The sequence below is a fragment of the Nerophis lumbriciformis genome, linkage group LG12 (assembly GCF_033978685.3).
Source record: "Nerophis lumbriciformis linkage group LG12, RoL_Nlum_v2.1, whole genome shotgun sequence".
Classification (NCBI taxonomy): Eukaryota; Metazoa; Chordata; class Actinopteri; order Syngnathiformes; family Syngnathidae; genus Nerophis; species Nerophis lumbriciformis.
In genome coordinates, this window is record NC_084559.2 from 25777349 (window position 1) to 25921527 (window position 144179).

The 144179-nt window shown below is 39.3% G+C and overlaps 3 protein-coding genes across 4 annotated transcripts; all 3 read right to left on the reverse strand.

The window, feature by feature from the left end:
• Positions 1-2540: 2540 nt before the first annotated feature.
• cyp1d1 (cytochrome P450, family 1, subfamily D, polypeptide 1) lies at positions 2541-20716 on the reverse strand. Its single transcript, XM_061986196.1, has 8 exons — positions 20663-20716; positions 20292-20588; positions 19612-20220; positions 12214-12337; positions 11326-11415; positions 4772-4895; positions 4630-4716; positions 2541-2996 (listed from the first exon to the last, which is right to left on the reverse strand). The coding sequence occupies exons 2-8, from the start codon at positions 20568-20570 to the stop codon at positions 2714-2716; spliced, it is 1596 nt and encodes a 531-aa protein (XP_061842180.1). The 5' UTR covers positions 20571-20588; positions 20663-20716; the 3' UTR covers positions 2541-2713.
• A 5310-nt stretch (positions 20717-26026) lies between these two features.
• On the reverse strand, positions 26027-61764 carry tmc2b (transmembrane channel-like 2b). Of its 2 annotated transcripts, none has more exons than XM_061986194.1 (21): positions 61719-61764; positions 61583-61624; positions 55417-55810; positions 52922-52936; positions 51807-51953; positions 47780-47870; positions 47626-47707; positions 45585-45691; positions 45418-45514; positions 41830-41974; positions 41598-41745; positions 41238-41432; positions 39655-39834; positions 35493-35651; positions 35268-35396; positions 30489-30556; positions 30134-30373; positions 29929-30054; positions 26551-26629; positions 26332-26461; positions 26027-26250 (listed from the first exon to the last, which is right to left on the reverse strand). In XM_061986194.1, exons 1-21 carry the CDS (start codon positions 61762-61764, stop codon positions 26027-26029), a joined length of 2844 nt encoding a protein of 947 aa, XP_061842178.1. The 2 variants fall into 2 exon arrangements, with proteins under 2 accessions (XP_061842178.1, XP_061842179.1); XM_061986195.1 differs by lacking the exon at positions 52922-52936 and adding an exon at positions 54339-54341.
• Positions 61765-82505: 20741 nt separating this feature from the next.
• On the reverse strand, positions 82506-110494 carry tmc1 (transmembrane channel-like 1). The gene is made up of 18 exons (XM_061985785.1): positions 110076-110494; positions 108641-108829; positions 108260-108350; positions 104880-104961; positions 104657-104763; positions 102910-103008; positions 102701-102843; positions 102489-102633; positions 102213-102407; positions 95019-95198; positions 94798-94947; positions 91915-92043; positions 91739-91806; positions 89678-89917; positions 89488-89613; positions 85056-85134; positions 82932-83055; positions 82506-82753 (listed from the first exon to the last, which is right to left on the reverse strand). Exons 1-18 carry the CDS (start codon positions 110261-110263, stop codon positions 82539-82541), a joined length of 2550 nt encoding a protein of 849 aa, XP_061841769.1. The 5' UTR covers positions 110264-110494; the 3' UTR covers positions 82506-82538.
• Positions 110495-144179: the final 33685 nt, after the last annotated feature.

Genomic DNA, 144179 nt, shown 5'->3' on the forward strand with positions numbered 1-144179 from the left:
CAATCTAGGGATGTAGATATCTGGTCAGGACACTCCTCACTCTTTTGCCTTCACCTTCATTGTCCGTTCGTTTTTGGTGACTTTATATACTCTGGACCTGGACGTTGAGTCTGCGACATACATGGCGGACAATAACTGATACAGTCTGCTTTGCCAGTCCAAAAGCATTCGCCATTTTCCGTAGTCTTCCATCGTCGGCCAGGTAATACAAAGCACACGCTACCTTTTTTAACACATCCACGGGAGCTCGCATTCTCGTTGACTCTCCTTCGACAAATGGACAAAGTTTTTCGTTAAGTAGAATCACAGCTGACCTGGACATTCGAAAGTTCTCTTGCCGTCTGAGAAGTGTTGTATCCCAAATAGCTGCAATCGCTTTCTCTTAAGGTATTCATGTGTGATTTCCACAAGTGTACATGTAGAAGAAGGAGAAACATGGGCATGTCTGGATGACTCGCCTCCATCTTTCTAGAGTTTACCTCCGAGTGGAAACAGGTTGGTATGAAGCTGGCTGTGATGGTTCTTTCTGACGTCACTTCCTGTGTGGGGCGCTGTCTTTCTGGCGTCACTTCCTCTCCGAACTCAGTTTGTAAACGATCAGTGAGTCCATACAAAGCTAAGAGCCGGAGATTCAAGAAATACACGGCGCGCTTAGTTAGCAGTGTAAAAAATTATCCGAGGAGGGGGACCTTAAATGATGGTTTAGTCTGGCTGAAATGGGGCTTAGGCTAAATAATTATTCATTTAAGGGGTTATCCGGCTTAGTGTAGACATAGCCTAAGATGTACATTACAATCTAACAGCAAGTGTGTAATAAATACTTACAGTAAAACACAATGTCATGGCAAAGACCACTACCTGACAAAGGCAACACACCTTAGCCTATACACTACTGCCCTCTAACGTTTTGGAATTGCAACTGTACGCAAAGTCTACTACATAATAATTGCAAATGAGACTCAGAAATGTATTTAAAAAACAAGATATAGCAACTGTACAACATAGTTTTTTAATATTACAATAGAAATGTTATTACATTTTTGAGCAATCAACATTTATTAATACATGTCCCAATGATTGTTTGTACAACATATACAGTAATTAATTTCAACTTATATTCACTAAACAGAATACTTGATACTTTTCTATGTTTATTACAGATAATAACAACGTGTAACTCTCAAGTACATTCCTTGTTCAAACATACACACGTAAGACTAAAAGAACAGGAAAAACGGGCAAGGCAAAGGGTATAGGAAGCAAAGGGTGAAAAGGATTGTGATATTTATTTAGAAAGAACCCCTACTGCTAATACTGTTTGGCTGATCACACCTCAAAGAATCTGTCTATTTCTCCACTCCTCAGTGTCTAACTACAATAAATAACTGTAAGTCTATTTAAAGGGGAACATTATCACCAGACCTATGTAAGCGTCAATATATACCTTGATGTTGCAGAAAAAAGACCATATATTTTTTTAACCGATTTCCGAACTCTAAATGGGTGAATTTTGGCGAATTAAACGCCTTTCTAATATTCGCTCTCGGAGCATTGACGTCACAACGTGACGTCACATCGGGAAGCAATCCGCCATTTTCTCAAACACCGAGTCAAATCAGCTCTGTTATTTTCTGTTTTTTCGACTGTTTTCCGTACCTTGGAGACATCATGCCTCGTCGGTGTGTTGTCGGAGGGTGTAACAACACAAACAGGGACAGATTCAAGTTGCACCAGTGGCCCAAAGATGCGAAAGTGGCAAGAAATTGGACGTTTGTTCCGCACACTTTACAGACTAAAGCTATGCTATGACAGAGATGGCAAGAATGTGTGGATATCCTGCGACACTCAAAGCAGATGCATTTCCAACGATAAAGTCAAAGAAATCTGCCGCCAGACCCCCATTGAATCTGCCGGAGTGTGTGAGCAATTCAGGGACAAAGGACCTCGGTAGCACGGCAAGCAATGGCGGCAGTTTGTTCCCGCAGACGAGCGAGCTAAACCCCCTGGATGTCTTGGCTCACATCAACTCCAAAACTGGACAGATCAGCTTTCAGGAAAAGAGCGCGGATGAGGGTATGTCTACAGAATATATTAATTGATGAAAATTGGGCTGTCTGCACTCTCAAAGTGCATGTTGTTGCCAAATGTATTTCATATGCTGTAAACCTAGTTCATAGTTGTTAGTTTCCTTTAATGCCAAACAAACACATACCAATCGTTGGTTAGAAGGCGATCGCCGAATTCGTCCTCGCTTTCTCCCGTGTCGCTGGCTGTCGTGTCGTTTTTGTCGGTTTCGCTTGCATACGGTTCAAACCGATATGGCTCAATAGCTTCAGTTTCTTCTTCAATTTCGTTTTCGCTACCTGCCTCCACACTACAACCATCCGTTTCAATACATGCGTAATCTGTTGAATCGCTTAAGCCGCTGAAATCCGAGTCTGAATCCGAGCTAATGTCGCTATAGCTTGCTGTTCTTTCCGCCATGTTTGTTTGTATTGGCATCACTATGTGACGTCACAGGAAAAAGGACGGGTGTTTATAACGATGGTTAAAATCAGGCATTTAGAAGCTTTTTTTTAGGGATATTGCGTGATGGGTAAAATTTTGAAAAGAACTTCGAAAAATATAATGAGCCACTGGAAACTGATTTTTAATGGTTTTAACCATTCTGAAATTGTGATAATGTTCCCCTTTAAAGTTGAAGAGAACATGTCTAAAGCCTTGAGGAGATGGTTATTTTGTAGGGACGTGGCTTCATTGTCAGACCAAAATCAGTGCTGAGATCCAGCTCCTGACCTGGAACACTTTGGATTCGCAGTCTTTGGAGCAATGTGGTGAGAAAGACAAACATCTCTAAACGTGCGTATCCATCACCAAGGCAACGCCTCTTCCCCATGCCGAAGATAAGAACCTTCTCTGTGAGCTCCTTTTTAAGTATACCTGCTGAGGCCAGGAAACGACCAGGGCGAAAAACATCAGGGTCGCCCCAAAGAGCACTGAAAGGAGAAAATATTGTGAAAAATTAAATGAAAAATGACTGATAAACCAGTGAAAAATATGTTTTTTTTTTTACAAAACCCAAAACCAGTGAAGTTGGCACGTTGTGTAAATCGTAAATAAAAACAGAATACAATGATTTGCAAATCCTTTTCAACCTATGTTCAATTGAATAGACTGCAAAGACAAGATATTTAATGCTCGAACTGGAAAACTATTTTTTGCAAATATTAGCTCATTTGGAATTTGATGCCTGCAACATGTTTCAAAAAGCTGGCACAAGTGGCAAAAAAGTTGAGGAATGCTCATCAAACACTTATTTGGAACATCCCACAGGTGAACAGGGAAATTGGGAACAGGTGGGTGCCATGATTGGGTATAAAAGTAGATTCCATGAAATGCTCAGTCATTCACGAACAAGGACGGGGCGAGGGTCACCACTTTGTCAACAAATGCGTGAGCAAATTGTTGAACAGTTTAAGAAAAACCTTTCTCAACCAGCTTTTGCAAGGAATTTAGGGATTTCACCATCTACGGTCCTTAATATCATCAAAAAGTTCAGAAAATCTGGAGAAATCCCTGCACGTAAGCGATGATATTACGGACCTTCGATCCCTCAGGCGGTACTGCATCAAAAAGCGACATCAATGTGTAAAGGATATCACCACATGGGCTCAGGAACACATCAGAAAACCACTGTCAGCAACTACAGTTTGTCGCTACATCTGTAAGTGCAAGTTAAAACTCTACTATGCATTTATCAACAACACCCAGAAACACCGCCGGATTCGCTGGGCCCGAGCTCATCTGAGATGGACTGATGCAAAGTGGAAAAGTGTTCTGTTGTCTGACGAGTCCACATTTCAAATTCGTGGTTGTCGTGTCCTCCGGAACAAAGAGGAAAAAAAACATCCGGATCGTTACAGGCGCAAAGTTAAAAAGCCAGCATCTGTGATGGTATGGGGGTGTATTTATTAGTGCCCAAGGCATGAGTAACTTACACATCTGTTAAGGCACCATTAATGCTGAAAGGTACATACAGGTTTTGGAGCAACATATGTTGCCATCCAAGCAACGTTATCATGGACGCCCCTGCTTATTTCAGCAAGACAATGCCAAGCCACATGTTACAACAGCGTGGCTTCATAGCAAAAGAGTGCGGGTACTAGACTGGCCTGCCTGTAGTCCAGACCTGTCTCTGAAAATGTGTGGTGCAATATGAAGCCTAAAATACCACAACGGAGACCCCGGACTGTTGAACAACTTAAGCTGTACATCAAGCAAGAATGGAAAATAATTCCACCTGAAAAGCTTCAAAAATTGGTTTCCTCAGTTCCCAAACGTTAACTGAGTGTTGTTAAAAGGAAAGGCCATGTAACAGTGGTAAAAACGCCCCTGTGCCAACTTTTTTGCAATTTGTTGCTGCCATTAAAATCTAAGTTAATGATTATTTGCAAAAAGATATTTTGTTTCTCAGTTCGAAGATTAAATATTTTGTCTTTGCAGTCTGTTCAATTGAATATAAGTTGAAAAGGATTTGCAAATCATTGTATTCTGTTTTTATTTACGATTTACACACCGTCCAAACTTCACTAGTTTTGGGTTTTGTAAAAGACTGTTTGCTTTACTCACACATCATGGTTGACTTGATATTGGTTGATGAATACACAGGTGTCTTTGGGAATGAAGAAACCATTCAAGAGGATGTCCCTCGTGGTGCTAATGGGAGAGAGGATGATAAATACAAGAAGAGAAAAGTGACAAATTGTCTTACCAGTGAGGTATGGTGAAAGGGACGTAAGAAGCGTGACGAAACACTTCATAGATGAACGCCTCAGTGAAAGGCATGTTGACCTTGTCTGAAAATCTGGGCAACCTGGCTGTGCCAATATGGTCATCTAAAAAAATAGGGGGAAACAAAATCATCCAAAACTGGAAAGAAAAGGGAATTTTCTCGATAGCAAAGGTGTCTACTGAGGACCGTATATTTAAAAAATGAAAATCTTGTACATTAAACATGCCAAAACCAATCCTACAGTATGTACCGTATTTTTCGGAGTATAATTCGCACCGGAGTATAAGTCGCACCTGCCGAAAATGCATAATAAAGAAGGAAAAAAACATATATAAGTCGCACTGGAGTATAAGTCGCATTTTTGGGGGGAAATTTATTTGATAAAACCCAAAACCAAGAATAGACATTTGAAAGGCAATTTAAAATAAAGAATAGTGAACAACAGGCTGAATAAGTGTACGTTATATGACGCATAAATAACCAACTGAGAACGTGCCTGGTATGTTAACGTAACATATTATGGTAAGAGTCATTCAAATAACTATAACATATAGAACATGCTATACGTTTACCAAACAATCTGTCACTCCTAATCGCTAAATCCCATGAAATCTTATACGTCTAGTCTCTTACGTGAATGAGCTAAATAATATTATTTGATATTTTACGCTAATGTGTTAATAATTACACACATAAGTCGCTCCTGAGTATAAGTCGCACCCCGGGCCAAACTATGAAAAAAAATGCGACTTATAGTTTGAAAAATACTGTAGCTCAATATGAAGAAATGAGACGCAAAAACAGATATTTCCATTTTCTTTGTTTTGATTAAATCATCAGCTTATTATGAAACAGCCATCCTGCTGATGCAGGTTGCAACTGAATCGTTTATAACAACAAAAACGATAGTTTAAATTTGAAAAACATTTATTACAAAAAACACATTTAGATAATTTTGTACATTTTTTGCAGCAAAAAAACGATAACCCTTAACAATGGTTTGTTGCAAAAACAGACTAACCCAATATGGAGCCAGCCTGGCTCTAAAAATGAATAAAAACTTCTTTTTTTTCCAGAAGAATGCTTATTCGATCACTGTAATTAATTAATTTCCTCCAAACAAACACCTTATTTGGGTCCAGGCTTTACATTACATCTGATATTGACCGCTGCATCACAGGACAACAACAGCAGAGTAAACACACGATTTGGTTCAACATTTGAGAGTGGCTACACACCTATCCTGTACATTATGTACAGTACACAGCCTATAAACAGGATTTTTCCCACCGCACTGTGTCAACCTTTCTTGCTCTCACGGACCGCTCAGAACTATCAGGACAGCGTCGCTTTTTGCATCCAGTAGGCGAGGGCACCACACCCTCCCTGATTTCATCAAAGTTACTCAGATTTGTCTGTTAGTGTAACAAAGAGATTTCGGTTTCTGAAGCAAAACGGAATATTCAACAGTGAAATGCAAAAGATAAGTATTTTTCGCCGAAAATTTGATTTTACCTACCTAGAGAATGGTGTAAACATTTAGTGGTACTCACAGCTCAAAATCCGCGGAATGGCGTTTATCGGCTTTTGTATCTGAACTCTTCTTGCAGTATATGTTAGCTTATACAACGTTAAGACGTGGATGTTTTGCAATATAATACATAATATATCATTCTAAATATATATGCTACTATGCACATTTATTATGATATACTGAAATTAAAATAATTATAATATTTTTAATGGATTCAACTAATTGGCTTTGTCACCTATACAGCTTCTATAAACATATCATATACCGTATTTTTCAGACTATAAGTCGCACCGGAGTATAAGTCGCACCTGCCGAAAATGCTTAATAAAGAAGGAAAAAAAACATATAAGTCGCACTGGAGTATAAGTCGCATTTTTTGGGGAAATGTATTTGATAAAACCCAACACCAAGAATAGACATTTGAAAGGCAATTTAAAATAAAGAATAGTGAACAACAGGCTGAATAAGTGTACGTTATATGAGGCATAAATAACCAACTGAGAACGTGCCTGGTATGTTAACGTAACATATCATGGTAAGAGTCATTCAAATAACTATAACATATAGAACATGCTATACGTTTACCAAACAATCTGTGACTCCTATTCGCTAAATCCCATGAAATCTTATACGTCTAGTCTCTTACGTGAATGAGCTAAATAATATTATTTGATATTTTACGGTAATGTGTTAATAATTTTAATATTTAAAAAAATGAAAATCTTGTACATTAAACATGCCAAAACCAATCCTATGTACCGTATTTTTCGGAGTATAAGTCGCTCCTGAGTATAAGTCGCACCCCCGGCCAAACTATGAAAAAAAACTGCGACTTATAGTCCGAAAAATACGGTAAAAACCCCCATATCTCACTTTGTGTTTGAAAAAAAGATATTGTTGAAAAAATAAATAAATAAATATAAATAAAAATAAATGACTAAACAAAACTTAAAAAAAACAAAAACCTAACAATGTCAAATTTGCTTGGTCACCTCTACAACTTGTAAAGGTGACCAAGCAAACTTGTGTAACATTAAATATTACATTGAACTAAAAACTATTCTAATAGGTAACAAAGCAAAAAAGTGTAATATTCAATATTATATTGCATAAAAAAAATATTATAATTATGTTTATTTTTGGAATATGCCAAAGGCCAATAAAAACGAGTTATGTCCAGATTTATGTTTGAATAACAAACATTAGAACACTGATTTCTCCCATTTGGGTGCTGGAGGTAAATGAACACATAATAATAATGGATTCGATTTTATACATTGTTTTTTTCAGACACTTTTTACAGTTTTACAATGAGAACTGAGAACCAATATTTTTTTCACTCCACATTCCCACGATGATGGTGGTAAGCTACATTTGTAGCTACTGATGCCCTGCCTGGGGTAGACTGATTGATTGATTGATTGATTGAGACTTTTATTAGTAGATAGCACAGTACAGTACATATTCCGTACAATTGACCACTAAATGGTAACACCCGAATAAGTTTTTCAACTTGTTTAAGTCGGGATCCACGTTAATCAATTCATGGTAAGCAACGGAAACATGACTGCCAAGTTGCACCTACAACCTCTCTGACCACCACCAAACATTAATTCACATTCATACACCAGTGTGAGCGGCACTGGGAGAAAGGTGGGTGAAGTGTCTTGCCCAAAGGCAGTGACTGGAATAGATTCATGTTCGTCCTTCGTTTTCGAAGATGACCAGGTGACTTCACGTTGATTTGTGTTTGCGAAGATGGCTGATGAGGCCAATCCTTGCGCGGAATGACCGGCTGCAGTGAGGGTAGGTTATGGCTGGGGGGTTGGTTGGCTGAGAGGTGGCTGGCTGAAAGGGAGGAACTGTCTCTGGTCTTGCGGAGCTGTCGCATCCGTTCGGCTTCATGGATGCGTTTTTCCTCGAAGTCTGCTACACCATGCCAGACTGCAGAGCGCCAGTTTGAACGGTGTTGGGCATCGGCTTCCCAGGTCTCTGGTTCCAGACCACAGCCCTTGATACTGGCCTTTAGAGTGTCCTTAAAGCGTTTCCGCTGGTGCAGTTCCCCGTACAGGAGCATTTTTGGTAGGCGTTCATCTGACATGCGACAGACATGGCCAGCCCATCTCAGCTGGGAACGCTTGAGGATGGCATAGATGCCGTCCATCTCAGCCCTGTGGAGGACCTCAGTGTCTGGGATCTTGTCCTGCCACCTGATGTTGAGCAGCCTCCTGAGGGATCTCATGTGGAAGGTGTTAAGCTGTTTAGCATGCCGGCTGTATACAGTCCAGGTCTCACAGGCATACAGCAGGGCGGGTAGGACAACAGCACGGTAGACCTTTAGTTTGATCCGTAGGCTAAGCCCTCTGCGCTCCCAGACAGAACTGCGGAGTCGGCCAAATGCAGCACTTCCATGCGCTATCCTATGCATAACCTCCTCGTCGATGTTGCCCACGCGTGACAAGGACTGGAATAGATAAGATGGATTTATATATGGAAACTTCAAGTTTCTGAATGGATGCTCTACCATCTGAGTCACACCGCCACTAATGATAGTAATAGTATCAAACCCCACACATTCTTTACTACTGAATATAGAAGGTTAGAGAGACTTTTGAAGTTCATATTTTGAGTTTGTGTAAATCGAAATTTAGTCACAAATGTGCAAGTAAATTCCAAATCCCAAGCGAGTAAAGAAAGTTGAAACTTGAGTGTCTCAGAGGCTTGCGTGGCAATGGAACAATTCTGCAACCTTTTCTTTGCTAGGGCTGATTCATGGTGTCACCTCTTACTGTCCTCTGTCTTCTCTCTCTCCCTGCACTGGTACAAGGAGTCTCACAACCAGTGTTGGGTTAGTTACTGAAAACCAGTAACTAGTTACAGTTACTAGTTACTTTGTTTCAAAGGTAACTCAGTTACTAACTCAGTTACTTAAACCAAAAAGTAATGCGTTACTGTGAAAAGTAACTATTTAGTTACTTATATATTTATTTTTTATTTTTTTAAGGCCCCATTTAATGCCCTTTTAGCCTTCATTTTAGTACTGTTATTGCACTGGAGAATAATACAATCTGTTGATCAACTTGACATGCATTTGCATCACTGAACTCTGCTAAGCAATGTGCTCTACATACAACACACAAATACAAAGATATGTTTTAAAGGGCCAATTTGTTTCAGACCAGAACAAATTGACAAAACTATTTTAAATAGCTGCAACTTAACATACATAAGTAACAAACAGCATAATAACAGCATAGCTGTAAAACAAGAAAGGCACACACTACATACATAAAGCCTAACCAGGCGTTTTCTCAAGGAATTCTGAAATAAAATCATGTCTGAAGCCCAGAACACTCTACACATTTCCCCACTTAGTTTAGAGAAAAGGAAATATTAGCCTGGCCCACTAGTATCCCTCTTTAGGTTTGTGAACTTTATAGTCTAAACATTTAGAGTGATGTGATAATCAAACACTCTAAAAGTTTAAAATGAAAGAGTATATAAGAGAATTGACAGAGTGTGTGTACCTTCAGTGTGCAGTGCCTCGTTAAAATCCAGCCGCTGTTGGAAGTGGAGGTGAGTGTGTGTCTCTTTACTAGCTTCGTCGAAGCATGTTGTTTTTGTCGCTGTTTCAGCATATTTGAAACTTACATTCAACTAAAATGTTCTTTTCTTCGTGGTCGATAAAAGAAACGTACTGAAAATATCTCCATTTTAAGAAACTCGGCTTCGGGGTTCGCCATGACGTCTTGATAGTAGACACAGACACGCCCCCTCCCACACACACACACACACGTACACACAGACAGCGCGCGGCGCGCCTCTTTTTTGTCGCCTCTTCAGCAGCGCTGCAACACTCAGATCTTCTCAGTTTCTAGCCGATACTACATAAAAAATAACGCAAAATAACGCAGTAACGCATCATGTAGTAACGGTAACGGAGTTACTGAATATAAAAAATAACGCGTTAGATTACTAGTTACCGCCGATAGTAACGGCGTTACAGTAACGCGTTACTTTGTAACGCGTTAGTCCCAACACTGCTCACAACATACTGGACTGAAGTTCTGCAAGAGTGCCGCAAAAAAAAAAAAACGCTCTGGCTTCATCATATTGGACTACGCTTGTGCTACTTTCTTTTTTCGGTTGTTGAATTCCCATACTTGCCAACCCTCCCGGATTTTCCGGGAGACTCCCGAAATTCAGCGCTTCTCCCGAAAACCTCCCGGGAAAAATTTTCTCCTGAAAATCTTATATGGATGGGAGGGGGGAGGTGTTTGTTATGCGGGATTAATTTGTGGCATATTAAATATAAACCTGGTTGTGTTGTGGCTAGTAGAGTATATATATGTCTTGTGTTTATTTACTGTTTTAGTCATTCCCAGCTGAATATCAGGTCCCACCCGCCTCTCACAGCATCTTCCCTATCTGAATCGCTCCCACTGCCCTCTAGTCCTTCACTCTCACTTTCCTCATCCACAAATCTTTCATCCTCGCTCAAATTAATGGGGAAATCGTCGCTTTCTCGGTCCGAATCGCTCTCGCTGCTGGTGGCCATGATTGTAAACAATGTGCGGATGTGAGGAGCTCCACAACCTGTGACGTCACGCGCATATCGTCTGCTACTTCCGGTACAGGCAAGGCTTTTTTTATCAGCAACCAAAAGTTGCGAACTTTATCGTCGATGTTCTCTACTAAATCCTTTCAGCAAAAATATGGCAATATCACGAAATGATCAAGTATGACACATAGAATGGACCTGCTATCCCCGTTTAAATAAGAAAATCGCATTTCAGTAGGCCTTTAAAAAAACTCGCAATACTTTTTCATACAATAGCAATTCAGTAAAATAAAAATGTATGTGCAATACAAAAATCAACTATAGTTGAACATAACTTTGCAACCATTTTGAGTCACTCATGTGTTACGTTATTGTTATGCATGTTCAGCATTGTTTTGTTTATATTTACAAGCAATACACAGAGAAAGGGCATCTCACCTATTTCTTGGTGTATCCTGTCTTGAATGTCAGGGAACTTGATGAGATATAAAAGGCTCCACTGTAAACCAGCGATGATGGTATCAAAGCCTTTTGGCACACAGCAGAGCAAGAGAACAAAACCACATTTATCATTGTCAACCATTTGTGTTGTTATAGGTCAGGGGTCGGCAACCCAAAATGTTGAAAGAGCCATATTGGACCAAAAATACAAAAACAAATCTGTCTGGAGCCGCAAAAAAATTAAAAGCCATATTACATACAGATAGTGTGTCATGAGATATAAATTGAATTAAGAGGATTTAAAGGAAACTAAATGACCTCAAATATAGTTACAAATGAGGCATAATGATGCAATATGTACATATAGCTAGCCTAAATAGCATGTTAGCATCGATTAGCTTGCAGTCATGCAGTGACCAAATATGTCTGATTAGCACTCCACACAAGTCAATAACATCAACAGAACTCACCTTTCATGCACAACGTTAAAAGTTTGGTGGACAAAATGAGACAGAAAAAGAAGTGGCATAAAACACGTCCTAGAAAGTCGGAGAAAGTTATACATGTAAACAAACTACTGTGAGTTCAAGGACCGCCAAAATTAGTAGGACAAAACGGCGCTCGACAAATACTCGAATCAGTGAAGCATGTTTAATATAAACAGTGTGCTTTATAACAATTAGGGAGGCTTGTGTCATGTTTGTCCTCCTACAGAAACCATATTAAAACAAAAAATAAAAAAAATTCCCCCCTCATCTTTTTCCATTTTTCATACATTTTTAAAAAGCTCCAGAGAGCCACTAGGGCGGCGCTAAAGATGCGGCTCTAGAGCCGCGGGTTGCCGACCCCTGTTATAGGTGCAATGTTCACTCTTGTAAATCTCACCTGCTCCAAAGATGTCGACGACAGTATGAATAATCTGAGAGTTGGAGAGTGTGGACTTGTGCTTGCTTTCTTCCCGGTCCTCACAAAGTGCAATCAGAGCATCTGTGATGTCACGAATACAGTTCTGCAAACACACACACACACACACACACACACACACAATTTAGGCTACATTAAATGAATTATTTGCTTCGTTATCATACAAATCAAAATGAATAACAAGTTCATCATTATTACTTTATGATTATGTGGAAAAAGATTAAGGTCATCAGTTAAGGTTCAACGCGCATGTTCCAGAGGGTTGCTAATTTCTAATTAGAGTGCATGCCAGCATTTAGCTGCTCTGCCCAAGAACAAAAGTATCTGCTGGGAAACTTGTTTGTTATTCTTTGGCTACTGTTGAACTCTGAATGGCTGCTGTATGAGTGGACTCTGGTGAAAAAAAACTGGGGGAAAAAACAACAACACTTGCAGGGAGAATAACTCATTTTCCTGAAAATAGTACAAACCCCGTTTCCATATGAGTTGGGAAATTGTGTTCGATGTAAATATAAACGGAATACAATGAGTTGCAAATCATTTTCAACCCATATTCAATTGAATGCACTACAAAGACAACATATTTAATGTTCAAACTGACAAACATTTTTTTTTTTTTGCAAATAATCATTAACTTTAGAATTTGATGCCAGTAACACGTGACAAAGAAGTTGGGAAAGGTGGCAATAAATACTGATAAAGTTGAGGAATGCTCGTCAAACACTTATTTGGAACATCCCACAGGTGAACAGGCAAATTGGGAACAGGTGGGTGCCATGATTGGGTATAAAAGTAGATTCCATGAAATGCTCAGTCATTCACAAACAAGGATGGGGCGAGGGTCACCACTTTGTCAACAAATGCGTGAGCAAATTGTTGAACAATTTAAGAAAAACATTTCTCAACCAGCTATTGCAAGGAATTTAGGGATTTCACCATCTACGGTCCGTAATATCATCAAAGGGTTCAGAGAATCTGGAGAACTCACTGCACGTAAGCAGCTAAGCACGTGTGACGTTCGATCCCTCAGGCTGTACTGCATCAACAAGCGACATCAGTGTGTAAAGGATATCACCACATGGGCTCAGGAACACTTCAGAAACCCACTGTCAGTAACTACAGTTGGTCGCTGCATCTGTAAATGCAAGTTAAAACTCTCTTATGCAAGGCAAAAACCGTTTAATAACAACACCCAGAAACGCCGTCGGCTTCATGCCCTTTCCCAACTACTTTAGCACGTGTTGCAGCCATGAAATTATAAGTTAATTATTATTTGCAAAAAAAAAAATAAAGTTTATGAGTTTGAACATCAAATATCTTGTCTTTGTAGTGCATTCAATTGAATGTGGGTTGAAAAGGATTTGCAAATCATTGTATTCCGTTTATATTTACATCTAACACAATTTCCCAACTCATATGGAAACGGGGTTTGTACCTTTGTCAAGAGAGCAGGTATAATTTTATGTATTGCAGTAAGCTTGGGAAAATGATTTGTTAGGATGTGTAGCCTGGATGTGCAATGCCAGTGGATTAAACTGCATATAGACCAGGGGTGTGAAACTCATTTTAGATCGGGGGCCACATGGAGAAAAATCTACTCCCAAGTGGGCCGGACTGGTAAAATCACGGCACGATAACTTAAAAATAAAGACAACTTCTGTCAATACGTGGACTATGGGTTGTTTTGTTTTTGCGGAATGCAAAGGAAAGTTGGCGTGGGCAAGGCGTGAATGTAAGTACATATTTTATTTTAAACACTAACGGACTACAAAAAAAGAAGCAAACAAAAGGCGCGCACAATGGCGGAGAACAAACTTGACTAATGAAAACAAAAGACTAGCACAAAGGCAATTAACTATGAACAATAAACAAAAACTTACTTGGCATGGAACTATGGTAGCATGAAGACAAACAGAGGTAGCAGGGGTGTCAGAAGTAGCATGGTATGATAGGATAGATAATGTCACCAGCCGATCAACAGAAACAGACAGTCTTAAATAGCACTGACATGATTAGTGACAGGTGTGCAAGTGCAAAGCGTGAGACAGGTGCGTGACATGGCAGGTGAAAACTAATGGGTTGCTATGGTGACAAAAAAAACAGCAGTGCACAAAGAGTCCAAAAACAAAACCGAACATGACTAAAACAAAAACATGATCAACAGACATGACAACTTCCGATTGTTTTCTTTGTTTAAAAATAGAACAAGCACATTCTGAAAATGTACAAATCATAATGTTGTTGGGGTTATTTTTACACTTACATGTTGCGGTTAATAGTATTCCATTTTTATTTGTCGTTATTTATATTTTCTGAATAAATTATATGATAATGTTCATCAGTCAACTCATTGGTGTTCATTTTCAATCTATGAAGATAAAAAACTTATATCAAAATCAAATCACAGTACCGTATTTTTCGGACTATAAGTCGCAGTTTTTTTCATAGTTTGGCCGGGGGTGCGACTTATACTCAGGAGCGACTTATGTGTGAAATTATTAACACATTACCGTAAAATATCAAATAATATTATTTAGCTCATTCACGTAAAAGACTAGACGTATGAGATTTCATGGGATTTAGCGATTAGGAGTGACAGATTGTTTGGTAAACGTATAGCATGTTCTATATGTTATAGTTATTTGAATGACTCTTACCATAATATGTTACGTTGACGTACCAGGCACGTTCTCAGTTGGTTATTTATGCCTCATATAACGTACACTTATTCAGCCTGTTGTTCACTATTCTTTATTTTAAATTGCTTTTCAAATGTCTATTCTTGGTGTTGGGTTTTATCAAATAAATTTCCCCAAAAAATGCGACTTATACTCCAGTGCGACCTATATATGTTTTTTTCCTTCTTTATTATGCATTTTCGGCAGGTGCGACTTATACTCCAGAGCGACTTATACTCCGAAAAATACGGTATGTTACTTATGTAGTTTGATCATTTTCCTCGACTGATGTACTAACATCATGTGGTTTATTTTGTACCTATGTAGCATCATCAACAAAGATACAAAGAATTTCTATTTCGGTATCCAGTGGACACATTTAGAACAGCAGTTTCTTTCATTAAAAATGTTTTAGATTTTTTTATACTTAGCAAACTCATCTTGCAGGTCGAATAAAACCTGTTCCCGGGCCTGATCCGGCTCTCGGGCCGTATGTTTGACGCCCCTTATATAGACACAGCATTATGATTAACCAAATACCTCAAAAGGTTAAAAGTTAAAAACATTTTGTTAAAATTTGGAATGAAGTAAATAAGCCATGGTTTCAACAAAGTGAGATATTGCATATCAAGTCCATAAGGAGAAGAAAACAACATTCGGTCATCCAATACAGTGCAATACCTCCAGTTTCCTTCACACAGACATGTCCAATTTATCTTTTGAGCACTCCTCCTTCCCTTTTATTCTTGCACAATGTATGGTGCAGAAACAGTTGCTTGTGAACCAAAGTAAATACATTGATTTCGGTATATAACAGTTACCAGTGTAATGATAAACTACGGTAAAGTTTAGTGAGTATCACCGTTTCAAATGCGTATTTATCGCAAAACCATTATTGATTCCTGCACTTTGGAAAACTGAGTGATTTTTGTAATTTCCAAGAGAAAAAACTGATCAGTTGATAGCTTGAATCAGGGGTGTCAAAGTCAAGGCCCGCGGGCCAGATTTGGCCCGCGAATGAATTATCGATGGCCCCTGGAATGATATTAGTATTAGAACCGGCCCGCAGGCCACAGCCGCCTGCTGTTGTTTTGCACGCACCAATACGCCATCAGCGTTGGCGCTAGGAATTTTCAAAAAGGGGTCCCAGGGACCCAATCAAGTCATAAAAATGGGGTCCCACAGTAAATTTTCGGTTTCCCACTTTTTTGTAACCGTTTTGAAAACAAATGATAAATGCATGCATTATCCTGTTATATCTCACATTCTATATTGTGTTTTGGAAAAAGGTTGTCATAAACGTTATTTATTTCATTGAAAAAAATAATACAAAAGAAAACTACTTTTTATGCATATGTACATTTATTCAGTTATAAACATTCATTCAATTTCTTCTTTCCTTCATGGATCTAAACTTTTCCGCTGCCGGTATTTTTTCTATATTTTTACTGTAATATTTTCAGAATATGTTTGTTCTATTTTTCGCCAAAGTAAGACAAAGAAAACAATCTGAAATTGTCTTCGTTTTTTAGTTTTAATGCCATGATTTTAATAGTCCGGCCCGCTTGTGCACAGATTTTCCAGGGCCGGGAGGTGGCACTAGTGGGGCAGTACAAGTACCTGGGAGTCCACTTGAACAGCAGACTGGACTGGAAGGACAACAGCAAAGTTGTATACAAGAAAGGCATGAGCAGACTCTTTTTCCTGAGGAAGCTTAGGTCCTTTAATGCAGTGTTTTTCAACCACTGTGCCACGGCACACTAGTGTGCCGTGAGATATTGTCTGGTGTGCCGTGGGAAATTATGCAACTTCATCTAATTGGTCCAAAAAATATTTTTGCAAATCAATAATCATAATCTGCAGATAAAGTGCCGTTGTCTAGTGCCAGTGCTGTGTGGAGCTTGGCAGGGTAACCATGTAATACTCCATATCAGTAGGTGGCAGCAGGTAGTTCATTGCTTTGTAGAAGTCGGAACGCGTTGAGGATGGTTTGTCGTGATCCCAATATGCAGAGCACAGCGGGTGTGTAACGCTTAAACCAAAAATTAACAAAAGGCAAGTCCCGCTAGGAAAAGGCACTGAAGCATAGGGATGGCTATGGAAAACAAAAGTAAAACTGAGCTGGCTACAAAGTTAACAAAAACAGAATGCTGGACGACAGCAAAAACTTACAGCATGTGGAGCAGAGACGGCGTCCACAAAGTACATCCGTACATTACATGACAATCAACAATGTCCCCACAAAACAGGATAGCGTACGCACAACTTGAATAGTCTTTTTGCGATTGCGAAAACAAAGCAGGTGCGGGCAATAGCACTCAAAGGAAGGTGAGAAGCGGCTACAGGAGAACACCAACAAAACAGGAAGGGCCACCAAAATAACAGCGCAAGACAGAAACTAAAGCACTACACAGAAAACAACAACAAACTCAAAATAAGGCACGACAACCTGATGGAGTTTCATTTTTTAACCTTTTCTGCTGGTGGTGTGCCTCCGTATTTTTTTAATGAAAAAATGTACCTTGGCTCAAAAAAGGTTGAAAAACACTGCTTTAATGTTTGTGCAGCAAGCTGTTGGAGGTCTGTTTGCAGTCTGTTGTGGCCAGTGCCCTGTACTTTGCAGTGGTTTGTTGGGGGAGCAGCACCAGCAAAAGGGACTTAAACCGGATTGACAAACTGATCCGGAACGCCAGCCAAACTATTGGCAAGCAGTTGGACATCATGGACAATCCTGCCCACCCACTCCACCAGACAATTGAGGGACAGCGGAGCTCATACTCCAACAGGCTCCTTCAGCTTGGTTCCCACAGTGTTTGATTCAAGAACTCCTTCATTCCACACTCCATCCAACTGTATAATCACTCGCCATACAGCAATAGATGATATCTGTCTATTACCTGACTGCTTCTATGTTAGCTACCTCTCTTTGTTTATAATGTATATTTTCTGTTGGGTCTTCTCTCTATTTTATGCTGCCCTTTTTTTTTTTGCTGCAGCTGTTAATTATACTGTAGTATTGTACATGGTAAATGTTTTATATTGTCTATTGTCATGATCCATGTCCCGGATCATGTTTTATGTACTGTTAGTTTTGGACTTCATATTCCTGTTTTTTGTGCACCCTTGTTTGTTTTAGTTACCATGGTTACTTATTATTTCCACCTGCCTCTGATTAGTGTTCGCCCGCTCACCTGCTGCCCGAGCACTAAACAGAGGCATTATTTAAACCTGCCTAGCCCTCCAGTCAGTGCTGGAGTATTGTTTGTTGTATGCTGTGGACTCCCTGTTTCATGCAATGCTCTGTTCATGCTTGTTTTCTGGAGATACCATAGTTCATGCTGATTATTTCATGCTTAGTTCATGCTGCTTGTGCCTTGCCAAGTAAGTTTTGTTTATTTATGCCACAGTTAGCGACTTTTTGTTTCATGTCCATAGTTCAGGCTAAGTGTTGGCTTTTGTTTCCTGCGTTAAGTTGTGCCTTCGCCTTGTGCGCCTTTTTGTTTTCACCTTTTTTTGAACATTAAAACCATGTTTTCTTGTACACCGCCTGTCATCTCTGCATCTTGGGGTTCGTCACCTCCACATCATGACATCTATATTATATACTGCAGTGGTTCTCAACCTTTTTTCAGTGATGTACCCCCTGTGAACATTTTTTTAATTCAAGTACCCCCTAATCAGAGCAAAGCATTTTTGGTTGAAAAAAAAGAGATACAGAAGTAAAATACAGCACTATGTCATCAGTTTCTGATTTATTAAATTGTATAACAGTGCAACATATTGCTCATTTGTAGTGGTCTTTCTTGAACTATTTGGAAAAAAAGATATAAAAATAACTAAAAACTTGTTGAAAAATAAACAAGTGATTCAATTATAAATGAAGATGTCTACACATAGAAGTAATCATCAACTTAAAGTGCCCTCTTTGGGGATTGTAATAGAGATCCATCTGAATTCATGAACTTAATACTAAACCTTTCTTCACAAAAAAAGAAATCTTTAATATCAATATTTATGGAACATGTCAACAAAAAATCTAGCTGTCAACACTGAATATTGCATTGTTGCATTGTAATGAATGGAATAGCCTACTTGATTTGATGTTCAGTTTATGAACTTACATTCATATTTTGTTGAAGTATTATTCAATAAATATATTTATAAAGGATTTTTGAATTGTTGCTATTTTTAGAATATTTTAAAAAAATCTCACGTATTCCTTGGCATACCTGCAAGTACCCCCACGGGTACGCGTACCCCCATTTGAGAACCACTGATATACTGTATATATATATATATATATATATATATATATATATATATATATATATATATATATAATATGCAAATATTACATATATGTTATATTTTATATTGCTACTATGGTACATTTTTAGTCTACTTTATACCTGCATTATCCTTTCCATCCTTACACTTTCCATCATTTGTAACTGAGCTACTGTGTGGAACAATTTCCCTTGTGGATCAATAAAGTTTGTCTAAGTCTAAGTCTAAGTCTATATGCTACCAGGCAAAGACCTGTGACCCACTAGCTGAGAATCACAAATTTTCGGCATATTGAAATACTGCATTTCCATACAAAATACCAAAAGAGTCGGTCAAAATCCACATTAATTCCTACACATGGGGATTTAGGTCTACAGGCCGCCAGTGGCCTTACCTTGTCAAAAGTGCAGATGTGCTCCTCGATACTTCTCTCCATGAAGCTATTCATCCTGTGGATATGTTGCACCATCTTCCTCAGAGATGGACTGGGAAAGTAACGGAACACAGGAAAGAAATCTGCCAGGTTCCCTGCAGCAAAGATCCTTAGGACCTCATTGTTGATGTGGACAACAGTGAGGAACTCTTTGTCATTGTGGTCATATCTTTTCCCAAAACAGAGGGCACAGACCACATTTGCTACAGATGTGACCAGCTGCCTCACCGGGTCGATACCTGTCATTTCCAGCTCCTTAGCGGCTTGTTCCTGAAGGACCTTCACCATCTCTGAGGCCTCAGCGCAGACATGCTCCTCCAGCAGGCATGTGGCCCCAGATTCCCTGGGCTCAGCCTGAGAGAAGGACCTGAGGGCATTCTTGCACAGCTTCTTGTGCAGCATCCAGGTGTGTCCATACTTCTCGCTGAAAGTCATACTGGTCCCGTTGGCAACGGCAGAAAAGGTGAAAAGGTCTGGACGCCCGGCAAAAGCATCCCCTTGGCGAACGAGAGCCTGTCTGATGGTGGCGTATCCACTCAGGACTACAACAGTCAAAGAACCAAGACGAATCTGAAGCATAGAAACAATCAAAAATGGTGTATGATGGATCTTATGAAAATGCTTTAAAAGACATTTCCTACCTTGAAAACATCTCCATACTGGTGTCTCAGTTGCGTCAAGGAAAGATGAATTTGGTCGCCCATCTGGAGAAGATTGCCAACAAGGGGCCAAGGTGTAGGACCAGGGGGAGGCGGGTGAATATCGAGGTCAGAGTCGAAATGGTGAGAGAGGTATCTCTGACCCTTGCGACCGCAAAGAGCCATCAGAAGAAGGGTTAGAAGGCAGAGAACAAGAGTAACACTGGAGATGGAGGCACTAGGGTTCTCTTTAGGCAGAAGGGTCCCAAACATCGGCCTCATCTTGAAAGGATGAAGTTGCTAAGAAAATAATACAATTTATGACGGAGAAAGATTCAAAACAGAAAGAAAAATAAAGATGTTTCAAAACCCACCTTGCAGTTACCACTTGGTCCAATACATCTCTCACCTGGCAGAAGGTAAGAGAGACTCACAGCCTGGGACGTCCTTTTCAAGCAAAGCCGGGGCCCCCTGCAGAGGGAGCTGCTGCCCTCACGCAATAGAAAACTGTCACATGGCGAGAAACTTGGCTGAGCGTGAACTCAGCTCAGTCAGCCAGGGAGGGCTTTGGTTCATTAATTTGCAAACCAGACCCATGGGCCCCCTCCTTTTCTGGTGGTTCTGTTCTTTTTGTTGCAGAAATGCAGGAACAATTTTGGTGGATCGAGAAGCTATGAAGTCATCTTCACTGGGTCAACACCATTGGCGTTGTTAGGCATATTTTAGCCCCCCTAAAATATTCTTAAGCCCCCCTAAATAATTTGGTGTTTTTTTGTTTTTTTTTACAAATACATGCCGACATAGTCATTATAAAGTGGCCCGAATATGAGTTTAAATAAATAATCATATAACCTGTTATTATTCACTCAGTTTCCCCTCACTTCGTAGCGTAAGGTAGAGAGCCCCTTTAGTGCGTCGGTATCCAATCCATTCCACTTGTTCATATAGAAAATGCCCACATCACTCAAATTCCAGTCCGCATTTTCTCTGCGACCTTGCTTGCGGTCCTGCAGGTGTACGAAGCACATTATCTTCCTTTACAATGAGTGAAGCTGCACAAAACCTTGTGTGTGCAATTGTAAATAATTTAGGTTTTAAGTTTTGTGTTTCTTGTAGAATCTATATAAAGTAATACACATTAGCCTATTGTTAAAATAATGAAAAAAACATCATTAAATATATTTGTTTTATTGTATTGTTACATTAATAGCTGTTGTATTATTATAGGATGGCTTGTTAAACATTTCATAGGATTTTCAGAGGGAGGAAAAACCAAGACATTTAATATAAAATGTAAAATGAATAAATACATAAAAAGAAAAAGAAAAAAAATTGTTAAAAGCCATCGTCCCGGGGAGCATTTCATTTCGTCCCGTGCATTTTTTTTAAATAATAATAATAACAATGAATACTTTCTAAGTCTTTGTTAGCCGTTTGTGAAGTTTTGTGCTTGTGCGTAACGTTCGCTCGCATCCTGTGCATCTCCTGGGGGCTAAGCCCCCCCTGTCCTTAAAAGCTAGTGACGCCCCTGGTCAACACTGTTTACACCAAGGGTCTGGAACCTTTACTTCCATAAGAGCCATTTTTCCACCTCTTCCACTAAAGAAAAACAGACCTGAGTTGCACAGCATAACACAGCTTCTAAACTTTTAAAATGTTTCTATATATTTGTTTTATTTTACAGACTCTCTATTTTCTTATGAGATTGTCTTTTTGGCATGTCATCATGGCTTAGTAACTAGCTTACCAGACGTTGTAGACTCAGGAAGCTGACACAGTGTCAAAATTTGGATTTCAGAAGTAGGGGCAGGGTTTGAAAAGATTTGATGCATGTTTTAGAGTAATATGAATAGGAAATAATTTGTTAAATAGCTTAGTTTTTTAACAATATAACAAAATAAAAATAACAAAATAAAATTGTTTTAGTTTTTTTAAGATTGCATAAGGATTTAGTTTGTTTTCCTTGTATGTCCTGGCTGGGAATCGAACATGTGCGCTAAAAAAAAAAATACTAATACCTAAGCCATTACGCCAGTAGGAAACATAAGCACTTCAGCTGAAATTTGCGTTTTATTTACCAAGTCTTAGTCGCCAACATAACTACCGTATTTTTCGGAGTATAAGTCGCACCTGCCGAAATTGCATAATAAAAAAGGAAAAAAACATATATAAGTCGCACTGGAGCCCGGCCAAACTATGAAAAAAACTGCGACTTATAGTCCGAAAAATACGGTACCTTTGAGTGAAGCACTAGACTCCTCTTGTGTGGATTTTTTATTTGTCGTACTTGTGGGTTATTCATATCGCCATGTGGAGGCCAATTCACTCTTATCCCGCATCTGACAGCTGATAGGTCAGCTGCTGTATGTTGTCGATCAATGAGCTTGTGGCCGGTCTAAAGGGACAAGCTTCAGCCTGAGCAGCCAATTTCCGCCTGGCACGAGTGTTTGACTTGCCCTCGTTCAATAGCGTGTCATTATTTGTGGACGTTTAAAAGTACAACATGTCAAACCCCACACCCTACAATAATTGTGATTTGCCTACTATTAACAAATATTTCCAAATTAAATCAATGCAGCACCCTCTCTGGATATTTGTGGATAACGAGGATATTTTTCCACGAAAAAATTTAACTCAGACAAAAGAAATGTAAAAAAAAATCAACTGCAGAGGATGATGGTTCTTAGTAGGGAAGGGCCCCTTTCACATTTGAACCGATACGGTACTAATGCTTGGTGCCTGGGAATCAATACCGGAATTTAATGGTATCATGTGTTAAGAAATGTTAATTTGCTTGATAATAAATAATTTTTTTGGAGCATTTAACCGTGAGCTGATAATGATAAAGGTGCTGTCCAGCGTTTTTATCAGGGGTAGGGAACCTATGGCTCTCCAGCCAGATGTGGCTCTTTTGATGACTGCGTCTGGCTCTCAGATCAATCTTAGCTGACATTGCTTAACACGATAAGTAATGAATAATTCCGCTGGTAATCACAGAGTTAAAAATAACTTTCAAAATATAAAACATTCTCATGCATTTTAATCCATCCGTCCGTTTTCTACCCCACCTGTTCGAGAAGTCGCATTAATGGTAAGAAGTATTTTACTTATTGTTGAACGGGACAAGCGGTAGAAAATGGATGGATGGATGGTTAGCTTCAGAATAACAATGTTATTCTGAGACTTATTATACTCTAAAAATGTCGATCTTACTTAAAAATGCACGCATTTAGTTGTATTCAGTGTTAAAAAATATGATATGGCTCTCACGGAAATACATGTTAAAATATTTGGCTTTCATGGCTCTCTCGGCCAAAAAGGTTCCCGACCCCTGGGTTATATCTTGCTTTTCTTGTACTTCTGAGTCTCATTTGCAAGTGTTATATAGTAGACTTTGCATGCAGTTGCAATTCCAAAATGTTAGACAGCGGTAGTGTATAGGCTACTGTGTGTTGCCTAGCTAGGAAGTATTCTTTTGAATGTAGTTTTTTTGTTGCACCCTAAAGTGTTTATACTGTAAGTATGGTATTTATTACACAACAGCTGTTTGATTGAAACGTGCATCTTAGTTGTAGTTTTTATTACCAAATTTGGAGGTGTTGAAATCGCCATGTAAAATCGCTAATGCTAATCAGAAGCATGTCTATGGCAAACTCAATGCAAACTAGCATTGAGCTAGAAAAGTGGAGACTTGATTTGTTGGCATTGAAAATTATAACATTAACTAGAGGCAGAACAACTGAGTCCGCTCTGTGTGATGCATTAATGCTTGTTTGGCTGCCAAGGGTTTGAGCCAGTTGAGTCTGTGACCGGACTTGACGTCAAATGCAACAAATGTATCAAAGTATGGCACCAATTAAGTTTCCATGAATCGATACCCGTAGTACTGAGGGAATTTAGTTGGTGCCTATCAAAGTATAAATGTTGTACCCATCCATAGTTCTCTGAAGGTTATTCCATTTAATATCAATGAAGTATTTCCTTATTTATCCATTCATCCATCCATTTTCCACCCATTGTCCCTCTCGGGGTTTATTTGTATTAAAAACAACATATTTATATTTTGCTGTGTCAAAATGTAACGTACAAACCCCGTTTCCATATGAGTTGGGAAATTGTGTTAGATGTAAATATAAATGGAATACAATGATTTGCAAATCATTTTCAACCCATATTCAGTTGAATATGCTACAAAGACAGCATATTTGATGTTCAAACTGATAAATATTTTTTTTTTTGCAAATAATCATGGACTTTAGAATTTGATGCCAGCAACACGTGACAAAGAAGTTGGGAAAGGTGGCAATAAATACTGATAAAGTTGAGGAATGCTCATCAAACACTTATTTGGAACATCCCACAGGTGTGCAGGCTAATTGGGAACAGGTGGGTGCCATGATTGGGTATAAGAACAGCTTCCCAAAAAATGCTCAGTCTTTCACAAGAAAGGATGGGGCGAGGTACACTCCTTTGTCCACAACTGCGTGAGCAAATAGTCAAACAGTTTAAGAACAACGTTTGCAATAGCAAGACATTTAGGGATTTCAACATCTACGGTCCATAATATCATCAAAAGGTTCAGGCAAAGCGAAAGCCATTTATCAACAACATCCAGAAACGCCGCCGGCTTCTCTGGGCCCGAGATCATCTAAGATGGACTCATGCAAAGTGGAAAAGTGTTCTGTGGTCTGACGAGTCCACATTTAAAATTGTTTTTGGAAATATTCGACATCGTGTCATTACACATCTGTGAAGGCACCATTAATGCTGAAAGGTACATACAGGTTTTGGAACAACATATGCTGCCATCTAAGCGCCGTCTTTTTCATGGACGCCCCTGCTCATTTCAGCAAGACAATGCCAAGCCACATTCAGCACGTGTTACAACAGCGTGGCTTCGTAAAAAAAGAGTGCGGGTACTTTCCTGGCCTGCCTGCAGTCCAGACCTGTCTCCCATCGAAAATGTGTGGCGGATTATGAAGCGTAAAATACGACAGCGGAGACCCCGGACTGTTGAACGACTGAAGCTCTACATAAAACAAGAATGGGAAAGAATTCCACTTTAAAGCTTCAACAATTAGTTTCCTCAGTTCCCAATCGTTTATTGAGTGTTGTTAAAAGAAAAGGTGATGTAACACAGTGGTGAACATGCCCTTTCCCAACTACTTTGGCACGTGTTGCAGCCATGAAATTCTAAGTTAATTATTATTTGCAAAAAAAAAATAAAGTTTATGAGTTTGAACATCAAATATGTTGTCTTTGTAGTGCATTCAATTGAATGTGGGTTGAAAAGGATTTGCAAATCATTGTATTCCGTTTATATTTACATCTAACACAATTTCCCAACTCATATGGAAACGGGGTTTGTATGTTGACTGGTGCAGCTGTGCAAGAGTATATTGGTAAATGTCCCTTTCCGTCGCTTTAGGAGCTGCACTAGACAATGAGCTGTCATGTTGGGCTTTTATCATGCTGGCTAACACTCTTGACTCTCAAGCTATGCTAGCTAACAAATCCCAGCTCACTTACTTACACCCTGAACTGCCAGACAACCAAAAGGTCCACACAAACAAACAATCATTCATGGTCACATTCAAACCTATGGACGAGACAGACGAACATACTGTACATGTCTTTAGACTGTGGAAGGACACCAGAGGACAAACAGTACTAAGTCCACACAGAAAGAGCCGAAAGTAGATTAAAACCCAGAAGGTCTGTCAGTGGACTTTGTAGTCCTATTGTCTTGGAGACCTGCCTCGGCCTCTTCCCCTACCAGTTCCCGGTTGAGGCCCCCTGGCATTTCCAGGAGGTCTCCCTCTTGGTGCAGGGGCCCGGGTCACTGGCCCTCTGGGATTGGAAGCAGCCAATGAAACCTCTTTTTGAAGATTAACCCCTTTCCCATTGGCTGCTGCACCTGGCTTAATTTTTGGAGACTTGGTGCTCTTTTCAATGACAACATCTGAAAATACGGGGAGAAAAGCTTGGGTAAAAGAATGTACTTAAAAAATGGTTGACTTTATGTGCATGGGTGCGTGTATACCAGGTGGGGGTGGTCCTTCCTCAGTTGGAGGTGGTATCAAAGATTTGTCTGGCAGCAGGTCTTCCAAGTCTTTCATGACTTGATTCGTGCTATCCTTGTTGTTCCTTCGATTCTTTTCCTCATCTCGAGCCTTGAGGGATGACCCGATTGTTGTAAATGATTTGTGAGTCAGCTGGATATGAAACAATGTAAATATTTTAAGACAATGCTGATACTCGCCATTTGCATCTTCTTTTTGAGGTCTGTATTTGCTTGTTGGTACCCCTTTGATACGGCATTCAGATAATAGATAGCCAGCCTGTTGTATAGAGTGAAGTGTTTACAGTGAAATTCAATGAATAATTGTATCAATTAGTTGGATGTGTACAACAGGCTTGTGCAAAATTCTGAACTGAATTTAGAATGTCTCCTTAATTCTACAAACCCTGTTTCCATATGAGTTGGGAAATTGTGTTAGATGTAAATATAAACGGAATACAATGATTTGCAAATCCTTTTGAACCCATATTCAGTTGAATATGCTACAAAGACAACATATTTGATGTTCAAACTGATAAAAAAAATTTTTTTTTGCAAATAATCATTAATTTTAGAATTTGATGCCAGCAACACGTGACAAAGTAGTTGGGAAAGGTGGCAATAGATACTGATAAAGTTGAGGAATGCTCATCAAAAACTTATTTGGAACATCCCACAGGTGAACAGGCAAATTGGAAACAGGTGGGTGCCATGATTGTGTATAAAAGTAGATTCCATGAAATGCTCAGTCATTCACAAACAAGGATGGGGCGAGGGTCACCACTTTGTCAACAAATGCGTGAGCAAATTGTTGAACAGTTTAAGAAAAACCTTTCTCAACCAGCTATTGCAAGGAATTTAGGGATTTCACCATCTACGGTCCATAATATCATCAAAGGGTTCAGAGAATCTGGATAAAACACTGCACGTAAGCAGCTAAGCCCGTGATCTTCGATCCCTCAGGCTGTACTGCATCAACAAGCGACATCAGTGTGTAAAGGATATCACCACATGGGCTCAGGAACACTTCAGATACCCACTGTCAGTAACTACAGTTGGTCGCTACATCTGTAAGTGCAAGTTAAAACTCTCCTATGCAATGCGAAAACGGTTTATCAACAACACCCAGAAACGCCGTCGGCTTTGCTGGGCCTGAGCTCATCTAAGATGGACTGATGCAAAATGGAAAAGTGTTCTGTGGTCTGATGAGTCCACATTTCAAATTGTTTTTGGAAACTGTGGACGTCGTGTCCTCCGGACCAAAGAGGAAAAGAACCATCCGGATTGTTATAGGTACAAAGTTGAAAAGTCAGCATGTGTGATGGTATGGGGGTGTATTAGTGCCCAAGACATGGGTAACTTACACATCTGTGAAGGCGCCATTATGCTGAAAGGTACATACAGGTTTTGGAACAACATATGTTGCCATCCAAGCAACGTTACCATGGACGCCCCTGCTTATTTCAGCAAGACAATGCCAAGCCACGTGTTACATCAACGTGGCTTCATAGTAAAAGAGTGTGGGTACTAGACTGGAATGCCTGTAGTCCAGACCTGTCTCCCATTGAAAATGTGTGGCGCATTATGAAGCCTAAAATAACACAACGGAGATTGAACAATTTAAGCTGTACATCAAGCACGAATGGGAAAGAATTCCACCTGAGAAGCTTAAAAAATGTGTCTCCTCAGTTCCCAAACGTTTACTGAGTGTTGTTAAAAGGAAAGGCCATGTAACACAGTGGTGAACATCTCCCACAGCGAGCCAAATTTATCTGTGGGTACAAATGAAGAAATCTAATCAAATCGAATCTAATCTGATCCAAAAACATGTCACTGATGTAGATAATAAACATTATGGGACCTAATACTGACCCCTGTGGAACACCACAGGTAATGTATGAATATTGTGATTTGTGTTGACCTAATTGTGCAAACTGTACAACTAGGCTTTTTAGTCAATATAGAGCCAACCCTTCTGACACCATGGCTTTCCATTTTCTTCATCAATATCTCATGATTAATGGTGTCAAAAGTTTTTTTTTTTTAAATAAACCAACCAACTGCTTATTTTTTATTAACGGTTGTGGTTGTTAACTCCTCTACAAGCCCCATTAATGCCACAGATGTAGATCCTCCTGCTTGAAAGCCATATTGACTGTTTTTAATTGATAATTAAGAATAAAAGCATGCAAATATCTAAAATATATATCCCTCTATTTTAAATACTTGGATTTCTGTGTTTTATTTAAGTGTTAGTGAAGTATTTTTAGTTTTTAAGCTAAAATATTTGTTAAACTGACAATTTATTCTAGGGATGTCCGATAATATTGGGCTGCCGATATTATCGGCCGATAAATGCTTTAAAATGTAATATCGGAAATTATCGGTATCGGTTTCATAATTATCGGTTTCTAAAAGTAAAATGTATGACGTTTTAAAACGCCGCTGTGTACACGGACGTAGGGAGAGGTACAGAGTGCCAATAAACCTTAAAGGATTTTCCTTTGTGTGCGTGCCGTCCGAGTCACATAATATCTACCGGCTGTTCTCATCATGAATCAGCCATACAGGTCACACTGAGGGTGGCCGTATAAACAACTTTAACACTGTTACAAATATGCGCCACACTGTGAACCCACAACAAACATGAATGACAAACGCATTTCGGGAGAACATCCGCACCGTAACACAACATAAACACAACAGAACAAATACCCAGAATCCCTTGCAGTACTAACTCTTCCGGGACGCTACAATACATACCCCAACCCACCTCAACCTCCTCATAGTCTCTCTCAGGGAGAGCATGTCCCAAATTCCAAGCTGCTGTTTGGATGGATAGATAGATAGATAGTACTTTATTGATTCCTTCAGGAGAGTTCCCTCAGGAAAATTAAAATTCCAGCAGCAGTGTACAGAATTGAGATCGAATTTAAAAAGTAAAAAGTAAATAATGGGGGTATAAATGGAAACAAAATAGAAAAATATTACAATAAGAATAAAAATAAAAAGCAACAATGAGAATAAAAGTATAACAGTAAAATAAGAATACAACAAGAGAAACTAGGCAGTAGTGACCATGTTATGAAAAGGTATTGCACTGTTATTGTTTTGAGGCATATCAAAAAGTAATTCACTTTGTGACTTCAATAATAAATATGTCGGTGCCATGTTGGCATTTTTTTCCATAACTTGAGCTGATTTATTTTGGAAAACCTTGTTACATTGTTTAATGCATCCCGCGGGGCATCACAACAAAATTAGGCATAATAATGTGTTAATTCCACGACTGTATACTGTATATCGGTTGATATCGGTATCGGTAATTAAGAGTTGGACAATATCGGAAATCGGTAAAAAAGCCATTATCGGACATCTCTAATTTATTCTTGTTACTAAGCTCGCTATAAGCAATTTATCTCAATTGCATATAGTTTATTTACACTTCCTGTATATCCAATTATTTTTTTAAATCCTGTGGGGTGAAGCCAATTCATTTCAAATGTTTTTAATTATTTGAATTGAAATTTTAAATTCTTAACTTTGCATAAGCCTGGTGTACAGTTCATTTATACCTACACCATAAGAAGAACAGCAGGCATAATGAGTCCGGGGTTGGTGGCATGAGTGAATATGTTCCCAATGAAAGCGGGAAGATCTTGTTCTATAGTCTCCATGACAACATCATACATCTTCTCTTGGCCACTGCAGGTCAAATAAGATGCGTGTAGTTATGAATTTTGGATTGGTCAATTTTCCATTACTCCCTCCATCCATCACTGACCTGAAAGGCCCACAGTCAAAAGATGGAGACAAGGTCATTATAGTGTAGACCACAGGCAACAGGCTGAGGAAGAGCACAAGCAGCAGCAGACCCATGTAGAAGTTATTGGAGCGTGAGGCCTTGAAGACTCGCTCATGAGGAACATTACAGGCCATCACAGCCCAGCACTGGTAGTACATCGAACTCAGGAGACGCAAAACGTTCAGACCCACCAACCCTGGAGCATAAAAAGCCCCCATCCTGAAAGGAAAAAAATGGCAACATATGACAAAGGAAATGCACAATAAAATGCATATTATGTAAATGTATATTAAAATAGTTGATGATGTTGTGGTATACAAAGTACCAAATGTACCATATCATCCCTTGATTGAAGATTAGGCCCAGCACATTTCCACTGATGTCAAACTCTCCATATGAAGGCTGAAGACACACACACACACACACACAATTCAATTAACATTAAAACATTCACACACAAAAAAACACGCAACTGTTTGCTTCCAAGTTGATTATGTTTCTCTCTCTTCCTGTAATTAAGTTTGGAGAGCAGTGCTATGTTTCACTAACTGCTGGGGATCATCTGTCCTGACACTGCATTGGAAGGTATCAGGTGAACCTGACGCAATGTGCTCACACAAACGTCAATAGTACTCACTCTACACTAATTATATAGACATAGGGCCTCATCTACCAAGATCCGAAAAACAAGTCCGAAACAGCGTGCACAAATTATACAATTGTATGTGTTATTAGTGGCTGGGTTGCCACTAATAATACAATATTTGCACTAGATAACAAACGCAAAAGTGGTGCAGACCGCCCTATTTAAATAACGATGTACATGTATACCGGCAGGCAGTGTGGTGGAAGAGGGGTTAGTGCATCTGCCTCACAATACGAAGGTCCTGAGTAGTTTGGCGTTCAATCCCGGGCTCATGATCTTTCTGTGTGGAGTTTGCATGTTCTCCCCGTGACTGCGTGGGTTCCCTCCGGGTACTCCGGCTTCCTCCCACCTCCAAAGACATGCACCTGGGGATAGGTTGATTGGCAACACTAAATTGGCCCTAGTGTGTGAATGTGAGTGCGAATGTTGTCTGTCTATCTGTGTTGGCCCTGCGATGAGGTGGCAACTTGTCCAGGGTGTACCCTGCCTTCCGCCCGATTGTAGCTGAGATAGGCTCCAGCGCCCCCCGCGACCCCGAAGGGGATAAGCGGTAGAAAATGGATGGATGGATGGATGTATACCGGCTGTCACCAGGAAGACACTCATTTCCCTCCACATTTATTGCATAATGTGTTCTAACTTGTAGCGTTTTTCGTCATGTTGTTGGCATGCAGCACACCAAATATACTAAATACCACCTTTTCTGGGCTATATTGAAGTGCAATCCAAACAACTGACCCTATTTTTAGCACGCTGAAGGTGCACTCTGAGAAGAACTGCAGTGTTGTGATGGTGCGTCTGGATCAGTGGTTCTTAACCTGGGTTCGATGGAACCCTAGGGGTTCGGTGAGTCGGGCTCAGGGGTTCGGTGGAGGTCAAAACACACCCGACTCATCGTGTAAATAAAAACTTCTCCCTATCGGCGTATTACGGATACGGCAACAGCAGAAGTCAGACTGATTTGCAGGTGTGTAATTTGTTGTGAGTTTATGCACTGTGTTGGTTTTGTTCTTTGAACAAGGTGATGTTCATGCACGGTTAATTTTGTGCACCAGTAAAAAAAAACATGGTAACACTTTAGTATGGGGAACATATTCACCATTAATTAGTTGCTTATTAACATGCATATTAGTAACATATTGGCTCTTAACTAGTCATTATTAAGTACTTATTAATGCCTTATTTGGCATGGCCTTATTATAACCCTAACCCTCTAACCCTAACCCTAACCAAATAACTCTAAATTAAGTCTTTGTTACTTAGAATATGTTACCCATACTAAAGTGTTACCAAAAACATATAACTTTGTCTTGAATTTGAAAAAAAAATGTATTTATTTTTTTCACTAAAGAAGAGTTCGGTGAATGCGCATATGAAACTGGTGGGGTTCGGTACCTCCAACAGGGTTAAGAACCACTGGTCTGGATCATTCCAGACTAGGGTTGTACGGTATACCGGTATTACTGTAGTATAGTATCCCGATACTAATGAATCATATTCGGTACTATACCGCCTATGAAAAGTACCTGTCCCTGGACACATGAGGACTTTGAATATGACCAATGTATGATCCTGCAACTACTTGGTATCGGATCGATACCCAAATTTGTGGTATCATCCACAACTTATGTAAAGTATCAAACAACAGAATAATAAGTGATTATTACATTTTAACAGAAGTGTAGATAGAACATGTTAAAAGAGAAAGTAAGCAGATATTAACAGTAAATGAACAAGTAGATTAATAATTCATTTTCTACCACTTGTCCCTAATAATTTTGACAAAATAATAAAATGATAAATGACACAATATGTTACTGCATATGTCAGCAGCTAAATTGAGAGCCTTTGTTTGCTTACTTACTAATAAAAGACAAGTCGTCTTGTATTGTCACTATTTTATTTAAGGACAAACTTGCAAAACACCGTAAGATTTTTTGTTAAAATAAAGCCAATAATGCAATTGTTTGTGGTGCCCTTTATTTTAAAAAAGTACCGAAAAGTACCGAAAAATATTGAAATAATTTTGGTACCGGTGCTACCAAAATATTGGTATCGGGACAACACTATTCCAGACATAGAAAATGTGTATTGCAAGTCAATTTTGCATATGGGATATAGATTATAATGGTGTATTTCTATATCTAACATAAACATAAACATAAACAGAATGGTTACATGCAGTTATTCAAGTGCCACTGTCTCTGACATCACAAAATAACTACCTGAGGTTCTGTCTAAACACCAAGGGATCTAACAGCTGATTGTGCACATGGTTGCTGTGGACTTCAGAAACCAACAGTCTGAAATGTTGAGGGAATACTGAAATAAACTATTTGAGAATGTTGATAAAGTGGACATATCAACACTGATCACTGGACTTCTCCCAAACAGCAATAAGAGGATAAACAAATGCAAACGTCTGCTTCAGCTGAATACATGGCTGTCCATAGTCTGTGAGTCCAAAGGACTGCATTTTATTGACAACTTCAATCTCTTCTGGCAAAGAGAGGATCAGTTTCAAGGGAAAGGCCCACACCTGAACAGAGGTGAAGTAAGACAACTGACAGATAACCTCCTCCACGCTATGAGGCATCAGAATAGGCCTGGAACATGACCATATTAGTCCAGTGCTTAGGTCACTACACTGGCTTCCTGATGCTCAGAGAATAGACTTTAAAAGTCTTTTCATGGTCTGGTGCCAAAGTACCTCTCTGATATGCTAGAACCATATGAACCATCTCAGCTTCTGAGAACCTCATAGAGGGGTCTCCTGCTGGTGCCTAGAGTCAGGACTAAACATGCCGAAGCTGCGTTTTCGTTTTATGCTCCAACAATCTGGAATAGTCTTCCTAAAGATGTGAGACAAGCCTCAACATTGGCAAGTCCAGACTGAAAACACTTTTATGTTATTGTGCATATGACAACTAAAAGTATTTTATCTACACTTTATGCTTTTAATTGAATTGATGATTTTATTTTTAATTTCTTGTAATTTTCTGTCAAGTACTTTGAATTTCCTTGTGTACGAATTGTGCTCCATAAATAAACTTGCCTTGCCTATTTCAATCAATCAATCAATCAATCAATCAATCAATCAATCAATTCCTTTATTGTCATTGTCATAATAACACTTAAGTCATAAATGTCAACAAGATTTTGTTTGGGCTTCATCCAGCGGCATAGAAACTGCATTGAAGTGCAGGTTGACTATAGTTTACAGTTTAGCATTGTTAGGAAGATGGCGAATAGAGGGACGTGGGGGTGGGAACAGTCGGATGTCTGATGGGTGTTTCGTTGATGTTGCAGCAATGCAATGTCCAGAGCACAATTATTGAGGTGGTGAAGAGTGAGGTAATAAGATGGTCCGGGGCAGCAAAGGGGCAGGCTGTTCATTTAGCAGTCTCACAGCCTGGGGATACAGACTGAGACATTCTGGTGGTCCTGGCGCGAATCGATCTATACCTCCTTCCAGAGGGTAGCAGGTTGAAGAGGCCATGTGCTGGGTGGTATCTGTCCTTCAGGATGTTGTGTACTCGCTTTAGGCAGCGAGTTGTGTACATGGCACTCATCTCTGGGAGTATCGTCCTTGTAATTTTCCCCGCCACTTTAACCACTCGCTGGAGGGCCTGTTGGTTCGCTTTAGTGCAGCTAGCAAACCACACTAAAAAGCCGTAAGTGAGGACACTGCTGATGGCACAGTTGTAAAAGTTGACCATTGATTTCTGCGGAATGTTTGCGCATTTTAGTTTCCTCAAAAAAAAAAGACGTTGTTGGGCCTTTCCGACTGTAGAAGCAGTGTTAATGTCCCAGCATAGATCTTCTGTTATGTTCACCCCTAAGAATTTGAAATGCTTGACCCTTTCTACGAGATTGTTATTAATTAAAAGTGGAGGGTGTTTGTTCTGCCCTTTCCTGCGGAAGTCTACAATTAGTTATTTGGTTTTGTTAGTGTTAAGAACCAAGTTATTGTTAGCACACCATGAAGCCAGCTGTTGGACCTCTGCATTGTATGCTGTCTCATCATTGTTCCTGATGAGCCAAGTACTGTGGTGTCGTCGGCATATTTGACAGTGAGATTGGATGTTGAAGAAGCTATGCAGTCATGTGTGAAGAGGGTGAAGAGCACAGGGCTTAGCACACAACCCTGTGGGACACCGGTGTTGATGGTGAACGTGCTATTTGCATCTCCTCCCAGTATTGTGGGCATTCTGATTGTTAGCTTATATCTGCCTGCACACTAAAAATGCTAAATTGGTTGTGCTCTCTATTTTTCTCATTTAAAGAACAGAATTCTCCACTTTGCGTGCGCTACCAAGTTTGCATGTGATTTAGTACACGCAAACATTTCGTAGATCAGACCCATAACGGTGTATGTTATATCCTTTTTAAGTGTAAGTGATTGTGTACAAAATACACACAACTGAATAATAACTGGCAGTTAAAGGTGGCACTAAAAGCACTTACAAATCCAGCCTCCAGGTCCCAGCACCAGCAGTAGTTAAGAAAGCGGACCAAGACAGCACGCACAAAGTCGCCAATCAAAATGGTCAAGTAGGTGACTTGAATGTCCGACACGATCAGCTTCACAAATTCCTGCAAAGAAAAATAGTAACCTGTACATAACTTTTAAACACAAGTGCGTAGGTGTGAGTCATTACCACTACTACGAGGACAACTATTATTACTGACTATGCCAACTGCAGTCTCCCAGCAGGGTCCTCTAATGACATCTGCTGGATGGACATTTGGTGGAGGCACATCTGTGGTGTTGAAGTGGGCACTGTAGTTAGTGTGGTGCGCTTGTAGCGCCCACTCAGTGGCATTCTTGATGGACTTCTCACTCTCCAACTAAAGAATGAAAAGGGAAATTCCACACACAGAACACAGGACACGCATGAACAATCAGAATGTGAGGGCTGCACAATTGTGGCATAAAATATAATAATAATACATTAGTTTTTATCAATATTGAAATTACAATTATTAATCAATATTATTTATCTGGAGGGGTGTGTTAAATATTAGTATTAACCTTACACATTTTTATCATTAAATTATGTCTTTAGCTCTATTTATCAATGTGTTATGTTTTTGGGTTGCCTGTGCGTCATCAATTGGACACCCGCACTTGACCTTATTACATACTTGCCAACCTTGAGACCTCCGATTTCGGGAGGTGGGGGGTGGGGGGCGTGGTCGGGGTGGGGGCGTGGTTGGGGGCAGGGCTAAGAGGAGAGGAGTGTATTTACAGCTAGAATTCACCAAGTCAAGTATTTTTTATATATATATATATATATATATATATATATATATATATATATATATATATATATATACACACACACATATATATTCATCCATCCATCCATTTTCTACCGCTTATTCCCTTTGGGGTCGCGGGGGGCGCTGGAGCCTATCTCAGCTACAATCGGGCGGAAGGCGGGGTACACCCTGGACAAGTCGCCACCTCATCGCAGGGCCAACACAGATAGATATATATATATATATATATATATATATATATATATATATATATATATATATATATATATATATATATATATATGTAAATAAAAGAAATACTTGAATTTCAGTGTTCATTTATTTACACATATACACACACATAACACTCATCTACTCATTGTTGAGTTAAGGGTTGAATTGTCCATCCTTGTTCAATTCTCTGTCACTATTTTTCTAACCATGCTGAACACCCTTTCGCAGGTACCCAGAAAGGTTTCGAGTACCACCAAAAAAACTGAATCTCTGAAGACAGTATAAAAATCTGTGTTAAAGGTGTACAAATACTGTTTGTATAATAAGCATGTTATTTTTTACAAATGAGGGTTAAGAGTTCAGTACTAAAAAAAAAAGAAAAGAATGTGGCTTAAGTACAGTTTTTTAATTGAGCTGCTGCATTTTTTGGTGGGTTGTTTATTTATTTTGAGTAACTTCTATACATTTCTAAAAGGGGAGGAATGTAATAGTGATCTATGTTTGTCTTTTGCCATGTCCTGGTGAATGTTGGCTGTAGCGTACTGGGGTTACTTTTTGGTTGGCCAACGATTTACGTGGTGTTGCGCACCAGACATCACTCAGGTCCGCATGGAACTGGAGGGGGCGTGGCTTCCAGCTCCGCCTGAATTTCGGGAGATTTTCGGGAGAAAATTTGTCCCGGGAGGTTTTCGGGAGAGGCGCTGAATTTCGGGAGTCTCCCGGAAAATCCGGGAGGGTTGGCAAGTATGCCTTATTATACATTTGATTATTTGTAGTGTGAAACATGTGTAATAATTGACAAAATACAAAATTAAAGCGTTATTTAGTGTAACCGTGAAATAATGTTTTCTTATGCTCAATTACATTTCCACATTGTACGCATACGCAGATGTACGGAGTGCACCAATTCTAATGGGGACTACAATTTACCAGTGTTGTTGCGCGAGTTGACGGAAAAATGTCTCCAAATTTTATTTCGCACGATGACTTGTTAGCATACTTGCCAAACCTCCCGAATTTCAGTGCCCTTACCGAAAATCTCCCGGGGCAACCATTCTCCCGAATTTCTCCTGATTTCCACCCGGACAACAATATTGGGGGGTGCCTTAAAGGCACTGCCTTTAGCGTCCTCTACAACCTGTCGTCACGTCCGCTTTTCCTCCATACAAACAGCGTGCCGGCCCAGTCACATAATATATGCGGCTTGTACACACACACACACACAAGTGAATGCAAGGCATACTTGATCAACAACCATACAGGTCACACTGAGAGTGGCCGTATAAACAACTTTAACACTGTTACAAATATGCGCCACACTGTGAACCCACACCAAACAAGAATGACAAACACATTTCGAGAGAACATCCTCACCGTAACACAACATAAACACAACAGAACAAATACCCAGAACCCCTTGCAGCACTAACTCTTCCAGGACGCTACAATATACACCCCCCCCCCCCCCCCCCCAACCTTCTCATGCTCTCAAATTCCAAGCTGCTGTTTTGAGGCATGTTAAAAAAATAATGCACTTTGTGACTTCAATAATAAATGAGCATTGTGGGATTATGACATGAACGGATGGAAAGGGGGAGGGAGAGAAATGGAGAAGGCAGATCCCCCTCGGTTCTGTGTTGGGTTCTAAGAGGAGGGGACAGCAGGTGATTGTTGTTGGAAGGCAGATTTCTAACAGGAATTTGAGGGGTGAGGAGGTCAGAGAGGTAGAAGGGGGCCATGTTGTGGAGGGTTTTATGAGTCAGGAGAAGGATTTAGAACTGGATGCTCTGCGAGATGGGTTGCCAGTAAAGTTCTTGCAGGACAGGTTTGATGTGGTCACAGCAAGTGAGGAGGCGTGCAGCCGAGTTTTGGAGAAGTTGAAGTTTATGGAAAACCATAAACCATAAAGGATGCTGTTGCAGTAATCCAGTCTAGAGGTGATGAATGCATGAATGAGTGTTTGTTTGTTTATTGGTCGACAAGGATAGGATGGGTCGGAGGCGGGCAATCTTTCTGAGGTGGAGGTAGGCTGTTTTAGTGATGTGTTTGACATGACCTTCAAATGGAAAGTTATTCTCCTAGATGAGGCCAAGTTTCAAGACAAGGACAGAATTGGTGATATATTTTGGACCAATAATAAGGAGATCTGTTTTGCTGTAGTTTAGAAAGTTATCGATCATCCAGATGTGTATGTCAGTGAGGCAGTCGGTGGGTGGCAGGGGTGATGGACCGGGTTGAAATGTAGATCTGAATGTTGTCAGCATAGCAATGTTAGGCCATGTTGACGTATTATTTGTCCAAGTGGAAGTATATACAGGTTACTTTGTAGATGAGGAAGAACACATATACTGTACAACTATGTACGTAGTAGAGATGCGCGGTTTTCGGACACAACCGCGGAGTCCGCGGATTATCCGCGGGTCGGGCGGTTGAAATAAAAAAAAAAATAGATTTTATCCGCGGGTCGGGTCGGGCAGTTGAAATTTAAAAAAATTAGATTTTAAATAGATTCAGGCGGGTGGCAGTTAAACCAATTCGGAAATATATATACATAGTTAAATGTTGTTACCCACATACAAAAAACGAGCAGGCACCTGCAGCACGCCACAACAGAAGAAGAAGAAAAAAAAGAGGTGGCAACGCCGGCAGCAAACGTGGTACGCGACAAACTAAAAAAGGGAATACTAAAGACCAGGGGAAAAAAAGGCCAGAAAAGTTCAGCGTGGACTCGTTTTTATGAGGTTGTAAATCAGGATGATAGTAATGCTGGCTATGTGATTTGCAAGAGCTGCGACGCTGTTTATGTCTACGACAGTCACAAAACCGGGACATCTAACATGGTGCATCACATTTGTGCAAAACCCCGAATCTCCACAAACACCCTGAGCATGAGCAGTTTTGTCCGCCGTGATCCCAGAAGAGTGCCACAGGATGTTAAAACAAGATAGAACGCAGCTGCCTGCAGCAGTTTGAGTGGCGCGAGCGCGCTTGGAGGTGCGCTCAGCGCGGCTCCCAGATGATTGCGCACTGGTGTGCGTCTGGGCCGTGACAGCGTGGCACGCATTGAATGTCTCTGCTACATTGGATCAGTCTCCTTTCTTTAACAGGCAAAAGCTTTATAACCTCACTAATGCCTTGCATCATCTATATTAGATATATAACAACGGGCGGGTGGCGGATGGCGGGCGGGTGCGGTTTTGATTAAATGTTAGTTCGGGTGGATGGCGGATGGTTGACGACTTTTGTGATGCGGTTGCGGATGAAATAATTGCCTATCCGCGCATCTCTAGTACGTAGATATAATCCATAGCAAAACCAAACTGTCAGTATTCCTATTTTCTGCAATGTGTCTTACCTTTGCATTGACCTCATCAAAAAGGGCAAAAAGGAAGGTGTAAAGGTTTCCTAGGAAGAGGGCAAAGATGCGTCCCAGTTGCCACTTGAGAGCGATACGAGGATGATAGTCTTCTAGCTCGGCGATGGTTTCGAAAAGAGGCGGACACACCAGCCCCAGAAGAGACATGACAAACTCCACCTTATTGATGATTTGATAGAGGGAGATTACTAATGTCAATCAAACAACCCCTTCCCCTTTGAAAAACACAATTGGCCTGATCTATTAAAGGTATGCGTATAATAAAACTTGATAGCGCACACAAAGATGATCTATTGAGCTTGTGCACTGTGGATGGTGTCTCTTAACCCTTGTGTGGTGTTCGGGTTTGTGGGACACGTTGTCGATTTTTATTAAATGAAAAATGATACAATTAATTAATTTTTCAAACTGAGACTCACTGGCTTTGGCTCATTTTCTGTGAAGAACATATATCAGAATACATATTTAATGAACACACACCATACACACCCCCTACACATTTCTATTACATATAAGATGTCCGGGTCCACTTGACCCGGGGATAATAGAAGTGTGGAAATTGATGTTCTGTGTAACACACACACACACACTCACAATCACACACACACACGCACAGAGCAGGCCTAGACAGGAGGAGGACAGAGTGTAGGTACGCAGAACATCAGAGGGTCAAATGTGCGAGAAAATGAGAGCAGACAGTGTTGACAAACAATGTTGCAACTGGTCCATCAGACCCACAAACACTGGCTGAGTAACAACAATATGAACATTGCATGGAGATTTCTCTGCCAGTTACTGCATCCCACAGGGATTCTTCTTTTGAGTTTCTGCACCTGCGGTTCCCACACAAGGTTGCAACATTGTTTGTCAACACTGTCTTCTCTCATTTTCTCGCACATTTGACCCTCTGATGTTCTGTGTACCTACACTCTGTCCTCCTCCTGTCTAGACTTGCTCGGTGTGTGTGTGTGTGTGTGTGTGTGTGTGTGTGTGTGTGTGTGTGTGTGTGTGTGTGTGTGTGTGTGTGTGTGTGTGTGTGTGGTACATAGAACATCAGTTTCCACACTTCTATTAGCCCCGGGTCCAGTGGACCCGGACATCTTATATGTAATAGAAATGTGTAGGGGGGTGTATGGTGTATGTTCATTAAATATGTATTCTGATATATGTTCTTCACAGAAAATGAGCCAGTATTGTATGTTAAAATACTGAACAGATGTTTATTGGGATAAGGTAAACATCTGTTCAGTATTTTAACATAAAAGTGTTTGATTGTGAGGCATTAAAAGCCACAAAATGCAACGGGTCCATCAGACCCACAAACACTGGCTGAGTAACAACAATATGAACATTACACAAGGGTTAAATAAGCAAAATAGAGAACACAGTCCATTTAGCGTGTTTATCTCCATGAATATGCAGAATGTATGATGATTATGAGGACGCCCACTATAATGTGAGGAGAAAATGCAAAAATATGTTGTGTTATTTATCAAGACTGAAATTGTTCTGCAGCCGCAGATCTTAGTAGATCAGGCCCAAAGTGTTCCGTCTCAACCTACCTCATTCTTTTCAAACCAGGAGAGTTTAGCACTATCCATATCGGCAAACTCCTGTGAGCGCTTGACAACAAAGTAAATGAGGTAGCCGCTGCCTCCAAGGCTGCACAAGATGAGAACATTGGCCAAAACCCTGAGGAAGCGACGCAAGTGGATGTTCTCATCCTTCTGGTTCTCCTGTTCATCTACAATGGATTCCTGCGTGATAAATACCATCTTATACCTCATTGTCCTTTATTGCAAACCGGAATACATTTTTATGAATCATTATGAAATATATGCACAGCAAGTCTATTGATGTTTGATGATTACAAAAGAAAACTGATGCTTTTTAGCAATATATCACTCTCAATTTGCCCTCACCTTGAAGCTGGTGGTAATGGAGGCATACTTATTGTCTGCTGTCTCTGGGTTTCCAATCAGGTAGTCCCAGCTCGTAAACATCTTCCAGCTGAAGGTAAATTCACCCTCATCGCCACCGTCGCCTCCTTCGTTTGAGTTACGGGCCATCCTAAAAAAAAAAAAAGGCAACAGGTCAGTAAAAACCATACGTTTCTATCTCAATGACACACCTCTATAGGAGTATGTTGCCTACGTTCTAATGACAACCATCAAGCTGTAGCCGAAGATGCCGACGCCCACCAGCAGGTATGACAGAGGAAGTCTGAACTGCAGCACGCCGATTGTTCGATCATTGTTGTAGAATCCGTAGAATAAAAAGGAGTATTTGCAGTATCCCTCTTGGTCACATTTAAAGGAAAATGAAACAAAACAAATGGAGTGAGTTCAAGTGCACTAAATGTGTTGGCACGTCAGAGCCTTTACCTACAGGGAGTTTGTCTACTATTTATACACTGTAAAATAAGTCCTATTTTTATGGTTAATTTACTCTAAATTTCTACTGTAATTTTTCTATTTTTTTAAATAGTTTATAAAACTGTAGAATTGAAGACATTATCTGTAAAGAAACAATCCGCCTGTTATTTTAAGTAATATGCCAGTAATGACAAAGTATGTATATTTCTATTTTTTTTACAGAAAAATACCAAATTAATTATACATAGCATTTTCTGTTTTCTTAAATTACTTTCAAATTCATGTAAAATTACAGTAATTATCTTTCATTAAATATGCAGCTTGTTATATAAAAGTCTATGTCCATACTAACAATCTAACACAGGGGTGTCAAACTCAAATACAGAGTGGGCCATAATTTAAAACTGAACAAAGCCGTGGACCAAGGTGGAACAAATTAACCTTTAACGTACTCTACGAGCTATCGTCACGTCCGCTTTTCGTCCATTCTAACATCGTTCAGACACAGTCACAAGATATGTGCGGCTTCTGTACGCACACACGAGCAAATGCAACGCATACTTCACCAACAGCAATACAGGTTACACTGAGGGTGCCAGTATGAAACAACTTTAACACTGTTAGAAATATACGCCACACTGTGAATCCACACCAAACAAGAATGACAAACACATTTCGGGAGAACATCCGCACCGCAACACAACATAAACACAACAGAACAAATACCCAGAATCCTTTGCAGCACTAACTCTTCCGGGACGCTACAAAATACACCCCCACTACCACCAAACCCCCCCCCCCCCCCTCCACACACACACACACACACACACACACACACACACCTTGTAGCGGTTTGGTGTGGCTTCACAGTGTGGCGTATATTTCTAACAGTGTTAAAGTTTTTTATTCGGCTACCCTCAGTGTAGCCTGTATCGCTGTTGATGAAGTATGCGTTGCAAATTTGGCCCGCAGGCCAGAGTTTGACACCTATACTGTAGAATAACGGTATTTTTTCTGCAGAACTGTTGGCATTGTTACTTTATTAAAGGTGGTTGATCTTAACAATTCAGAAAAAATCTGTAAAATAATGGTATTTTTCTGTGGAACTGCCAGCATTGTTACTTCATTAAAGGTGTTTGATCGTAATAATTTGGAAAAACTCTGTAGAATAAAGGTATTTTTCTGCAGAACTGTTTGCATCGTCACTTTATTAAAGGTGGTTGATTTTAATAATTTAGTAAAAATCTGTAAAATTACGATATTTTTCCGCAAAACGTTTCATGAAAATTTCTGTAAATATAATGTTTTTGATCATTATTTGGTTTACAATGTTTTACTTTAATTTTATGGTTTTCGTTTGGCAGCCATAGCTGCCAGTAGATGACCGTTTTTTTACAGATTTTTTTTTTTTTTACAGTGTAGTTATAACAACAAGGGTTGTCAAAATAAACGCTTTAATGCGGATTTATACCTCATCATTATTAATCTGATTTCTTTTTTAAAGAGTTGACAGGCTGTGGAATCAAACAATCGATACCGATCATGCATGAGTGAAATCGGCTGATACCTGTAACATGTATTAACTGTAATTTTTTTTATTTTATGTAGGGTGGGTGCTATTCGCAGTTAAACAATGCCAACACAATATATAAACTAGATTTCAACAATTGTTTGATCAAAGCATCGTCAATAGTACACAATAACAGAAAAAAAGCAAAAACTGTTACATATTACTAATTTAAATTCTTTGTTTTATGTCCTCAAAGTCCTCCTGTGACCAGGGCCTTACTTCCAGAGTGTGTAAACATAACAAAAAAGTAGAAGAAAAAAAAAAGATTTCGGCAAATTAAAAATATGAACTTAATCACCCTTGTATCATTCATAAATAATTGATACTACTCTTGGTATCAACACTACTCTGTTTTGTAGACTTCGCGACTCTTATTAATCTACTTGTTAATTTCCTGTTAATAGTATCTTACTTTCTGCTCCAACGCGGTTCTAGCTGCACTTCTTAAGTGTTTTCTAAGCATTTATTTGTTGTGTTGTTTCAAGTTAGTTTAGCGGCTAGTTTAGCTGTTAGCTTGCCTGCTCCTGCATGCTCTTCCTCTGTGTGTAACATGTTTAGCCTCGTCCTACAGTCTTCTAGTAATAATAATACTTAAGAACTGCAGTTTATTTGCTGCAATTAAGGATTATTGACTTAGGGGAGCGGCTCCACACGGTGTATGGAAATAAACAGTTAGCTGCTAGCCGCCTCGCTTATTATGAACAAGTGGTAGAAAATGAATTATTAATCTACTTGTTCATTTACTGTTAATATCTGCTTACTTTCTCTTTTAACATGTTCTATCTACACTTCTGTTAAAATGTGATAATCACTTATTCTTCTGTTGTTTGATACTTTATATTAGTTTTGAATGATACCACAAATTTGGGTATCAATCCGATACCAAGTAGTTACAGGATCATACATTGGTCATATTCAAAGTCCTCGTGTGTCCAGGGACTTATTTCCTGAGTTTATAAACATAATATAATTTTTTTTTTAAACCGAAAGAAGATTTTGTGATGCTAAAAAATATTGATGTAACCATAGTAGTATCGACTAGATACGCTCCTGTACTTGGTATCATTACAGTGGATGTTAGGCTTAGATCCACCAATGGCGTTTGTTTATGTTGTAGCTGCAGGGAATTCAGGGAATTTGTTCTGTAGTATTTATGTTGTGTTGCAGTACTTTTAGAGGCGGTATAGTACCGAATATGATCCATTAGTATCGCGGTACTATACTAATACCGGTATACCGTACAACCCCAGTGTGTATACAGTAAGTACCTTTTGAGCACAGTAAACAATACAACGATAATAAAAAAATAAAAAAATAAAAATAACTGAGATTTATATAGCGCTTTTCTAAGTACCCAAAGTCGCTTTACATGTAGAACCCATCATTCATTCACACCTGGTGGTGGTAAGCTACTTTCATAGCCACAGCTGCCCTGGGGTAGACTGACGGAAGCGTGGCTGCAATTTGCGCCAACGGCCCCTCCGACCACCACCTTCATCATTCAATTCACCGGTGTGAGTGGCACCGGGGGCAAAGGGTGAAGTGTCCCGCCCAAGGACACAACGGCAGCGATTTTTGGATGGTAAGAGGCGGGGAGCGAACCTGCAACCCTCAGGTTTCTGGCACGGTTGCTCTACCCACTACGCCATGCCGCCCCTAATAAGGATAAGCGTGATATTTTTGGTGACGACAACGGGATATGAAATGTTCATATTGTTACATCCTGACATGCATAACAAAATAAAAAGTATCGTTGATATAGAAGTGAGCAGTTCAATACGACGGGGCTCCTCTCACCAAAATCAAAGAGCACTGAGTAGTCCATTGCTGTCGCCTGCTCCTTCCGTGGTACAGTTTTCCTGGGAATGGACCCATAGGGAAGACCCATGAGAATCTGATAGACAAGATGCAGTGGTCAATTGATAGCATCCGACTATCCAAGATGAGAGTTGAAATGGTAGTACCTCAGGCAGGACCACTAAACCAAACATGAATCCAAATAGCACCAGGTTCAGTCCATACATCCACCTCAAAAATATAAAGTAGGATGCCACAGAAGATCCAAAGTGACCTACAAGCAGACAACTGGACTCAGCAATGGATTTGTATAATACAGTGGTACCTCAACTTAAGAGTGTTTTTAGATAAGGTCTGTCTCTCAAATAATTGTTAGGCTTTAAGTTGCAAGTGAATATTTTTGTTACAAGCTCTCCTGCCATTAGTTAGTGTAGCAAAACGTTACACTGAAGATCCGCCTAAATCATCTGGTCTTGCGTGCTCGCATTAGCTGATGCTTATAATGCTGACAGTGCTGAGAAGAAGAAATAGATGACATCCGTTGAATGTGTGTTGCCAAATTGACGGAACAATTTGCTAGTTTGCACCACACTGAAGCAGAATGAGTCTAACGCCAGCCAAGGATGTAAAATAATATCTAAACGGCAGGCATTTATTCATGAAAATATGGAAAAGCTGCTGATGGTGTCAGCTGCAAGAAGATACTGAAGTACGTCCTCCAAGGAAAATATTTTTACATTACTTAATATGTTTTTATACAATATTTATCATCTGAAAGTTTTTCTTTTTACAAAGCATGTTGCATGTTAAATTGTGCTGGTTTTTTTTGTTTTTTTTTACTTTGGGGGGGCTGGGGGGGATACCAGTGGCGTGCGGTGAGGTTGATGGCTGGTGAGGCACTGACTTCATCACAGTCAGATTTACAAACATATGAACCCTAAAGAGTATCTTATTCACCATTTGATTGGCAGCAGTTAACGGTTTATGTTTAAAAGCTCATACCAGCATTCTTCCCTGCTTGGCACTCAGCATCAAGGCTTGGAATTGGGGGTTAAATCACCAAAAATGATTCACGTGCGCGGCGCCGCTGCTGCCCACTGCTCCCCTCACCTCCCAGGGGGTGATCAAGGGGATGGGTCAAATGCAGAGGACAAATTTTACCACACCTAGTGTGTGTGTGACAATCATTGGTGCTTTAACTTAACTTTAACTTTACACATACAAACTGTAGCACACAAAAAAGCACATTTAATTAAAAAAAACGTCATTATGGTCTTACCTTTACTTATAAATGAAGTCCATGTGCTGCTCCTTTTGAACAAAAGCATCGATAACTTGTTTATAGAAGTCTTCCTTATCTTTCTTCAGTTTTAAAAGTCTCTCTGTCTCGATGGAGATCTTCCTTTAAGTATTACCTCCTGCTTCGATTGAAAGTCCAGTTTAGAAATCTGTTTTATTTTAGATATGTAATCCTCCATGTTAATAGTCCAGGCAAGAGGAAAAAATAAACGATCGCTGCTAGCTGTTGCTGCTTGTTGTCACTTCTTCTGCAGCCGAGTAGTCGCAAGAATGATCTCTGGGATCACTAGCGCCCTCTACCACCAGGAGGCGGGATTACTGCGAGCCTCACACAGTGCGTCTTCGCAGCCGTTTTATGATTGCTCAGCACAAGAAATACGTTACACACATACAGTTGTTGACAAAATACACTGTATATTATATACCTCAGCTAACTAAACTATGGAAATGTATAATATAGTTCATATAGTAATACGGTCTCACTGCACAGCAGGCCAGCAGTTAGCCGAGTCATTGCACAATCCATGGTGAGGCTCAACTGGCTGCTGACTCACCGCAAGTCTCTTCTCAGTATTTGAACGGCAAATGTGAAAATTCAGCGATTTTGAATAAAAATTATCTAAAACTGGTGGAGTTAAATGGAAAATAACTTTATAGTAAATCACTGGATACATATAACAATTTAATTTTTTTTTTTCTTTCTACATTTTTTTTCTTACCATGATGGCACGTGAGGCCCCGCCTCACCTGCCTCCCCTGACTGCACGTCACTGGGGGATGCGCACCAATGAAATTGATTTCAATTCATTGGAGATAAAAGTGTCTTGAGTTAAGACCTCTGTCAGAGAACCAAACAAGCTCGTAAGTTGAGGTACTACTGTACTTCGAGTATTTGGTCGGGATACCAACTTTCTACATCCTTTATCTTCCTCTCCCAGGGTATAAGGGCCGTTTTGAAGTTCTCAAAGTCACGTTTGAACTTGATGAATTTCTAGGAGGAAATGTTGAAAACGTAAATATGGGAAATTGTCGTGTTGCCACCGTGAAAATGTAATTTGACTACCTTGGCCATCATGACTTTGAACGCGTATAGCTTCCTGCCTCTTCCTTTGCCAAGAGCTCCTTCAAACTTTTCAACAAACCCCTGCGCCTCCCTGTCGGACAAAGTCAAAGTCAGTCGCTGCCGTTAAAATATTAAAGAGACGAACATGTGTGCATGCCAACATGGAACCAAGCAGCCAATTAATTAGTGTTAATAGCAGGAAGTGGAATGAGATACTGATGGATGATTGGATGATGCAACAAGGTCCGAAAGCCACAACAAGTCAAGTCAGCTCATATCTATCTGCATCCTGTCTGAGAAACATACACTATATATATATATATATATATATATATATATATATATATATATTAGGGGTGTGGGAAAAAATTGATTCGAATTCGAATCGCGATTCTCACGTTGTGCGATTCAGAATCGATTCTCATTTTTTTTAAATCGATTTATTTTTTTAAATGTAATTTTTTTTTTTTTTTTTTTTTTTTTTTTTTTTTATTAATTAATCCAACAAAACAATACACAGCAATACCATAACAATGCAATCCAATTCCAAAACCAAACCCGACCCAGCAACACTCAGAACAGCAATAAACAGAGCAATTGAGAGGAGACACAAACACGACACAGAACAAACCAAAAGAAATGAAACAAAAATGAATATTATCAACAACAATATCAATATTAGTTACAATTTCAACATAGCAGTGATTAAAAATCCCTCATTGACATTATCATTAGACATTTATAAAAAAAATAAAAAAATAAAAGAACAATAGTGTCACAGTGGCTTACACTTGCATCGCATCTCATAAGCTTGACAACACACTGTGTCCAATATTTTCACAAAGATAAAATAAGTCATATTTTTGGTTCATTTAATAGTTAAAACAAATTTACATTATTGCAATCAGTTGATAAAACATTGTCCTTTACAATTATAAAAGCTTTTTACAAAAATCTACTACTCTGCTTGCATGTCAGCAGACTGGGGTAGATCCTGCTGAAATCCTGTGTATTGAATGAATAGAGAATCCTTTTGAATCGGGAAAAAATCGTTTTTGATTCGAGAATCGTGTTGAATTGAAAAAAAAAATCGATTTTGAATCGAGACGTGACCCCAAGAATCGATATTGAATCGAATCGTGGGACACCCAAAGATTCACAGCCCTAAGATATATATGTATATGTCACAAATGTATGTCACACGACTGCAAGAACTAACATCTCTGGGATACATATATATATATATATATATATATATATATATATATATATATATGTATGTGTGGGGAAAAAAATCACAAGACTATTTCATCTCTACAGGCCTGTTTCATGAGGGGGGGTTCCCTCAATCATCAGGAGATTTTAATGGGAGCATTCACATACCATGGTTTATATAGGGCACAGAGTGGGTGGGTACAGGCTGGCGTAGGGGCGTGGTGATTGGCTCATGTATTACCTAGGAGGTGTTTCCGTCTGTGGCGGCATGCTGTTACAATTTCGCTGCGCTTGTTGAGGGATGACAGGTCTGGACGGTAAATAATAAACAGTTTCTCTTTCAAGCATAGGTTGCATCTTTTATTACCACTATTGTAAGGTGTGCTGGATGCAAGAATTTGCCATGTTATTGAATATTCAACATTATTGTCTTTGAGGTCCCAAATGTGTTTGCTGAGTTCTGTGGTATTCCGCAGGTTTTGGTTCCTGAAAGGTTGTGGTATTCCTGCGGAATACCACAGAACTCAGCAAACACATTTGGGACCTCAAAGACAATAATGTTGAATATTCAATAACATGGCAAATTCTTGCATCCAGCACACCTTACAATAGTGGTAATAAAAGATGCAACCTATGCTTGAAAGAGAAACTGTTTATTATTTACCGTCCAGACCTGTCATCCCTCAACAAGCGCAGCGAAATTGTAACAGCATGCCGCCACAGACGGAAACACCTCCTAGGTAACACATGAGCCAATCACCACGCCCCTACGCCAGCCTGTACCCACCCACTCTGTGCCCTATATAAACCATGGTATGTGAATGCTCCCATTAAAATCTCCTGATGATTGAGGGAACCCCCCCTCATGAAACAGGCCTGTAGAGATGAAATAGTCTTGTGATTTTTTTTCCCACACATACATATATTGCGCTCTACTACGGTATCGAGCACTATTTTTTGGATAACCTTATTAAGACATATATATATATATATATATATATATATATATATATATATATATATATATATAACATCTCTGGGATACATATATATATATATATATATATATATATATATATATATATATATATATATATATATATATATATATATATATATATATATGTATCCCAGAGATGTTAGTTCTTGCAGTCGTGTGACATACATTTGTGACAGAGATGAATTAGTTACATTAGACTAGATGGAGTAATGCTTCAGCTACACTGTAAAAAAAATTGTCATTGTAATTGCACAGTAAATGACTGGCTAATAATTGCATTACTTTCACATTAACATTTACAGTGATTTACTGGGAAAGAAAATGCTATGAAATATAAGAGTACTGTAATGTTTACAATATGTTGTTGGAAGGTTACAGTAAACTTTAAATCCAGTGTTTTACTGTGGGAAAAAAAAAAGTTAAATGCTGTGAAATCCTGGTAATTTTATACGATGTAACTGTTAGTTTTATGTATTCATGTGTATTGCTGAGAGCATTTGAGTGTTTGCGGGAAACTGTGAAGTTTACAAGGACTGCAGTGTCATGTTACCGAAGATAGTTAGATAGGACTCTAGAAAGAGGTTCTGCAGCCTCCGAAGCAGAACCTCCAGGTTCTGTAACAGCTTCTTCCCTCAAGCCGTAAGACTCTTGAACGCATCATAATTAAATTATCCCCTCAACTCCCCTCAAAATGGATTAACTCGCTGGAATAAAAAAGACAATATAACATGCATCCTCGGGATCCACCGGGAGGAGCTGGACGAAGTGGCTGGGGAGAGGGAAGTCTGGGCTTCCCTGCTTAGGCTGCTGCCCCCGCGACCCGACCTCGGATAAGCGGAAGAAGATGGATGGATGGATGGAACATGCATCCATAAACGTGGACGGATGTGAAAAAGTGCAATATATTTATCTGTACAGTAATCTATTTATTATTTATATATATTTATTTATTTTATATATATATTTATATATTATTTATAAATATTTATTTATTTTATATATATATTTATATATTATTTATATATATTTATTTATTTTATATTTATATTTATATATTATTTATAAATATTTATTTATTTTATATGTATATTTATATATTATTTATATATATTTATTTATTTATATATGCACTTTATTGCTTTTTTATCCTGCACTACCATGAGCTTATGTAACGAAATTTCGTTGTTATCTGTGCTGTAAAGTTCAAATTTGAATGACAATAAAAAGGAAGTCTAAGTCTAAGTCTATAGTTATAGTATGCTTAAATTAATGTTTAGTACTTAAAGGTTCAAAGGCAGATATTTTGAAACTGTGGTATCCGTGACACGATTGTATGCAGGCTCCATTTAATGATACACCTAATAATCACTTCATTAAAAATTCAAACACAGTGTTACCGTTCAAACCGTGTGTAATGTTACCGTGGCCAAAATAATAAATATACTTAACCTCCACCTCATTTGAATGCATATTTAGGCCTACAGCGCTACTGTATTTCAATTTTGGTCATTATGGTGGTACTTGGAGAGCCAAGTGTTTTCTGAGGTGGTACTTGGTGAAAAAAGTTTGAGAACCACTGATCTCGGGTTCATGGCACTGATAGAGGATGAGCTGGGGTATAAAACAGGTAAAGCAGCAAGAAACAAGGTTTAATATGCACAATCATCATCATCACATGTACAGGACATACGTGATGGTAAGCCGTTTTGTCAGGAAAACATTTCAAAAGCAACAAACAAAAGAGTAAAACAAGCCAAACGAAAACAAAACCACACATTTGAAAGCCTTAGTTGGTAAACAAGCATGCTTTACTTGAGCAGAACAAGTCTCCTCTTCATACGCCACGGTTTATTCCTTAATGTGGCGATTAGTTTCTTTTTCTCCTCTACCTCTTCCTTCAGGGCTGCCATCTCACCCTCCGACAAAGATTCTTCGTCAGAGTCAGAGGAGGAGGAAGAGCTGATGAAGGGGAAAAAGCGTCATGTGCCAAATGGCTTTTCCAAGATGCCACAACGAAAGACAAAGCTCACATCTCCCAGTAGTCCGCGCGACTTAAACAATGCAAGATTGCATTTTTTTTTTTCACTTTGTAATTTAAAAAATATATATATTTAATGACAAAAATACATAAATTATGTTATACATTCAGATTTTTTATTATTATTTATATGAAGGTCATTTGTGTTTGAGGGTTAAAAATATACCATCTTATTAATCTTTTTTTTTAATTATTATGAAATTCAAGTACCGTATTTTTCGGACTATAATTCGCACCGGAGTATAAGTCGCACTAGCCGAAAATGCATAATAAAGAAGAGAAAAAACATATATAAGTCGCACTGGAGTATAAGTTGCATTTTTGGGGGAAATTTATTTGATAAAACCCAAAACCAAGAATAGACATTTGAAAGGCAATTTAAAATAAATAAAGAATAGTGAACAACAGGCTGAATAAGTGTACGTTATATGAGGCATAAATAACCAACTGAGAACGTGCCTGGTATGTTAACGTAACATATTATGGTAAGAGTCATTCAAATAACTATAACATATAGAACATGCTATACGTTTACCAAACAATCTGTCACTCCTAATCGCTAAATCCCATGAAATCTTATATGTCTAGTCTCTTACGTGAATGAGCTAAATAATATTATTTGATATTTTACGGTAATGTGTTAATAATTTCACACATAAGTCGCTCCTGAGTATAAGCCGGCCAAACTATGAAAAAAACTGTGACTTATAGTCCAAAAAATACGGTATACAGAAACGTATTTTGGAAAGTAATCAATAAGTTTTTTGAGATGTAAATCATCAATATTTTTTCCATGCTGACTTTTTTATTTCACCATTAAATCCAAAATGTACAAATATATGTATTTTTTTAGCATCTACCAGACATTACAGTAGGATGCAATAACAGCTAATTGGAACTAGAACTAATGAGAGTGCGTAAATACGACCACATCACACCAATTCTCAAATCCCTTCACTGGCTTCCTGTTCCATACAAAGTCTCCCTACTAACCCACCAGTGCCTCCATGGAAATGCCTCCCTCTACCTCAAATAACTACTCACCCCCAAATCCTCCACACGACACCTCCGCTCCGGACAGGCTAACCTCCTCCAACCTCTGAGGACAAAGCTACAAACTCCGCCCTCCCAGTCTGTGGAATGCTCTCCCTGACCACCTGAGGGCACCACAGACTGTGGGTGCTTTTAAAAAAAGGCTTAAAAATCCTTCTTTAAAAAAAATTTAAAAAAATAAAAAAGCCTTTTTATAGATATATCCATACTAGTTCTAGCTAATTAGGTTGTTCTAGTTTTAATTTTTTTATTTTTTTATTTATTTTTTTAATTTTTTTAATTATCTTTTTATTATATATATTTTTTCAATACATTGTAGCACTTTGAGGTTGTTTTTCTCAATGTAAAGTGCTTTTTACAAATAAAATCTATTATTATTATTATTATTATTATATTATTATTATTATTATTAACTAGTGATGTGACGTTGGTGAACGAGCCGCTGTCTTTGGAACGGCTCTTTTAAATGTACCCTGTTATGCAAAACCATACTGTATTTGCTTACCTATTGGTGCCTGGTTTTGTATATTTGAGATCCCTAGAAATCCCGGAAATGTGAAATCAAACTATGTAGCCATGGCGGAGATATTTATAAAACAATCTTGCCTTTTTCAAAACTTGCATTAAATGAGACTTTTTTGAACTTATTTTGCTTTAGTTACATCAGCGGATATCTCCACATATGTTAGAGCAGGGGTGTCAAACTCAAATACAGAGTAGGCCAAAATTTCAAACTGAACTAAGCCGCGGGCCAAGGTTGAACAAATTAACCTTTTTGATAGAGAACCAAACAAGTTTTGCATTAAATATTGAACAAGCAAGGCTTATATAACTTTATAGTGACATGGAAAATCGAGTTTCAAATATTAATAATAATAATAGTTAAAAAAATATCAATGGCAAGTCAAATACAATTTTAATAAAAATTGAATGGCTTTTTTCTATTTGCAGCCTTCTGAGGTAAATATCAACATTAACTTTTTCCACAGGCTCATAAATTTGAAAATAAAATAATGAATAAACCAACCATTCAGGACTTTAAACTGCTCAGTTTGCAACACACTGATCTAATCTGATGTGCCCAAGCCAGATACCTGCCATCTTTTCTTAGATGCTAGTTCATTAATATCAGGGCTCAGGCTTTGAGCTGAGGCAACCTTCATTATCGAACAAAGATGTTCATCAGTCATTATTTCTCGTATTCCACAGTCTTGGGGGCGTGCCTTACAAAGACTGCTTTTAACGTCCTCTACGAGCTGTCGTCACGTCTGCTTTTTATCCCTTCTAACAACGTGCCCGCCCAGTCACAAGATATGAGCGGCTCCTGTACGCACACACACGTAAATGCAACGCATACTTCCTCAACGGCGATACAGTTTACACTGAGAGTGACCGTATAAGCAACTTTAACATTGTTAGAAATATACGCCACACAACAAAACAAATACCCAGAATCCCATGCAGTCTTAACTCTTCCGGGCTGCAACATACACCCCCGCTACCACCAAACCCCCCGCCCCTCCTCCGTGCGTCGGATGAGGCGGGCGGGTTTGGAGGGGCGGGGTCGCTGTTGGCCAAGTATGCGTTGCATTCACGTGTGTGTGCGTGCTGAAGCCGCACATATCTTGTGACTGAGCCAGCATTCACCCAAGCGGACGTGACGATTTTTGGGAGGGGCACTGAAATTTGAGAGTCTCCCAGGAGGGTTGGCAAGTATGAGAATTAGCGGTGAATGCGGTGTTACCGAAGCACCGCCGCTGAATATAATCGGCGGGCCAGCTCTAGTGTTAATTTGATATCGCTTCAAGGGCCAAGTGAAATTACACAAATTTGAGTTTGACACCCATGCTCTAGTGCGACTTATATATGTTTTTTTCCTTCTTTATTATGCATTTTCGGCCGGTGCGATTTATACTCCGGAGCGATTTATAATCTGAAAAATACGGTAAATATTGTTGGAAAATGTAAATTTCAACATTACATTTTAAATGCTACAAGTGATAATTTCCTTGATATTTGAGTTAGGTAACAAAATGTAGCCACGGCTCTTTGATAGGAACGGCTCCTCAAACTCTGGCTCTCTTCAAAGAGTCGTAAATCCCATCTCTAATTTGAACACAATTGTGGCTCTTGTATGAAAGTGTTGGGAGATGGAGCGTCAAAGGAAGGTTGGCCTGAGCGCAGCAGTGAACAAATGAATAATTAGAGTAAGCGCAAATATATTGCGGGTGATTGAAGCATGGCGTGATTGGATGCACTACTCAGGTGAGTGAGCTTGAGAAAAGAACGTCAGCAGGTAGAAGTGAGAGAAGCTCTCAAAGAATACTGCACCTGCTCAACTTCCCCTTCTTCTTTTTGTCCTTCTCACCACTTTTTTCCTTGCCTCCTTTTCCTTTCGCATTCCCCTTCTTTTCTTGCTCCTCCTTGTCTATTTTAGAAACCGTTCTACCTCTTTTTTTCTTCCTTCTTCCGTCTTCGTCGCTCTCATCTTCGCTCTCCTCCCGCACTGCTTTCTTTCTAGAAGCTTTGGAGCCTTTACTTTTTACACTCCTCTTCTCTTCCTCCTCATCTTCATCGCTGTCCCTGGGTTGAGCTTTTTTCTTTCTTCCTCTCTTCCTCGGTGCCTCATCCTCATCCTCCTCTTCTTCCTCCTCCTCATCACTGAAGCGCTTGGCCTTACGCTGTGGTTTGGCTCTTCTGTTTTTACTTCTTTTCCTGGCCTCATCTAAAGCAAATAAATATATTTGTTATTTTATATTTAGCCAAAAAACAGCAGGCACACACTACCCCCGACTTAAACAAGTTCCATCTATCCATCCATTTTCTACCGCTTGTTCCCTTCGGGGTCTCGGGGAGCGTCAGCTACAATCGGTCGGAAGGCGGGGTACACCCTGGACAAGTCGCCACCTCATCACAGGGCCAAGACTTAAACAAGTTGAAAAACTTATTCAGGTGTTACCATTTAGTGGTCAATTGCACGGAATATGTACTTCACTGTGCAATCTACTAATAAATAAAAAGTCTCAAAAATCCAAAGCAAAATTATGTAGGGGGCGCCACAAGGATGAAGGGCAACAAAAAAAAAAGAAGAAAAAATGGATATTTCTTTGATATAAAATACTCAATTATTCTACCTTATTTCAATTATTGTGCAGAAATATGGGGAAATACATATCACAGTAACATAATGCCTTTATTTATCCACCCATCCATCCATTTTCTACCGCTTATTCCCTTCAGGGTGGCGGGGGGCGCTGGAGCCTATCTCAGCTACAATCGGGCGGAAGGGGGGGGGTACACCCTGGACAAGTCGCCACCTCATCACAGGGCCAAGACTTAAACAAGTTGAAAAACGTATTCAGGTGTTACCATTTAGTGGTCAATTGCACGGAATATGTACTTCACTGTGCAATCTACTAAAAAGTCTCAAAAACCCAAAGCAAAATTCTGTAGGGGGCGCCACAAGGATGAGGGGCAAAAAAAAAAAAAAAAAAAAAAAAATTGATATTTATTTGATATACAATACTCAATTATTCTACCTTATTTCAATTATTGTGCAGAAATATGGGGAAATACATATCACAGTAACATAATGCCTTTATTTATTTTACAGAAAAGAGCAATTTGTATTATTTTCAAAGTAGGATATAGAGACCACACAAATCCACTCTTCATTAGGTCAGGATTATTAAAACTAAAAGACATTGTGGAATTGCATTCTCCATTAGTGATGTTCAAAGCTTGAAATAAAGTTCTTCTTCTGAAGGACTTACAAAAGTTATTCGTGTTCACGTCTGAAGACCTTACATACTGTGTTGAAGTATGGAGGAATACTTACCACAACACAATTCATCCTCTGATCATATTACAGAAAAGAGCAGTGCGGATCATTCACAACGTTGGTTATTTAGAACAGTGTTTTTCAACCACTGTGCCGCGGCACACTAGTGTGCCGTGAGATACAGTCTGGTGTGCCGTAGGAGATTATCTAATTTCACCTATTTGGGTTAAAAATTTGTTTTGCAAACCAGTAATTATAGTCTGCAAATGATGTGTTGTTGTTGAGTGTCGGTGCTGTCTGAGGCTCGGCAGAGTAACCGTGTAATACTCTTCCATATCAGTAGGTGGCAGCCAGTAGCTAATTGCTTTGTAGATGTCGGAAACAGCGGGAGGCATAATGCAGGTAAAAAGGTATCTAATGCTTAAACAAAAAATAAACAAAGTGAGTAAGTGCCCCTAAGAAAAGGCATTGAAGCTTAGGGAAGCCTATGCAGAACAAAACTAAAACTGAACCGGCTACAAAGTCAACAAAAACAGAATGCTGGACGACAGCAAAGACTTACTGTGGAGCAAAGTAGGCGTCCACAATGTACATCTGAACATGACAATCGACAATGTCCCCACAAAGACGGATAAAAACAAAGTAGATGCGGGAAATATCGCATAAAACTGCTACAGGAAAATACCAAAAAAAGAGAAAAAGCCACCAAAATAGGAGTGCAAGACTAGAACTAAAACACTACACACAGGAGAACACCAAAAACCTAAAAATACGTCACGGCGTGATGCGACAGGTGGTGACAGTACACCCACTTTGAGACAAAAGCTATAGTGATGCATGCTTGGTTATGGTTTAAAGTCATATCCAACAATTGGGACAACAACTTTTTACTGTCAACTGAGTTTCGTTTTTTAATGATTTCTGCTGGTGGTGTGCCTCCGCATTTTTTCAACGCAAAAAATGTGCCTTGGCTCAAAAAAGGTTGAAAAACACTGATTTAGAACATACTCATAATCTGTTTATGCAATCAAAGTTGCTCAAATTTGATGACCTTGTTAAATATAATACATTAATAATCTTATATAAAGCATTTAACAAATTATTGCCGCCTAATCTGCAACGTTTTTTTATAAAACGAGTGCAGGCTCATAACTTGAGAGGCTTTGGATATTTCTTATTGCCGAGAGCTCAAACCACTCGTAAACGTTTTTGTGTGTCTGTATGCGGAGTAAAACTATGGAACAAACTGGACTTACAACACAAGCAATACCAAACTATTAATCGATTTAAACTATTATACAAACATGGGGTCTGGTTCAAATATAGAGATGAGGGTCTTTAATTTGACCTGCTGCTATACTCTGTCTCAAAGTGTTAACATGTGCTCAATGTTTCCTTACCATTATTGCTATGTTGTCTATTACCATTGTTGCTATATTCATTATTCCTACATTGTTGATACAAATTATTGTTACAGTGTAATAATTATTGTTACCTGTGGTAATGCCATTATGATACAACATCTGTATTATAATCCTTGAACAAAGTAAGAGTGAAACTCATGTGAATAATCACTGAAAGGAGAACTGGGGGTGGGATTAAATAAATTATCTTCTTCCCACTCCCTTTCAGGCAAAACTGGACAATCATGCATTACATACTATGCATTACCTTTTGCACTATATTCATTTATATTATTATGTGTTGTCAATTTTGTACTTTTTATGTCATTGCCTGAAATAAATAAATACATTAAAAATGAATGAAATGAAAGATGAGAATCACAGAAGGCCGTATGACTTTAAACATCCAAGAGCGCGAACACGTTTGAAACAAATGTGCTTGTCTGTCGCTGGTGTGAAAGCATGGAATTCTCTAAAGAAAGACTTAAAAAGTCGCAAGAAATTTTTTGAATTTAAAAAGAGTTACAAAAAGAGACAACTGGCATTATATCAAACTGATTTTTGATTTTGATTGGGTGTGTCATTGTGAAAATGCTTAAAGGAAAATTAAAAAGTATATTGGAGTTCGGGTGTTGGTGGAGGGAACAGTGACAAAGTCATCTACAAACCCCGTTTCCATATGAGTTGGGAAATTGTGTTAGATGTAAATATAAATGGAATACAATGATTTGCAAATCATTTTCAACCCATAGTCAGTTGAATATGCTACAAAGACAACATATTTGATGTTCAAACTGATAAACATTTTTTTTTTTGCAAATAATCATTAACTTTAGAATTTGATGCCAGCAACACGTGACAAAGAAGTTGGGAAAGGTGGCAATAAATACTGATAAAGTTGAGGAATGCTCATCAAACATTTATTTGGAACATCCCACAGGTGAACAGGCAAATTGGGAACAGGTGGGTGCCATGATTGGGTATAAAAGTAGATTCCATGAACTGCTCAGTCATTCACAAACAAGGATGGGGCGAGGGTCACTACTTTGTCAACAAATGCTTGAGCAAATTGTTGAACAGTTTAAGAAAAACCTTTCTCAACCAATTTAGGGATTTCACCATCTACGGTCCGTAATATCATCAAAGGGTTCAGAGAATCTGGAGAAATCACTGCACGTAAGCAGCTAAGCCTGTGACCTTCGATCCCTCAGGCTGTACTGCATCAACAAGAGACATCAGTGTGTAAAGGATATCACCACACTTCAGAAACCCACTGTCAGTAACTACAGTTGGTCGCTACATCTGTAAGTGCAAGTTAAAACTCTCCTATGCAAGGCGAAAACCGTTTATCAACAACACCCAGAAACGCCGTTAGCTTCGCTGGGCCTGAGCTTATCTAAGATGGACTGATACAAAGTGGAAAAGTGTTCTGTGGTCTGACGAGTCCACATTTCAAATTGTTTTTGGAAACTGTGGACGTCGTGTCCTCCGGACCAAAGAGGAAAAGAACCATCCGCATTGTTATAGGCGCAAAGTTGAAAAGCCAGCATCTGTGATGGTATGGGGGTGTATTAGTGCCCAAGACATGGGTAACTTACACATCTGTGAAGGCGCCATTAATGCTGAAAGGTACATACAGGTTTTGGAGCAACATATGTTGCCATCCAAGCAACGTTACCATGGACGCCCCTGCTTATTTCAGCAAGAAAATGCCAAGCCACGTGTTACATCAACGTGGCTTCATAGTAAAAGAGTGCGGGTACTAGACTGGCCTGCCTGTAGTCCAGACCTGTCTCCCATTGAAAATGTGTGGCGCATTATGAAGCCTAAAATACCACAACGGAGACCCCCGGACTGTTGAACAACTTAAGCTGTACATCAAGCAAGAATGGGAAAGAATTCCACCTGAGAAGCTTAGAAAATGTGTCTCCTAAGTTCCCAAACGTTTACTGAGTGTTGTTAAAAGGAAAGGCCATGTAACACAGTGGTGAACATGCCCTTTCCCAACTACTTTGGCACGTGTTGCATCCATGAAATTCGAAGTTAATTATTATTTGCAAAAAAAAAATAAAGTTTATGAGTTTGAACATCAAATATCTTGTCTTTGTAGTGCATTCAATTGAATATGGGTTGAAAAGGATTTGCAAATCATTGTATTCCATTTATATTTACATCTAGCACAATTTCCCAACTCATATGGCAACGGGGTTTGTAATAAAAACCTTTCACCTTTTCATTATGGTGTATTGTCTGTAGAACTTTGGAACAAAAAGTAATGTATTCCACTCTGGAATAAAGCTGTAACATAACAAAATGTGGAAAAAGTGAAATAATGTGAATACTTCCGGATGCACTGTATTATATGTGTGCCATATGGGCCATCTCTACTGTCGGGATACTCCCATACTGCTCCCATGACATGGATAAACCCAAACAGAAGAAGTAGGGTTGGGTATTATTGACATTTTGTCCAAAACCGGTACCAAATCGGTACATTGGGGTGGTATAGCTCGGTTGGTAGAGCGACCGTGCCAGCAACTTGAGGGTTGCAGGTTCGATCCCTGCTTCCGCCATCCAAGTCACTGCCGTTGTGTCCTTGGGCAAGACACTTTACCCACCATCTCCCAGTGCCACCAACACTGGTTTAAATGTAATTTAGATATTGGGTTTCACTATGTAAAGCGCTTTGAGTCACTAGAGAAAAGCGCTATATAAATATAATTCACTTCACTTCACTTAACTACATTGGAAACAGTGCCGGAGCTCAAATCGCTACTTTAAAATTCTGTCCAAAAATATGTTTTTATTTCAATTAAATTTTGTGGCATGCAAGTTGAACAGACTATTGCTTACTTTAATTATGTGAATTCATTTATAACTAAGGATTGCTTTTACCAATTTTTAATAAAATCCACAAATGAGCAAAAAAAAAAAAAAAAGGGCAAGATTTGACAATTTAAAAAATCTAAATAAAAAAAATCGAAAATAAAATGTAAACATAAAAACAAAAAATGTAACAAATAATTACATAAATAATACATGAATTAATTAATAAATAAGATTTGGACAAAATAAGAATTAAGAACTGTTCTGACAGTTCTATTGAGAACTGTCTAAAGAGTTATTAAAAAGTAGAAAGTTGGGAGGGAAACTTTGTACATGTGTTTTGAAACTTTTGGCATCAATACAAGGTCCTGGCGAAAAATTAATCCAACAATGGACAGAAATGAATGTTGCGATGCAAAGGCTTATGGAACGATGCCACGAGAATTTGCACTGTAATCAAAAGTAAAGGCAATCAAATTAGACTCACCTTCACTATCACTGTCTATTACAGCATCCACCTCCATCCCAACTGGAACAAATGCAAAATTAACAAATTAGCAGTAAAATGAAAATAAAAAACGAATTAAGTATCAAATATTGCAACAAGAACAAATTATTCTCACCATCTTCAACATCAATGTGTGTGTCATTTCTCTTCTTATGAGGCATTTTCTGTCACTCATTAATGGTTCGCTTATTTGTTAGGCGTTCCTCTTCTCCATCCATGAGCAAGGGAGACTAATCCACCTGTGAAAGCAAAAAGACAGGACACGTACACACGTGGGGGGACGGGGGTCCGCCTATTTGGACTGCTCCTTGACAACCTTCAGCCACACAAAAGCCGTTCAATGACGAGCAGGAGAGGTAAAAAAACACAATTGAGCAGCACTTAAACAGACAATGATGGTGTCAGTCATGATGATAAACAATCCAGGTAAACCGTCATGACTTGACCTTTGATACATAATTAATAAGTTGTTGATTTTTGGAAAGGGGACGTGGCTTTGACACAAAATAAATGATGCATTGACTAATCCTCTATTTGACCTGGAAATCATCATTAAAGTTAAATGTAAAGGTAGTGCAGGGTAAAACGTTAACATGGCTACCTTTTTGATATCTTGCATGTGTTCTGTAACCAAACATGATGTTCAGTCATCTTTAAAAATAGGTTACATGGAGATTAGGGATGTCCGATAATGGCTTTTTGTCGATATCCGATATTCCGATATTGTCCAACTCTTTAATTACCGATACCGATATCAACCGATATATACAGTCGTGGAATTAACACATTATTATGCCTAATTTGGACAACCAGGTATGGTAAAGATAAGGTACTTTAAAAAAAAATTATATAATAAAATAAGATAAATAAATTAAAAACATTTTCTTGAATAAAAAATAAAGTAAAACAATATAAAAACAGTTACATAGAAGCTAGCAATTAATGAAAATGAGTAAAATTAACTGTTAAAGGTTAGTGGACCAATCATGTGTGCTTACGGACTGTATCCCTTGCAGACTGTATTGATATATATTGATATATAATGTAGGAACCAGAATATTAATAACAGAAAGAAACAACGCTTTTGTGTGAATGAGTGTGAATGAGTGTAAATGGGGGAGGGAGGTTTTTTGGGTTGGTGCACTAATTGTAAGTGTATCTTGTGTTTTTTATGTTGATTTAATTAAAAAAAAAAAAAAAAAACATACCGGTAATAAAAAAAAACGATACCGATAATTTCCGATATTACATTTTAACGCATTTATCTCTAATTGAGATGCTTAATGTTAAAAGCTCGGACAAGGTGCGTTCAAAGTCTGGCCTGATGACCCACGGTATATATTTCAAAAAAAAAAATCAAACATGACCTCACTTCAAATAAGGATATTTTGTATTGTCAGTTATAACCAGTGTTGAGCAAATTACTTTAAAAAAGTAATTAATTACAGTTAGTTTGTAATGGAATTATTCTTTAATAAATGACATCATTTACTAGTGAAATTCATTAATGTGTTACTTTTTTTAACTGTCATATACAGTCGTGGTCAAAAATTTACATACACTTGTAAAGGACATACTGTCATGGCTTTCTTGAGTTTCCAATCATTTCTACAACTCTTGTTTTTTTGTGATAGAGTGATTGGAGCACATACTTGTTGGTCACAAAAAACATTCATGAAGTTTGGTTCTTTTATGAATTTATTATGGGTCTACTGAAAATGTGACCAAATCTGCTGGGTCAAAAGTATATATACAACAATGTTAATATTGGGTTACAATAAATAATTAATAAATTCATAAATTCATAAAAGAACCAAACGTCTTGAATGTTTTTTTGTGACGAACAAGTATGTGCTCCAATCACTCTATCACAAAAAAATAAGAGTTGTAGAAATTATTGGAAACTCAAGACAGCCATGACATTATATCCTTCACAAGTGTATGTAAACTTTTGATCGCGACTGTACCTGGTTTATTCAGTTGAGAGATGTTTCATGAGAGAAGAGTGCGTGAGTGTGTGCTTTCAAAAGGCGCTGCCTATCGCCAAGTAAAGCGTGACGTTTGCGAGGACACGCTCATTGGCTGTTTTAAACTGTAACTGAAAGAAGTTTTCACTGATAGTTATTGTGGATGATTGTCATTTTATTGAATGTTCATTGTTCTCCTGTAGTAGTACTGTGTGCCAGTGTGTATGTGTGCAGTGGCTGCTGCTTGCACTAGTAAAGAGCTACTTCCTGATGTAAACTTGCTGGGATTCTTAAGCTGTCTTGTCCGCAACAAAAGTAGCGTGCCAAGTTATTTCAAACGTATTGGTAACGGTGTTCTAGCACAGTGATCCCCAACCACCGGGCCGCGGACCGATTGGTACCGGGCCGCACAAGAAAAAAAAAAAGAAAAAAATAATAATTTATTAAATCAACATAAAAACACAATATATACACTATATATCAATGTATATCAATACAGTCTGCAGGGATACAGTCCGTAAGCACACATGATTGTATTTCTTTATATAAAAAATAAATAAAATTAAAAAATCAGCCCCCCCCCCCCCCCAAGCGTTGACCGGTCCGCAGCTACAAAAAGGTTGGGAACCACTGTTCTAGCATATATAAAAAAAATAATTATTAGATTAAACCTCTAAAGGCCTTAGTGGCCACATGCGTGGACAGCACCTTTTAGCTCTTATTTCCAAAATTGTGTACACTACTAAATTGGGGTCTTATCCCGACATATGGACACTTATACTGCCATGGTGGTGTCAGAAGAGTATAATATCCAATGGAATTTGGGGAAAAAAAGTGTAAAAACAAAAATTAGCACATGAAGTACACAATTGTGTACTTGTGGACTAAGTACATCATATCAAAAGATGATTTTTAGTTTTTATTCTAATTAGGGTCCAATAAGCCCAAATGGCAAAGAGAAAAAAGAAAAAAAAAAGCATGTAAACAAACAGCTTGGGCCTTAACAGGTTAAAACTAACGGCTTTAGCAACGTCATTAGTTTTAGTTATGCTATTTTTTCTAACACTGTTTGTAACATGAAATAATGGTAAATATATTTCACTGCATAGAATATTTTGATGTACATTGCATTGGTTTTTGCGTGTAATTAAGTCAACTGAAAAAAGCTGAAAAATATCAAAAAAGTGGTCCTTCGCCTACATTATTTTTTTTCTGTATGAATTTAGAAAAGTTAGGACACCCTTGGCTTATACAAATGATCAATGGGGCCCTAATGGCACATGTTATCGTACCTTAAGTCTTGAGCTATAAAAAGTCGCAGCTATAGGAAACTAAATATAGATTGTTTTGATACTCAAGACCAGTTTTATTCAACTGGCAGCCCAGGGGCCAAATCTGGCCCGGAAATGTCACCATACCGGCCCCCAAGTTCAGTTCAAAACTTGGGAGACAAACATTTTTGCAGCAAAACACTAGAGTGCTCTTGTTATATAGATAGAGCAACCAATGTAAACACAGTGGCAGATCCTTGATGGACATTTTAACCTTGCTTAGCATACATAAAACATTGGAGTCCAAACTTGTAATTTACATTACTGAATGAACCCTTTTAAGTTCACTCCTTTTTGGCTTTTTTTTATTTTTTTTCAAAAAGTGACTTATTTAGGTTTTGCAGATACCGTCAGTAGTCATTCATTCAACTTCTACACTATTCTTATACTAGTGGTGTTCCTCAAGGTTCAATCCTCGGTCCTCTATTTTTCATCATTTAGGACAGTGTTTTTCAACCTTTTTTGAGCCAAGGCAAAAAAATACGGACGCACACCACCAGCAGAAAAGGTTAAAAAAATTCAACTCCACCAGGTCATCGTGCCTTATTTTGAGTTTGTTGTTGTTTCCTGTGTGTAGTGCTTTAGTTCCTGTCTTGCGCTGTTATTTTGGTGACCCTTCGTGTTTTGTTGGTGTTCTCCAGTAGCAGCTTCACACCTTCCTTTGAGTGCTATTGCCCGCATCCGGTTTGTTTTCGCAATCAAGACTATTGAAGTTGTGCGTACGCTATCCTTCTATGTGGGGACATTGTTGATTGTCATGTCGTGTACGGATGTGCTTTGTGGACACCGTCTTTGCTCCACACGCTGTAAGTTTTTGCTGTCGTCCAGCATTTTGTTTTTGTTTACTTTGTAGCCAGTTCAGTTTTACTTTTGTTTTACATAGCCATCCCTATGCTTCAGTGCCTTTTCCTAGCGGGACTTGGTTTAAGCGTTACATAACTTTTTACCTGCACACTGTCTCCCGCTGTGCTCTGCATATTGGGATCACAACAAACCATCCTCGAAGCGTTCCGACTTCTACAAAGCAATGAACTACCTGCTGCCACCTACTGATATGGAGTATCACAAGATCCTGCCAAGCTCTACACAGCACAGGCACTAAACAACTGCACATTATTATGATTATTGATTTGCAAAAAATATTTTTAGGACCAATTAGGTGAAGTTGCATAATTTCCCACGGCACATCAGTGTACCACGGCACAGTGGTTGAAAATCACTGATTTAGGCTATTCAAATGGTGGCCAATTAGTTATTTTTTGGAATTGTGCCTATCATTCACAATTCCTATGTAAGACAAGAACACATATGTTCTTCTTGTGGCTAACAATACAGCTAATGGGAGTACACTATTCGCTCATAAAGCCAAAAACTTACAATAATACTCCATTTACATTTTGTGACCTGAATATTATTGTCGACAAACTATTTTTAGTGACGCATTGATCACAGAGAGCTAACTAGCTTATGTTGCCATATTGACATAGTGTATTGCGCCCGCGAGCTGCTGCATCGCTTCTGAGCTGGTGAAAGTTAATTCTAGATTAAAAAAACATCTCACATCTGGATAGTAGAAGGTTGTGGCCATAAACCAAGAAAATGGTCAATTTTTGAATCCAACTCATACCAAGCGACAGGGAAAAGACGCGTGTTTGCGGCACCTTTTTTGGTTTTGCTTATTTTTTTTAACCCTTAGTGAGGATTATGATTATTTTTCCATCCAAACAGAAATATATTAACATCCCATCAGTCGGCATCCCAGTGAGAGTAGACATTGTACAGTAAGTGATTATTTATTATGTTCATAGTTTGTATTTCTTGTTCAGCGCCGAGCAAGACTGCTACATGATTCTTAGTGTTTCACTAAAGCTGAATCTATATAGCACATAGCTTTCATACTTGTAGTTCATCCTCCTTATATTCAGACTCAAAAATATAAGGTTCTGGATCATAATTTGTTCCAAAGTAGTCGTATTTATTAGGGATGTCCGATAATATCGGCCTGGCGGATAAATGCGTTAAAATGTAATATCGGAAATTATCGGTATCGTTTTTTTTTTTTATCGGTATCGTTTTTTGGTTGTTTTTTTTATTGTTATTATTTTATTTTTATTTTTTTTATTAAATCAACATAAAAAACACAAGATACACTTACAATTTGTGCACCAACCCAAAAAAACATCCTCCCCCATTTACACTCATTCACACTCATTCACACAAAAGGGTTGTTTCTTTCTGTTATTAATATTCTGGTTCCTACATTATATATCAATATATATCAATACAGTCTGCAAGGGATACAGTCCGTAAGCACACATGATTGTGCGTGCTGCTGGTCCACTAATAGTACTAACCTTTAACAGTTAATTTTACTCATTTTCATTAATTGCTAGTTTCTATGTAACTGTTTTTATATTGTTTTACTTTCGTTTTTTATTCAAGAAAATGTTTTTAATTTATTTATCTTATTTTATTAATTACTTTAAAAAGTACCTTATCTTCACCATACCTGGTTGTCCAAATTAGGCATAATAATGTGTTAATTCCACGACTGCATATATCTGTTGATATCGGTATCGGTTGATATCGGTAACGGTAATTAAAGAGTTGGACAATATCGGAATATCGGATATCGGCAAAAAGCCATTATCGGACATCCCTAGTATTTATCTTTCATTAAGTCTGTCATGATTAGTAGTATTTGTAATTGTTCAAGGAAAAAGCGAACGTTGTGATGTGTTTGTGATAACATGTTATTTATGATAGTATCTGTTGCAGAATATTTTGGTACCGTTACCGGTACCAAAATGTATTTCGATACTTTTCAATACTCTTTGATACTTTTCTAAATAAAGGGGACCACAAAAAATGGCATTATTGGCTTTATTTTGACAAAAAAATCTTACGGTACATTAAACATATGTTTATTATTGCAATTGTGTCCTTAAATAAAATAGTGAACATACAAGACAACTTGTCTTTTATTATTAGTAAGTAAGCAAACAAATGCTCCTAATTTAGCTGCTGACATATGCAGTAACATATTGTGTCATTTTCCATTTTATTATTTTGTCAAAATTATTAATGACAAGTGGTAGAAAATCAATAATTAATCTACTTGTTCATTTACTGTTAATATCTGCTTACTTCCTCTTTTAACGTGTTCTATCTACACTTCTGTTAAAATTTAATAATAACTTATTCTTCTGTTGTTTGGATACTTTACATTAGTTTTGGATGATACCACAAATTTGGGTATCAATCCGATACCAAGTCGTTACAGGTTCATACATTGGTCATAATTTAAGTCATTGTGTGTCCAGGGACGTATTTCCTGAGTTTATAAACATAATATAAATTTTTTTTAAACGAAAAATGTCAATACGTGGACCTTAGGGTTTGTTTTCCCGGAATGCAAAGGTAAGTTGGCGCGGGCAAGGCGTGAATGTAAGTACATATTTATTAAAACACTAACAGACTACAAAAAAAGAAGCAAACAAAAACTTGACTAATGAAACAAAACTTGCACAAAGGCAGAAACTATGAACAATAAACAAAACTTACTTGGCATGGAACTATGGTAGCATGAAGACAAAACGAGGTAGCAGGGGTGTCAGAAGTAGCATGGTGTGATAAGATAATGTCACCAGGATGAACAACAGAAACAGACCGGCTTAAATAGCAGTGACATGATCAGTGAAAACAGGTGCGTGATTCAAAACGTGAAACAGGTGCGTGACATGACAGGTGAAAACTAATGGGTTGCTATGGTGATAAAACAAACAAAAGTGCACAAAGAGTCCAAAAACAAAACCGAACATGACAAAAACAAAAACATAATCAACAGACAAGACAAAAAAAGATTTAGTGATGCTAAAAAATATTGATATAATCATAGTAGTATCGACTAGATACACTCCTGTACTTACGGTAGTATCATTACAGTGGATGTCAGGTGCAGAGCCACCAATGGCGTTTGTTTACATTTTGACGCCGGTGAGCTACGGTGTGTAGTGAAGCATGTTTAGCTATTCCTCGTCCTGCAGGGATGATACTTGAAAGAAAGGTACTTTATTGTTTTGGAGGGTTTTTTTTATGTTTTTAGAACCCTTTATAGGTGGAATAGAGGGACTCCCATTGACTCTATTGTTATTAACGTGGACCCCAACTTAAACAAGTTGAAAAACTTATTCGGGTGTTACCATTTAGTGGTCAGTTGTACGGAATATGTACTGCACTGTGCAATCTACTAATAAAAGTCCCAATCAATCAATCCATCCATCAATCAGCTGACTTTTGCTAACGTTTATTTATGATTTAGAATGCTAAAACAAAAAAATACATATGTGTGCCAGTCTTACATAAGGATTGTGAATGATATACAGAATTCCAAAAAAAAAGTACAGTTCCACTTTAAAAACAACAACATAGTGCTGTCATAGAGATTACCTTTGACTAGATTTTTCTTAAAAACTGCAGAAGGCTGCTGTAACTCTGACAAAATAAAATGACCAAAATCAAATGTCCACTGTAGAGGACGTTGGTTATCCGGCACATACAAAATACAACTATAATGAAGGGAGAAGTCCGCCCACCGGGTCCTTAGCTTGATAGAAACATGATGAATATCCCTGCTATAGGCAAAACCGAGGAGTAAATGATGTCTCCCTGACTTAATGTGTTGCAACAACTATGATACTAGCCCACGGTCAAATGTCAGATGGGTCTTTTTGAATAATGCAAGGTAAGAGGAGAAGCTAAGCTGCCCCTCACCTCTACCCCAACAAGCAAGCTGTCATCCTGCAGCTTCTCCTCTTGGCCCAGCATGTCCACGCCATCTAATAGTCCTCCTTGTCCCTGTGAGTCCGCGTCCTTCCTTCTCCATTGCATGTCTCAGATAATTATGCATGACCGAGTCATGTTTAAATGTGCTGTGTTTTAACCCAACCCCAGACATGTTGTGTGCATGTCGAAGTATTTTGTCTAAACGTGTACCAGTGAATTTTGCATATTTACTTCATCTTTATTTTATCCAGTGTAAGGCAATTAAGACCAGATTCTCATTTGCAATGCTGACTCAGCAAATAAGCAGCATTTACATGATCGATACTTTGAAGTGTGACTCTCATTCTCTCTTATTTACCAACAAAAAATTCTGCTATGGATTGCTCTCACCTGTTCACAAATGCTCTTAACGTGCAGCGGTGAATGTGTTGGAACATTAATTTATGTTTAAGATGGAGAAAATGCAGTAATTTGACAATGCTCTAAATAAAATATGTTCACAGTTAGAGCATAAAAAAACTGTTTATAACCTTCTAAATACAGTTTTTAAAATTATGAGAGCCCTCCAGATGTGAAATAAAACCCTCTCTTTTAATCCAATATAGTAGACACCAAAATAGAAAAGAAGACATCTACTGTACTGACTGTCGGAGCGATGGTATTATATACTGGCCAATACTACTGTAATATTGATACACTATATTTAGTTCATCTAGGCCAAGGGTCCCCAAACTACGGCCCGGATCCGGCTCGCCACCGTCCAAAATCTGGCCCGCGGGAAGTCCCAAGTTAAAAAAAAAAGGTTTTTTTTTGGTTTTTTTGTTTGTTTTTTTAATTATTTTATTTTAAATCTGTCCTTTCTAATCGATTTTCTACCACTTGTTACTCTTGGTGTCTCCTAGCCGCTCAAGCAAATCTTATGGTCTAAAAATGCATTTGTCCATCGATAACGTGACATCCAGTCAATTAGTGCGTGAGGAATATATATATATATATATATATATATATATATATATATATATATATATATATATATATATATATATATATATATATATATAAATAAAAAAATATATATATACAGAGGTGGGTAGTAACGCGCTACATTTACTCCGTTGCATCTACTTGAGTAACTTTTGGGATAAATTGTACTTCTAAGAGTAGTTTTAAAACAACATACTTTTACTTTTACTTGAGTATATTTATAGAGAAGAAACGCTACTTTTACTCTGTTCCATTTATCTACATTCAGCTCGCTACTCGCTACTGATTTTTATCGATCTGTTAATGCACTCTTTGTTTGTTTTGGTTTGTCAGACGGACCTTCAAAGTAGGATCTATCGCATGCCTGCGTTTCACCAATCAAATGCAGTCACTGGTGACGTTTGACTCCGTTTCACCAACCAAACAGAGCCAGGCGGTCACATGATTAACTGCACATAAAGTTTCAGCGGCAAACAACAACAAACTTAAGCTTACATGAACTCAACATCAAATTTGAGGAAGCACATCGCAGTAAGTAACGTTAGTAGATACTTTGGCTGTCACCGTAGGCTGATGTTAGCTTTCCTGCTATGAATCACTATCAAATGTACGTCGTGTGGGGACATTTATTAACGCACTGCAGCCTCATAGACACACAGACACACACACGCACAGTCGCACACACACACACGCATGCATAGAAACACCAATCAGATGTGCACAGTGTGTTCCCAGGTGCAACCCACACCTATCAGTTTATGGTTTGCGTAAAGGCTAACGTGTTATTTTCCTTTGTAATCTCTGCCTACTGAGCCTATGGTGCTGTTAAGTTATTGTGGCTCAATTTGCCTTCATTTTTTTAATGTTAATGTATTATTATTTAATATATATTATTGTTTTAGTTGCTTAAGAGATATTCCTGGCTCTGAATTTGCTCATTGCTATTTTTATGTTTTTGTGCATTATTTGTTGCCGTCATCATTAAACGAACAGGTTACTCATCAGTTAGTCAGTACTTGAGTAGTTTTTTCACAACATACTTTTGACTTTTACTCAAGTAAATATTTGGGTGACTACTCCTTACTTTTACTTGAGTAATAAATCTCTAAAGTAACAGTACTCTTACTTGAGTACAATTTATGGCTACTCTACCCACCTCTGTATATATATATATATGTATATATATATATATATATATATATATATATATACAGCCCGGCCCCCGGCCAAATTTTTTTTAACCCAATGCGGCCCCCGAGTCAAAAAGTTTGGGGACCCCTGATCGAGGCTTTTATTGATTGAAAACACTTGATTTAGGCCAATAATACATAGAATATGCTATGAAAAAAACAAAACAACCTGCAATAGAATGACACTGCAAACTTTGAAGCGTGCTGTGGCGACTGCAGTTGGTATTGTAGGGAAGGCAAAGGGGATAAATACAGTATGCCCTAATATCTGCCTTTCTCAAAATGTAAAATTAAACAAGTACATTGTGTGCAAAATGTTTTTGATTCGAAAGACAAATAAAGGGTTGGAAATGTTTCCGGTTCATTCAAGCACCAACCGGTCCCGTAGTTTACAACTCTGAACTTTTAGACAATTTTTCTAATATTTTAAAATAAATAACATTTGTTTTTTATCAGCCTTTTGTTATAACCATCAGAATTATGGAGAAATTAGGTTCTTACTTTAAATTAGATTTATTGCTATTATGACTATGTTTTTATCAGTTTATTATTTATAGTTAATTTGAACATATATTTAAAAATGTATGTTTTATATTATTGTTTAGATGGATTTGAGCTATTCTCCAGTATGGATGCCTCAAAAGTGTCTTTTTTTCCCTCAGTCCTCAGTGCCATGCCATGTTTTGTTGTTGTCAATAGTGCTTGTTGTGTGTGCGTGTGTGTGCACGCTTGCATGTCTGTGTGTGTATCTTTTTTTTTTTTAACCGGCGTAAAGTACTTTGTGTTGCAACTTGCCTGTGCATTAAAAGTGCTCTATAAATAAAGTCTGAGTGACTAATTAAAGTACATTCTTGAAAAAGTTCAGTAGAAGCTTAGAAGCCCTATTAGTGAATGTAGTACTTCATCTTCATTAAAGTCATGGAATAAGATATACCTATTATTGTTGTACAGAGAAAGTTAAGATATCAGATAGGATGCTGTGGTGTGACTCACTTTTCTGGCACTTTCGCCAAGCATGGAGGCCGACTAGTTATCAAGACTCTACTTGAGTATCGAGGCTTCATCAAATCATGTGATTGACAATCTTTGGCCATGTTGACGGAACTTGTTCTGTCCCGTGGCTCTCAAATAACTTTCTTGCCATGAATTCATAATGAGCTTCAATGCAACAGAATGTAATCAATACTGTGAATTAACATCACGGGATATTGTCCTTGTGATCTTATATATTTACCCTTCCTTAGAGCACAAGATGCTCCATGGCAAGCACACCATAATGATAACTAAAAATGTTTCTTTGACTGACAGGTCAGTGGATAATTGTCAGGACCACAGAGCAGAACAACCACTCGGACACTGGATCTAACAGTTATCAGATGATGCAAGACATCCTTGTAACATGATGAAATTGAAGAACGTCGCTGAAGTAGTTTGGCACGATCACAGGTCAAAGTATGCCAGTCCAATAAGTGAGGAGCCAAAAAAGGACATTGGATAGTTCATCCACGATCCCTATGTGAGACAAGAACTCACGTTTTTTATTTTCCTGTGTGTTGTAAATAGTAAAAAATTGTTAGTACGAGGCGGCTATCAATGCACGAAATAAGATTCATCTACTACGCCTATAAAGTGCTCTAAAAAAACATCCAAAAACTGCCAACAACGCGCCATTTACATGCCGCACCCTGCATATTAAGCAAAGCTATAGCGACATTGTTGTTGCGAGCGGTAACACTGAGGAACTACTTTTCTGGCATTGTGGCATATCGCCTTGCTCACATTGCTCTTCCAATGACTAGCGAGTAGCCGGCTACTGGCTACTAGCTAGCTTGAGCTGCTAATATATGTATACATCCATCCATCAATCCATTTTCTACCGCTTGTCCCTTTTGGGGATATATTAATTTAAAAAAAAACATTTTTTTCCCCGGTTCAGTTCAGCTTCAGCTTATTTCGAACGTTCATACAATATATATATTAGAGATGTCCGATAATATCGGCCTGCCAATATTATCGGACTATAAATGCGTTAAAATATAACATCGGAAATTATCGGTATCGTTTTTTTTATTATCGGTATAGGTTGTTTTTTTTTGTTTTTTTTTGTTTTTGTTTTTTTTTATTAAATCAACATAAAAAACACAATATACACTTATAATTAGTGCACCAACCCAAAAAACCTCCCTCCTCCATTTACACTCATTCACACAAAATGGTTGTTTCTTTCTGTTATTAATATTCTGGTTCCTACATTATATATCAATATATATCAATACAGTCTGCAGGGATACAGTCCGTAAGCACACATGATTGTGCGTGCTGCTGGTCCACTAATAGTACTAACCTTTATCAGTTAATTTTACTCATTTTCATTAATTACTAGTTTCTATGTAACTGTTTTTATATTGTTTAACTTTCTTTTTTATTCAAGAAAATGTTTTTAATTTATTTATCTTATTTTATTTTATTAATTTTTTTTTAAAGTACCTTATCTTCACCATACCTGGTTGTCCAAATTAGGCATAATAATGTGTTAATGCCACGACTGTATATATCGGTTGATATCAGTATCGGTTGATATCGGTATCGGTAGATAAAGAGTTGGACAATATCGGAATATCGGATATCGGCAAAAAGCCATTATCGGACATCCCTAATATATATATATATATATATATATATATATATATATATATATATATATATATATATGTATATATATATATATATATATACCTGTATATATAATACAGAGGCACTATAGAGAGCCTACTGATCAAGTGCATGTCTGTCTGGACTGGAGCCTGCAGTGCCTCAGACTGGAAGTCTCTCCAGAGAGTGGTGAGGACGGCGGGAAACAATCATCAGGACTCCTCTTCCTCCTATCCGGGAAATCGCAAAAAGCCGCTGCCTGACCAGGGCTCAGAAAATCTGCAGAGACTCCTCCCACCCCCAACCAATGCCTGTTTACACTGCTGGACTCTGGAAAGAGGTTCCGCAACCTCCGTAGCAGAACCTCCAGGTTCTGTAACAGCTTCTTCCTTCAGGCCGTAAGACTCTTGAACGCATCATAATAATCCCCTCAATCCCCCCCCAAAACGAATTAACTCGCTGGAATATAAAGACAATATGTGTGCAATATATGCGTGACTGCTCGCTGACTGCTCGCTGTTTCGAAAAAGCTAAGTATCGTTCTATTTGTGTGCTTTTAAATTGTTCTGCAGCTTTCTTTATTACTTTCTGAACATATTTAGTAGTACTATTTAACTTGCAAATCACCCGATCTCTGTCTCTCCACCCCTCCCGCAGCTAGCTAGCTGCTAAGCTAACGAAGCTAGCGCGAAGAAAGGCGTCGCCGGGCGCCGGTCAGAAGGAGTCTACTCTTGCACACCGTGACCAGGACTTCTCGGAAGACAGCAGGAACTTCACTCGGTGACAGAAAACACCGTGAGTATGGCTTCCTGCGCGTCTTGCACCTTACTCACAGAGAGGCTGGCTCTGCTAGAGGGCCGTGTCCGCCAGTTAGAGCAGAGTAATCTCGTAACTTTAGATGTTGCGGACACATCTGCTAGCGTTAGCTGTAGCGAGCTAACTAGCCCAGCCTGTAGTAGTCCTAAGCGGCCTACAAGCTACGGTGTGCCGGTTGAGACGCATAATAGATTTAGCTCTTTAGCTAGTCCTACACCCCAGTCTACCGGGCACCACACCTTAGTCATAGGGGACTCCATCACCCGAAACATAAAGCTTAGCAAACCAGCCACAATTAAGTGTATCCCTGGGGCTAGAGCACCTGACATAGAAGCTAATCTTAGGGAGCTAACTCGCAACAGGCCTAGTAAACACGTACGACAGGCTAATCGCACCACTAGTTATGCGAATATAGTTGTACACGTTGGCTCCAATGACACTAGGATGAGACAGTCAGAGATTACAAAGAGAAACATAGCCAGGACTTGTGATCTCGCTAGAAAGATGTCCAGGCATCGAGTAATTGTCTCTGGCCCCCTGCCTGCGAGAGGCAATGATGAGAGATATAGCAGATTAGTCTCGCTTAACAAGTGGCTGGCTAGCTTCTGTAGACAACAGGGACTAACGTTTATTGATAATTGGCCCTCTTTCTGGGGCAAACCAGGCTTGCTGATGAGGGACGGCCTTCACCCTAACCAGGAAGGCGCCATCATCCTGTCTAAGAACATAGACTACTGTTTAAGTCACATTTGACTAACTACACTAGAGCAAGCCCGGTCACAGGCAATTACAGAGCCTGCTAGTCCGGGTGAGGAGTCAGTTAAGCTAGAACTAGCCAGCACCAGGCTGGATAATTCCTGTACGCATAGCAATTTTCTTAGAATAACACACAACTCACATAATGTGTTTTCTGTTGTGAATGTGTCCGGGGTAGATATGCATTCTACTGAGGTGGCAAATCATGATGCGTTCAGTCGATCGCAGCATCAAGCAAACAATCTGAAAATTCCCGTCGTATCAATTCCTAGATATGGTCGAAACTATTTAAAGTGCACTACGTATAATAAACGCAACATTATTAATATATCTACTACGGATAATTTAAACAAAAACTCGTCAAAACAGCCCAATACTTATAATATGGGCTTTTTAAACATAAGATCATTGTCTCCCAAAACGTTATTAGTTAATGAGGTCATTAGAGACAACAATCTTAACGTCATTGGTCTTAGCGAAACCTGGCTCAAACCAGACGATTTTTTTGCGCTAAATGAGGCATCTCCTCCTAACTATACGAATGCGCATATTGCCCGTCCCCTTAAAAGGGGTGGGGGGGGTCGCACTAATATACAATGAAAACTTTAACCTTACCCCTAACCTAAATAATAAATACAAATCGTTTGAGGTGCTTACTATGAGGTCTGTCGCACCGCTGCCTCTCGATATGGCTGTTATCTACCGCCCCCCAGGGCCCTACTCGGACTTTATTAATGAATTCTCAGAGTTCGTTGCTGATCTAGTGACGCACGCAGACAATATAATCATAATGGGGGACTTTAATATCCATATGAATACCCCATCGGACCCTCAGTGCGTGGCGCTCCAGACTATAATTGATAGCTGTGGTCTTACACAAATAATAAATGAACCTACGCATCGCAACAGCAATACGATAGATCTAGTGCTGGTCAGGGGTGTCACCACCTCCAAAGTTATGGTACTCCCGTATACTAAAGTAGTGTCCGATCATTACCTTATAAAATTTGAAGTTCTGACTCATTGTCAACAAACTAATAATAATAATAACTGCTATAGCAGCCGCAACATTAATGCTGCCACAACGATGACTCTTGCTGACCTACTGCCTTCGGTAATGGCACCATTCCCAAATTATGTCGGCTCTATTGATAACCTCACTAACAACATTGACAATACCCTGCGCAAAACCATTGATAGTATAGCACCGCTAAAACAAAAAGGGCCCCTAAAAGGCGCACCCCATGGTTTACAGAGGAAACCAGAGCTCATAAATTATCATGTAGAAAGTTGGAACGCAAATGGCGCGCGACCAAGCTTGAGGTTTTCCATCAAGCATGGAGTGATAGTTTAATATCGTATAAACGCATGCTTACCTTAGCTAAAGCTAAATATTACTCAAATCTCATCCGCCTCAACAAAAACGACCCTAAATTTTTGTTTAGTACAGTAGCATCGCTAACCCAACAAGGGACTCCTCCCAATAGCTCCACCCACTCGGTAGATGACTTTATGAATTTCTTTAATAAGAAAATTGAACTCATTAGAAAGGAGATTAAAGACAACGCATCCCAGCTACAACTGGGTTCTATGAACACAGATACAACTGTATCTACGACGGATACTGCAATACAAAATAGTATCTCTCTTTTTGATGAAATAACATTAGAGGAACTATTACAGCGTGTAAGTGGGATAAAACAAACAACATGTTTACTTGACCCACTTCCTGGGAAACTTATCAAAGAGCTTTTTGTATTATTAGGTCCATCAGTGCTAAATATTATAAACTTATCACTTTCCTCTGGCACTGTTCCCCTAGCATTCAAGAAAGCGGTTATTCATCCTCTGCTCAAAAGACCTAACCTTGATCCTGACCTCATGGTAAACTACCGACCAGTGTCCCACCTTCCCTTTATTTCGAAAATCCTCGAAAAAATTGTCGCACAGCAGCTAAATGAACACTTAGTGTCTAACAATCTCTGTGAACCTTTTCAATCCGGTTTCAGGGCAAATCACTCTACGGAGACAGCCCCTAAAGCTGACCAACACGCCGGATTGTAGTCAGCTGGAGGCGTGTCTTAATGAAATTAAACAATGGATGTCCGCTAACTTCTTGCAACTCAACGCCAAGAAAACGGAAATGCTGATTATCGGTCCTGCTAAACACCGACATTTATTTAATAATACCACCTTAACATTTGACAACCAAACAATTACACAAGGCGAATCAGTAAAGAATCTGGGTATTATCTTCGACCCAACTCTCTCGTTTGAATCACACATTAAGAGTGTTACTAAAACGGCCTTCTTTCATCTCCGTAATATCGCTAAAATTCGTTCTATTTTATCCACTAGCGACGCTGAGATCATTATTCATGCGTTCGTTACGTCTCGTCTCGACTACTGTAACGTATTATTTTCGGGTCTCCCTATGTCTAGCATTAAAAAATTACAGTTGGTACAAAATGCGGCTGCTAGACTTTTGACAAGAACAACAAAGTTTGATCATATTACGCCTATACTGGCTCACCTGCACTGGCTTCCTGTGCACTTAAGATGTGACTTTAAGGTTTTACTACTTACGTATAAAATACTACACGGTCTAGCTCCGTCCTATCTTGTCGATTGCATTGTACCATATGTCCCGGCAAGAAATCTGCGTTCAAAGAACTCCGGCTTATTAGTGATTCCCAGAGCCCAAAAAAAGTCTGCGGGCTATAGAGCGTTTTCTATTCGGGCTCCAGTACTATGGAATGCCCTCCCGGTAACAATTAGAGATGCTACCTCAGTAGAAGCATTTAAGTCCCATCTTAAAACTCATTTGTATACTCTAGCCTTTAAATAGCCCCCCTGTTAGACCAGTTGATCTGCCGTTTCTTTTCTTTTCTCCTCTGCTCCCCTTTTCCTTGAGAGGGGGGGGGCACAGGTCCGGTGGCCATGGATGAAGTGCTGGCTGTCCAGAGTCGGGACCCGGGGTGGACCGCTCGCCTGTGCATCGGTTGGGAACATCTCTGCGCTGCTGACCCGTCTCCGCTCGGGATGGTGTCCTGCTGGCCCCACTATGGACTGGACTCTTACTATTATGTTGGATCCACTATGGACTGGACTCTCACAATATTATATCAGACCCACTCGACATCCATTGCTTTCGGTCTCCCCTAGAGGGGGGGGGGTTACCCACATATGCGGTCCTCTCCAAGGTTTCTCATAGTCATTCACATCGACGTCCCACTGGGGTGAGTTTTTCCTTGCCCGTATGTGGGCTTTGTACCGAGGATGTCGTTGTGGCTTGTGCAGCCCTTTGAGACACTTGTGATTTAGGGCTATATAAATAAAGATTGATTGATTGATTGATTGATATAACATACATCCATAATCGTGGATGCGTATGCAAAAATGCTATATATTTATCTGTATAGTAAATCTATTTATATCTGCACCTTATTGCTCTTTTATCCTGCACTACAACGAGCTAATGCAGCAAAATTCCGTTCTTATCTGTACTGTAAAGTTCAAATTAGAATGACAATAAAAGGAAGTCTAAGTCTAAGTTTAATAACGTTGTTTGTGACCCAGCATAAAATAAAAAGAAGAATCAGAATCAGAATCAGCTTTATTGTCATTACGCAGGGTAACGAGATTGAGGCCATTCCATACAGTGCGATGTGTGCATGCAAGAAAACAATGTGTAAATATATAAAAATATAAAAAATATAGAAGTGCAAAGAAGGGTGTGGCCCACAAATGTGACCCTGTACACTCTATACAGTGGGTGAAATGAATATATACATGAATATCTACATGAAAAAAACAGGGTGGTTGGTGGAATGGGTTATTGCACCGAAGAGAAGGCAGTTATGAGGGACAATGGGGAAGTCCGTTCAGGGTGGTTATGGCCCTGGGGAAGAAGCTGCTCTTTAGCCTGTTTGTCTTAGTTTTAATGCACCTGTAGCGCTTCCCAGAGGGCAGCAGGTGGAACAGGTCAGAGCCAGGGTGGGTGCTGTCCTTGATGATGGCACTGGCTCTGTTGAGGCAACGGGAGGTGTAGATGTCCATCAGAGAGGGGAGAGGGCGGCCGATGATCTTCTGAGCCGTCTTGACCACTCTTTGCAGCCTCTCCCTGTCTGCTGCAGTGCAGCTGCCGTACCACACTGTAATACAGTAGGTCAGCAGGCTCTCGATGGACGAGCGGTAGGTCAGCAGCAGGTCAGGCTTCAGGTTGTACTTCCCGAGGACTCTCAGGAAATGTAGCCGCTGCTGAGCCTTCTTGAGGATTGATGTGGTGTTGACTGTCCAGGAAAAGTCGTTAGAGATGTGGACTCCAAGGTACCTGAAGGTGTGGACCCTCTCCACATGCTCGCCGTTGATGTAGAGGGGGGCAGGGTCGGTGCTGCTCCTCCTGAAGTCGATGATGATCTCTCTGGTCTTGCTGGTGTTGAGAGCGAGGTTGTTCTCCGAAGACCAGGCCGTCAGCTTCAGGACCTCCTCCCTGTAGGCAGCCTCGTCACCCCTGGAGATGAGCCCGACCACTGTGGTATCGTCAGCGAACTTGGCGGTAAGGTTGTCACTGTGGGCTGGACTGCAGTCATGGGTGTAGAAGGAGCTCGAGCAGCGTCTGCTTTTGCTATATTGCCTTTGAGTTATGAAAAGTTAAAGGGGAACATTATCACCAGACCTATGTAAGTGTCAATATATACCTTGATGTTGCAGAAAAAAGACCATATATTTTTTTAACCGATTTCCCAACTCTAAATGGGTGAATTTTGGCGAATTAAACGCCTTTCTAATATTCGCTCTTGGAGCGATGACGTCACAATGGCGTCACATCGGGAAGCAATCCGCCATTTTCTCAAACACCGAGTCAAATCAGCTCTGTTATTTTCCGTTTTTTCGACTGTTTTCCGTACCTTGGAGACATCATGCTTCGTCGGTGTGTTGTCAGAGGGTGTAACAACACGAACAGGGACGGATTCAAGTTGCACCAGTGGCCCAAAGATGCGAAAGTGGCAAGAAATTGAACGTTTGTTCCGCACACTTTACCGACGAAAGCTATGCTACGACAGAGATGGCAAGAATGTGTGGATATCCTGCGACACTCAAAGCAGATGCATTTCCAACGATAAAGTCAAAGAAATCTGCCGCCAGACCCCCATTGAATCTGCCGGAGTGTGTGAGCAATTCAGGGACAAAGGACCTCGGTAGCACGGCAAGCAATGGTGGCAGTTTGTTCCCGCAGACGAGCGAGCTAAACCCCCTATCGACCGTAGCTTCCCTGGCCTGCTGACATCAACTCCAAAACTGGACAGATCAGCTTTCAGGAAAAAAGCGCGGATGAGGGTATGTCTCCAGAATATATTAATTGATGAAAATTGGGCTGTCTGCACTCTCAAAGTGCATGTTGTTGCCAAATGTATTTCATATGCTGTAAACCTAGTTCATAGTTGTTAGTTTCCTTTAATGCCAAACAAACACATACCAATCGTTGGTTAGAAGGCGATCGCCGAATTCGTCCTCGCTTTCTCCCGTGTCGCTGGCTGTCGTGTCGTTTTCGTCGGTTTCGCTTGCATACGGTTCAAACCGATATGGCTCAATAGCTTCAGTTTCTTCTTCAATTTCGTTTTCGCTACCTGCCTCCACACAACAACCATCCGTTTCAATACATTCGTAATCTGTTGAATCGCTTAAGCCGCTGAAATCCGAGTCTGAATCCGAGCTAATGTCGCTATAGCTTGCTGTTCTTTCCGCCATGTTTGTTTGTGTTGGCTTCACTATGTGACGTCACAGGAAAATGGACGGGTGTTTATAACGATGGTTAAAATCAGGCACTTTGAAGCTTTTTTTAGGGATATTGCGTGACGGGTAAAGTTTTGAAAAAAACTTTGAAAAATATAATAAGCCACTGGGAACTGATTTTTAATGGTTTTAACCATTCTGAAATTGTGATAATGTTCCCCTTTAATGCTCGATTATATCATACATTTCACCTGTATAATAGAAGGTTGTGACACCAAGCCGAGAAGTTGGTCAACTTTGACAATCCACACGCTCCCAACTTGATGATATGTGGCTCATAACTAGGCTCTCAACAAATGGAACTCCACATAAGACCAGAGTAACATTGCTGCAAATATTTTTTTTATCAGAGAAGTGAGAATTATTCATCTCTTTAACATCTCCAGAAAGATGCAACCATCCCATCCGTTGGCATCCCATTGAGAGCAGACATTGTAAATTACTGTTCTATGTTCTGAAAGTGGTCAATCCACAGTGACCAATCTGCCACACAATACCTGAATTTACGAGAGGAAATTACACTTCAACGACTGTCGTTGGCATTGACAGAAGGATTGCTCGTTTGCATCTCAACAGTTGTTTTTCTCACTACGATAGGGCATTGGAGGATGAATATTTTTCTCAGTAAAGTGCTCAGTTTAGAGTTGTGTTGACTCTCTCAGTGTCTCTGCAGGCTTGGCACCCTGTGCACCTTCTGATCACTTTGCCCAGGGAAGCCGGGCAGGTACCTAGTAGCCCCATCGTTGCTATGGCGGTAACTCCTGGATGCAGGGGCTGTGGTGGCCGGACGCACTTTGTCTTTGACAGCAGGAGAGTTGCGTCCATTCTTGCCACAATGTGACCTCTGACCTCTGCTGTGGTTTCTCTCCCCGTCTAAGGATAACGAGAAATCATTTAGTATTTGTGGATACTAAACTTTTCTGTTATAAGAAATAATATCTGGCAATTAATTAGCCCAGGCTGCTCAAAGTCAGCTGGGATAGGCTCCAGCTCATCTGTGACCCTAATGAAAACAGGCTGTATGTAAAATAGATGGAAGAGTGTCGCTCACTTTCATGGTCTTGCAGTAAGGCTTTGTTGTCCTTGTTTTTTTCTGCAGCTTGCCTGGCCTCTTCCAAATCCATTGCAGCCTTCAATGCAGCAAGCTTATTCTTTTTCTTGTTCTCTTCATTTTGCTTCAAGCAGAAACCCACAAAAGACAGCATTGTGTATCACTTCCTCCTTGACTTTAAAAACCATACATACTTTATTTTTTAAAAGAGGAAGAAAATAATGGAATCCTCCTCTAAGCCAACCAATGATTGTTTGGACTCTGCTGCCATCTTGTGGATAAATTTGGCATGTGCAGCTACAGAGTTGTGTACAGTAGAAGTTGGGCATACAGGGAACCGTATTGTTGGGTTGCAATCACGTGACCTAGAGGCCCATCTGGGTTTCAGGCGATGGTCCAATTGGACTACCGTTTATTTACCTGCATCAGTGCAAATGTGGCCGTATTTTGAAAGGTTTAGAGCAGGGTTGTCAAACTAATTTTAGATCAGGCGCCACATAGAGAAAAATCTACTCCCAAGTGGGCCGGACTGCTAAAATCACGGCACGATAACGTAAAAATAAAGACAACTTCAGATTATTTTCTTTGTTTAGAAATAGAACAAGCACATTCTGAAATTGTACAAATCAGAATGTTGTTGTTTTTCTTTACACTTACGTTGCGGTTAATAGTATTCTATCTTTATTTGTCGTTATTTATATTTTCTGAATAAATTATGTGATAATGTTCATCAGTCGACTCATTGGTGTTAGTTTTCAATCTATCAAAATCGAATTACAGGATGTAATTTGATAATTTTCCTTGACTGATGTTGTTGTGTTTTAGTGTGTTCCTGCCTTCTTTGTTGTCTGCACCTGTGTTTTAGTGATTCATCCTCGGCGAGGGGCGGACCTGGTGACACACCTGCTCGCAATTAGCCCGCCAGTATTTAAGCTCATCACCTACAGCTTGACCTTGCTGGTCATTGTTTCCTGAACTCCGCACGTGCATGCGCCTACTTCGCCTCATGGTACGTTGCTTTCCCTTGTCCTGTTATTGCTAACTTCTTTGTGTTTGTTCCCTAGCCTCCTTGAGGCAACAAAGACTTTATGCGGTGCTTGGTGCACCCTGGCCTTCCCCCCTGCCAACCACCGAGGAACCTGTTTTGTTAATATACATGGTGTGCACTTTTGCCCCATCGCTCTTTGTTACATTTTTGGACTTATTAAATGTATTACTTTTTGTATTTCAAACTTGCCTCCCGTCTCTGCATCCCGGGATCACCCCCCCTTGACCAGTTCTTAACAGATGTACTAACATCATTTGGTTAATTTTGTACATAAAGCATAATCTACAAAGATATAAAGAATTGCTATTGCGACATCCAGTGGACACATTTAGAAAAGCAGTTTCTTTCTTTCAAAAACGTAAGGTTAATTTTTATACTTCACAAACTCATCCCGCCGGCCGGATAAAACCCGTTCGCGGGCCTGCACTGCAAAAAGTCAGTGTTCAAAAACAAGAAAAAGAAAAAAAAAATTAGGGGTATTTTATTTGAAGTAAGCAAAATTATCTGCCAATAGAACAAGAAAATGTGGCTTGTCAAGACTTTCCAAAACAAGTAAAATTAGCTAACCTCAATGAACCCAAAAAATACCTTTAAAATAAGTATATTCTCACTAATAACAAGTTCACTTTTCTTGGTAGAAAAACAAATTGAGACCTTTTTGCTCAATATGTTCTTAAATTAAGTAAATGCTAGTGCCATTATCTTGACATAATGATATGCGCTCGGCATCATGATTTTTTTTTCATGCTTGAAGTAAGAAATTATTATTATTATTCACTTCCATTTAAGACCCGCTTCACTTTGGTTGTAGTCAGCTCTGCGGTCTGTGGGCACGTTCGTAAGTGGACACGTCCGTAAGTGGGCGTGAATTACAGTAGTTCTGTGCAGCCGCAGCTAGATCGACTTGGGAAAGTCGATCTAGCTGCATTGGACTGATTGACAGTCCAATGTGAATTTCTTTTCCATGGGGCCCAGAATTCCTGTTGGCACCATACTATGAATTTTGATATTGACCCAAAACAATGACATGGTTATATTGTGTATAATTACTCAATAAAGTAGGAAAACCAATTTACCGTCTGTAGTTTTTTCTTCAGTTCAATGTTTGCTGCCTTGTAGCTTTTAGACGTGGACTGCAAGTAATAAATGGACAGCCTGTAATATAGAGCCAGTGATTATTACTGAAACGTTATATGATATTCATACAAACCCCAAAGCATTACAGTGGCACCTCTGTGTTCGTACGGCCAAAAATCGTTTTTTATATACAGTACCGTCTCGATTACCGTATGGCTAATTCCCACGCATAGAGAGATGCATGATTTGTAAAATTGAGTAGGTGTGCACTGCTAACTTGAGCTGCCAGATGACAGAGGAGAGCTTGAATACTATGGTGCTAAAAAAAAAATCGATTCACATCCTGATGCATTTTTATTTTTTTTAATTCTGCTTTTTTGTCAATTAAATTGAATTAAGAGGTACAAGCGGTAGAAAATGGATGGCTAGATGGACTGACCTTTTTTAGGCTAACACTGCATGTAAAAATCATACGCTAACAGCCAAGAGGAGCTTTTATAACCTAATTAGTAATTTACAACCAAGTAATATATTAAGAGAATCGTGTAAAATCTAGACTTGATTCTTAATCGATTCGTCACCCCAAGAATCTGAATCGAATCAAATAGTGAGGTGCCCAAAGATTCCCACTGCTATGGCAGTGTTTTTCAACCACTGTGCCGCGGCACTAGTGTGCCGTGAGATACAGTTTGGTGTGCTGTAGGAGATTATCTAATTTCACCTATTTGGGGTAAAAAATATTTTTTGCAAACCAGTAATCATAGTCTGCAAATGATGTGTTGTTGTTGAGTGTCGGTGCTGTCTAGAGCTCGGCAGAGTAACCATGTAATACTCTTCCATATCAGTAGGTGGCAGCCGGTAGCTAATTGCTTTGTAGATGTCGGAAACAGCGGGAGGCAGCGTGCAGGTAAAAAGGTGTCTAAAGCTTAAACAAAACTATAAACAAAAGGAGAGTGCCCCTAAGAAAAGGCATTGAAGCTTAGGGAAGGCTATGCAGAACGAAACTAAAACTGAACTGGCTACAAAGTAAACAAAAACAGAATGCTGGACGACAGCAAAGACTTACTGTGGAGCAAAGATGGCGTCCACAATGTACATCCGAACATGCAATCGACAATGTCCCCACAAAGAAGGATAAAAACAAAGTAGATGCGGGAAATATCGTTCAAAGGGAGACATGAAACTGCTACAGGAAAATACCAAAAAAAGAGAAAAAGCCACCAAAATAGGAGCGCAAGACAAGAACTAAAACACTACACACAGGAAAACAGCAAAAAAGTCCAAATAAGTCAGGGCGTGATGTGACAGGTGGTGACAGTACACATACACTGCAAAAAGTCAGTGTTCAAAAACAAGAAACAAAAAAATACAAAAATTAGGGGTATTTTATTTGAACTAAGCAAAATTATCTGCCAATAGAACAAGAAAATTTGGCTTGTCAAGACTTTCCAAAACAAGTAAAATTAACTAACCTCAATGAACCCAAAAATACCTTAAAATAAGTATATTCTCACTAATAACAACTGTACTACTATATGAGTACATATTTTCTATAGTTTCATTGAAAATAAAACAGCAAAGTCCATTTGGCTGTCATCTGTTTTAATTATGAGACACAATTGTGTCAAAGTCATTAATTGTTTTTCATGCTTGAAATAAGAAATTGTTACTTAAAGTAGTTTTATACTTGTGAGTGTTGATGACACAGCTTTGCATCAGTTGATATTCTAGTTTCAATCATGTTTTACTCAATATAGGTTATAACATCTCAGCAACAAGCTGTAATATCTTACTGAGATCATTTAAGACCAAAACCCTTAAAACAAGTAAAAAACTCTAACATAACATCTGCTCAGTGAGAAGAATTATCTTATCAGACAGAAAATAAGCAAATATCACCCTTATTTGAGATATTTAATCTTACTTAGATTTCAGTTTTTGCAGTGTACTTTGAGACAAGAGCTATAGTGATGCATGGTTGTTTATGGTTTAAAGTCATATCCAACAATTGCGGCAACGACTTTTTACTGTCAACTGAGTTTAATTTTTAATGATTTCTGCTGGTGGTGTGCCTCCGGATTTTTTCAACGCAAAAAATGTGCCTTGGCTCAAAAAAGGTTGAAAAACACTGCGCTATGGATTACTAATCAGTGTGTTTTGTGGCAATTCAAAGGTTGAACACAACGTCAGTTGTTAAGAAGAGTGGTGCTGTCCATAAATCGGACAGTGTTAAACCGCATTTTTTTGTAGAATATACAGGAAGTCACATTTAGATACATGTTACATCAAAGTACAATGCAAGTGCCGAAACACAACAGATGATTGACAATGATTGACAGCATGCAGTGCATTAAACAAAATCAAGTTCCCAAACAAAGACTCGCAGTCTTGAGTACTACTGCAATATAACCCACCGGGGGCGGGGGGGAAAGTTGTAATGTCATGATTAAAAAGGTGAGAAACACTATTGGATTTAAGAAAAAAGCTCTCTCTCCCACCCTCTCTGCTCATCACCGTTTTAGACAACAAAAGTCTTCACTAAAGATAATAGTGATGTGAAATGTACAGTTTTCCATGTAATGTGTCGTTAAGTATTATTTTTCATTTTCTGCAAACTATAATTGTTAGAGATGTCCGATAATGGCTTTTTTGCCATTATCGATATTGTCCAACTCTTAATTACCGATTCCGATATCAACCGATACCGATTAATACAGTCGTGGAATTAACACATAATCATGCCTAATTTTGTTGTGATGCCCCACTGAATGCATTAAACAATGTAACAAGGTTTTCCAAAATAAATCAATTCAAGTTATGGAAAAAAAATGCCAACATGGCACTGCCATATTTATTATTGAAGTCACAAAGTGCATTATTTTTTTTTTAACATGCCTCAAAACAGCAGCTTGGAATTGGGGACATGCTCTCCCTGAGAGAGCATGAGGAGGTTGAGGTGGGTGGGGGGGGGGGGGGGGGGGGTAGCGGGGGGTGTATATTGTAGCGTCCCGGAAGAGTTAGTGCTGCGAGGGGTTCTGGGTATTTGTTCTGCCGTGTTTATGTCGTGTTACGGTGCGGATGTTCTCCCGAAATGTGTTTGTCATTCTTGTTTGGTGTGGGTTCACAGGGTGGCACATATTTGTAACAGTGTTAAAGTTGTTTATATGGCCACCCTCAGTGTGACCTGTATGGTTGTTGACCAAGTATGCCTTGCATTTACTTGTGTGTGTGAAAAAAGCCGTAGATATTATGTGACTGGGCCGGCACGCAAAGGCAGTGCCTTTAAGGTTAATTGGTGCTCTGTATTTCTCCCTACGTCCGTGTACACAGCGGAGTTTTAAAAAGTCATACATTTTACTCTTTGAAACAGATACCGATAATTTTGAAACCGATACCGATCATTTCCGATATTACATTTTAAAGCATTTATCGGCCGATAATATTATCGGACATCCCTAATAATTGTTCTCTATAACAGTGTTTCTCAAATGGGGGTGCGCGTACCCCTGGGGGTACTTGAAGGTATGCCAAGGGGTACGTGAGATTTTTTTTAAATATTCTAAAAATAGCAACAATTCAAAAATATTTTATAAATATATTTATTGAATAATACTTCAACAAAATATGAATGTAAGTTCATAAACTGAACATCAAATCAAGTAGGCTATTCCATTCATTACAATGCAACAATGCAATATTCAGTGTTGACAGCTAGATTTTTTTTGTGGACATGTTCCATAAATATTGATGTTAAAGATTTCTTTTTTTGTGAGGAAATGTTTAGAATTAAGTTTATGAATCCAAAGAGTGCACTTTAAGTTGATGATTACTTCTATGTGTAGAAATCTTTATTTATAATTGTTTATTTTTCAACAAGTTTTTAGTTATTTTTATATCTTTTTTTCCTAAATAGTTCAAGAAAAACCACTACAAATTAGCAATATTTTGCACTGTTGTACAATTTAATAAATCAGAAACTGATGACATAGTGCTGTATTTTACTTCTTTATCTCTTTTTTTCCAACCAAAAATGCTTTGCTCTGATTAGGGGGTACTTAAATTAAAAAAATGTTCACAGGGGGTACATCACTGAAAAAAGGTTGAGAACCACTGCTCTATAAAATGTGTTTGTGTTGATATTTTTGGGTGTCTGCAACAGATTAATTGGATTTACATTTTTAAAAATGGAAAAAATTGCTTTGATTTTTATAAAATGTGTTGTTTGATTCGACCAGACTACTAACCGAGGTACCACTGTATTACAATGTTGCCCAATGCACTAATCCACAGAATATTGTTTTGCCAGTATGGACAAAAAAATGATTGTCTTATTAGTCATTACGGTCAGAAAACCATCGACACTCCCCCAAATGTTTAAGACACAAGTGTCATGTTTGTATACGGCAGACATACTCCAACATTCTTACTCACACCATGAGCAACATGAAGGGCAGCACCAGTCCAGGATTGGAGGCATAACTAAACACTTTTCCAAACCAGGCTGGGAAGTCTGACTCCAGAGTCTCATGGATCACATCAAACATACGATTCTTGCCACTGAAGAGAAAGAATGAGCAACATGGAAAACCTGCGCACACTTTGTAAATAGTCAATTCGTTACCTGAAGGGTCCGCAATCAAAAGACGGAGGGATTGTGACAATGGTGTACATTGCAGGTAGGGTGGAAAGGAAGAGGATGACCAATAACATGGCCATGTAGAAGTTGTTTGAGCCGGACGCCTTGAAAACTCTTTCCTGCGGCACGTTACAGCACATGACGGCCCAGCACTGAAGGTACATGGACACGTGGAGGCGGAGGACATTCAAAGCGGGCAGGCAAGGAGCATAGAAGGCGCCCATCCTAAAAGAATGCAGTGCTATACTCAGATGTTGTAAGGTCAAGACAGATGGGACAAGAGGTCAAATGCAGAGGACAAATCCCTCGCCTCATTCTTGTTTGTGAATGACTGAGCATTTCATGGAATCTACTTTTATACCCAATCATGGCACCCACCTGTTCCCAATTTGCCTGTTCACCTGTGGGATGTTCCAAATAAGTGTTTGATGAGCATTCCTCAACTTTATCAGTATTTATTGCCACCTTTCCCAACTTCTTTGTCACGTGTTGCTGGCATCAAATTCTAAAGTTAATGATTATTTGCAGGGGCGCCGCTAGGGATTTTGGGCCCCATGAAAATAATCTTTACAGGGCCCCCAACACAGTGTCATTATTTTTTCTGTATTATAATTTCATCATCATTAGGGGCCTCTCTGGGCCCCCCTCCATCATGGGCCCCTAGAATCCGTCTACTTTACCCCCCCTTTTCGGCGCCCCTGATTATTTGCACAAAAAAAAATGTTTATCAGTTTGAACATCAAATATGTTGTCTTTGTAGCATATTCAACTGAATATGGGTTGAAAACTATTTGCAAATCATTGTATTCCGTTTATATTTACATCTAACATAATTTCCCAACTCATATGGAAACGGGGTGTGTAGGTTACTATAGGCCAGGGGTCGGCAACCCGCGGCTCCGGAGCCGCATGCGGCTCTTTGATCACTCTGATGCGGCTCAGCTGCATACTTGCCGACCTTCCCGATTTTCCCGGATTTCGATGCCTCTCGCAGAAAACTCCCGGGGTTTAATATTCTCCAATTTTCAGCCTAACAATAATAATAAGGGCGTGCCACGACGGTGCAGCATTTTGCGCCCTCTACAATCTGTACAAACAGCGTGCCAGCTTAGCCTTTTGTTGTATGCATCTTCTACTTGCACAAGGCATACTTGCTCAACAGCCACACAGGTTACACTGACGGTGGCCATATAAAACAACCCCCCCCGAAATGTGTTTGTCATTCTTGTTTGATGTGGGTTCACAGTGTGGCGCATTATTAGTAAGAGTGTTAAAGTTTTTTATACCGTCAGTGTAACCTGTGTGGTTGTTGACCAAGTATGCCTTGCTGTCACTTACGTGAGCAAGCAGAAGCCCCATACAACATGTGGCTGGGCCGGCACACTGGTTGTAGTGGGCGCTATATGCTGTACCTTCACGGCACGTTCGGGAGAATAATTTCCCTGAAATTTGTAGTCTGCCGGAAAAATTGGGAAGGTTGACAAGTATGACGCTGTCAAGCACCATTCATATAAAACTTGCGGGCTACACTAACATTCAATTTTCATATTAAGGTGTGGGCCGCGTGTCAGAGACCTTTGGTTAATGCATAGCACAAAGCAAGAAAAAAAACTTTGCATGCAGTGTTATTTCATTTTTAATTTTCAAAAGATTTTTGTGGCTCCCATTGTCTTCTTTAATTTGTGAAACTGGTCAAAATGGCTCTTTGAGTGGTAAAGGTTGCCGACCCCTGCTATAGGCTATAAGATAGGATAGGATAATACATAGTTTAGGATATAGGATAGAATATAGGATATGATAGGATAGAAGAGGATATAGGATAGAATTTAAGATAGGATAGGATAGGATATCGGATAGTATAGGATATAGAGTAGGATAGGATAAGATAGGACAGGAAGTGATGGGCAAAAATAAGTTATGACAAAATTGGATACAATATTATTGGAATGCAAAATAAATAGGATGATATAAAATTTATACAGGCACGTTTGTGAAAGTAAACTTGTTTTTATATTTGTTATTATAAAAACATTGTCCTTTTCTTACCATATCATTCCTTGATTGAAGATCAAGCCAAGAACATTCCCACTCACATCAAACTCAGAGTATGACGGCTTTTACATAGAAAAAAAATACATAAAAAAATAAAAAATACTCTACTGACTCATATTTTCGCAGCCTGTGTAGAAATTTCAGGAGGCAGTTAGAAAACGATGACTCACAAATCCAGCCTCCAGGTCCCAGCACCAGCAGTAGTTGAAAAAACGAACGAGCACAGCTCTCAGGAAATCACCAATAAGCAGCGTGGTGTAGGTTGTTATGGTATCAGATATGATGAGTCGCACAAACTCCTGCAAATGATAGGGCAACCAGGTTTTTATGATGTGCAGTACAGTACATGTATTCAGAATCAGAATCAGAAATACTTTATTAATCCTCGAGGGGAAATTAAAATTTTCAGCACATTAAGCACATTAAGTGGTCCTGCAAAAATAGTAATAATGTTATTGGGCACAATGTGTTCACTCTGTGTTGAGTCATTTAAAAAATATATAGTCAATTAATCAATCAAAACTTTATTTATATAGCACTTTTCTTTCACAGGGAAGTTGCAACACAATGTGCTTTACACCAGTTTAAAAAATTAAAAAATTTAAAAATAAATATGTACATTAAATAGTATGACAGTAATAATAGTAATAATAGCAATAAATAAAATAGAAAATAACAGAATAAAAGTTAAAGGGGAACATTATCACAATTTCAGAAGGGTTAAAACCATTAAAAATCAGTTCCCAGTGGCTTATTATATTTTTGGAAGTTTTTTTCAAAATTTTACCCATCACGCAATATCCCTAAAAAAAGCTTCAAAGTGCCTGATTTTAACCATCGTTATAAACACCCGTCCATTTTCCTGTGACGTCACATAGTGAAGCCAACACAAACAAACATGACGGAAAGAACAGCAAGCTATAGCGACATTAGCTCGGATTCAGACTCGGATTTCAGCAGTTTAAGCGATTCAACAGATTATGAATGTATTGAAACGGATGGTTGTAGTGTGGAGGCAGGTAGCGAAAACGAAATTGAAGAAGAAACTGAAGCTTTTGAGCCATATCGGTTTGAACCGTATGCAAGCAAAACCAGACGAAAACGACACGACAGCCAGCGACACGGGAGAAAGCGAGGACGAATTCGGCGATCGCCTTCTAACCAACGATTGGTATGTGTTTGTTTGGCATTAAAGGAAACTAACAACTATGAACTAGGTTTACAGCATATGAAATACATTTGGCAACAACATGCACTTTGAGAGTGCAGACAGCCCACTTTTCATCAATTAATATATTCTGTAGACATACCCTCATCCGTGCTCTTTTCCTGAAAGCTGATCTGTCCAGTTTTGGAGTTGATGTCAGCAGGCCAGGGAAGCTAGGGTCAATATTCTTCTCTTGATCATCTTCGGTGGCATAAGGGACGGTGTGAGCCAAGACATCCAGGGGGTTTAGCTCGCTCGTCTGCGGGAACAAACTGCCACCATTGCTTGCCGTGCTACCGAGGTCCTTTGTCCCTGAATTGCTCACACACTCCGGCAGATTCAATGGGGGTCTGGCGGCAGATTTCTTTGACTTTATCGTTGGAAATGCATCTGCTTTGAGTGTCGCAGGATATCCACACATTCTTGCCATCTCTGTCGTAGCATAGCTTTCGTCGGTAAAGTGTGCGGAACAAACGTCCAATTTCTTGCCACTTTCGCATCTTTGGGCCACTGGTGCAACTTGAATCCGTCCCTGTTTGTGTTGTTACACCCTCCAACAACACACCGACGAGGCATGATGTCTCCAAGGTACGGAAAACAGTCGAAAAAACAGAAAATAACAGAGCTGATTTGACTCGGTGTTTGTAATGTGTTTGAGAAAATGGCGGATTGCTTCCCGATGTGACGGCACGTTGTGACGTCATCGCTCCAAGAGCGAATATTAGAAAGGCGTTTAATTCGCCAAAATTCCCCCATATAGAGTTCGGAAATCGGTTAAAAAAATATATGGTCTTTTTTCTGCAACATCAAGGTATATATTGACGCTTACATAGGTCTGGTGATAATGTTCCCTTTAAGACGCTAAGAACAGTTTAAAATGTTCAGTTAAAGCCAGTAAAAAAAGTTTGTGTTAAACCTTTTTAAAAAAAGAATAAAATAAAACTATCAACAATCTCAGCAGTCCTGAGGCTCTCTGACAAGTTGTTTCACAAATGCCGTTTTACCATGGGTCTTTGTTTTTGTTCTGGTATTTGGTAAAGATAAAGGGACGGGACCTAAAATTGAGACTTGGGGAACCCCTCACCTTATTTCATGGGTTCCTGCAGGAACACGTGTCTATACTTTGTAAATATACACCGCCGTACAAGCTCTACACTGACATTGGGGACGGCGTGGCCCGGTTGATAGAGCAAACATGCCAGCAATTTGGGGGTTCCAGGTTCGATCCTAGCTTCCGCCACCTTAGTCACATCCGTTGTGTCCTTGGGCAAGACACTTAACCCTTGCTCCTGATGGGTCGGGGTTAGCACCTTGCATGGCAGCTCCTGCCATCAGTGTGTGAATGTGTGTATGAATGGGTGAATGTGGAAATAAGGATAATAGTCTCAAAGCGCTTTGAGTACCATGAAGGTAGAAAAGCACTATAAAAGAATAAAATCCATTAACCATATTACTCTAAGTCTATTTCTATAGCATATCCCTGTTACGGCTTGGTTGCAGCTTACTGTGCGGTTCGTTCTCCCGGGATGCAAACGGACGACTCCGGACAGGACTTGCAGGTAGGAACATGATTTAATCTTGAAACAAGAATCAAAGAGGTACAAAACAGAAAACAACCGACGGAACAAGGTGACGATAGCACTTGAAGCTAGACTTAGCATGAGCTAGGAGGCAAGCAAAACTTTCGTAACAGTAACGTGAAGCAAACAAAAAAAGCCAGGACGAGAGACCGGCAAAGGCAGGCTTAAATAGTGTCTCTGATGAGCAACAATCCCATTGTACCATGGTGGCTGAATTGTTGTACTCACTCTTGTGACAAGCGATATGTTGACAATTAAAGACTGACCTGTCCCACCATGGTCTCCCAGCACGGTCCGCGAGGCACATCAGCAGGATCCACAACAGGTGGCACGGTACTGTTTTCCGAGAGGGTGCCATTGTAAAGACTTGCTTCCCACAGAGTTATGTTGAACTTGACTATTTTTTCCTCCTCCCTCTGCAAAACGCACAAAGCCTTGAGCTCGTGTGCTATTAAATTACGCAGCATCTGCACACATTTGACCTCACTTTGAGGTTGATCTCATCCATGAGTGCAATGATGAAGGTGTAGAGGTTTCCCAAGAAGAGGGCAAAGATGCGGCCCAGCTGCCACTGCAGGGCGACTCGAGGGTGGTAGTTTTCCAAAGTGCTAATGATGTCAAACAGCATGGGACAAAACATCCCGAGTAATGACATGATCATATTTACCTGAAAAAACACAGTATTCAAAAATGTGATCTATGTACAGTACAGAAGCAATGAAAATCTACTTATTTTCAGTGACCACAGAACGAGATTACATACCGGTATATTGAATTTGGGAAAACCTGTTTCACTGATTTTAGATGCTGCAACAAATACATTAACAGTACACTTAATGGGTACACCTGCACAAACAGTGATGGTCATATTTTTACATTGTCTGCAAGATAATAAGTTAATTAATTAACCAAAAAAATCAAGGCAAGTTTATAAATAGAGCACACTTCATACCCACGGTAATTCAAAGTACTTTACATATGCATACGATAACAAATAACATTCAATTAAAATCAAAGAGTGTAGATACAATATTTTCATTTGTCATGTTCACAATTAAATTCAAATGTTTTCATCCCGGATTTGAACTTTGCCAACTTTGAGCCTTTTCATATCTTCTGGAAGACTGTTTGGAAGACTGTTTTAGTAGCATAAAACTGGCCTCATCATGTTTAGTCCTGACTCTGGGCACGAGCAAGTGACCACTACCTGAGCTTCTCATAGCCCGTGTTGGTTCATATGGTTCTAACACAGTGGTTCTTAACCTTGGTTTGATCGAACCCTCAGGGTTCGGTGAGTCGGCCTCTGGGGTCCGGCGGAGGTCAAAACACACCCGACTCATCGTGTAAATACAAACTGCTCCCTATCGGCGTATTACGGATACGGCAACAGCTGACTGATTTGCAGGTGTGTAATTTGTTGTGAGTTTATGCACTGTGTTGGTTTTGTTGTTTGAACAAGGTGATGTTCATGCATGGTTCATTTTATGCACCAGTAAAAAAACATGGTAACACTTTAGTATGGGGAACATATTCACCATTAATAAGTTGCTTATTAACATGCAAATTAGTAACATATTGGCTCTTAACTCGTCATTATTAATGCCTTATTCGGCATGGCCCTATTATAACCCTAACCCTCTAACCCTGACCCTAACCCTAACCAAATAACTCTAAATTAAGGTCAACCAACGAACGAGATTTCTCTATAAAATCTCCTCTCTGGTCAACAAAAACACCGTGAGGATTCTAGCGGGAACTCTCGTTCAACCCTTTTTCGATTACGCATGCACCTCCTGGTACCCTAGCACCTCCAAAATCCTCAAATCTAAACTCCAAACATCCCAGAACAAGCTAGTCAGATTACTTCTAGACCTCCACCCCAGATCACACCTCACTCCTACCCACTTCTCCAAAGTGGGCTGGTTCAGGGTGGAGGACAGGGTAAAACAACTTGCACTGAGCCTAGTCTATAAAATCCGCTACACCTCCCTGATACCGAAGTACATGTCAAACTACTTCCTTAACGTAAATGACCGCCATAACCACAACACCAGGGGGAGCTCCACTAACCACGTTAAACCCAGATTCCGATCTAACAAAGGTCTTAACTCATTCTCTTTCTATGCCACATCAATGTGGAATGCGCTCCCAACAGGTATAAAAGAAAGGGCATCTCTATCCTCCTTCAAAACCGTAATAAAAGTACACCTCCAGGCAACTTCAACCCTAAACTAACACCCTCCCCGGATTCTTAATAATCAAAATTTAATCAATCAAATGTAGATACTTTTCTTATGCCTTCTGATCTCTCTCTCTCTCTCTCTCTCTATGTCCACTACTTGCTGTACATATCCTACCAAGTCAGACCTACACTGTTTCAATATCCATTTCTCTGTTCTCAATTGTTGATGACTGATGATAACAACCAAACCCCCACACCCCGAATTGTAAATAATGTAAATAATTCAATGTATACACCCTGATGATTATCTTGTGTGATGACTGTATTATGATGATAGTATATATGATAGTATATATCTGTATCATGAATCAATTTAAGTGGACCCCGACTTAAACAAGTTGAAAAACTTATTCGGGTGTTACCATTTAGTGGTCAATTGTACAGAATATGTACTTCACTGTGCAACCTACTAATAAAAGTCTCAATCAATCAATCAATCAATCGATTACTTAGAATATGTTCCCCTAGTGTCCAAATAACTCTAAATTAAGTTTTTGTTACTTAGAATATGTTCCCCATACTATAGTGTTACCAAAAACATATAACTTTGTCTTGAATTTGAAAAACCCTCCACTATTTTTCACTAAAGAAGGGTTCGGTGAATGTGCACATGAAACTGGTGGGGTTCGGTTCCTCCAACAAGGTTAAGAACCACTGTTCTAACATGTCAGAGACGTATTTTGGCAGAAGACCATGAAAATACTTGAGCTGTTTTAAAGTCTATTGTTTGAGCAACGGGAAGCCAGTGCATAAATTTGTATATTTAACATATTTCCTGGTTCTAGTCAGGACTCGAGCAGCAGCATTTTGCTCGTATAAGGCCCTTTTCCACCAAAAGTTCAGGAACGTTTGGTTCTTGGAACCTCTGGGTGCTGGATCTATAGGTTCCTGTAGAAATTTGGTTTGTGTTCCCACCACATTTCACAGTTCAGGATAGTTTACACAAATCAGGCTGATGACGTATGGAGGAGTGGTTTACTATATTTCCATACCACTTAAATAAACAGACAATATTAGGGTCACAGTTCTTTTACTAAAAAGTAAGTAATTAAAATACAAAGCAATGATATACAACACAATATGATTTATGAAATAAAGTGTACCGAATTGTTCATAAAAAATCTGGCTTTTGCCTGCAATGTCCAACAGTCTAGGGTCAGGCGATTCTTTGTGGTCCATTTCAGCTGTAAATAACAATAAATAAATAATAAATGTCAGTGTTTATCTCACGCCGACAACACAAACACATCTGTTAGCATTAGCATTCTGTTCACTCTGGTTGAGGCTAATAACTACACAAATGGAGTGTCACTGACTACTTATACAACATATAATAAAGTAAATAGGTAACATTTGATGTTATTTACCTTCGTTCCACCCATGTGCTGCCTCCTTTTTCCCCCACATCAATCCAATGAAGTCAAAGTAGTAAGCAGCTGAGGTCCCCGCTTCGAGTCCAGCTTCATTCTCCTCCGTAAATACGTTTAAAATAATCCGTTCACTTCTCGTAGCGTCGCGTAACAAAATTACGTTTGTAAAAATAATAAACAATAAACGGCATATAGTTTAAAGACTTTGGCTGAGTGAAAACACTGCATGTTAATTCCACTGATCAGCGTTCTTCAGCACAAGGATGCCCCAAAAAAGTTCCTGCATTTGGAAAGCTCCTTTTGTTCTTCTTTATATCCGTTGTCAAATTTGTTGTATTAGAAATACACAAGAAAAAAGGAATAAACAAGTCGCCGCATATGTTGCAATGGCGGTCGTGTTGTTGAAAGAGAACTGTGTATCTTGGAAAAGTCCTACCTAGCTAGGAGGAACTCTGAACGGTTCCTGAAGAACTAAATTCACCTGGGTGGTCTTTGGTTGAAACACAGGGGTAAACGGGGAAGTTTCTAGAAAAAGTTCCTGCGGTGGAAAAGAGCCTATAGCGAGCCCAGTGAAAAGGCCATTACATTAGTCTAACCTGCTAGAGACAAAGGCATGGATTAGTCCAAGTCTGCTTTAGAAACTATTCCTTTGGTTTTAGTAGTGTTTTTGGGTGGCAATAAGCTGCTGATGTCATTGACTTACTGTGGCTGTTAAAGTTAAAGTCTGAGTGCATTATTATCCCTAGATTTCCAACCTGATTACTAGGTTTCAGAGAGAGGGTCTAAGGTGACTGATTAAATGTTCACTTTGCTTCTATGGGTCACAGACGATGATTTCAGCAGTGGCGGGCCGTGCGTTTCCCACCTAGGCCTTCAGTGATGTCCGACTTCAATAATTACCTCCCAAAATACCATAATTTATGTCACCACATGACCATTGCTGGGGAAATACTATACATAAACACATTTACGCCCTACTGGGCATTGGACCACCTCAACAGTGTACAAAACGGGTTATTTTCTGGCGCATTTAAAAATCAATAAACCTGCATCAGCAATTAAAACATATATTATGTGGTACTGTCAAAATTAAAATAGCAAAAAACATATTAAACGTGAAAAAGTAAAGAAATCAAATATTTGAACTCACAATTTGTAGCACCCATGCGACGCCATATAAGCCAGTGGTACCGCTCGTAGTCGGTAGATTTGAGTGGAAGTGGCGGACATTTCCCCATTTTATCGCCGGGACAGCTCAGCTACCTTCCGGGGTTGGCCGACATCGTCTCACAAGATGTAGTTTCTCTTTAAATATCCTTGAAAATGGCCTTGAAAATGTATATCTGCCATTTAACATTTTGTTCTCCTTTGTGTGTTAAAAAAGTGAGTATTTTATTTTTAATTATTTCTCTGATAGCCCGGTATGGCTACGGCGCAACACTTCCTGCTTTATTAAATTGAAATAGCAGCTTGTGATTGGATACTCACTTTGGAATGACAAGTGAGTATCCAATCACATTCTCGTTAACATCAGGCTACCTAGATAGGCTACTGTCAACAACTTGTGATCTGCTTGGCTATCGCAGTTATATATCAACTGTATGTGCCTGTTCACGTACAGTGCACAGATGCCTGCATTGTTGATTCTGAAGGCAACTGTATGTGTTCTCAAATTGATCCGCTAACGGTCCCGGGTGTGGCTCTGCTGATCTGCATAGCACCGCCGCGGCTCAAACCAGTGAGTATCCAATCCCAGGGTGCGTAAATGTCACGTTCAACGTGAGGCCAGCTAGAAGGTCTTACTGACAACAACTCGTGATCTGATTGTCTATCGCAATTATATATCAACTGTATGTGCCCGTTCACTTACAGTGCACAGATAACCGCATTGTTGATTCTGAAGGTAGATTTCGTACAGCATGGCAACATAAGCTAGCTGAATTCTGATTGGATAAAAACTAACCTAAAAACAACAGCACTGGAAGGAGCATAATATGACATGAAGAGGATATGAATACTTTTGGATATTTAAGGAAAGTAAATGAAACATTACTTTTATCTTTAACCATGATCATGATTTCTAGTTGTTAGGCCAGCAGAGAAGCTGGCCTTGACGGCACACCACTGGATTTCAGTATATTCTGAGTTTAGTTGAAGAAAATAGTTTTGCATCTACATACTGATCTGTTCGATCAGCAACAAAGTGAATCAACAGGTCAACGTTCACCTACCTTCAATGACACGTAGATCTGACTGTCATCTGTATAGTTGTGGTAGGACACATTGAAGCTGAATATTAGCTGACCTAGTGGCAGCATGTACAAGTTGAACAATAGGTGTCCCAGAATTGACACCTGGTCTGCGACACAGTTACCAATTCCAACAAAGTACATCCTTTGATTGAGATAAGACTTGAACCAGTTTAGAGCAGTACCAGATATTACCAACCAGTTTTCTAACCTCTAACCATACAAGATGTTTTTAACTGTGGCTGTTGCCTGTATGGTGCAGTGTAACAATCTAATATCCATGTTCTATAGTTAATCCTGTTAAGTGGAGAAGTGGAGCTTATCCTAGCTGCAGTGACGTGCAGTCAGGGGAGGCAGGTGAGGCGGGGCCTCACGTGCCATCATGGAAAGAAAAAAATATATAAAGAGAAAAAAAAATTATTAAATTGTTATATGTATCCAGTGATTATACTATAAAGTTATTTTCCATTTAACTTCACCAGTTTTAGATTATTTTTATTCAAAATCGCTGAATTTTCACATTTGCCGTTCAAATACTGAGAAGAGACTTGCGGTGAGTCAGCAGCCAGTTGAGGCACGTCACTGAGTTGAGCCTCACCATGGATTGCGCAATGACTCGGCTAACTGCTGGCCTGCTGTGCAGTGAGACCGTATTGCTATATGAATTATATTATACATTTCCATAGTTTAGTTAGCTGAGGTATATAATGTACAGTGTATTTTGTCAACAACTGTATGTGTGTAACGTATTTCTTGTGCTGAGCAATCATAAAACTGCTGCGAAGACGCACTGTGTGAGGCTCGCAGCAATCCCGCCTCCTGGTGGTAGAGGGCGGTAGTGATCCCAGAGATCATTCTTGCGACTACTCGGCTGCAGAAGAAGTGACAACAAGCAGCAACAGCTAGCAGCGATCGTTTATTTTTTCCTCTTGCCTGGACGTTTAACATGGAGGATTACATATCTAAAATAAAACAGTTTTCTAAACTGGACTTTCAATCGAAGCAGGAGGTAATACTTAAAGGAAGATCTCCATCGAGACAGAGAGACTTTTGAAACTGAAGAAAGATAAGGAAGACTTCTATAAACAAGTTATCGATGCTTTTGTTCAAAAGGAGCTGCGCATGGACGTCATTTATAAGTAAAGGTAAGACCATAATAAAAAATTTTTTAATTAAATGTGCTTTTTTGTGTGCTACAGTTTGTATGTGTAAAGTTAAAGTTATGTTAAAGTACCAATGATTGTCACACACACACTAGGTGTGGTGAAATTTGTCCTCTGCATTTGACCCATCCCCTTGATCACCCCCTGGGAGGTGAGGGGAGCAGTGGGCAGCAGCGGCGCCGCACCCGGGAATAATTTTTGGTGATTTAACCCCCAATTCCAACCCTTGATGCTGAGTGCCAAGCAGGGAAGAATGCTGGTATGAGCTTTTAAACATAACCCGTTAACTGCTGCCAATCAAATGGTGAATACGATACTCTTTAGGGTTCATATGTTTGTAAATCTGACTGTGATGAAGTCAGTGCCTCACCAGCCATCAACCTCACCGCACGTCACTGCCTAGCTGACTTCAGGCAAAAAGTAGACTTCAGCTTGGACTGGTCGACAGGCTATCACAGGACAAACAACCATTCAGACGCACATTCACACCTTCCCTGACTGGGAACTGAAACCCCACTGGCTGCACAGAGACGGTGTACCACTATATTATCAGTGTTGCACACTATTATCATTTTAATAGTTTAATCACCCATTCTCAGATACGTGCCCACATGGCACTATAGTTCTTAATCCTCTGTTTCACTCTTTCAATTGTACCTCATTCCGTTCCCACCAGCTGTGGTTGTCCAGTCCATCCAGGGCAAACTTCTGAGAGCGCCGCACAACAAAGTAAATAAGGTATCCACTTCCTGCTAAGCAGCACAAGACCAGGAAGTTGGCCATCACCCGCAGGAAGCGAGTCAAATGAATGTTGTCATCCTTTTGACTCTCTTGCTCTTCTAAGATGGCTTCCTGGTGTGACGAAAATAATACACAAGCTCGTTGTAAATGTGTCGTAATTCTTGCGGTGAGACACAATACATAAGGATTGACCTTAAAACTGGTAGTGATGGAGGCAAATTTATTATCCGCAGTTTCTGCGTTCCCTATCAGGTAGTCCCAGCTTGTGAACGTTTTCCAGCTGAAATTAAAGCTGTTGTCGTCTCCAACTCCGGTCTCGTTTGCATTACGAGCCATCCTTTTATCAAAGACAAGGTATATTTATTACTTATTACATTTCGTATTTTGCACAGTAAATCACTCACGTTCTGATCACCACCATGTAGCTGTAGGCCACTGTGCCCACTCCAACCAAGAAATAAGACAGAGGCATACGGAACTTGAGCCAGCCGATGGAACGCTGATCATTGTAGTAACCGTAGAAGAGGACAGAGTACTGGGCGTAACCCTGCAGCGGCACATTTGAAATAAGAGCAAGCAAAAGGAACATAATATTACACAAATATAAACTGACCCCAAAGTCCCACAGGACAGCAAAGTTCATTGCACCCCCTTCCTCAGCCCTGGGGACAGTCTTTCTTGGGATGCTGCCATAGGGCCTCCCCATCAATGCCTGATTAGCAAACACACAATAATAATATTAATAATACAAACCCCGTTTCCATATGAGTTGGGAAATTGTGTTAGATGTAAATATAAACAAAATACAATGATTTGCAAATCATTTTCAACCCATATTCAGTTGAATATGCTACAAAGACAACATATTTGATGTTCAAACTGATGAATTTTTTTTTTTTGCAAATAATCATTAACTTTAGAATTTGATGCCAGCAACACGTGACAAAGAAGTTGGGAAAGGTGGCAATAAATACTGATAAAGTTGAGGAATGCTCATCAAACACTTATTTGGAACATCCCACAGGTGAACAGGCAAATTGGGAACAGGTGGGTGCCATGATTGGGTGTAAAAGTAGATTCCATGAAATGCTCAGTCATTCACAAACAAGGATGGGGCGAGGGTCACCACTTTGTCAACAAATGCGTGAGCAAATTGTGGAACAGTTTAAGAAAAACCTTTCTCAACCAGCTATTGCAAGGAATTTAGGGATTTCACCATCTACGGTCCGTAATATCATCAAAGGGTTCAGAGAATCAGGAGAAATCACTGCACTTAAGCAGCTAAGCCCGTGACCTACAATCCCTCAGGCTGTACTGCATCAACAAGCGACATCAGTGTGTAAAGGATATCACCACATGGGAACACTTCAGAAACCCACTGTCAGTGACTACAGTTGGTCGCTACATCTGTAAGTGAAAGTTAAAACTCTCCTATGCAAGGCGAAAACCGTTTATCAACAACACCCAGAAACGCAGTCGGCTTCGCTGGGTCTGAGCTCATCTAAGATGGACTGATACAAAGTGGAAAAGTGTTCGGTGGTCTGACGAGTCCACATTTCAAATTGTTTTTGGAAACTGTGGACGTTGTGTCCTCCGGACCAAAGAGGAAAAGAACCATCCGGATTGTTATAGGCGCAAAGTTGAAAAACCAGCATCTGTGATGGTATGGGGGTGTATTAGTGCCCAAGACATGGGTAACTTACACATCTGTGAAGGCGCCATTAATGCTGAAAGGTACATGCAGGTTTTGGAGCAACATATGTTGCCATCCAAGCAACGTTACCATAGACGCCCCTGCTTATTTCAGCAAGACAATGCCAAGCCACGTGTTACATCAACGTGGCTTTATAGTAAAAGAGTGCGGGTACTAGACTGGCCTGCCTGTAGTCCAGACCTGTCTCCCATTGAAAATGTGTGGCGCATTATGAAGCCTAAAATACCACAACGGAGACGCGGACTGTTGAACAACTTAAGCTGTACATCAAGCAAGAATGGGAAAGAATTCCACCTGAGAAGCTTAAAAAATGTGTCTCCTCAGTTCCCAAACGTTTACTGAGTGTTGTTAAAAGGAAAGGCCATGTAACACCTTGGTGAACATGCCCTTTCCCAACTACTTTGGCACGTGTTGCAGCCATGAAATTCTAAGTTAATTATTATTTGCAAAAAAAAATAAAGTTTATGAATTTGAACATCAAATATCTTGTCTTTGTAGTGCATTCAATTGAATATGGGTTGAAAAGGATTAGCAAATCATTGTATTCCGTTTATATTTACATCTAACACAATTTCCCAACTCATATGGAAACGGGGTTTGTAGATAATAATACATTGGATTCAGTTGGTGGCATGTAGCGACAAACCTCTGGCACCATGACCAGGCCAAAGGTCAGACCAAACAAGATCATGTTGATGCCGTACATCCACCGCAAGAAGATGAAGTAGGAGGCAACAGAGGAGCCAAAGTGACCTGTCACACGTGGGACACATGGGGGACATGAAGATATGTTACACGAATGCTCACTGAAAAACCTTGACCTGTTTTTCAAGACTGGTTCTAACAGGAAACTTTGTTTTTCAACTCACTTTCAATCTCCTTGATTTTCATCTCCCAGGGGATGCATGCCGTTTTGAAGTTTTCAAAATCCCGTTGAAACTTCATCCATTTCTAAAAAAATATATATATATGTATATGAACAATCCCAATTTGGATGAGGTCTAAATTACATTGTTACCTCAGTTTCCGTACGCTCCCACCTTTCACAGGATTCGGTTTTTGACGAAAATATTTGCCAAATGTTTGCCCCAGTTTTTGTTCGTTGTCTCTTTCATCGTACGGCCAAACATTAAACCCAACAAACTACTGTCCTCCGTTAGTCCCATTATCATTCTGTAAAATCAAGTTCCCAAAGAAAGAATACCAAACAATGATGACATCCAACCTGATGCACTAAAGGTTTGCGTGTATTAAAACGTGCAAACTTGGTAGCGTACGCAGATCTAATCTAGCACGCTTGTGCGCAGGGGATCGTGTCTGTTAAAAGAGCAAAATAGAGCGCGCAATCCATTTTGCGTGTCTGTCTTCATGTATCTATCCATCCATCCATTTGCTACCGCTTGTCCCTTTTTGGGTCGCGGGGGGTGCTGGAGCCTAAATCAGCTGCATTCGTGTATATGCAGAATTTATGCTGATTATTAGAATGCCCGCAATACTGGGAGGAGATGCAAATATAATCATTTAGTGCTCATAATGTGATTTATTAAGCCAACAACTGTGTGGCCCGGTACCGGTCCACGGCCCGGTGTTTGGGGACCACTGCACTAGAGGGCAACCTCTACAAATACTAACAATTCCAGTAGTTTAAGAAGTAATGTGACAATAATATACAACATTTACCGAGGAGAGTGGACTTCTATGGTCTCTCATTCCAGCTGCTTCTCTGTCAAACACACCATCTGCAGCTTCTTTATATTTGGTTTTATTGATAAATCCCCGCCGTTTAGATATAATTCAAAATCCTTGGCTGGTTTTAGACTCATAATGCTTCGGTATGGTGCAGCCTAGCAGTGATACACTCAAATTGCTTCACCAAGTCGACGACACACTTGATCATGTTTTGGATGATTGAGATTATCCGCTTCTTCTACTTCACACTCACTTTCTTTCTTCCCATGGTTGAAAAAAATATTTTTAATATTTATTGCTCGAGAGTAAGACCAGATGATTGGTAGGATCTTAAAGGGGAACATTATCACCAGACCTATGTAAGCGTCAATATATACCTTGATGTTGCAGAAAAAAGACCATATATTTTTTTAACCGATTTCCGAACTCTAAATGGGTGAATTTTGGCGAATTAAACGCCTTTCTAATATTCGCTCTCGGAGCGATGACGTCACAACGTGGCGTCACATCGGGAAGCAATCCGCCATTTTCTCAAACACATTACAAACACCGATTCAAATCAGCTCTGTTATTTTCCGTTTTTTCGACTGTTTTCCGTACCTTGGAGACATCATGCCTCGTCGGTGTGTTGTCGGAGGGTGTAACAACACGAACAGGGACGGATTCAAGTTGCACCAGTGGCCCAAAGATGCGAAAGTGGCAAGAAATTGGACGTTTGTTCCGCACACTTTACCGACGAAAGCTATGCTACGACAGAGATGGCAAGAATGTGTGGATATCCTGCGACACTCAAAGCAGATGCATTTCCAACGATAAAGTCAAAGAAATCTGCCGCCAGACCCCCAGGAAAAGAGAGCGGATGAGGGTATGTCTACAGAATATATTAATTGATGAAAACTGGGCTGTCTGCACTCTCAAAGTGCATGTTGTTGCCAAATGTATTTCATATGCTGTAAACCTAACTTTTATGGACAGAATTTCCAGGCGCAGTCAAGGCGTTGAGGGGATCCGGTTTGGTGGCTGCAGGATTAGGTCTCTGCTTTTTGCAGATGATGTGGTCCTGATGGCTTCATCTGGCCAGGATCTTCAGCTCTCACTGGATCGGTTCGCAGCCGAGTGTGAAGTGACTGGGATGAGAATCAGCACCTCCAAGTCCGAGTCCATGGTTCTCGCCCGGAAAAGGGTGGAGTGCCATCTCAGGGTTGGGGAGGAGATCTTGCCCTAAGTGGAGGAGTTCAAGTACCACGGAGTCTTGTTCACGAGTGAGGGAAGAGTGGATCGTGAGATCGACAGGCGGATCGGTGCTGCGTCTTCAGTAATGCGGACGCTGTATCGATCCGTTGTGGTGAAGAAGGAGCTGAGCCGGAAGGCAAAGCTCTCAATTTACCGGTCGATCTACGTTCCCATCCTCACCTATGGTCATGAGCTTTGGGTTATGACCGAAAGGACAAGATCACGGGTACAAGCGGCCGAAATGAGTTTCCTCCGCCGGGTGGCGGGGCTCTCCCTTAGAGATAGGGTGAGAAGCTCTGCCATCCGGGGGGAGCTCAAAGTAAAGCCGCTGCTCCTCCACATCGAGAGGAGCCAGATGAGGTGGTTCGGGCATCTGGTCAGGATGCCACCCGAACGCCTCCCTAGGGAGGTGTTTAGGGCACGTCCGACCGGTAGGAGGCCGCGGGGAAGACCCAGGACACGTTGGGAAGACTATGTCTCCCGGCTGGCCTGGGAACGCCTCGGGGTCCCACAGGAAGAGCTGGATGAAGTGGCTGGGGAGAGGGAAGTCTGGGCTTCCCTGCTTAGGCTGCTGCCCCACGACCCGACCTCGGATAAGCGGAAGAAGGTGGATGGATGGATGTAAACCTAGTTCATAGTTGTTAGTTTCCTTTAATGCCAAACAAACACATACCAATCGTTGGTTGGAATGCGATCGCCGAATTCGTCCTCGCTTTCTCCCGTGTCGCTGGCTGTCGTGTCGTTTTTGTCGGTTTCGCTTGCATACGGTTCAAACCGATATGGCTCAATAGCTTCAGTTTCTTCTTCAATTTTGTTTTCGCTACCTGCCTCCACACTACAATCATCCGTTTCAATACATGCGTAATCTGTTGAATCGCTTAAGCCGCTGAAATCCGAGTCTGAATCCGAGTTAATGTCGCTATACCTTGCCGTTCTAGCCGCCATGTTTGTTTGTATCGGCATCACTATGTGACGTCACAGGAAAATGGACGGGTGTATATAACGATGGTTAAAATCAGGCACTTTGAAGCTTTTTTTAGGGATATTGCGTGATGGGTAAAATTTTGAAAAAAACTTCGAAAAATAAAATAAGCCACTAGGAACTGATTTTTAATGGTTTTAACCCTTCTGAAATTGTGATAATGTTCCCCTTTAAGGGGTTCACTGACATTCGCTATGTCAACTAATGGCAGGGATTCTTGTGACTCACTCTTTGTCTAAAAAAATAGCCAAGAGACAGCTCTTTTCTCAAAACACTCTTAAGTTGAGGACCACTGTACTAATATTTGCCAACATTGACTAATTGAATTCAGCAGCCTTGTCTTACCTTGCTCATCATGACCTTGTAAGCGTAGAACTTTCTACCTTTCCCTTTGCCCAAAGCTCCTTCATACTTCTCCACAAAGTCCTGAGACTCCCTGGAAAGAAGAAGAAGTGAAGTGAAGTGAATTATATTTATATAGCGCTTTTTCTCTAGTGACTCAAAGTGCTTTACATAGTGAAACCCAATATCTAAGTTACATTTAAACCAGTGTGGGTGGCACTGGGAGCAGGTGGGTAAAGTGTCTTGCCCAAGGACACAACGGCAGTGACTAGGATGGCGGAAGCGGGGATCGAACCTGCAACCCTCAAGTTGCTGGCACGGCCACTCTACCAACCGAGCTATACCTCAACTCCCACAGTCGACACGTTGACCAGTGACAGTTACCGTAAAGTTGACAGCTTCTTTTTCATGGGCCAAGGCTTCCCCCGAAGACTTTGGATCAGTTTCTTCCTGTCGTCCACTTCCTCTTTAAGCTCCTGCAGATCCTCAGCCGTCAGTGACTGTGGACTCAAGTCTTCCTCGTCACTGTCGTCCTCCTCGCTGGTGTCTTCTTCACTTGTCTCCTGCTCTGAACTGAGACATGAAAATGTTGTTTTTTTCATCAAGTGTTTAAGTTTTGGATTATTGTAACCATACTTGCCAACCCTCCCGAATTTTCCGGGAGACTCCCGAAATTCAGCGCCTCTCCCGAAAACCTCCCGGGACAAATTTTCTCCCAAAAATCTCCCGAAATTCAGGCAGAGCTGGAGGCCACGCCCCCTCTAGCTCCATGCGGACCTGAGTCCGCTTTCCCACAATATAAACAACGTGCCATGATCGAGGGCGAGTTCTTGGTTTCTTATGTGGGTTTATTGTTAGGCAGTTTCATTAACGTCCTCCCAGCGCGGCAACAACACACAACAACAGCAGTCATGTTTTCGTCTACAGTAAAGCAGTTCGTCTGCCGTAAACAGCAATGTTGTGACACTCTTAAACAGGACAATACTGCCATTTAGTGTATTTGATGAAAGCACTTTTGTGCGTGCCACACAGCAATGCATCATCAGAGAGGGTGTTCAGCATGGTTAGAAAGATAGTGACAGAGAATAGAACAAGGATGGACAATTCAACCCTTAACTCAACAATGACTAGATGAGGGTCATGTGTGTGTATATGTGTAAATAAATAAACACTGAAATTCAAGTATTTCTTTTATTTTTATATATATACATATAAATAAAATAAATATATATTTATAGCTCGAATTCACTGAAAGTCAAGTATTTCTTATATATATGTATATATATCCATTCATCCATCCATTTACTACCGCTTATTCCCTTCGGGGTCGCGGGGATATATATATATATATATATATATATATATATATATATATATGTATGTGTGGGAAAAAAATCACAAGACTACTTCATCTCTACAGGCCTGTTTCATGAGGGGTTCCCTCAATCATCAGGAGATTTTCTCCTGATGATTGAGGGAACCCCTCAATATTATATTATATTATATTGCGCTCTACTACGGTATCGAGCACTATTTTTTGGATAACCTTATTAAGACATATATATATATATATATATATATATATATATATATATATATATATATATATATATATATATATATATATATATATATATATGTATATATATATATATATATATATATATATGAAATACTTGACTTGGTGAATTCTACCTGTAAATATACTCCTCCCCTCTTAACCACGCCCCCAACCACGCCCCCCGCCCCCACCCCCACCCCCCGAAATTGGAGGTCTCAAGGTTGGCAAGTATGATTGTAACTAATATATTTACGGTACCTTGTTTCAATTATTTTCTTGTGCTTTTTTTTCTTCACATCCTTTGTTTTTTCTTTCACTTCATGTTTCCAGTCATTCTTTTTTCTCTCTTCTTTTTTGGCACTTTCATCTTTGTGCTTCCTCTTGGCTTTTTTATCCTCAACTTCTTCCACGTGCTCTACCTTTTGTTTTACTCTTTCATTTTTCATGTTCTTCTCTTTTACTTTCTTTTCCACCCTTTCTTTGACTTCACCTTCCTTTCTTTCACTCCTGCTTTTATGTTTGTCCTTCTTTTCAGTTCTCCTCCTCTTTCCTCTTTCATTTCTCTCTGATCCATCATCCACTGACTCCTCTTCAATGTCTTTTGAACGTTTTTTCTTCTTTCCTTCTCCCTTTTCCTTTTTCTCCCTGTTACTTTTCTTCTTCTTTCTTCTGACCTTCACCCGCTCATGCTCCTCTGGATTCGTAGACTTGTGATCTTCTGCAGTTTGGATGTTGTAGTTGGGACACAAATACAAGACTCACATTATTGACAATCACCGTGACACCTACTCTTTCTGTAGTATTTCCAGTATTTATCATATTTTTGATGCGTCCCAGTGTGACTACTCTTTTTTATAGTCACGAAGTACTATATGCAGAGACAATAAGGTGACAAAACTCACCCGTTTCCAGTCCAATGTCAACTACAGATAGAGAGATCATAGTAACAAAATTAACAATGACAGGAAGGTTCGGATTACCAAAAAGTCCCAATAGGTTCCCACTTCACTCCTTGATTACATTTTTTTCCATTTGCTTACACACAATTTTACTAACTGTGTGTCTTTTTTCAAAAGATATACACACTTTTCTCCAAACACCACATTCAATTTTCTTGATTCCTAGATTATTTGCAAAGTGACACACTTCGGCAGAGGTGGGTAGTAACACGCTACATTTACTCCGTTACATCTACTTGAGTAACTTTTGGGATAAATTGTACTTCTAAGAGTAGTTTTAATGCAACATACTTTTACTTTTACTTGAGTATATTTATCAGTGACGTGCAGTCAGGGGATGGCAGGTGAGGCAGGGCCTCACCTGCCATCATGGAAAGAAAAAAAATGTAAAAAGAAAAAAAAAATTTAAATTGTTATATGTATCCAGTGATTATACTATAAAGTTATTTTCCATTTAACTTCACCAGTTTTAGATTATTTTAGTTGAGCCTCGCCATGGATTGCGCAATGACTCGGCTAACTGCTGGCCTGCTGTGCAGTGAGACCGTATTGCTATATGAATTATATTATACATTTCCATAGTTTAGTTAGCTGAGGTATATAATGTACAGTGTATTTTGTCAACAACTGTATGCGTGTAACGTATTTCTTGTGCTGAGCAATCATAAAACTGCTGCAAAGACACACTGGCTGAGGCTCGCAGTAATCCCGCCTCCTGGTGGTAGAGGGCGCTAGTGATCCCAGAGATCATTCTTGCGACTACTAGGCTGCAGAAGAAGTGACAACAAGCAGCAACAGTTAGCAGCGATCGTTTATTTTTTCCTCTTGCCTGGACTTTTAACATGGAGGATTACATATCTAAAAATAAAACAGTTTTCTAAACTGGACTTTCAATCGAAGCAGGAGGTAATAATTAAAGGAAGATCTCCATCGAGACAAAGAGACTTTTAAAACTGAAGAAAGATAAGGAAGACTTCTATAAACAAGTTATCGATGCTTTTGTTCTTAAGGAGCTGCGCATGGACTTCATTTATAAGTAAAGGTAAGACCACAATAACGTATTTTTTTTATTAAATGTGCTTTTTTGTGTGCTACAGTTTGTATGTGTAAAGTTAAAGTTAAGTTAAAGTACCAATGATTGTCACACACACTAGGTGTGGTGAAATTTGCCCTCTGCATTTGACCCATCCCCTTGATCACCCCCTGGGAAGTGAGGGGAGCAGTGGGCAACAGCGGCGCCGCACCCGGGAATAATTTTTGGTGATTTAAACCCCAATTCCAATTCTTGATGCTGAGTGCCAAGCAGGGAAGAATGCTGGTATGAGCTTTTAAATATAACCCGTTAACTGCTGCCAATCAAATGGTGAATAAGATACTCTTTAGGGTTCATATGTTTGTAAATCTGACTGTGATGAAGTCAGTGCCTCACCAGCCATGAACCTCACCGCACGTCACTGATATTTATAGAGAAGAAACGCTACTTTTACTCCGCTCCATTTATCTACATTCAGCTCGCTACTCGCTACTGATTTTTATCGATCTGTTAATGCACGCTTTGTTTGTTTTGGTTTGTCAGACAGACCTGCAAAGTAGGATCTATCGCATGCCTGCGTTTCACCAGTCAAATGCAGTCACTGGTGACGTTTGACTTTGTTTCACCAATCAAACAGAGCCAGGCGGTCACATGATTAACAAGCTTAAGCTTACATGAACTCAACGTCAAATTTGAGGAAGCACATTGCGGTAAGTAACGTTAGTAGATCATTTGGCTGTCACCGTAGGCTGATGTTAGCTTCCCTGCTATAAATCACTGTCAAATGTACATCGTGTGGGGACATTTATTAACGCACTGCAGCCTCATAGACAGACAGACAGCGACACACACATTCACTCACACAGTCGCACACACACACACGCATGCATACAAACACCAATCAGAAGTGTACAGTGTTTTCTCACTGGTGCAGCCCACACCTATCAGTTTATGGTTTGCGTAAAGGCTAACTTGTTATTTTCCTTTGTAATCTCTGCCTACTGAGCCTATGGTGCTGTTAAGTTATTGTGCCTCAATTTGCCTTAATTTTTTTAATGTTAATGTATTATTATTTAATATATATTATTGTTTTAGTTGCTTAAGAGATATTCCTGGCTCTGAATTTGCTCATTGCTATTTTTATGTTTTTGTGCATTATTTGTTGCCGTCATCATTAAACGAACAGGTTACTCATCAGTTACTCAGTACTCAGTCGTTTTTTCACAACATACTTTTTACTTTTACTCAAGTAAATATTTGGGTGACTACTCCTTACTTTTACTTGAGTAATAAATCTCTAAAGTAACAGTACTCTTACTTGAGTACAATTTCTGGCTACTCTACCCACCTCTGCACTTCGGTCCAAACATATGCCCATTCATCAAAATAAAGCAAGCATTGGTAAAAATGCAGTTTTATTGTCATCTCACTCACACAGACTTCAAATGATAAGACACTATTGGAGTGAGTTACCCACAACAGTGATAAATACAAAACACATTTGTAAAAACACCTATTTTACTATAAGAATTCACATGTTTGGGGCATTTTGCCCGACCTTTTTAGCATATGTGATGAATGATTACTGTAACTTGACAAAATATATTGGCAAATCCATAGCAATCGTCATTGTTTACTTAGAAGTGGGCCTATACGTAAGGACCTAAAGAGAAAGTAAAAATATCCTGTAATCTTTTCAAGAACTGCTCAACAATGATGCTGCAATCTACAAAAAAATAAGTAAAATTTAGTGTGTAAGCAACTGGAAAAAATTGTATTATTTTATCCAACCATTGGTGTTATCATCTGAGACCCTTAGTGCTAAAGTGGTCAAATTTCACATTTAAATAGTTTTATAGTTGTTGCTTTCTACAAACATTTGAACTGCAGATTAATATTTATCAAAAACTAAGGAAACCGAGTTAGACTTTTATAGCAGTGATGGGCTCGTAGGAGCTCTTTGGCCTCCTTTTTACGTAACATTTGTGTAATATTTTTACATATGATAATAATAAAAAAAATAATTCACTTTTAATTTTAATGCTGACCCGTCTCCGCTCGGGATGGTGTCCTGCTGGCCCCACTATGGACTGGACTCTTACTATTATGTTGGATCCACTATGGACTGGACTCTCACAATATTATGTCAGACCCACTCGACATCCATTGCATTCGGTCTCCCCTAGAGGGGGGGGGGGGTTTACCCACATATGCGGTCCTCTCCAAGGTTTCTCATAGTCATTCACATCGACGTCCCACTGGGGTGAGTTTTTCCTTGCCCTTATGTGGGCTTTGTACCGAGGATGTCGTTGTGGCTTGTGCAGCCCTTTGAGACACTTGTGATTTAGGGCTATATAAATAAACATTGATTGATTGATTGATTGATTAATTAATTAATTTAAAAAAAATTATAATCTATTACAAATCCGATACAGCAAATCCTAAAAGTATGTTCCAATAACTGTGTTACAAAAAAAGGCCAGTAAAAATAACGAGTTAAGTCATGTGATTAATCACAAAAATATTGCATTAATCCTGTATACACCCAGATTAATCACATCATTTATTTTGACCGTTTTTTTTTTAGAGATGCTCCGAATGTGGTACATGTGCCACTAGTGGTACGAGGGCTCCATCTCGTGGTACGCCAAAAATTAACTTAATTATATATAGCACCAAAAGTTGTCCACAAAGAAAGACTACATACTTGCCTTCTGCTTCTTTTACTTAAAACGCGTCAACTGAGGACTTTTTTTTTTTTTTTTAAACCAGAGTATACCCAAGTTGTCTTTCAGGTGATTTGGATTTCTGCACGTCTTCTTGTGCTCGTACTCTATTTTGTGATATAAGGGCAGCACGGCGGTACAGGGGTTAGTGCATGTGCCTCACAATACGAAGGCCCTGAGTAGTCCTGGGTTCAATCCCGGGCTCGGGATCTTTCTGTGTGGAGTTTGCATGTTCTCCCCGTGACTGCGTGGGCTCCCACCGCCAAAAAAAACATGCACCTGGGGATAGGTTGATTGGCAACACTAAATTGGCCCTAGTGTGTGAATGTGAGTGTGAATGTTGTTTGTCTATGAGGTGGCGACTTGTCCAGGGTGTACCCCGCCTTCCGTCCGAATGCAGCTGAGATAGGCTCCAGCACCCCCCGCGACCCCAAAAGGGACACGCGGTAGAAAATGGATGGATGGAATAATTCATTTTATTTGATTCATTATTTAATTACAGTGATTTATTTTCTAATATTCAAACATAGTGTTACTGTTCAAACTATGTGTAATGTTACAGTGGCCAAAATATTAAATATGCTTGTTAAATAAAACCTCTGCTTTGTTTTTAATGAATACTTAGGCCTACTATGCTACTGTATTTTAATGTTGGTCATCATGGTGGTATTTGGAGAGCAAAGTGTTTTCTGAGATGGTACTTGGTGAAAAAAGTTTGAGAACCACTGATCTATACCTTAACTGCCGATGGTTACCTTAAAAGCGCCGTGTTCTGTATTGTAGCCGCTGATTGGCTCAGCCTCAAGCAGCTATATTGGATTTGTAGAGGTGTTGTAGAGATGGGTAAAAGGTGTTATGTCATGTCTAGAGGGCTCTTTTAATATTGATAAAGATATTTAGAAGATCATAAAAAAAATGTTATGCTCTACAAATATTTGATTTATAATTATTGATTTCTACTTTGCGGAAATGTTTTTATTGCAGTCATGTCCGGAACCAATTACCGTATTTTTCGTAGTACAAGTCGCACCGGAGTATAAGTCGCACCTGCCGAAAATGCATAATAAAGAAGGAAAAATATATATATAAGTCGCATTTTTTGGGGACATTTATTTGATAAAACCCAACACCAAGAATAGACATTTGAAAGGCAATTTAAAATAAATAAAGAATAGTGAACAACAGGCTGAATAAGTTTACGTTATATGACGCATAAATAACCAGCTGTGCACGTGCCTGGTATGATAATGTAGCATATTATGGTAAGAGTCATTCAAATAACTATAACATATAGAACATGCTATACGTTTACCAAACAATCTGTCACTCCTAATCGCTAAATCCCATGAAATCTTATACGTGTAGTCTCTTATGTGAATGAGCTAAATAATATAATTTGATATTTTACGGTAATGTGTTAATAATTTCACACATAAGTCGCTCCTGAGTATAAGTCGCACCCCCGGCCAAACTATGAAAAAAACTGCGACTTATAGTCCAAAAAATACGGTAACAGCTGTAAAGGATGGAGGGACAACTGTACTTTTTTGTGTATGAGACATTACCTTCACAATATATTATTATTGAGGAGATATATTGAAGAGATATTAAGGTCTGCCTTTTGGTGTGCGATTTTAGTGAAACCAGATTCAAGGCTCGCCACACGTGTGCAGCAGAGGAGCACAGACACAAACAGCCTAAAGACGGGAGACCAGACAGGTGCCTAAAAGTGGTGCAGGACAGAACCATATGTTTGACATCAATTTACATATTTTTTCAATTGTTTAAGCAGGACTTTGAATAAAGGGCCCAGTTTATAAAAGTACACACAATCAGCAGAACCAATTTTCAGAACACCTCAAATCCTTTGCAAAATGACACACTCTTGTAAAAAGTATACACCCGCTGTATAAAAATAATATTTTGTTACCATATGAAACACAAAAATTCTGTGAACCAGTTACACACTGCTGTGCTTAACCTAAAACACTTTTAGCAATTCCCAGTGATTTGAGTACTGTACAGAAAATTCACCAAATACAAAATAAGACAAATGCTACAGAATGTCTAAACCAGTCAAAATGTCAACAAAAGATGTCTATACTACGACAGTTGTGTGCGTATCACTAAAAAAATAAATTACACACAAGAGCATGTATTCCCGCTTCAAGTCTTCCTTTGCCTCTTTCTTTCTCTTCCCCTACCTCCACCTCGGCCGCGAAGTGTGAAGCTGACATTGTGCTTATAGTTGTGCTAGTCTGGTCTTGCTCCTTGAGTGTAAGGTTTTGATATTTGTGTAAGACTTTTGCTTTTAGTGTTCATCCAATCCAAAACCTGACAATTCAAAAAATGTTTGTTTTATTTTTGCAAATCTTTATAACAGGGGTGTCAAACTGGTTTTCATTGAGGGTTTTCATGAGTGATATATGAATATATGAATATATATATATATATATATATATATATATATATATATATATATATATATATATATATATATATATATATATATATATATATATATATATATATATGTATATATATATATATATATATATATATATAAAAACATTAATATATTTTTTTACATAAGCTGCAAAAAAAATTACAATTTTACTTTAAAAACTGGCAGCTCAATCACCAGAATTTTACAGTAAAAGCAGGGTTTTTTTTACAGCATATAAAAAATGGAATGGAATGGAGAAACAATAGCATTGTTTTTAGAAAAATTCACGCTATAGAGCTTCCAGGTTGTTGTTTTTACCAGTTTTTTTAATTTATTTTTTTTGTTTGTTTTTTTATGTTTTAGTGTCTTGCTGTATATGGAAAAAAAAACATTACCAAAGTTGATTTTACAGTAAAAAAAAAAAAAAACTAGTAAAATCTATTGTGAATTTTACAGTCTACAAATTGACTGATAATTTGTTTTGAAATCATACGTCAAGCCGATATTTAAGTACAGTATTTATCTTTATTTTAACCAAAAATATTTTTGGAATACATCCATCCATCCATTTCTACCGCTTATTCCCTTATATCCCTCGATAATACAATATTTGGATAATATTGAATTTTAAAATATATGCAATTGCATGCAGTACTTGATTTTTATGATTCCCGGGTGCGGCCACCGCTGCTGCCCACTGCTCCCCTCACCTCCCAGGGGGTGATCAAGGGCGATGGGTCAATGCAGAGAATCATTTCGCCACACCTAGTGTGTGTGTGACAATCATTGGTACTTTAACTTTAATGTCAAAAGGGAAAGTCAAATATATTTAATAAGAAAAGATTAAGCATTTTATTAATGTGGCGGGCCAAATTTGCCTTGAGTTTGACACCTGTGCTTTAGACTTAGACTTAGACTTAGACTTCCTTTTTATTGTCATTCAAATTTGAACTTTACAGCACAGATACGAACGAAATTTTGTTACATAAGCTCATGGTAGTGCAGGATAAAAAAAAGCAATAAGGTGCATATATAAATAAATAAATATATATAAATAAATATATATAAATAATATATAAATATATATATAAAATAAATAAATATATATAAATATATATAAATAAATAAATAGATTACTGTACAGATAAATATATTGCACTTTTTCACAAGCGTCCACGTTTATGGATGTATGTTATATTGTCTTTTTTTATTCCAGCGAGTTAATCCATTTTGGGGGGAGTTGAGGGGATAATTTAATTATGATGCGTTTATATAAACTTAGTAAAAAGGAAGGCCTTCTTAAGCAAACCTTCAGTTAAGACAGTGTGAAAACTAAAGACAATTCAAAATACCAAAAAAAACATGGACTTACTGTCTTCCTCAGTGGTTGTCAGAGGCATCTTCCTCTGCGTGGTTCAGGACTTCTGCTGTCCAATGAGCTCAATGATAAACAGTGCAGGTTTCTTTTTCTATGAAGTGCACACACTGCCATGGCAACTGATTGTGTGTGTGTATATTCTATGTGCATGTGTGTGCATGGAGGGTCATGTCCATCAAGAGCAACTCGCATGAGAAGTTCACTTTTTCCTTGCCTCTCATTGACCCGCGACAAGGACAATGACGTCCTGGAAACCCTAGAGCCACGCAATTTCACTGCCAATTAATTATTCAAAACAGTTATGACTGCCTTTCATGGAGTGTGTGAAATGTGTATCCAGCAGAGTGTGTGTGTGTGTGTGTGTGTGTGTGTGTGTGTGTGTGTGTGTGTGTGTGTGTGTGTGTGTGTGTGTGTGTGTGTGTGTGTACTATATCATGTAAAAACATGAGAGTTGCAGGGAGCAAAAGGTCAATGCCGGTGTGAGGGTGTTTATGTCCCATCACAATAAAGGCTCCAACATAATAACTGGATGAGGCGTGACATTGTTGAAATTATCTTTCAATAATTATTTTGCGCTGACCTTTTTTTAAACATCCTGATCAGCAGAAATGTTATCATTCTTGACCAACATTGAAATTTTAATAATTACACTGCAAAAAGTCAATGTTCAAAAACAAGGAAAAAAAACAATTACAAACCCCGTTTCCATATGAGTTGGGAAATTGTGTTGGATGTAAACATAAACGGAATACAATGATTTGCAAATCATTTTCAACCCATATTCAGTTGAATATGCTACAAAGACAACATATTTGATGTGCAAACTGATAAACATTTTTTTTTTGTGCAAATAGTAATTAACTTTAGAATTTGATGCCAGCAACACGTGACAAAGAAGTTGGGAAAGGTGACAATAAATACTGATAAAGTTGAGGAATGCTCATCAAACACTTATTTGGAACATCCCACAGGTGTGCAGGCTAATTGGGAACAGGTGGGTGCCATAATTGGGTATAAAAGTAGATTCCATGAAATGCTCAGTCATTCACAAATAAGGATGGGGCGACTTTGTCAACAAATGCGTGAGAAAAGTTTTGAACAGTTTAAGAAAAACCTTTCTCAACCAGCTATTGCAAGGAAATTAGGGATTTCACCATCTACGGTCCGTAATATCATCAAAGGGTTCAGAGAATCTGGAGAAATCACTGCACGTAAGCAGCTAAGCCTGTGACCTTCGATCCCTCAGGCTGTACGACATCAACAAGCGACATCAGTGTGTAAAGGGTATCACCACATGGGCTCAGGAACACTTCAGAAACCCACTGTCAGTAACTACAGTTGGTCGCTACATCTGTAAGTGCAAGTTAAAACTCTCCTATGCAAGGCGAAAACCGTTTATCAACAACACCCAGAAACGCCGTCGGCTTCGCTGGGCCTGAGCTCATCTAAGATGGACTGATACAAAGTGGAAAAGTGTTCTGTGGTCTGACGAGTCCACATTTCAAATTGTTTTTGGAAACTGTGGACGTCGTGTCCTCCGGACCAAAGAGGAAAAGAACCATCCGGATTGTTATAGGCGCAAAGTTGAAAAGCCAGCATCTGTGATGGTATGGGGGTGTATTAGTGCCCAAGACATGGGTAACGTACACATATGTGAAGGCGCCATTAATGCTGAAAGGTACATACAGGTTTTGGAGCAACATATGTTGCCATCCAAGCAACGTTACCATGGACGCCCCTGCTTATTTCAGCAAGACAATGCCAAACCACGTGTTACATCAACGTGGCTTCATAGTAAAAGAGTGCGGGTACTAGACTGGCCTGCCTGTAGTCCAGACCTGTCTCCCATTGAAAATGTGTGGCGCATTATGAAGCCTAAAATACCACAACGGACACAACAACTTAAGCTGTACATTAAGCAAGAATGGGAAAGAATTCCACCTGAGAAGCTTAAAAAATGTGTCTCCTCAGTTCCCAAACGTTGACTGAGTGTTGTTAAAAGGAAAGGCCATGTAACACAGTGGTGGAAATGCCCTTTCCCAACTACTTTGGCACGTGTTGCAGCCATGAAATTCTAAGTTAATTATTATTTGCAAAAAAAAAAATAAAGTTTATGAGTTTGAACATCAAATATCTTGTCTTTGTAGTGCATTCAACTGAATATGGGTTGAAAATGATTTGCAAATCATTGTATTCCGTTTATATTTACATCTAACACAATTTCCCAACTCATATGGAAACGGGGTTTGTACATCCATGAATACTCACAATAATAAACACAGCCATCTAATAATTTTATTCGAGGTAACACAATCAAAGTTATAGTCAAAAATGTTACCTGAAAGGGCGAAAAGGTCCCCAATATACTCCCAAACACATATAATCCAACTGGAACTAGTCACACACATGCAGCCATGGTGGCCTACTTTTTAGTGAATGAGTTCAAAGGTGAACATCCTCCCAAACCCAAAAGTGACCTTTCTTCACAATTTAGTATTTAGAATGACATCAGTGATTTCTTAGTATCACTAATACAGTACCATCTATTCATCCATTATCCTATGGTCATTATGCTCCTGCTTGCAGGGACTGCAGTCCTTACTAATCTTGATATCACATTTGATCAAATGCTAATCATTTTTCTCATTTGTTCTTTTGGCCATGACTGACATGCTGTACTGTACCAGCCTGGAACAGGAAGTGTTATTCCTGCCTATCAGGTTCTGTCAGTTAAGTACTGACATCACTTTTAGAGATAAGTGACTGGGTCACAGTTGTTGTGATAGGAGCATACCGAGCAAAACAAAATGTTTGCAACCCATAAATCAAAACACATATGATTATTTGTAACACTGTGTTGTGTATTTGCTTGCACAAATACTTTATAGATTATAAAGGATGTTTACGAATGCAAAACACTTTAATGTTAATAAAAATATCATTCAAATATAGTCCAGTGTTACCTATTTAATGTGGTGTGACTGGTGTCCCATAAAAAACTGGTGTCCCTGCATGTCTTTGTTTGAGGACAGCAATCAACCTGGGAACTTCAAACCCTTCTGTTGACGCTAAATGAGTTTGCTCGAGAGGGAGTGAAACTGAGTGGAGTTGTTTACAGATTACCCAGGTGTGTCTTATTTCATAAAGGAGATTCAAACATGACTACAATCATGACTGAAACAGAAACTTGCCTGTGCGTGATTAGCATACTTGCCAACCTTGAGACCTCCGAATTCGTGAGATGGGGAGGGGTTAAGGGTAGCGGGGGGTGTATTTATTTTCAAGTATTTCTTATATATATATATATATATATATATATATATATATATATATATATATATATATATATATATATATATTAGGGATGTCCGATAATGGCTTTTTGACGATATCCGATATTCCTTTAATTACCGATACCGATATCAACCGATACCAATATCAACCGATATATACAGTCGTGGAATTAACACATTATTATGCCTAATTTGGACAACCAGGTATGGTGAAGATAAGGTACTTTTAAAAAAAATAATAATAATAAGATAAATAAATTAAAAACATTTTCTTGGAAAAAAATTAAGTAAAACAATATAAAAACAGTTACATAGAAACTAGTAATTTATGAAAATTAGTAAAATTAACTGTTAAAGATTAGTACTATTAGTGGACCAGCAGCATGCACAATCATGTGTGCTTACGGACTGTATCCCTTGTAAACTGTATTGATATATATTGATATATAATGTAGGAACCAGAATATTAATAACAGAAAGAAACAACCCTTTTGTGTGAATGAGTGTGAATGAGTGTAAATGGGGGAGGGAGGTTTTTTGGGTTGGTGCACTAATTGTAAGTGTATCTTGTGTTTTTTATGTTGATTTAATTTAAAAAAAACAAAAAAAAACGATACCGATAATTAAAAAAATGATATTGATAATTTCCGATATTACATTTTAACGCATTTATCGGCCCATAATATCGGCAGGCCGATATTATCGGACATCTCTAATATACATATATATATATATATATATATATATATATATATGAATGAGTATATCCGTTCCACCGTGTTCAATGGAGAAGTCTGATCTACAAAATGTGCAGGCAGCATACCCCTTCCCCTTCGAGCTATCCTGGATGAGCTGAAATTATTTTTTCCAATCATTTTGGAACTTGCAAGCGTACTTCAAATTCTTACTCGTCGTCGCCATGTCTCTTCTTCGTTCTTCTGCTTCGTCTCTGTTATGTTTTTGGACATTACTACTTGCCGTTGTTTTGAAGCAATGCATGATGGGAATGCGGATGTTGTGTGTCAGTGTATTAACGTGCCGGCTGGAATAAACACTCGCTGAGAAATAGCTCCGTGCCTGCCTACTTTATGGGTTATAGGTAAACCTATGGATAACGGAGACATATATAATACCGTAGTCTCCTTTTCAGGTGAGAGAGGATGCTGAAGGCAGTGCCTTTAAGGCACGCCCCCAATATTGTTGTTCTGGTGGAAATCGGGAGAAATTCAGGAGAATGGTTGCCCCGGGAGATTTTCGGGAGGGGCACTGAAATTCGGGAGTCTCCCAGGAAAATCGGGAGGGTTGGCAAGTATGGTGATTAGCGTGACGCAAGGTTGTCTACCTGGAAGTCTGACCGAGGGTGATTGATTGTTTCGGAGCAGTTTTCAACATAATCTTTCATTGTTAATTTTTCTTCTTTCATTTAAAAAAAAAAAAAGTTTCCAAGATGGCACCGCTGTAGTGGCTGCTGTAGGCAGGATCTCTGTGCTCTTGTGTCATCCGTTTGTGTCCCTGATGTTTCCCTCTTGTTTTCATGTGGGGTTTTTTGCCTTTTGGTTCAGGACCCTTTGGGACTGTGTGGCAAAGGGCGGCACTTTCGTGACTTCTACGGTGCTTTTTTGTGAACTTCTGGATGTGCCTCCCAGGAGCCTTTTGGCCATGGAGACCAGCTGCTGGGTCTCTGCCACACAAGAGTCCGTTTGGAGAGACTGAAGGAGAGGCGGATGAAGAGACAGGGCTGAGGAGCTGGCGCTGAGCGCCGGGACGGACAAACTTCACAGTGTCTTGGCTGAATGAGCAGGTATCGGACACCTCGGTCTCCTCGCTTATCCATGCGGACTGGACACTGGCCAGGAGTTAGTGGGCGGCCGAGGGTGGAGTCGGGTCTCTTGGTTGCTTTGTTGGGTCTGCTCCTGTCTCTGGCCATGCTCCCCCCACCCCAGCAAACGATGGCGTGGAACACCGCAGAGGTCCATCCATCCATCCATTTTCTAGCGCTTATTCCCTTTTGGGGTCGCGGGGGGTGCTGGAGCCTATCTCAGCTACAATCGGGCGGAAGGCGGGGTACACCCTGGACAAGTCGCCACCTCATCACCACAGTGTATGTTTTTTGTTGTTGTTGTTGTTGTTTTACTTTTGGCTGGTTGCATCAGCTCTGCTCTTTTGATGTCTTTAATGTCCTTTGTGTTCTTTGATGTTTCCCTCTTACACACGTGTTTATGTGTGCTATGGCTATGAGGTTGTTTTTTTCCTTGGCCTCAGTCTGGACCCCCTCTCCAGGGGCCCAGGCTTAGACTAAATATAATTTTTCTCACACATCCCGTCTCATCAGCCCCAATCCCCATCGTTTACCTGTTTCTCACCTTTTTTGTAAGGGGCGCCGTAAGTTGACAGACCCGTCAGCGATCCAGTTCTGTCTCCCTGTAATGTTTGTCTGCTCTTGAATGGGACTGTGCTGAAAATCTTAATTTCCCCTTGGGGATTATTAAAGTATTTCTAATTCTGATTCTGTTACTGCTGCTGTTGCCCCAATACCGATGCACAATATATGTTTTGAACTGAAAACTGACACATTTTGGCCGTTTGTTGTGTAGCCTGTGTAGCCTGAATAGGCTGCTTTGTTTACATTAGAACACCCTCAAAAGGTTTCCCATACACACGACACTGTTGTCAAAACAATCACACACCAATTGAAAACAAGGTTCGACAAGCGGAAAAATGACTAAATGAGCTAAAAAGTTCAACATTACATTAGTGTTGGCCACTAGATGACACCAAACCAATCACTATTGTGGTCACGGCTCAAGACCATGGGGGACAGGGCTTTTGAAACTACCACCCCCCGTCTGTGGAATGCCATTCCTGATCTTATTAGTGCCCCTCAGACGGTGCACAATGCTGTTAAAAAAAGACTCAAGACCTACCTTTTTATGTTGAAATTGTGTGATGTGTTTAATACTGTTTTTTTGTTGTTGTTTTTGTTTTTTATGTGTTTTAATATGTAGCACTTTGGGATTTGGTGTCAAATAAAAAGTGCATTATAAATAAAATATATTATTATCATGAGGCTGAGCCAATCAGGGGCCATGATACTGAACAGCACGTTCTGATTGGTTTGGTCGCATCTAGTGGTCAATACTACTATTGTTTTTTGTTTTTTTTCATTTAGCCATTTGTATGCTTTAATATATGCTAAATTTAGACCCAAAAAATAATTAGCTTTAAAAAATGATCTTAAATAGCAAAACAAATCTGGGATAGCGTGAGGCAAACTTTTGAGTTGAGTTGAGTTGAGTTTGAGTATATTTGGAACATGCATTCATACAACATTGATACAATTTCCAGTTTTTCTTTTCAATATGTTCAAAAAGGAGTAGGAAGAAGCAGAGCTTATTTAATCCTACCCCTTTTCCTTTACATAGCAGTTGCTAACACTTTTGTTCACTTCCTGTTCTCAATTTATTCACAATATACTCCATAAGTAATAACTTCAAAAAATAAATAAATATATCATTAGTGAAGTAAGTTGTATTTCATATGGTGATATAAATAAGATGATCAATAAAGCCAGAATGTTTGTCATGGTTCGTCTTCTTTGTACTTTGCAAACAGAGTTTCTTGAATTGGATCATATTAGTTCAGTTCAGTTTATTTATGTATATAGCACATTTAAAAACAACCCCAGTTGGCCAAAGTGCTGTACGGACATAAGAAAAGGGACACATAGTGTCACATTTGCATCGTAACACGGAAGGATGAGTAAAATACAGTAGTAAAAATTATTTATTAGTACATTCTTTTATTTATTTGCTTAATCCATTCCATTATTTAATTCCACATACTGATATACCAAAGGTCTTAAGTGGTGTACATGCATACACATTTTTTAAATTACATTTTTCTCAAAGGTTGTATTTCTCTTCTTTTATTGAGAATAATTATTGTATATTCTTTGGTAGCAGATTATAGTTTGCTTTGTGCATAATTTTAGCTGTTTGCAAATTCACTATGTTGTGGAATTTCAGTATTTTCGATTCAATAAATTAAGGGTTTGAATGTTCTCTATATCCAACATTATGTAATATTCTAACTGATCTTTTTTGTAACACAGATAATGAGAACACAGTTTAGCACTTTGTAGTTCAGGTTCTTCATCTCCTACACAGCTACTCCTCCTCCATTTTTGTTGGTTCTGTTGATGTTGTTTAGTTCATATCCTTCCAGATCAAAATATATTCCTTTTTTATTGTCAATCCATGTTTCTAAAAAGTGCTTCATTTTGATATAAATTGCCTACAAGCTTCTGCTATTAAAATGAATAATTGACAATTTGTTATCACATTTAATGTTGCTGTTATATTGTTCATCTGTATAATAAAACCATTATTACTGATGTGAGAGAAAAAATGTGTATCTGGATCTATATCATTGTCCAAATCCTGGTTTTATGGTATTGGTTGCAGAAGTTTTTCAGTTCCATATTTTCTTGTTCAACAATCTTTGATGTTGTTTCAATAATCTCTATAAGTGTAGGTGGATGCGCTCCTGAATCTAAGTCCTCTTGTTTAGTGGTCCCTTGGAACAGAATAGTGTTGGTTTTGAATTTAGATGTTTGTTTTCCGTCAGACTCCATTATCATCGTCGTTGTGGAAACAGTGTCAACTTTGAAGCGCATTGCAAGAAGGGACACCTGTGTATGTGACATGTGAATGACGTCTGGGCATGTCTGAAAGTAATGGTGGAACACAGTGTGGTATTTACAGTATACTGCACTTTTACTTTGTCCAGCAATTACATGAACAACCCAAATCTCCATTCACATTTTGTGACTTGCGGAGAAAAATGCAAATTTCAAACTGCATACAAGTGTTCGAATTGTGCAAATTGTTCAAATAAAAACAGATTTGTGATCAATCAAAGTTTATTTGTATAGCCCAGGGGTCGGCAACCCGCGGCTCTAGAGCCGTATGTGGCTCTTTAGCGCCGCCCTCGTGGCTCTCTGGAGCTTTTTCAAAAATGTATGAAAAATGGAAAAAGTTGAGGGGGGAAAAAAATTTTGTTTGTGTTAATATGGTTTCTGTAGGAGGAAAAACATGACACAAACCTCCCTAATTGTTATAAAGCACACTGTTTATATTAAACATGCTTCACTGATTCGAGTATTTGGCGAGCGCCGTTTTGTCCTACTAATTTTGGCGGTCCTTGAACTCACCTTAGTTTGTTTACATGTATAACTTTCTCCGACTTTCTAGGACGTGTTTTATGCCACTTCTTTTTCTGTCTCATTTTGTCCACCAAACTTAACGTTGTGCATGAACCCACAAAGGTGAGTTTTGTTGATGTTATTGACTTGTGAGGAGTGTTAATCAGACATATTTGGTCACTGCATGACTGCAAGCTAATCGATGCTAACATGCTATTTAGGCTAGCTATATGTACATATTGCATCATTATGCCTCATTTGTAGGTATATTTGAACTCATTTAGTTTCCTTTAAGTCCTCTTAATTCAATTTATATCTCATGACACACTATCTGTATGTAATATGGCTTTTAATTTTTTTGCGGCTCCAGACAGATTTGTTTTTGTAGTTTTGGTCCAGTATGGCTCTTTCAACATTTTGGGTTGCCGACCCCTGGTATAGCCCTTAATCACAAGTGCCTAAAAGGGCTTCACAAACCACAACTTTGATCTGAACCCACATCCGGGCAAGGGAAAACTCCAGAAGCCAAAAATGGGGGGGAAGAAACTTTGGAAAGGGCCAATCAATCAATAATGTGCACCATGTTTTTGTAATTGTGTCTAGAGATGGGTACATTTCACATTTGAACTGATACGGCACCAATTCCAGTTCCTGAGAAGCAATACACCATTTAACGGTAACAATTTTCAGTATTTTTGTGTGTGTTCGTGTGTCAATAAATGTTAACTGTTTAGAAATTATTTCATGTTTTAAATACCTAATTTGGAGGTGTTAAAGTTGCCATTTAAAATTGCTAATGCTAATAGGTAGCATGTCTATGGCATCCATCCATCCATCCATTTTCTACCGCTTATTCCCTTCGGGGTCGCGGGGGGCGCTGGAGCCTATCTCAGCTACAATCGGGCGGAAGGCAGGGTACACCCTGGACAAGTCGCCACCTCATCACAGGGCCAACACAGATAGACAGACAACATTCACACTCACATTCACACACTAGGGCCAATTTAGTGTTGCCAATCAACTTATCCCCAGGTGCATGTCTTTGGAAGTGGGAGGAAGCCGGAGTACCCGGAGGGAACCCACGCAGTCACGGGGAGAACATGCAAACTCCACACAGAAAGATCCCGAGCCCGGGATTGAACCCAAGACTACTCAGGACCTTCGTATTGTGAGGCAGATGCACTAACGTAATTTAGCATCAAGCTACAACAATTTTAAAAGTGGACCCTGACTTTACTTTTGAGCGCCTTCTTCTTGCTTTGTTGGCATGTAACATTACCTAAAGGCTGTAGAGCTGAGTCTCCGCGGTGAGTTCTTGTTTGAGCTGGTGCCAAGTCTGCAACCGGACGTGAAGTCACATGCAACAAAGGCATCGAAAATATGGCACCTTTTGATTTTACGTGAATCGGTATTGGGTAATACTGACAGGCGTTAGTTAAAGTTAAAGTACCAATGATTGTCACACACACACTAGGTGTGGTGAAATTTGTCCTCTGCATTTAACCCATCCCCTTGTTCACCCCCTGGGAGGTGAGAGGAGCAGTGGGCTGCAGCGGTGCCACGCCCGGGAATCATTTTTGGTGATGTAACCCCCAATTCCGACCATTGATGCTGAGTGCCAAGCAGGGAGGTAACGGGTCCCATTTTTATAGTCTTTGGTATGACTCGGCCGGGATTTGAACTCACAACCTACCGATCTCAGGGCGGACACTCTAACCACTAGGCCACTGAGTAGGTAAGGTTAGTACTTATAAAATTACCAAATTCAGTACCTATCCCTAAGTGTGTTGTGTTTTTTTGGTTATTTGTATGTGCTTTTGTTGCAGCAGTAACAAAGTAAACATAAGTTGTAGTAAGTACAAGTAAATTAATCATAAACAGGCTTTTACAGTTTATTTAAGGTTTATACAGATGTGTAACTTGATCGTGTTTGTTTACTCGGCTCCAGTCGACAAAGGTGACAGGCTTAACACAGCAGCAACCTTTCTCCGCATTTTTGGTTTATTTTTCAGCTTTTTTCCTTTTATGCTGACTATTTTAGAACTCTAAATAACTTTTACTAGAGCCCTTATTGTTATCATATCCACAGGCAGGCACAGTGCATGTGCAGCATTTTCACTTTCACTTGAAGTGTTGCTAGGAATAAAAAGTATTTGCACAAAGTGCACTTGAGTCCGGGCACATGGCCATCAGACATGACATCACACGCAACCCAGCAATTGGTGGGAAACAACACTACATTGTTTTCCACTAGTGTTACCGTATCTGAGTTATTGTGTAGAAATATGGGGAAACAACTACAAATGTGCGCTTCATTCACTAACGGTGTTACAAAAAAGATCAGTTAGAATAATACATAATGTTGGATATAGAGAACATACAAACCCTTTATTTATTAAATCACAAATATTGAAATTCAACGATTTGGTGCATTTGCAAACAGCTAAAAACATGTACAAAGCAAACTATAACCTGCTACCCAAGAATGTACAATGATTCTTCTCAACAAAAGAGGAGAAATATAACCTTAGAGAAAAATCTAATTTAAAACATTTGTATGCTCGTACAACACTTAAAACCTTTAGCATATCAGTATGTGGAATTAAATCATGGAACTGATTAACCAAAGAAATCAAACAAAGCACCAATATGATTTAGTTTAAGAGACAAACAAGTGTTCACAATGTACACAGGACAGGAATTATGATGAACATCTTGAACCCTTTTTTTATTTTTATTTTTATTTTGTTGTTGTTTTTTCATTCTTTTTTCTTTTTTAGCTAAAGATTATTTATGTATTTGATAATTATGTACTTACTATGGTATATTATTTATGTATTTTTTATTTATTCATTGTTCTCTTACAGAGAACAAGGAAATGCGATAAATTGCTATGGTATGAAAAGGGTTAGGATTAGGGATGTCCGATAATGGCTTTTTGCTGATATCCGATATTCCGATATTGTCCAACTCTTTAATTACCGATACCGATATCAACCGATATATACAGTCGTGGAATTAACACATTATTATACCTAATTTGGACAACCAGGTATGGTGAAGATAAGGTAATCTTTTTTTAAATTAATAAAATAAAATAAGAAAAAAAACATTTTCTTGAATAAAAAAGAAAGTAAAACAATATAAAAACAGTAACTAGTAATTAATGAAAATGAGTAAAATTAACTGTTAAAGGTTAGTACTATTAGTGGACCAGCAGCACGCACAATCATGTGTGCTTACGGACTGTATCCCTTGCAGACTGTATTGATATATATTGATATATAATGTAGGAACCAGAATATTAATAACAGAAAGAAACAACCCTTTTGTGTGAATGAGTGTGAATGAGTGTAAATGGGAGAGGAAGGTTTTTTGGGTTGGTGCACTAATTGTAAGTGTATCTTGTGTTTTTTATGTTGATTTAATAAAAAATAAAAAATAAAAACGATGCTGATACCGATAATAAAAAAACGATACCGATAATTTCCGATATTACATTTTAACGCATTTATTGGCCGATAATATCGGCAGGCCGATTAAATAAGCTCTGCTTCTTTCTACTCCTTTTCGGACGTGCTGTAATAAAACAACTGGAAATATGTGAAGCATTACATTGTATCGTATACATGATCAAAATAAACTGAAACTGAACTGAACAGAACATTGAGGAATCAAAGTATTAGCAGCCGTTTGGTTGCATAGGGATCAAGTGGCTAAAACGCAAAAACGCACACTTTTTAAATTCTACACAGGCCTGACATGGTAATTTATGTTGTATTCTGCTTTTTTGAGAGGGATGAAAACATTTCTCTTGGAGTGCGACACATTATTTATTGCGCAGAGTATAGTTCATACTTGCCAGAGGCCTCACCTGGCTTGGAAAGTCAATAATTATTATAATAACTACAACCATGACTTTGTTGTTGTTGTTTGTTGTTGTTGTACATGACTTTTTGAATTATACATTTTGTATTTGAATAATTTTGTAAGTAAATATCTGTAAGTTTTTAAATGGCGGAAGTTAAAAAACTCATTAGGCAAGTTTCACATTTAAGTAGGAAAAAAAAATCTTTATTTGCATTTTAGGTCATAGGGTAATTACAGGCCCAGTGTTTAAGTACATTGTATCAAAATTAAAAACTGTATTATGGAGGTTAATTTGTATCTTTATTACGAAATCTTTTTTTTTTTTACACTGACTTTATGTAACTGATTTTTTTGCGTCTGAATTTTGTGAACTGAATTTTTTTTACATCAAATTATGATGACAATTTTATTGAAAAAAAAAAAGTTTTAAAATTCAGTGTAGAAAAATTCAGTGTTTTAAAATTCAGTGTCTAAAAATTTTTTAAATTCAGTGTGTAGAGTGAAAAAAGTGTAAAAAAACAAAAACAAAGTGTTGTGACCGAAAAAAAGAAAAACAGAAGCAAAATAGACTTCATTCAAGATTAATTATGGATAAGCATTAAAGACTTTAATTTAAAGTACGTTAAATCCCTAAATCCTTCCCTGGATTTTGGTCCGTGTGCGTTTTTCATGACAAATTGACATCGCCAACTACTGGCCTGGCATGCATATTACAACTTTTCCTGTCACTTTTGCATGTCGTTTGTGCGACAAACCTCCAAAACACTAAGAATTACTTTCCTGGTTTGTTTCTCAAAATATGCAACAATTAGCTTAGTATTTACATAATGGACCCATCCATCCATCCATTTTCTACCGCTTGTCCCTTTTGGGGTCGCGGGGGGTGCTGGAGCCTATCTCAGCTGCATTCGGGCAGAAGGCGGGGTACACCCTGGACAAGTCGCCACCTCATCGCAGGGCCAACACAGATAGACAGACAACGTTCACACTCACATTCACACACTAGGGCCAATTTAGCGTTGCCAATCAACCTATCCCCAGGTGCATGTCTTTGGAGGTGGGAGGAAGCCGGAGTACCCGGAGGGAACCCACGCAGTCACGGGGAGAACATGCAAACTCCACACAGAAAGATCCCGAGCCCAGGATTGAACCCACTCAGGACCTTCGTATTGGTGAGGCACATGCACTAACCGCTGTACCACCGTGCTGCCTACCATACTTGCCAACCCTCCCGAATTTTCCGGGAGACTCCCAAATTTCAGTGCCCCCTCCAGGTCTGTGCGGACCTGAGTGAGGACAGCCTGTCGTCACGCCCGCTTTTCCTTCATATAAACAGCGTGCCGGCCCAGTCACGTCACAACATCTACGGCTTTTGGAGAGTGCACTACTGCGCACACAACAAGAAGGAGACGAAGAACGAAGAAGAGGCAGTCATGGCGACGACGAGTGACAGAGAATAGAACGAGGATGGACAATTCAACCCTAAACTCACTCCTTTCCTGCAAATTAAATTTCACAGATGCTGCCCATACCTATGCTCCTTCGAAGGCTGTGCTACTGGCTGCAAAGCATTGCACTTTCAAATACAACAATGAGTAGAGCAGTGTTATGTGTGTGTATATGTGTAAATAAATGAACACTGAAATTCAAGTGTTTATTTTATATATATATATATATATATATATATATATATATATATATATATATATATATATAAATATATAATAACATGCATATATATATAGCTAGAATTCACTGAAAGTCAAGTATTTATATATATATATATATATATATATATATATATATATATATATATATATATATATATATATATATATATATATATATATATATATATATATATATGTATGTGTGGGAAAAAAATCACAAGACTACTTCATCTCTACAGGCCTGTTTCATGAGGGGTTCCCTCAATCATCAGGAGATTTTGATGATTGAGGGAACCCCTCATGAAACAGGCCTGTAGAGATGAAGTAGTCTTGTGATTTTTTTCCCACACATACATATATTGCGCTCTACTACGGTATCGAGCACTATTTTTTGGATAACCTTATTAAGACATATATATATATATATATATATATATATATATATATATATATATATATATATATATATATATATATATATATATATATATATATACAGGTAAAAGCCAGTAAATTAGAATATTTTGAAAAACTTGATTTATTTCAGTAATTGCATTCAAAAGGTGTAACTTGTACATTATATTTATTCATTGCACACAGACTGATGCATTCAAATGTTTATTTCATTTAATTTTGATGATTTGAAGTGGCAACAAATGAAAATCCAAAATTCCGTGTGTCACAAAATTAGAATATTACTTAAGGCTAATACAAAAAAGGGATTTTTAGAAATGTTGGCCAACTGAAAAGTATGAAAATGACAAATATGAGCATGTACAATACTCAATACTTGGTTGGAGCTCCTTTTGCCTCAATTACTGCGTTAATGCGGCGTGGCATGGAGTCGATGAGTTTCTGGCACTGCTCAGGTGTTATGAGAGCCCAGGTTGCTCTGATAGTGGCCTTCAACTCTTCTGCGTTTTTGGGTCTGGCATTCTGCATCTTCCTTTTCACAATACCCCACAGATTTTCTATGGGGCTAAGGTCAGGGGAGTTGGCGGGCCAATTTAGAACAGAAATACCATGGTCCGTAAACCAGGCACGGGTAGATTTTGCGCTGTGTGCAGGCGCCAAGTCCTGTTGGAACTTGAAATCTCCATCTCCATAGAGCAGGTCAGCAGCAGGAAGAATGAAGTGCTCTAAAACTTGCTGGTAGACGGCTGCGTTGACCCTGGATCTCAGGAAACAGAGTGGACCGACACCAGCAGATGACATGGCACCCCAAACCATCACTGATGGTGGAAACTTTACACTAGACTTCAGGCAACGTGGATCCTGTGCCTCTCCTGTCTTCCTCCAGACTCTGGGACCTCGATTTCCAAAGGAAATGCAAAATTTGCTTTCGTCAGAAAACATGACTTTGGACCACTCAGCAGCAGTCCAGCTGGTGTCGGTCCACTCTGTTTCCTGAGATCCAGGGTCAACGCAGCCGTCTACCAGCAAGTTTTAGAGCACTTCATGCTTCCTGCTGCTGACCTGCTCTATGGAGATGGAGATTTCAAGTTCCAACAGGACTTGGCGCCTGCACACAGCGCAAAATCTACCCGTGCCTGGTTTACGGACTATGGTATTTCTGTTCTAAATTGGCCCGCCAACTCCCCTGACCTTAGCCCCATAGAAAATCTGTGGGGTATTGTGAAAAGGAAGATGCAGAATGCCAGACCCAAAAACGCAGAAGAGTTGAAGGCCACTATCAGAGCAACCTGGGCTCTCATAACACCTGAGCAGTGCCAGAAACTCATCGACTCCATGCCACGCCGCATTAACGCAGTAATTGAGGCAAAAGGAGCTCCAACCAAGTATTAAGTATTGTACATGCTCATATTTGTCATTTTCATACTTTTCAGTTGGCCAACATTTCTAAAAATCCCTTTTTTGTATTAGCCTTAAGTAATATTCTAATTTTGTGACACACGGAATTTTGGATTTTCATTTGTTGCCACTTCAAATCATCAAAATTAAATGAAATAAACATTTGAATGCATCAGTCTGTGTGCAATGAATAAATATAATGTACAAGTTACACCTTTTGAATGCAATTACTGAAATAAATCAAGTTTTTCAAAATATTCTAATTTACTGGCTTTTGCCTGTATATATATATATATATATATATATATATATATATATATATATATATATATATATATATATATATATATATATATATATATATAAAAGAAATACTTGAATTTCAGTTAATTCTAGCTATAAATATACTCCTCCCCCCTTAACCCCCACCCCCAACCACCTACCCCTCCACCCCCCAATCTCCTGAATTCGGAGGTCTCAAAGTTGGCAAGTATGCTGCCTACATCAGTATTTTTCAACCTTTTTTAAGCCAAGGCACATTTTTTGTGTAGAAAAAATCCGGAGGCACACCACCAGCAGAAATCAGTAAAAAACGAAACTCAGTTGACAGTAAAAAGTCGTTGACACAATTGTTGGATATGAATTTAAAGCATAACCAAGCATGCATCGCTATAGCTCTTGTCTCAAAGTAGGTGTACTGTCACCACCTGTCACATCACGCTGTGACTTATTTTGAGTCTTTTGGTGATTTCCTGTGTGTAGTGTTTTAGTTCCTGTCTTGCGCTCCTATTTTGGTGGCTTTTTCTCTTTTTTTTGGTATTTTCCTGTAGCAGCGTCATGTCTTCCTTTGAGCGATATTTCCCGCATCTTCTTTGTTTTAGCAATCAAGAATATTTCAGTTGTTTTTATCCTTCTTTGTGGGGATATTGTTTATTGTCATGTCATGTTTGGATGGACATTGTGGATGCCAGTGACGTGGAAAGAAAAAAAATGTAAAAAGAAAAAAAATTAATTAAATTGTTATATGTATCCAGTGATTATACTATAAAGTTATTTTCCATTTAACTTCACCAGTTTTAGATTATTTTTATTCAAAATCGCTGAATTTTCACATTTGCCGTTCAAATACTGAGAAGAGACGGTGCGGTGAACAGCAGCCAGTTGAGGCACTTCTCTCAGTTGTGCCTCAACATGGATTGCGGACTCAGCTAACTGCTGGCCTGCTGTGCAGTGAGAACGTATTGCTATAGGAATTATATTATACATTTCCATAGTTTAGTTAGCTGAGGTATATAATGTACAGTGTATTTTGTCAACAACTGTATGTGTGTAAAGTATTTCTTGTGCTGAGCAATCATAAAACTGCTGCGAAGACGCACTGGCTGAGGCTCGCGTAACCCCGCCTCCTGGTGCCGGTTAAGGCACTTTCGCCGCAGACTGCACCCCCCGACGGGAGAGCCACACCAACCAAAGCCCACACCCAAACCCTCCACGTGTAAGACCAAATCCACCCAAAAAAAGTCACTTAACAAGAAGCCAAAAAGTGCAAAAACAACATTGCTCGCGCCGGAGGAGCCGTGAACGACTGCAGGGACACAACATTAGGTACACCTGCAGACTGCAGCACAGATTTCATATTTCATTCATTCACAACTCCTCCAACACGAACACCACTGTTCCCGCACTTATAAGTAAAGGTAAGACCATAATAACGTTTTTTGTATTAAATGTGCTTTTTTGTGTGCTACAGTTTGTATGTGTAAAGTTAAAATTAAGTTAAAGTACCAATGATTGTCACACACACACTAGGTGTGGTGAAATTTGTCCTCTGCATTTGACCCATCCCCTTGATCACACCCTGGGAGGTGAGGGGAGCAGTGGGCAGCAGTGGCGCCGCGCCCGGGAATCATTTTTGAGATTTTAACCCCCAATTCCAACCCTTGATGCTGAGTGCCAAGCAGGGAAGAATGCTGGTAGAGCTTTTAAACATAACCCGTTAACTGCTGCCAATCAAATGGTGAATAAGATACTCTTTAGGGTTCATATGTTTGTAAATCTGACTGTGATGAAGTCAGTGCCTCACCAGTCATGAACCTCACCGCACGTCACTGGTGGATGCTGTATTAGCTCCACAGTAAGTCTTTGCTGTCATCCAGCATTCTGTTTTTGTTTACTTTGTAGCCAGTTCAGTTGTAGTTTCGTTCTGCATAGCCTTCCCTAAGCTTCAATGCCTTTTCTTAGCGGCACTCACCTTTTGTGTATTTTTGGTTTAAGCATTAGACACCTTTATTAATAATCTCCCACGGCACACCGGACTGTATCTCGCGGCACACTAGGCGGCACAGTGGTTGAAAAACACTGGCCTACATAATGGACCGTTATGCAGAAATTCATTTTTTTTGTTTTAAAATCGTTCTTCATACTTGCTGAAGCTCTTTTCGGGGTCAGCCCTGATCCCAAACATGTTGAGATTTGGTGTGGGGGGGGGGGGGGGGGATACCAGACCAGGAAGAAAAAACATTGCTCAATGTTCTTGGGTGTGATAGAGCCACAGATAGTGTGCAATAAAGGAGAGAGAGAGAGAGAGAGAGAGAGAGAGAGAGAGAGAGAGAAGCATGGTAAGTATGCGTGAGTAAAGCGGCGTCATCAAGCAAGAGGCGGAGTTGAGCAGCCTTTGGGGGCGTGGCTTGGCTCCTTTAATTGACAGATTACTGTGTAGGGGGCGTGGCTTGTCCTTGCAGACAGAGAAACACGTGGCCAGGCCACTGCGCACGAGGGAGCAGCAACAAAGAGCAACCAGTAGTAGTACACGAGACATCTGCTGCAGACACGCGCGTACACACGCACACACACACACACACACACTCACATGCGATAGTTCACGCTCGCCGCACACATACGTGCATGTGGTGTAATGTGAAGTCCAAACACCCACAGAGCAGCATGGAAAAGCAACAATTCTACCAGCAAGTGAACACATCATTATATGCAAATGCAGCACATTTCACCTTTCTGTCCTCACACACACACACACACACATCTCTAAATATAACACACGCGTTCCACAAGAACCACACATTCCCATCCAAACACTCGCTCTCTTGTTTTTCCAGCAATCATGGTGAGGGCTGCACAAGGGAGAGGTTTTTGTCTGTGAATACTGGAGGAGAAAGGAGGAATTTAGACAGGGAAAGTTGGGGGGCACTCCACCCTGGGCCAGAAACAAGAAACACATTCATGACGCAGAAGAGCCCGCCTGAACAGTACAAGAGAGGGACTGAGCCGTCGGTAGTTGCTGACTTAGCAGGTTATCTTTTCTGGGAATAACTGTTTTTGTTTATGTTTCATAGTCCAAGTCCGACTGGTAATATGGCCAGGGGCGTAACACCAAATTTTAGGCCCCCATACACAAGACTCCTAAAGGACCCCCCCATCCCACCCTAAACCCCAACGTCCCCACCCTATACGCACACACCTGATATGTTTACATGCACTAAAATACTAGTTATTGAATAGATTTGATTAAAACCAGTTTTTCAAACACATGTAAAAAACGTTTATTTGGGTTTCGCTGACGGGATTAACATATCTGGATAAACTATAGACGAGACCAAACCAATCAGAGTGCGCTGTTCATTATCGCGGCCACTGATTGGCTCAGCCTACATATTGGATTAAAGCAGTGGTTCTTAAAGGGGAACATTATCACCAGACCTATGTAAGCGTCAATATATACCTTGATGTTGCAGAAAAAAGACCATATATTTTTCTAACCGATTTCCGAACTCTAAATGGGTGAATTTTGGCGAATTAAAAGCCTTTCTATTATTCGCTCTCGGAGCGATGACATCACAACGTGACGTCACATCGGGAAGCAATCCGCCATTTTCTCACTTTCGTCGGTGTGTTGTCGGAGGGTGTAACAACACGAACAGGGACGGATTCAAGTTGCACCAGTGGCCCGAAGATGCGAAAGTGGCAAGAAATTGGACGGACTTTGTTCAAAATAAAAGGGTGTGGGGAAAGCCGACGAAATGGTCAGTTGTTTGTTCCGCACACTTTACCGACGAAAGCTATGCTACGACAGAGATGGCAACCGTCCCTTATGCCACCGAAGATGATCAAGAGAAGAATATCGACCCTAGCTTCCCTGGCCTGCTGACATCAACTCCAAAACTGGACAGATCAGCTTTCAGGAAAAGAGAGCGGATGAGAGTATGTCTACAGAATATATTAATTGATGAAAACTTTATTCATTACTCGCGGTTTTACGTAAATTATTATACATAAACTGTTTTTACCAATAATTTAGCTTAAAAACATTTATTTTTTTCAATCATTCGAGTACATTCGGGTAGTCTTGTTTAATGCCGTATTTTGTGTCTATTTAGGTATGGTTAACCTGAGTGCTGAAATCGTGGAAAAATATATGTTCTTAGCGCGCCTGAAATGGGCTGTCTGCACTCTCAAAGTGCATGTTGTTGCCAAATGTATTTCATATGCTGTAAACCTAGTTCATAGTTGTTAGTTTCCTTTAATGCCAAACAAACACATACCAATCGTTGGTTAGAAGGCGATCGCCGAATTCGTCCTCGCTTTCTCCCGTGTCGCTGGCTGTCGTGTCATTTTCGTCGGTTTTGCTTGCATACGGTTCAAACCGATATGGCTCAATAGCTTCAGTTTGTTCTTCAATTTCGTTTTCGCTACCTGCCTCCACACTACAACCATCCGTTTCAATACATGCATAATCTGTTGAATCGCTTAAGCCAATGAAATCCGAGTCTGAATCCGAGCTAATGTCGCTATACCTTGCTGTTCTATGCGCCATGTTTGTTTGTATTGGCATCACTATGTGACGTCACAGGAAAATGGATGGGTGTATATAACGATGGTTAAAATCAGGCACTTTGAAGCTTTTTTTAGGGATATTGCGTGATGGGTAAAATTTTGAAAAAAACTTCGAAAAATAAAATAAGCCACTGGGAACTGATTTTTAATGGTTTTAACCCTTCTGAAATTGTGATAATGTTCCCCTTTAACCTGGGTTCGATCGAACCCTAGGGGTTTGGTGAGTCGGCCTCAGCGGAGCCTCCGCCACGGAGGTACAGACACATCCGACTTATCGTGTAAATAAAAACTTCTCCCTATCAGCGTATTATGGATACCCCCAAACAATGTTCCCTCTAATTTTCCATCTGATTTGCAGGTTGTTTGATTGATCGATTGAAACTTTTACTAGCAGATTGCAAAGGAAGAGAATACATTATATGAAACAGTACAGTTTACACAGTACAGTACATATTCCGCACAATTGACCACTAAATGGTAACACCCGAATAAGTTTTTCAACTTGTTTAAGTCGGGGTCCACGTTAATCAATTCACGGTAATGTGTGTGAGGTTTGTAATTTGTTGTGAGTTCATGCACTGTGTTGGTTTTGTTGTTTGAACAAGGTGAAGTTCATGCACGGTTCATTTTGTGCACCAGTAAAAAAACATAACTTTTTCTTGAATTTGAAAAAAAAAAACTTTTTATTTTTCACTAAAGAAGGGTTCGGTGAATGCGCATATGAAAGTGGTGGGGTTCGGTGCCTCCAACAAGGTTAAGAACCACTGGATTAAAGCATGGGTCGGCAACCAAAAACGCTGAAAGAGCCATATTGGACCAAAAATACAAAAAACAAAAGCTGAAAAGCCGTATATAAGTCTTATAATGAAGGCAACACATGACATAAGTGTCTATATTAGCTATAATAGCCTACTATCAAAATGATTATGTGTTTTTAGGCTGACGCAAATCTTTGTTGACAGAAATGTTGAAATGTAATATTTATTCTGCACATTTTTACCACATTAGAAAACGTTAGTAAATCAGAGGCTACTCATAAGGTGAGATAACTCCTGGAAATGACTGGCTTTTAATGGCCAAAGATATAGATGTGTGTGTCCAAGTTAAAAGAAACGTCAGGCTGTCTTCTTCTAATAGATGTATTTACAATCTTTGGCAAGCTAGGTAGTGTTTGCTGTGGTCTGGAACAACATGGCACACAAACAACAATCTGAAATGCAGCCAATATTACATGAGACATGCAAAACTAAATTATATACAAAGAGGATAAAAGTAAAGGATATTAAATGAGTTCAAATATACCTACAAATGAGGCATAATGATGCAATATGTACATACAGCTAGCCTGAATAGCACGTTAGCATTGATTAGCTTGCAGTCATGCACTGACCAAATATGCTTGATTAGCACTCCAACAAGTCAATAACATCAACAAAGCTCACCTTTGTGCATTCACGCACAGCATAAAACTTTTGGTCGACAAAATGAGACAAAGAAGGAGTGGAAGATTTTACATGTAAACAAACCGTTGCGTCACAGTCCACACTATGGTGAGTTCAAGAACCGCCGAAATTAGTAGGACAAAACGATGTTCACCAAATAGTCTCATCAGTGAAGCATCTGCACAAACATATTAAACAGTGGACTTTCTAACAATTGGGAGGGTTTGTGTCATGTTTGTCCTCAAACAAAAAACAAAAGATAATTGTTCCTCATGTTTTTCCATCTACAATCCTTTTTTAAAAATGCTTCAGGGAGCCACTAGGGCGGCACTAAAGAGCCGCATGCGGCTTGAGAGCCGCGGGTTGCTGACCCCCGGATTAGAGTGTAAAGGTGACTGAAGGGTGTTATTTCATGTCTATAATATTGAAAACATATTTAGAAGCTAGTAAATAGTTGTTTATGCTCTATCTATAAAAATACTGATTTATAATTAAGGATTATTTTTTTCGTAGTAATTCATTTATCGCAGTCATGTTTGAAAACAATTATGTCGAGATCTGGTGAGTGTGGCTTGCAGCGTGACCCCAAGATGCAGAGAATGGCAGGCAGAATGCAGGTAAAACTAAGGCGCACAGGCAGCAGACTAACAAGTACAATGATCCAACATCAAGAGGCAGGTGACACTGGATTGATTGATTAATTTAAACTTTTATTAGTAGATTGCACAGTACAGTACATATTCCGTACAATTGACCACTAAATGGTAACACCCGAATGCGTTTTTCAACTTGTTTAAGTCGGGGTCCACGTTAATCAATTCATGGTATAAATTAAATTCACTATAAATCCTCTTGTCCCCTCCTCAATCAGGGACAGGTGTGTCCACTGATCGCCACTCAAGATCAGGTAAGGGAAACAGTGCTAGGAGGCAGGAATAAAGTCACTGCATGACAACACAAAAATAGCAAGTGGAAACTAGAAATAAGAACGCTGGACAGGAATTAAACACCAAACAAATAATAATAATAATAATACATTTTACTTATAAGGCGCCTTTCTGGGCACTCAAGTACACCGTACAAAATCAAAACAATAAAATCAAATTGGATAAAAACAACAACAACAACAAAGATAGATAAGATGATTACAATAAATAAGCAGTCAGGAATAGGTATGTTTTGAGTCTTGATTTGAAGAGGGATATTGAGTCTAAATTACGAAGGTCTGGTGGTAAAGAGTTCCAAAGATGTGGGGCAGAGCGGCGGAAAGCTCGGGCCCCTATGGTGGACAGTTTAAATAAGGGGACAGTGAGATGGATGGATGAAGAAGATCTTAGGGAACGTGAGGGCGTGGCGACATGGAGCAAGTCAGAGAGATAAGACGGAGAGAGGTTATAGATAGCTTTGAAAGTGAGGAGAATTATTTTAAACACAAACATGACCAAACTGTCGGTAGCAAGCCTGACAAGTTAACTGCTAGGGGTAACTGTACTTCGTCGTATATAGTAAAGATTATTAGATTTACATAATATTATAATTTGTGGATAATAGGAATCATAAAAATGCATAATTATTATTATGAATATATTTTTATTATTAGTGCATCTCTTATTATTTAAGTTTCCCCCTATCTTTAAAAAACTAGTGAACTCTCTGAAACAAACAGTTTTTTTAACTTTAATCGAGGGTCTTTGAACTCACCACAGTTGTGGGCAATCAGATCCAAACACATGTGGATAATAGGAATCATAAAAATGCATAATTATTATTATGAATATATTTTTATTATTAGTGCATCTCTTATTATTTAAGTTTCCCCCTAAATTTAAAAACTAGTGAACTCTCTGAAACAAACAGTTTTTTAACTTTAATCGAGGGTCTTTGAACGCACCACGGTTGTGGGCAATGAGATCCAAAGTGAAACTTGCTCATAACTTTCACCTATAGTATTTTGGGCGACTTTTTTTAACTTACATATCTCATTGGCAGGGAGAAAAACTTCCAACTGTACAAAAGCTCAGGGGCCACCGCTATGCTTGGAGGGGCCCCGGTACATTTTTCTTACTTACCCTCTCACTTCTACACCGCTGTGCATGGTCACAGTCAAACTCTCTTTCTGGGCAGAGTGTCTCGGTTGGTAGAGCGGCTGTGCCAGTAACTTGAGGGTTGCAGGTTCGATTCCCTGCTACCACCATCCTAGTCCCTGCCACTGTGTCTTTGGGCAAGACACTTTACCCACCTGCTCCCAGTGCCGCCCACTATAGTTTAAAGATAATGGGTTTCATTATGTAAAGTGCTTTGAGTCTCTAGAGAAAAGCGCTATATAAATAGAATTCACTTCACTTCACTATGGCAACGCCTCCCCCTCTCATCAACATTAGGTATGTTCAACATGTAGAGAGCAGGGTGGGGACCCACTTTTGAGGCAATGGTTTTTACACACACAACCCCAATGTGCAGCTTATCGTGGCGCACACACAGCTTATGTAAATGGATAAGCTGCCATTTTCACTGCTAGCCCCTTTATCAACGGTATTTTGCTATACGCAGACATGCAAACTGCATTGGTGTGTGTGTGTGTGTGTGTGTGTGTGTGTGTGTGTGTGTGTGTGTGTGTGTGTGTGTGTGTGTGTGTGTGTGTGTCTGGTGGGGCAATATCTGCCTAGTAACTATAGACACTGGCTGTTCCAGATTCGCATAAGTAATCCTCACACCCACATACACACACACACACACATATACACACACACACACACACACACACACACACACACACACACACACAAGGAAAGGCAACAAAAAGGGTAACATGTATGTTTCCGTTGTCATGACAACATCCCACTATCAGCTCCCCACGTGTATCCGTCATGGTTGTGAAATGGAAGAAGTCCCCGATATAACCGCCAGCACCATAAAATACACTCACCCACACACATACACTTACGCACAGTGGAACAGAAACCTTCAAGCATTCACACACAAACATAAGCAGAGTGATGACAGCATGTATGGGGGTGGAGGGGGGGTGGATGGGTAGGGATACTGGACACCTCCCACTTTCTCCTCAGCCGCCCCCTCCCCACACTGAAACCCATCAACCCTTACATACTGAGCAGACATACATTTCACATACACATGGTCCGTCTTTTCTTTTCTGTACAGAGCTGCATGAACACGACACACAAACACACAAAGAGCTCAGTGTAGAGAGCCCAGTGGCTTCGCACTACCCCCTGCCCCCCAATCCCTGTGCTTATACTTTACTGACACTATGAAAAGCTGATGTCTGCAGAACAGGGGAACCGTTTTTGAAAACTCGCATGACAACTCTCCACGCTCAACAGCTAAATGTTTATATGCACAAAGCAAACTATAACCTGATACCCAAGAATGTACAACAATTCTTCCCAACAGAAGAGGAGAAATATAAACTTGTGTAATGTATCTAAAAATATCTGTATCCACGCACAGCATTTAGAACCTTCAGCATATCAGTATGTGGAATTAAAGGCCTACTGAAATGCGATTTTCTTATTTAAACGGGGATAGCAGGTCCATTCTATGTGTCATACTTGATCATTTCGCGATATTGCCATATTTTTGCTGAAAGGATTTAGTTGAGAACATCGACGATAAAGTTTGCAACTTTCGGTCGCTGGTAAAAAAGCATTGCCTGTACCGG

Bases quoted from the DNA above. Each gene is read 5' to 3' on its own strand.
- cyp1d1 (XM_061986196.1), bottom strand. From the start codon at position 20,570: ATGAGGCCGATGTTTGGGACCCTTCTGCCTAAAGAGAACCCTAGTGCC. The intron at 20,221-20,291 runs GTAGGAAATGTC...TCTATGCTTCAG, and splicing joins AGTATGGAGATGTTTTCAAG to ATTCGTCTTGGTTCTTTGAC. The intron at 4,717-4,771 runs GTAAGACAATTT...CTCTCCCATTAG, and splicing joins CCTTTCACCATACCTCACTG to CACCACGAGGGACATCCTCT.
- tmc2b (XM_061986194.1), bottom strand. From the start codon at position 61,764: ATGCCTCATAAGAAGAGAAATGACACACACATTGATGTTGAAGATG. The intron at 55,811-61,582 runs GTGAGTCTAATT...TATTTGCTTTAG, and splicing joins AATAGACAGTGATAGTGAAG to ATGAGGCCAGGAAAAGAAGT. The intron at 47,708-47,779 runs GTAGTCAAATTA...ATTTCCTCCTAG, and splicing joins TCAAAGTCATGATGGCCAAG to AAATTCATCAAGTTCAAACG.
- tmc1 (XM_061985785.1), bottom strand. From the start codon at position 110,263: ATGAAAAATGAAAGAGTAAAACAAAAGGTAGAGCACGTGGAAGAAGTT. The intron at 102,408-102,488 runs GTCAATCCTTAT...TCGTCACACCAG, and splicing joins CCATCACTACCAGTTTTAAG to GAAGCCATCTTAGAAGAGCA. The intron at 92,044-94,797 runs GTCAGTCTTTAA...TATCATTTGCAG, and splicing joins GGGAGACCATGGTGGGACAG to GAGTTTGTGCGACTCATCAT.